Raw genomic sequence first — 144,179 nt, forward strand, 5'->3', positions numbered from 1 at the left:
GTCACTACACATTCACATCCTTTCAATGATTAATTGTTGAGCCAGGGTTTTGTGACCTAGGAGAGGCCTGGGGGACTGCAGCTTTTGTACAAACAAGAGACAGGCAGAGGACATGGGTGGATCCCCTATATCCACCATGCCTGTCACACGTTTTGTGTCAATTGAATCTTGGTATATCCCTGTGGGGTATGCAAGGCAGGTGTATAATCTCCATTTGATAGATCAATGAAAATAATTAAGTAAATTGAGCCTTAGAGAGGTGAGATATTTGTTAAGGTCACTGCTCTTAAGTGCAGAGTTGGAACTAGAACCGTGATTCTGGTCTTCTTACAAAGTGCTCTTTCCAATCTAGTACCCTAATGGAGTTTCCATATACCCCTTTATTACAGTACTGTAACGTCATGACCATTTATTTGTAATGTGACCACAGGCTACTATAGGGGAGCAGAATTTGCCACCCTAAAATATATCTCTTTGACATATTGTTTAAGGTTGCTTCTTTTCTTTTCTTTTCTTTTTTTAATGTATTTAGTTATTTGGCTGCATTGGGTCTTCGTTGCTGTATGCGGGCTTTTTCTAGTTGCAACGAGCGGGGGCTACTCTTCATTGCGGTGCACAGTCTTCTCATTACGGTGGCTTCTTGTTGCGGAGCACGGGTTCTAGGCACACGGGCTTCAGTAGTTGTGGCACATGGACTTAGTTGCTCCGTGGCATGTGGGGTCTTCCTGGACCATGGCTCAAACCTATGTCCCCTGCATTGGCAGGAGGATTCTTAACCACTGCGTCACCAGGGAAGTCCGGCTGGTTATTTTCTGATAAACAGCAGACATGTGAAGGGCTCTGAAAACCAAGTAGGAGTTGCCCTTTTGCCTTCATTTACATTTGTACGGGAACTCTCCATTTGTAAGGGTGTCTCCCTCTCTACACCTGGAAGAGGAAAATAACCAAATCTTTAGGAACTCTTATCACTGGAGAAGGCAAGGACTTAAATTTGCATAACAGTCTTACCCTTGTTTACTGCGTTTCCTGGTCACCTCACTTAACTTACTCTCCTCACCCTCAACATTCTCTTTTGTCTTTAGCTGAGGATGGTATTTAAGGCGAGGGCTTCTGACATTTTGGCAAGTTAATCATCCTTCCTGTGTCTCTCCCATGTTCACATGTTATTAAACTTTGTTTGATTTTCTCCTGTTAACCTGTCTCATGTCAGTTTAATTTTTCGATCGCCCCAGAGAACCTAGAAAGGGAGAGGAAAATTTCTTCCTCCCCAACACTGCATTATACCTCTAGGAGTGCAGAGTGGACCAGTCTGACTAAAACGGCTTTGACTGGGACCTTGCCAGAGGTGGAGAACTATGAGAGCATAAGTTTGAGTTTTCCCCTTCTCTTGAATGCGTACACCACATATTCAAATCCATCTGCATACAAATGATGGGCTACCAAATGAACCTTGAAAAAGAACAAAGTTGGAAGACTCACACTTATCAATTTCAAAATGTACTACAAAGTTATTATCAAAACATATGATACTGGCATGCAGATGGACATATAGGCCAATAGAATAGAATAGAGAGCCTAGAAACAACCCTCATATATATAGTCAATTAATTTTCAACAGGGGTGCCAAGATCATTTAATGGGGAAAGGACCATCTTTTCAAGAAAGTGCTGGGAAAACTGGATATCCAACAGGCAGAAGAATGAAGTTGAACCTTTCCTTTATACCATATACAAAAATTAACTCAGAATGAGTCAAAGACCGAAATTTAAGAGCTGAAGCTATAAAACTCTTAGAAGAAAATGTAGGGGAAAATCTTCATGATTTCGGATTGGACAATGGTTTGAGTATGACACTAAAAGCACAGGCAACAAAAGAATATAGAGATAAATTGGATGTCAACAAAATTAAGAACTTTTGTGCATCAAATTATACTATAAAAAGAATGAAAAAATAACGTACAGAATGGGGGATAATATTTGCAAATCATATGTCTGATAAGGGATTAATATCCAGAATATATAAAGAACTCCTATAACTCAACAACAAAAACAACCCAATTCAAAAATGGGCAAAACAGGACTTCCCTGGTAGTGCAGTGGTTAAGAATCCGCCGGCCAGTGCAGGGGACATGGGTTCGAGCCCTGGTCCGGGAAGATCCCACAGCCACAGAGCAACTAAGCCCACGTGCCAAAACTACTGAGCCTGTGCTCTAGAGCCCGTGAGCCACAACAACAGAGCACGAATGCTGCAACTACTGAAGCCCATGTGCCTAGAGCCCATGCTCTGCAACAAGAGAAGCCACCACAATGAGAAGCCTGCACACCACAACGAAGAGTAGCTCCTGCTCGCTGCAACTAGAGAAAGCCCGCATGCAGCAACGAAGACCCAACACAGCCAAAAATAAATAAATTTAAAAAAAATTAAGTTCTAAAAAAAAAAAAAATGGGCAAAAGGGACTTCCCTGGTGGTCCAGTGGGTAAGACTCCATGCTCCCAATGCAGGGACCACCAGGTTCGACCCCTGGTCAGGGAACTAGATCCCACATGCATGCCGCAACTAAGAGTCCACATGCTGCAACTAAGAAGTCTGCATGCTGCAACTAAGACATCACATGCCACAACGAAGATCCCGTATGCTGCAACTAAGACTTGGTGCAGCCAAAATAAATAAATAAAATAAATATTTTTTTAAATGGGCAAAAGATTTGAATAGACATTTCACCAAAGAAGATAAACAAATGTCCAATAAACACATGAAACGATGAGCAACATCATTAGTCATTAGGGGAATGCAAATCAAAACCACAATGAGCTACCACTCATACCCATTAGGATGGCTATTATAAAAACAAAAATTATAACACAACATTGTAATTCAACTATATTTCAATAAAAAATAAACTTAAAAAAATTTGAAAATGGAAAGTAACAAGTGTTAGCAAGGATGTGGAGAAATTAGAACCTTTGTGTATTGCTGGTAGAAATGGTACAACTGCTGTGGAAAACAGTTTGGCAGTTCCTCAAAATCTTAAACGTTGAATTACCATAAGACCCAGCTATCCTACTTCTGCATATGTACCTAAGAGAATTGAAAACAAGGACTCAAACAGATAATTGTACATCAATGTTCATAGCAGCATTATTCACAATAGCTGAAATGTGGGATAACCCAAATGTCCATTGACAGATGAATGAACAAACAAAATGTGATTTATCTATACAGTGGAATATTATTCAGTCATAAAAAAGGAATAGAATTCTGACACATGCTACAGCATGGATGAACCTTGAAAACATTATGCTAAGTGAAAGGAAACACACAAAAGGACAAGTATTTTATGACTCCACTCAAATGAGGCACCTATAATAGGCAAATTCATAGAAACAAACTAAAACAGAGGCTACCAGGAGCTGGAGGGAGGAAGAAGGAGGAGTTACTACTTAGCGGGTATAAGGTTTCTGCTTGGGTCCATGAAAAAGTTTTGAAAACATAGTTGCACAATATTGTGAATGTATATACTTTTTTTTTGAAGTTATTTATTTATTTTTGGCTGTGTTGGGTCTTTGTTGATAGGCACAGGCTTTCTCTAGTTGCAGTGAGCAGGGGCTACTCTTCGTTGCGGTGGGTGGGCTTCTCTTTGTGCTGGCTTCTCTTTGTTGCAGAGCATGGGCTCTAGAGCACGGGCTCAGTAGTTGTGGCACACGGGCTTAGTTGCTCCACGGTATGTGGGATCTTCCCGGGCCAGGGCTCGAACCCGTATACCCTGCACTGGCAGGCGGATTCTTAACCCCTGTGCCACCAAGGAAGCCCTGAATGTATATACTTAATGCCACTGAATTGTACACTTAAAAATGCTAAAATGATACAATGTTAATGGTATGTATATTTCACCACTGCAAAAAAGATTTGAACATAAAACAAAAAATAAATTATGGGCTAGATGCTTTACAGAGATAGAGAAGCAGGAACTCATAATTGCTCAGAAAATAAAAAGTTAGTTTGAAAGAGGGGGACAGGACTTGAGTGGGTGAAACCAAGAGTAGTGATTTGGAGACAGCTTGGTGGAGAAGGCTGAGAAGTAAGAAGAGGGAAAAGAGCAAAAACGTATTGGGTACTCATTATTTACCAGACTCCATGAGAAAGCTTTCATATACTTTATTTGTTCCATCCTCACAGCAATTTTGTGTGGTAGGTACTGTTATGAACCTAATGTTTTATGTGAGGAAACAGAATTTTAGGTTAATAACTTGCTCAAGGATTTACACAATTAGTGGCAGAGCCAGAATTTAAAACCCAGTCTGTCATCTCTAGAGCCCATACTCTTATTTTGTTGATCTCAACTTTTTTGGTTAAGAACTGGAACAACAGATCCACCCCACAGGCTTATTGTGATAGTTAAATAAGAATTTTTTGAGCTGGAAAATTCTGAATACACCTAAGGATTTTGTACTGTTCTTTGATTGCTCTATCCTCTATGCTACAATTGGAGGCTGAGACTTCTTTTAAAGCACTCTCTGCCATAGCGGATGTTTCATTTATATTACCGAAAGCTTGAAATTTTGGCTTCTCTGTACAAATCAAGTCTCGGAGACAGACTTTTGGGTGAAGTAGAGATGGATTTCTTTATTGCTTTGCCAGGCAAAGGGAGACACATCAGGCTTCTGCCTCAAAAAACTATGTGTCAACAACCCAGGAGAATTTGATGAGGAGTTTATAACAATGATTCAAAGGTGGGGTCTCTGACAAGATTAGGGTGTGTGCAGGGCCTGCACGCCTTTAATCTCATCTCAGGTGGTCTCCTAATCTTGATGAGCTTCTCTGGTCCCTTTAATCTTGCCTCAGGTGGTTTCTTGGTTGCTCCTCCTTTGATTAGCAACTAATCAAATGAATCTACCCTTCATTGAACTCAGGGAAGGTCATGGAGGCTGGTGTCTTGCCTACAAGAAATGGAAGACAAAAGGGCCTCTGTGCCTGGGAACAACACAGGGCCTTCCTCGGTTTCACTTGGTTTGTTTCCATACTCTTCCACCATTTGTGAATTTCTCAGTGGCAAAGCCTCTATCTTATTCATTGTTTCGGGCAGGATTTAAACTAGAACAGTGACAGGGAGATCAGCTCGGTGCTTTGTGACCACCTAGAGGGGTGGGATAGGGAGGGTGGGAGGGAGGGAGATGCAAGAGGGAGGGGATATGGGGATATATGTATATGTATAACTGATTCACTTTATTATAAAGCAGAAACTAACACACCATTGTAAAACAATTATACTCTAATAAAGAGGTTAAAAAAAATTTAAAAATAAAAAATAAACTAGAGCAGTGTTTGTCAGAACAGAAGATGGGGTTTAGAGAAGTGGGCAGGATGAGAGTCAAACATCATCTCTGTGTGACTTACTCCAAAAGCTTCCTGAATCCCTACCATACCAAGTATTATCATTACCCTCACTGCTCTCACCATCATCAACATGTATATTCATCATTAACCACAGCAACAACAACCCCAGTAGCAACAGACATGTTGTCAGAGCCTACCAGGTGCAAGCTACTAGCCAGGGCTACAAATAAAAGTTTTAAGCCACTGCTTTCAACGTGTCTAGAAAAGCCTCTAATCTTTCCCACCCTTCCCTATCCTGTCCTCTAATGCCAGACGCTCCTTTCATAAACCCTACTTTAATCATGTCACTCACTGAGTGTTGCTGAAAAGAAATTCCTTAGTATTTAGGCCTTCAAAATCGAGATCTTAATATATATATATATAATTTATATATATATATATATATATTTAACATCTTTATTGGAATATAATTGCTTTACAATGGTGTGTTAGTTTCTGCTTTATAACAAAGTGAATCAGCTATACATATACATATATCCCCATATCTCCTCCCTCGCGTCTCCCTCCCACCCTCTCTATCCCACCCCTCTAGGTGGTCGCAAAGACTGAGCTGATCACCCTGTGCTATGCGGCTGCTTCCCATTAGCTATCTATTTTACATTTGGTAGTGTATATATAAATCCATGCCACTCTCTCACTTCGTCCCAGCTTACCCTTCCCCCTGCCTGTGTCCTCAAGTCCATTCTCTATGTCTGCGTCTTTATTCTTGTCCTGCCCTTAGGTTCATCAGAACCATTTAAAAAATTTTTTTAGATTCCATATATATGTGTTAGCATACAGTATTTGTTTTTCTCTTTCTGACTTACTTCACTCTGTATGACAGACTATACATCCATCCACCTCACTACAAATAACTCAATTTGGTTTCCTTTTATGGCTGAGTAATATTCCATTGTATATATGTGCCACATCTTCCGTACCCATTCATCTGTCGATGGACACTTAGGTTGCATCCATGTTCTGTCTATTGTAAATAGCGGTGCAATGAACACTGTAGTACATGAGTCTTTTTGAATTATGGTTTTCTCAGGGTTTATGCCCAGTAGTGGGGTTGCTGGGTCATATGGTAGTTCTATTTTTAGTTTTTTGAGGAACCTCCCTACTGTTCTGAATAGTGGCTGTATCAATTTACATTCCCACCAGCAGTGCAAGAGGGTTCCCTTTTTTCCACACCCTCTCCAGCATTTATTGTTTGCAGATTTTTGATGATGGCCATTCTGAATGGTTGAGGTGATACCTCACTGTAGTTTTGATTTACATTTCTCTAATGATTAGTGATGTTGAGCATCTTTTCATGTGTTTGTTGTCAATCTGTATATCTTCTTTGGAGAAATGTCTATTTAGGTCTTCTGCCCATTTTTGGATTGGGTTGTTTGTTTTGTAGATATTGAGCTGCATGAGCTGGCGGTATATTTTGGAGATTAATCCTTTGTCAGCTGCTTCATTTGCAAACATTTTCTCCCATTCTGAGGGTTGTCTTTTTGTCTTGTTTGTGGTTTCCTTTGCTGTGCAAAAGCTTTTAAGTTTCATTAGTTTCCATTTGTTTATTTTTGTTTTTATTTCCATTTCTTTAGGAGGTGGGTCAAAAAGGATCTTGGTGTTATTTATGTCATAGAGTGTTTTTCCTATTTTTCCTCTAACAGTTTTATAGTGTCTTGCCTTACATTTGGGTCTTTAATCCATTTTGAGTTTATTTTTCTGTATGGTGTTAGGAAGTGTCCTAATTTCATTCTTTTACATGTAGCTGTCCAGTTTTCCCAGCACCATTTATTGAAGAGGCTGTCTTTTCTCCACTATATTCTCTTGCCTCCTTTATCAAAGATAAGGTGACCATATGTGCATGTGTTTATCTCTGACCTTTCTATCCTGTTCCATTGATCTATATTGCTGTTTTTGTGCCAGTACCATACTGTCTTTATTACTATAGCTTTGTAGTATAGTCTGAAGTCCAAGAGCCTGATTCCTCCAGCTCCGTTTTTCTTTCCCAGGATTGCTTTGGCTATTCGTGGTCTCTTATGTTTTCATACAAATTGTGAAATTTTTTCTTCTAGTTCTGTGAAAAATGCCATCGGTAGCTTGATAGGGATTGCATTGAATCTGTAGATTGCTTTGGGTAGTATAGTCATTTTCACAGTGTTGATTCTTCCAATCCAAGAGCATAATATACCTCTCCATCTGTTTGTATCATCTTTAATTTCTTTCATCAGTGTCTTATAATTTTCTGCATACAGGCCTTTTGTCTCCTTAGGTAGGCTTATTCCTAGGTATTTTATTCTTTTTGTTGCAGTGGTAAATGGGAGTGTTTCCTTAATTTTTCTTTCAGATTTTTCATCATTAGTGTATAGGAATGCAAGAGATTCCTGTACATTAATTTCGTATCCTGCTACTCTACCAAATTCATTGTTTAGCTCTAGTAGTTTTCTGGTAGCATCTTTAGGATTCTCTATATATAGTATCATGTCATCTTCAAACAGTGACAGCTTTACTTCTTTTTTTCCAATTTGGATTCCTTTTATTTCTTTTACTTGTCTGATTGCTGTGGCTAAAACTTCCAAAACTATGTTGAATAATAGTCATGAGAGTGGGCAGCCTTGTCTTGTTCCTGATGTTAGAGGAAATGGTTTCAGTTTTTCACCATTGAGAACAATGTTGGCTGTGGGTTTGTCATATGTGGCCTTTATTATGTTGAGGTATGTTCCCTCTATGCCTACTTTCTGGAGAGTTTTTATCATAAATGGGTGTTGAATTTTGTTGAAAACTTTTTCTGCATCTGTTTAGATTATCATATGGTTTTTATCCTTCAATTTGTTAATATGGTGTATCACATTGATTGATTTGCATATATTGAAGAATCCTTGCATTCCTGGGATTCTGGAATCCCATGCTGTATGATCCTTTTAGTGTGCTGTTGCTTTCTGTTTGCTAGTATTTTGTTTAGGATTTTTGCATCTATGTTCATCAGTGATATTGGCCTGTAGTTTCCTTTTTTTGTGACTTCTTTGTCTGGTTTTGGTATCAGGGTGATGGTGGCCTCGTACAATGAGTTTGGCAATGTTCCTCCCTTTGCTATATTTTGGAAGACTGAGAAGGATACGTGTTAGCTCTTCTCTAAATGTTTGACAGAATTCTCCTGTGAAGTCATCTGGTCCTGGGCTTTTGTTTTTGGAAGATTTTTAATCACAGTTTCAATTTCAGTGATTGTGATTGGTCTGTTTATATTTTCTACTCCTTCCTGGTTCAATCTCAGAAGGTTGTACTTTTCTAAGAATTTGTCCATTTCCTCCAGGTTGTCCACTTTATTGGCATATAGTTGCTTGTAGTAATCTGTCATGATTCTTTGTATTTCTGCAATGTCAGTTGTTACTTCTCCTTTTTCATTTCTAATTCTGTTGATTTGAGTCTTCTCCCATTTTTCTTTATGAGTCTGGCTAATGGCTTATCAATTTTGTTTATCTTCTCAAAGAATCAGCTTTTAGTTTTATTGATCTTTGCTATTGTTACCTTCATTTCTTTTTCATTTATTTCTGATCTGATCTTTATCATGTCTTTCCTTCTGCTAACTTTGGGGGATTTTTGTTCTTCTTTCTCTAATTGCTTTAGGTGTGAGGTTGGGTTGTTTATTGAGATTTTTCTTGTTTCTTGAGGTAGGATTTTATTCCTATAAACTTCACTCTTAGAACTGCTTTTGCCACATCCCTTAGGTTTTGGGTCTCTGTGTTTTCATTGTCATTTTTTTTTAGGTATTTTTTTGATTTCCTCTTTGATTTCTTCAGTGATCTCTTGGTTATTTACTAGCGTATTATTATTATTATTTTTTTTTTGCAGTAAGCGGGCCTCTCACTGTTGTGGCCTCTCCCGTTGTGGAGCACAGGCTGTGGACGTGCAGGCTCAGCAGCCATGGCTCACGGGCCTAGCCCTCTGAGGCATGTGGGATCTTCCCAGACCGGGGCACGAACCCATGTCCCCTGCATCGGCAGGCGGACTCTCAACACTGCGCCACCAGGGAAGCCCCTACTAGTGTATTATTTAGCCTCCATGTGTTTGTAGTTTTAACATATTTTTTCCTGTAATTGATATCTAGTCTTATAGTGCTGTTGTTGGAAAAGATACTTGATACAATTTCAGTTTTCTAAAATTTACCGGGGCTTGATTTGTGACCCAAGATATGGTCTATCCTGAGAATGTTCCATGAGCACTTGAGAAGAATGTGAATTCTGTAGTTTTTGGATGGAATGTCCTATAAATATCAATCAAAGTCCATCTTCTTTAATGTGTCATTTAAAGCTTGTGTTTCCTTATTTATTTTCATTTTGTGTGATCTGTCCATTGTTGAAAGTGGGGTGTTAAAGTCCCCTACTATGATTGCGTTACTCTCGATTTCCCCTTTTATGGCTGTTAGCATTTGCCTTATTATATTGAGGTGCTCCTATGTTGGGTGCATAAATAATAACAATTGTTATATCTTCCTCTTGGATTGATCCCTTGATCATTATGTAGTGTACTTCTTTGTCTCTTGTAATAGTCCTTATTTTAAAGTCTATTTTGTCAGATATGAGAATTGCTACTCTATTTTTCTTTTGATTTCCATTTGCATGGAATGTCTTTTTCCATCATCTCATTTTCAGTCTGTATGTGTCCCTAGGTCTGAAGTGGGTCTCTTGTAGACAGCATACGTATGGGTCTTGTTTTGGTATCCATTCAGCCAGTCTATGTCTTTTGGTTGGAGCATTTAATCCAATTACATTTAAGGTAATTATTGATATGTATGTTCCTATTACCATTTTCTTAATTGTTTTGCATTTGTTTTGGTAGGCCTTTTCCTTCTCTTGTGTTTCCTGCCTAGAGAAGTTCCTTTAGCATTTGGTGTAAAGCTGGTTTGGTGGTGCTGAATTCTCTTAACTTTTGCTTATCTGTAAAGTTTTTAACTTCTCAATCGAATCTGAATGAGATCCTTGCTGGGTAGAGTAATCTTGGTTGTAGGTGTTTCCCTTTCATCACTTTAAATATGTCCTGCCACTCCCTTCTGGCCTGCAGAGTTCCTGCTGAAAAATCAGCTGTTAACCTTATGAGGATTCTCTTGTATGTTATTTTTTGCTTTTCCCTTACTGCTTTTAATATTTTTGCTCTGTATTTAATTTTTGATAGTTTGATTAATATGTGTCTAAGCATGTTTTTCTTTGTGTTTATCCTGTCTGATACTTGCTGTGCTTTTGGACTTGAATGCCTATTTCCTTTCCCATGTTAGGGAAGTTTTCGACTATAATCTCTTCAAGTATTTTCTCCGACTCTTTCTTTTTCTCTTCTCCTTCTGGGACCCCTATAATTCTAATGTTGTTGTGTTTAATGTTGTCCTAGAGGTCTCTGAGACTGTCCTCAATTTTTTTCATCCTTTTTTCTTTATTCTGCTCCCTGGCCGTTATTTCCACCATTCTTCCAGTTCTTCTAGTTCACTTATCCGTTCTTCTGCTTCAGTTATTCAGTTATTGATTCCTTCTAGAGTATTTTTAATTTCATTTATTGTGTTGTTCATCATTGTTTGTTTGCTCTTTAATTCTTCTAGATCCTTGTTAAATGTTTCTTGTATTTTCTCCATTCTGTTTCCAAGAGTTTGGATCATCTTTACTATCATTTCTCTGAATTCTTTTTCAGATAGGTTGCCTATTTCGTCTTCATTTATTTGGTCTTGTAGGTTTTTACCTAGCTCCTTCATCTGTAAGATATTTTTTCATCATTTTATTTTATTTTATTTTTTGATGGGTGTATTCCTGTCTTACTGGTTGTTTGGCCTGAGATGTCCAGTACTGGAGTTTGCAGGCAGTTGGGTAGAGTTGTGTCTTGGTGCTGAGGTGAGGACCTCCAGAAGGCCTCACTCTGACTGATATTCCCTAGGGCCTGAAGTTCTCTGTTAGTCCAGTGATTTGGACCCAGAGCTCCCACCACAGGAGCTCAGGCCCAAACTCCAGCCTGGGAACCAACATCCTGCAAGCTTTGTGGCATGATAAAAAAAAAAAAAAAAAAAAAAAAAGGAAGAAAAAAAAGGAGCAGTACAATATAAAAGAATAAAAAATAAAATAGAATTAGAAAGATAAAAATTATATTAGGAAAAATAGAACTATAATTGAAACAACTGCAGCAAGGTAAAATAAAACCACAACAGAGGGCTTCCCTGGTGGTGCAGTGGTTGAGAGTCCACCTGCTGATGCAGGGGACACGGGTTTGTGCCCCGTTCCGGGAGGGTCCCTCATGCCACAGAGAAGTGGGCCCGTGAGCCATGGCTGCTGAGCCTGTGCATCCAGAGCCTGTGCTCCATGGCGGGAGAGGCCACAACAGTGAGAGGCCTGCGTATCGCAAAAAAAAAAAAAAACACACAACAGAAAAAAGAATTTTAAAATGGGGGGTGGGAAACAAGCCAAAAGGAGAGAATATTAACAAAGTATAAAGAATAAAATAAATTAGAAAATAAAAGATTTATTAGGAAAAATTAAAAGGTAAAGAATCAGCAACAGTGAATCAACAAGGTAAAACAGAACCCAAATCCAGTTGCTGGGGGTTCCTCCCGACCCCTTAGGTGTTTGTGGTCCCCCTCCGGTCGGTGCCTGGTAGGTACCCTAGTTGTGAGGAGACACGAATTCCGCATCCTCTTAGTACACCATCTTGACTCTGCCCCTCGAGATCTTAATATATTTTAAGAATTATTTCTTTTTAGAATAGACATTACATTCACACAGCTGAAAATTCATATCAGTATATGGAGAAAAGTCTTTCTTCCCCCTTGTTTCTTCCAGTTACTCCATTTCCTGGGTACCCTTCCAGAGGGTTTCCCAGAGGGTTTCTAAACATGCCCTTTAAAAACAATAAAATAAGAAGATTATTTTTCCTAGAGCAGTTCTAGATTTAAAACAAAACCGAGAGGTAGGTATAGAGATTTCCCATATGTCCCCTGCTCATACACATGCACAGCCTCCCCCATTATCAACATCACTCACCAGAATGGTACATTTTTTACCAGGATGAAGTTATATTGACATATCATAATCATCCAAAGTCCATAGTTTACCTTAGTGTTTGTTCACTCTTGGTGTTGTACATTCTGTGGGTTTGAACAAGTATATAATAATATGTATCCATCATTAGAATATCATATAGAGTATTTTCACTGCCTAAAAATCCTCTGTGCGCTACCTAGTCATCCCTCCCACAACCTAGGCAACCACTGATCATCTTACTATCTCCATAGTTTTGCCTTTTCCAGAATGTCATATAGTTGGAATCATGTGGTATATAGCCTTTTCAGATTGAATTCTTTCACTTAGTAATATGCATTTAAAGTTCCTTCATGTCTTTTCATGGCTTGAAACCTCATTTATTTTTCTTGCTGAATAATAGTCCATTGTCTAGATATACCACAGTTTATTTATGCACTCACCTACTGAAGGGCATCTTGGTTGCTTCCACGTCTTGGCAATTATGAATAAAGCTGCTACAAACATCCATGTGCAGGGCTTTGTGTGGGCATAAGTTTTCAGCTCCTTTGGTTAAGTACCAAAGAGGGTGACTGCTAGATTGTATAATAACAGTATATTTAGTTTTGTAACTTCCAAACTGTCTTCCAAGGTGAGGTGGCTGTATCATTTTTCATTCCCACCACCAATGAATGAGCATTCTTACAGCTCCACATCCTCACGTGCATTTGGTATTGTCAGTGTTTTGCATTTGGTCATTCCAACACCACTAAGTGTTTGTGTCTAGAAGGAGTAATTGCAGTTTGACTTATCTGACCAGATTTGTTCAATCCCACTTCCCTTGAGAGGAGGGGCTTTCAAAATGATCTGATTTGTAATAAGATTAAGAACATTCTGGCATCCTGAGAAGGAGGATTACTATGCTTTTGCAAGAGTGGTCCAGTGAAGGTGGGGGAGGGGCACGGGCCCCTTGGGGAGCAGCTATCTTCCTTCCCAGCTGCCCCTCAGGTTGCACCTGAAGGAATGGTTAACGGAGGTTTCAAGAAACACCTGATGTTAAGATGCCTGTCCTTTACCCAGTTGATAGCCTCCAGAGAGCCTGAGACTGGTCAGATAAGCCACTTTTGTGGATAACATTCTTATCCTGAAAACTGAAAAACACTAAATGGAGTGAAAATTATCTGTCAGATATAACTCACCAGCTTGGAAGACCATATGGTTATATTATATGAAGATTACATTCTAGTTCAAGGACTCCCCAAAATATCAATTTTTTTGGTATTTTTAAAATTTAGATTTGCCTACTTCATTCTGTAAAGGAATTGAAGTAATTTACAAGAATTTTAACCTTATAATAAATGGAAATTTAAAAAAAACAAAGGGTTTAAAGCTAGGATAGCATGAAGGTTTATAGATCATAAAGTAGTTTATTGTTCTTAAAATTGGGCTGCCAATATTTTTTTGAGCTGCCTAATAGCCAAGGTAAAACGAGAAACATGATAGGTTAAAACTTCACATTTCATTAAAGCAATAATGATTCAGTTTCTCAGGAGAAAGGAAACTTTTATTGTTTCTTAGGTCCGTAAGACATTTGTGTAGGGTTTCATGTGTTGGCATCAAGTGCCACATGGACATCTTTAACGACATTCCTCAATAAACACAATGGTGGGTTCTGTCAGAAGTTTCCTCTACCATTCCTCTGTGTAAACCAAAGATATAACAGTATACATAATTCAAAAACGTGGAAGAGAGTAGATTCTGTATGCAACTCTGTGATAAACCAGGGAATAAAAGTGAGCCATCTAAGGGGATGGAGTAACTGTATGTTCTTCAAGATGGATTCCCTGCATATTTCCTTCAGTTGGACTTTTGATAACAGTTGAGTAGGAGCCTGGTGGATGTGTTAATTAACTAGATGTGGGAAATCCTTTCACCATGATGACCATTTTAAATATCTTACAATTTTATATGTCAACTATACCTCAATAAAGCCTGAATTTTTTTTAAGTTGAGCAAGAGAGAATTCAATGCATAAAATTTTACATAGCCTGACATTCAAGTATTCTCTGTAGTTGTCTAAGAGAAGATCCACAGACTTTCAGAATCAATCAAGAATGGGAGGATGGTAACCTTTATAAAAACTGAGGGCTGGGTATCGTGAGCACAATTTTGATTGCAACTTTCAGGAAGCCAAAATAGCTTAAAGGCTTAGTTAATTTACTTTAATATTTATTTCCTAAAAATTTATTTAAAGTTATAAATTTCCTTTTAGTATTACAAAGGTGAATCTCATAGATTTTTGGCATATACATAGTGTTTCCATTATAGGGCTATAAGTGTGACTCATATTTAGTAATATTTTTCAGTTTCTAAACACAAGAGATTTTAAAAAGATATCCTTTGGTTGTTAATTTCTAAGTTTATTGTATTATGGCAAGATAATTAAGTCTGCATTGCAATCCTTCAGAATTATTTAGACTTCCATTTGACCTAGTGCATGAAATATTTTTGTCAGTTTTTCATGTGTTCTTGAAAGTGTATTCTCTGTTGAATGTAGAGTTTTATATAATGGCTTGAGCTTATCAAATGCATTGTTCAGGTCTCAGATATAGGATTGTATGGAACTTTACAAGCTACTTCAGAGAGAAGGCTGTGGATGAGGAAATTTTGAATTGATTGAACTTAAATCAAACTCACTTTTCTGGAATTGACTACAATTATGGTTTCAACCAGCAGGGTTGTATCAGTTATCTATTGCTGCATAACAAGGCACCCCACACGTTAATGGCTTAAAAAGCCATCATTCATTTGCTCATGGTTTCTATGGGTTGGCAATGGACTGGGCTTAGCTGGAGTGGCTCTTTTGCCATTCTTGCCTGAGGTCACTCTTGCAGCTGCAGTTATCTGGGGATTGCATGAGCCTGGACCATCCAACATGGCTTCACTCACAGGTCTGGTGCCTCAGATGGGATGGCTGTCTTCTCTCTCCAGTCTCTCTCCAGTCTTCTTCACAGAATGCTGGAAGCTTTCCAAGAGGATAAAAGCAGAAGCTGTGAGGTCTCTTGAGTCTGGGCTCAGAAGTCCCATGGCACTTCTACTACATTCTGTTGGTCAAAGAAAGTCACAGGGCCTTTCCAGATTCAAGGATTGGGGAAATAGATTTCACCTCAGTGTGAGGTGCTACAAAGAATTTGGGGCCGCTTTACATCCATCACAAAGGGAAATGCAAGTTCAAAATAGAGTTTGAATTGGGTTATAGGGTTGTTGAAAGAGAGAAGTTCTATATATTGTATTCTTGAGTACACGGTTTGAATATGTAACTGCTCCATATGGTTGCAAAGGGTCTGTGTTGAACAAAGTGTTCATGTCCTTGTGAGGCATGTTTCAACAGGACTGAGAGCTTGCAGAGAGGGTGTCTGCCTGACTCTTTCCAGTGAGTTATTTCTTGGCGGCTTCAGCTCCTGGCAGATGCCCAGGTAAGAAACCCAATTTCAGAGCCCCATAAACTTAGGCCCTCCTTTGTATGAGGTGATATATAAAGACTATGACTTTTGAAAAGCCTAGGGCCATAATTTATCTAAGGCCTAAATGGGTAAAATTTTTGTGACATTATCTCTTCCTTATGTCAAGTTCACAGTATGTGATTTGTTTTAGCAAGATAAAGCCTGGCTGAAGGTAACTACAAGGGAAGTCCTGGTGACTGCCAAGTTAATGTACAGGCATGAAGCTAGTGTAGAGGAAAATGTTGAATGCCCTTATTCTTTTTAAAAAATATTTATTTATTTTATTTATTTATTTGGCTGCGCCGGGTCTTAGTTGCAGCTCATGGGATCTTTAGTTGTGGTGTGTGAACTCAGTTGCAGCATGGGGGATCTAGCTCCCTGACCAGGGACAAAACCTGGGCCTCCTGCGTTGGGAGCACAGAGCCTTAGCCACTGAACTGCCAGGGAAGTCCCTGAATGCCCTTATTTAAATACCACATCCAGAATGACATAGGGCAGGGTGGAGTTGGAATTTGTAACATCCTCTGAAGAATCAATGCCAAAGAGTTTGGAATTTACACACTCAGTTCCTGTGATCTCACCAGGAAAGTAAAAGTTTCTGCTCCTAGGAATGAAGGCAGGGGAAGAATTCTTCATTTGAAAAATGCTATTTTGGCCCTTTTCCTCTCTTTGAGTTGCCTTTCCTTCTACCCCAACAAATCAGATCAGCCCTGTCCTCCCCAGGAGTCTCTGGGAATTCATATCTGGTGTATGAAATGGATTTGGATCATCTAATCTGCTGCTGACCTCCTTTCTGCCAACTGAGCTAGACAAATCTGAGCACTGCAAGGTGTGGTAAGCAAAAGAAGCAATCGTTTGCTAGCACAACCATTTTAACTTTCATCCCATCTCTTAGCTCTCACATTCACAGTACCATCTGTAAAAGTGAAAAGTTCAGGGTCTTTGCTGGCCCCACTTGAATGTTCCGTCCTATTCCTTTACTGGCTACATTTGGATGAAGAAACATACCATTCATTTGGCCTTGGGATCCACTTGAAAACTCTCACCAGGACTCAGATTTCTGTTCTTCTTCTTATAAGGCACAGTATGTTTGTCATCCTCTGAGCACCCTGGCAAGTGTGCTGATGGTGATGTTATTCTCTAAGAGTGCAAACAGTGTTTTCCGCCTGCATGGCTTCACGCTCTGTCTCCCACTGGGGCCTGGTCATGCAAGTTGTGTGTATACTTCTTGAGAAGGCTGATTGTTGTGAAAACCTTTGCCACATAAACAGAAGTAAGGGATTAGGTCTTTCAGATGCAATCGCCAGCAACTTTTCTCTTATAACCTCTGGAACACCATTGCATCAGTTCAGACATGTGACTGGGAAGAAATATCAGCTCAAAGACCATCTGGTTAAAAATGAGCAGTACTTCCCAGCTTGGTGGATGGCAAAACAACAGAATGCCCCAGGTACATCTGCCTTGTTTCCCAATTCCTACAGGATTCACAGACTGACTAGTTTTGACCCAGCCTCACAAAGGTGGGTTTGCCTTGGAGGAAGCTGGAGTGATCCTCACCTCAGGTCTTATGCCTTTTGGAGCAGTCTCACGGGCTTTTGTGTTTCTGGAGTTAACCTAAAGAGTAAGTGTTGCTTTATGACAAACCCGATTAAGCCAAAATCATTCATTCATTCATTCATTCATTCATTTGTTCATTAATATTTATGAGCAGATACTGTCCTACAGCTAGAGACACAAAGATAGATGAGATTGAATTTCTGCCCCTTAGAGTTCATGCAATAGGGTGAGGGTCTAAGAGAGGAAAGGAGGAGAGACATCAAAATAGATGCTGATAATACAGAACTCTTTCCCCCACCTTTTTAAAATGTGAACCACACTTTGTCCTGCTATGACAAGTAAAGCTTTAATTGATTCATTTATTTAATCAGCAAACATTTGCCAAATGCCTGGTTTGTGCCAGGAGCTGTACCAGGTGCTGTGTCTACTTAAAGAGCAGCCTGAGGGTAATGTTAGGAAGATCAAAGCAGAAGCCTCCCTCATCTCCCTTTGCCCCTCTCACTTGCCCTTTCACCCAGCCCTCTGAGGATGGACCCCAACAGCACCAGATGTGTGGCAGCAGTTGCTAATCCTTTTTTGGTTCGAAAGGAGGAGATGCCCTCAAAAGGGAGCAGAACTGCAATGTAAACATCACCTTAAACCGTGCCAATCATTTGTCCTCCCTTGCTTTTCTTTAAACACACAAGCAGCTTCATTCAAGGCACTGAGGGAGCAACCCAACTGGAAGAAGGGAAAAATAGAACAGCCAGAGTATGGTAGCTTTGCCACTGACTGCTTACATCTTTGGTGAGTCACCATCTTTAGTAAATGGAAGCAAGCCTCAAAAATGAATGGAGGCTACCAGGGTTAGTAATGGGTATGACCCAGATAAGGCAGAGTCTTATCTCCTTCCCCATTTGATACCCAGTGAAGACATCTATACAAATATTTCCATAATGCTTTTTAGTTTACCAAACACTTAAAAAGAGAAAAACTATTTGGATAAATAAATGTAGATATTACTTCTAGGTACTGAGGAGTTGGTTGAAATCATTATATGGAAAATGAGACTTGAAATAGTTGAAAAAAGAAGAGGTAGATTTTATTTGTAATATTATGGAAATATTTCCATAATACATGAAGGGGTTAAACAAACAAATTTTCAAAATAACATACAGTAGTAGGATGCCATTTATGATAAATAAAAGAGGTGAAAATGATAATAGCTAAGGGATTTCCCTGGTGGCGCAGTGGTTAAGAATCCGCCTGCCAATGCAAGGGACACGGGTTCGATCCCTGGTCTGGGAAGATCCCACATGCCGCAGATCAACTAAGCCCGTGTGCCACAACTACTGAGCCTGTGCTCTAGAGCCCATGCTCTGCAACACGAGAAGCCACTGCAACGAGAAGCCCACTGATGGCAACGAAGAGTAGCCCCCACTTGCCACAACTAGAGAAAGCCTGTGAGCAGAAACAAAGACCCAACACAGCCAAAAATAAATAAATAAAAATAAATAAAGCTATTAAAAAAATAAAAGAATATGCCTTCCAATGCAGGGGACCCAGGTTTGATCCCTGGTCGGGCAATTAAGCCTGCACGCCACAACTAGAGAGCCCGCATGCCGCAACTACTGAGCCTGCACACTCTGGAGCCCACGTGCACCACAACTAGAGAGAAGTCCATGGGCCACAACTAGAGAAGCCTGTGTGCTGCAACAAAGAGCCTGTGCGCCTCAACCAAAGATCCCACATGCTGCAACTAAGACCTGAGGCAGCCAAATAAATATTTTTAAAAAATGATAATAGCTAATACTTTATAGTGCATACTATGTGCCAGACACTGTTCTCAGTGCTTTACATAGATGAACTCATTTGATCCTCAAAACATCTCCATGAATTAGGTACTATAATTATCATCCCCATATTACAGACTTGAAAACTGGGCATGGAGAAGTTGAGTGTCTTGCCCTAGGTCACACAGCTAGGATTTAAACCCAGGCAGTTAGCCTATAGATTCTGGAACCTAAGCTTTGCATTATTTCCACAGGTACAGTTATATGAATGTAAATGCTTAGAGAAAAGTTCAGAAGGATATACACTAATCTGAAAATCATCACTGTCTTTGGAGAGCAATCAGGAATTGGAGTTCGGGCAGGTCTATTAGCTACAATGGGTTTTGTTTTCCCCCAAAGATATTTCCCCCAAGATAATGATTTCTTGTAACTTCTGTTAAATTAATTAAAAATGATTTTAAAATATTTTTTAAAATCTTGGGGTCAATAGAAGTGATTATTTATTTATTTTTGGCTGTGTTGGGTCTTTGTTTCTGCATGTGGGCTTTCTCTAGTTGTGACGAGCGGGGCTACTCTTCATTGCAGTGCACGGGCTTCTCATTCCGGTGGCTTCTCTTGTTGCAGACTGCAGGCTCTAGGTGAACGGGCTTCAGTAGTTGTGGCACATGGGCTCAGTAGTTGTGGCTAGTGGGCTCTAGAGCGCAGGCTCAGTAGTTGTGGCGCATGGGCTTAGTTGCTCCGCGGCATGTGGGATCTTCCCAGACCAGGACTCGAACCCATGTCCCCTGCATTGGCAGGCGGATTCTTAACCACTGCGCCACCAGGGAAGACCCAGTAGAAGTGATTTTGAGTCAAATTACTAGATTATGCTCTCCTCCTAAATTTCACATTGACTTTGGTATCTTTGGGAGCAGAAGGATTGTGTTCATCTTTCCTCTTTGTCAGTCTCATGACCTTTGATGAAATCTTATTTCAGAGATTAGATAAAAACCTATTTCAGATTTTATCTGGAACAATGGGAGACATATTGGTAAAAGTATTATATTTCATGGCTGAAATGTCTTTCAGAATTAGAAACTGAAGCCCAGGTAGCCATGTCAGATCATGTTATTAAGTACTGAACTAAATCAAGAATGGATTTGTCATTTAATTACAAAAATGAAGTAAGACCTTTAAAGTCTCATATGTACTAGTAATTAGAAAATAGTAGTGTATTAGAGTACTCCAGAGTAACAGACCAATAGGAGATACAAATAGATAGAGATATATGTAATCTTTGAACATAGATCTAAATCTTTGGAGATTATGATAGATATTGAGAGAATATTTTATTTTTTTAATATTTATTTATTTGGCTGTGTCGGCCTTAGTTAAGGCACGTGAGATTTTCGTTGTGGCATATGGGATCTTTCACTGTGGCATGTGAGCTTCTCACTAGTTGTGGCGTGTGGGCTCCTAGAGCGCGTGGGCTCAGTAGTTGTGGCGTGTAGGCACTCTAGTTGTGGTGTGCGGGCTCCAGAGCACATGGGCCCGGTAGTTATGGTGTGTGAGCTTAGTTGCCCTGTGCATGTGGGATCTTAGTTCCCCAACCAGGGATCAAACCTGTGCCCCCTGCATTGGAAGGTGGATTCTTTTTTTTTTTTTTTTACTTTTACTTATTTATTTAGTTTTGGCTGTGTTGGGTCTTAGTTGCAGCATGCGGGGTCTTTCACTGCTGCATGTGGGCTCTTTGTTGCGGTGCTCAGGCTTCTCTCTAGTTGTGGCATGTGGGCTCCATAGAGCGCAGGCTCAGTATTTGCGGCGCACAGGCTCTGTAGTTGTGGCACGCAGGTTCAAGAGCAAGTGGGCTCTGTAGTTGTGCCACATGGGCATGGTGCACAGGCTCAGTATTTGCGGCGTGTGGGCTTAGTTGCCTTGCGGCACATGGGATCTTAGTTCCCCGACCAGGGATCGAACACACATCCCCTGCACTGGAAGGCAGATTCTTAACCACTGGACCACCAGGGAAGTCCAAGAATAATTTATCTTAAGGAATTAGCTTACACAATTTTGGGGGCTGGTAAGCCTGAAATCTATATGGCTGACCAACTGGAAACTCAGGTGAGAGTTGATGTTGACTCTTGAGTCTGAAATCTACAGGGCAGGTCAGCAGGTTGAAAACTCAGGCAGGGTTTCTATGTTGCAGTCTTGAGGCAGAACTGCTTCTTTTTTGGAGAAACTTAAGTCTTAACTGATTGTATGAGGCCTATCCACATTATGGAGGGTAATCTGTTTAACTTCAAGTCAATTGATTGTAAATGTTAATCACATACACAAATACCTTCACAGCAACATCTAGACTAGTGTTTGACCAAACAACTGGACATCACAGATTAGCCAAGTTGACACATAGTTAACCAGCATGAGTAAAGTCTAATTTGAACTAAATTCTGACTGCTCAAGAATGTATGTTAGAGATACATCAGTCTAGTGATTTTTTCATTTAGGATGACTGAAGTTCTAATTTGCTTTAAGAGATTCAATCGTTTGAGGAAAATATTTGAACAGTACATTCACAATATATTTAGCCATTCTAATCACCAGTTTTGCTTAACACAAGTTAGGTTGTGAGATGATTCTGAATTATTTCATGGCAGTTGAAATATAAGGTTAACTAAATGCACACACATCTGTGAAGCTAAACAGCAAACACAAAGAACTCATTGCTGTAATCTCACATTTTCAAATTTGCTCCTAGTTAAAGACAGTTAACTTAGACACAATGTGCATACTGTTCTACAATGAAGATGGTCAGTAATGAGGTGTTTTCAACTTAACACAATCACTCAGTTCTCTCTCTGACATCTCATCTGCAAGTTACACAAATGGTTAACTAAGTTATGCAAATGATTTCAGGATAATCTCCATCCGAATATAGATTCTAAATAAATTATGAGTTGGGCATTTGAGAATATTAATAAATGTGGATCTATGACTCCTGGCATTATTGCTTTAGTTTTGCCTTCTCTATTACTAAACACATCAATACTTTGTTAATGATAAACTGAGGAAAAACTAGTAATCATTTTTCAGATTTAGAACTATTTAATTAACAAAAGATTGTTACCTTTAAAGAAGAAAATTATATACCACCGAAAAAGATATCTAGATGTCTTCCTACCACTGGAAAGGAGAGGAAGAAGGGAATAGTGTGTTGTATATGTCAGGGAATTGGTGGCCTTTATCTTATTTCTCACCTGTGTGGTAGGTATTATTAGTCTCTGAAAGTGAGGAAAACTAGGCTCATAGAATTTCAGAAACTTGCTCAAGGTCACCAGAAAGCAGCGGATTCCCTTCAAGGCCTAAACTCTTCCTCTACAGACCCAGCTGAAACACAGAAGGAATTAAAATGCTTGCTCTTGGGACTTCCATGGTGGTCCAGTGGCTAAGACTCCGTGCTTCCAATGCAGGCAGCCCGGGTTTGATCCCTGTTTGGGGAAATAGATCCCGCCTGCTTGCTGCAACTAAGAGTCCGTATGTCTCAGCTAAGAGCCGGCCTGCTGCAACTCAGACCCGGCACAGCCTAAATAAGTATTTTAAGAAAACCGCTTGCTCTTGCATTTCTTATGTAATAACAAAGGTGATTCATTCCTATCTTATCTTGCTTTTGCCTCCTTTCTCACCATTAGCACAGCTGTAAGGGCAAAGGTCTTCCCCCACAAATAAGGCATTTATTTCCAGGCAAGCGCAGCAGGTGAGACTGTTTTCATTATGCTTTTATTACATTGCAGTTTGTCTTTGGTAAGATCAAATTTAAACTTGCTTCTCACCTTAACTTGCCTTTTCCTAGTCCACTGGAGTAGACTTGGAATTGCAATCAGTGCCTGTGTGATGGCAGTGGTGGGGATGGAGACCAGGGGGGCATAGTGGGAGGGAGCAAACGACTCCTTGGGTGGGATTTCAAAGGCATTAATGAGTGTTTTCAGTTATAAGAAAAAAAGAGGGAGTCTTCTCCTTCCCCCCGGTTTTCCTTTGGTCACGCCTTTGATGAAGCCTCTAAGCTGTCATTGCTGCAGAACAGTTTTGTTTAGATAGGCACTCAGGACAAGATTGCACTGTGGTGCTTTCATCTAGTTGTGTCATGAAGACGAATCTATATTTTGCACTCATATAGCATTGCTAGATATGAATAAGACTATATGGTTCTACCCTAGAATTGTATTCATAAACTGAAAGGGTACTAGAGATTATCTAGTCCAGTGGTTTTCACACTTTTTTTTTTTTTTTTAATAGCACAAAACTCTCTTCAAACTTACTTGCAAGCCCAGAACCAAAACCAAGAGGTGCTGCTCCTAGGCTCTTTTCTCAGTTAATGTTTCCTTGGAGCCCTCATTTAAAATCTTTTGATATCAGTCTATCCTCTCATTTTATGAACTTAACAAAAAGTTCTGAGCAAATACATTGTGTCTAGCTAGCACCGTACTAAGTTTAGGAAAAACACTGGGCCTCAAATGCTCTGGTCCCTGGCTTATCAGGAAAGACAGATGATTACAACACAACATAGCGAATTCAGTGATTCAGAATTACCTGTGACACTATGGAGGCATGGAATTGGGGCTCTAATTCAGTCTGGGGACGCTGAGTCTGAGCCTGAGTCTCTAAGACTGAGCAAATTAGCTAGGAGGGCAGTTAACTTGGGAAGGTGTGGGGAAGAGTATAGTACAGACTGAAGAATGGAGTGGGTAAGTAGCTAGGGGTATATTCTGGAAGCTACAAGTCATTTTATGTAGCAGAGAGTTCAGTGGAAACTGGTGAAGAGGCCTAAGGCCTGTCTTGAAATAGGAAGTAGGGTGCCACTAAGGCATTTAGGTAGGGAGACAAAGAGGTCAAATTTGTTTCGGATTGCCAACAGGGACTGTGAATTTGATGAGAACAAGAAGGGAGGTGGGAAGACAAGACAGGAGAGTATATAGCAGGAGCTCTCTGACAGAGAACGTGAGAGCAGGAGCAAGTCTGGCAGGAAAATGATGCATTCATGTTGAGCTTCCAGGCAAAGATGTCCAGCATGATTGGACGGGTATCTCATCTGAAACCTCAGAGAATACACTATGATCCTACATAGAAAGAGACTCGAGAGAGATGTGGGGGGAATTCCCTGGCAGTCCAGTGGTTAGCACTCTGCCCTTTCACTGTCGAGGGTGTGGATTCAATATGTGGTCAGAGAACTAAGATCCTGCAAGCCGAGTGGTACGGCCAGAAAAAGAGAGATGTGGGAAAAGGTTAACTTTGTTTAACTCTTAATTTGTGGTTAATTCTCACTTTCTTAATCTTTTTCTGTACACGTATATTACTTTTATAAATGGGCAAAAGCATAGTTGTTCTAAAGTCTGCTGACTTATCTTCCAAGTTTTGCTCTTTACCCCAAATGGCACCGTACCATATATGCAATATTCTGCGTTTTCACTCACAGTACTATGTCTTCACTAAAAATCATGCTTTCAAAGGAAAAATGCAAATATTTACCAGCCTTCTTAGACTAAACTTCACAATCTGGTTTAGCTGGACTCCATGCAGATACAGTAAGACAGAAAAATCTCTTGAGAATAAACCAGTGTTCACAGCACGTTAAGTGCTCTCTTGAAGGAATAATCACGGGCAGCCCTAATGTTCTGTCACTAGTGATGGCAGAACAAATGCAAACCTGAAATGTAGCTCAGGGTCTCCTCAAAGTCTGACTCGCAGGACTGTGTGAGGAGGTATGGGCTTTTCTGACATGGTCTGGGGATGATGGGCCCCGCCGAAGAGCGGTAAGGAAAAGCAGGGTGGGTCCACTTGAACTTCCTTCCCACAACAAATGGGCCATAGTCTGTGATTCGCATCATCGACCAGATTGATGGCTGACTTTAATGGAGCACACATACTCAAAAGCTGTCACTGAGCATTTGCTACTTTTAATTCATTAGAGGAAAAGAACCATCACTACAATATTCAATAACTTATTTCCACTATGCTCAAAGCAACTTATACATTTTATAAATTCTTTGGTATAGTATCACCAGTTTATCCTATTTCTTTAAACCATTAAAAAAATCAAAGTATAGTTAATTTACAATGTTGTGTTAGTTTCAGGTATACAGCAAAGTGATTCAGTTATACATATACATATATATCTATTCTTTCTCAAATTCTTTTCCATTCTAGGTTATTACAAGATATTGAATCTAGTTCCCTGTGCTATACAATAGGTCCTTGATGTTTAGCTATTTTATATATGGTAGCATGTATATTGTTAATCTCAAACGCCTATTTAATCCCCCCTCCCTTCCCCTTTGGTAACCATAAGTTTGTTTTCTACATCTGTGGGTCTATTTGTTTTGTAAATAAGTTCATTTATATCATCTTTTTAGTTTCCACATATAAGTGATATTTTTGTCTTTCACTTAATATGACTGATAATCTCTAGGCATCCATGTTGCTGCAAATGGCATTATCTCATTCTTTTTTATGGCTGAGTAATACTCCATTGTATATATATCCCACATCTTTATTCATTCATCTGTCGATAAGACACTTAGGTTGCCTCCATGTCTTGGTTATTGTACATACTGCTGCAATGAACATTGGGGTGCATATATCTTCTCGAATTAAAGTTTTCTCCTTACCAGCTTGTTCTAATCCATATAAGCACTGTAAGGCTATACACTGTGTTTACATGCCAATGGCATCTATTTCTAGCCATGTGATGCACTTCTCAGTTATCAGTAGAGGTAAATGGAATACTTGGGTGAGGAGAGTCTGATTTACGCCAAGTTTTCGAGAGATTAATTTTCTCCAGTAATAGTTCAACATATTAACTTTTGCTTTCTAGATTGTAGGTGGGGGTAAAAGTGTCAAGATTCTGCAGATTTCAAAAAAGGCAGGTGGAATTACTGTCAGGAAAACATAAGCACCATAGTCAAGGTTTTAAAAACGTGATCTGTAATCTAAATGGGCTCAGTTCCTAACAGAGAGAAACTGGCTAGTACACACAGTATAGACTTTATTTGGGAAACATACTGCCAACTTGGAGAAGTTATCAAAAGACAAAAAACAGAAGAGAATAAAAATTTGATCTTTAAAAAAAAATCACATACTAGATTCTTATGTGAAATCTCCTAATTTTTAACTCAGAAATGCTATGGATGTTTAGGGAGTGAAACAGAAAACCAAATACGGGGAATCAGACCAAAATTATCTAAGGTTAATGTCCATTTCAAGTAGATGACAAAGATAGATAATACAGCTGACCCTTGAACATTATGCAGGGGTTCAGAGGTACCGACCTGTGCTGAGTGAAATTCCCCTTACGGCCCTCTGGATCTGCAGTTCCACATCCACAGATTCAACCAAATGTGGATCATGAAGTACTGTAGTACTGTAATACTTATTTATTGAAGAAAATAAGGTGGACCCACACAGTTCAAACCCTTGTTGTTCAAGGGTCAATTGTATAACTTGAAAAGACTGGTGTGGTGTTTTTCACATTTGAAAATTCTGATCATAAGAATTACCCAAGGCACTTCTTACAGATAGAGTCTGAGACTCATTCTCTTTCCATTCTGGCTCAGTGGGTGGTAGGTTTTGACTGGGGACCAAGAATTTGTATTTTAAGCACCTCAAGTGGTTCTAATAATCAGGCAAGTTAGGGAAATAGTGGTTAAGGGAGAAACAACAGCAACAATGCCACCACAGCTCCCGTCCCCTTACTCACTGACTGCCCACCAAACTTCCTGAGAATGAGAAAACTCAACTGAAATTGAGGAATTGTCCATAGAACACTGTTTATTTCAAGTCCAAAGCACAACATTACTCATTTTTCTTAACAGACTGCATAATTTTTACTGCATGAATATTTACGGTTTCTCTATTCACAAGTGTAGATTTACTTCTTAACTTTAGGCTCAAATGATTCATATATATCAGTTTACTCCAGAGGACACATACTCTAACAAATCTGTTCAGAAAATATTTTACATAAAAACACACAAATCATTTACTAAGACTCTTCAGTTGTTACAAACAGTCTTCAGCAAAGATCTGGCTGAAGTTCATCATTTTCTACAAAACATTCCAAGACTTAATACAATAGAATGTAGTATTTTACATACTTTAGCTTATTACTGCAGTTAAAAGTTCCTCTTTCTTTGATGGCTTCTGCATATATTATACTCATAAAGCAGGAGAATTCTTTTCTCTAACTGCTGACTTATTAAATAGAATTGTCTTTTTTGGTATAACTTGTCTCCAATTAAGAACCTAAATAGTCATGATGAAATCAAATAATGGACACATATAGGGCTTGTAGTAAGAGCTTTTTCAAACTAATAGAAGAATTTAATACCTATCAATCAGTATAATATCCTTTATTGTTTTGTGTTCAATAACTACCACCTGGAGTGCTATTACTTCTAGTATTATCAGTTGGCATCAAAATATAAAGAAAAAATATGTACATTTTAATATATCAATTCTTACCTGAATAATCTCAGATCTCTTGAGAATGTTCCACAAAGTGGAATTTCTTCCTAAAGTTACAGTGAATGTGGTACAATGTGTACAACTTGGTTAACCAGTGCCTGCCTTTCATTTCCAAGATTTTTCCTTATCTTGAATCAAATACACAATCTCAACTCCCATATCATAAATGCACTGGCTTACAGTTTGTATATAAAGTCCAACTCAAGCTTATTTTGGTTTATTGTACATGCTTTATTAAAATGGTACGGGTATTTACAGTATCTGCAGATCCCTTCCAAGGTGCTCTCACACACACTCAGACACACCCACACGACATCCATACTACGGCCTCATGCACCCACACCAGTGAGATGTGAGAGTCAAGACTCCTAAAATTAGGCATCTGTTGGGAATAGAGTTGTTGATTTGTTTTTCAATTTTTTTTTGAAAAGAGAAAAGCATGGGGGAATGCATTTGGCCATGACAATGCTAATTAAGTTTGTGTATATTAACATATATGGCAGTAACACTGAATATTCCTTTTACATTCTATATACACAGAATGACATCAAGGTTTTGCGGTCAACAGAATATTCCAACTTCAGTCTCAATGCTGCTTGTAGTGACTTCTGAATTCACATAGGGGCTTTCCCTAAAAATAATTCAAGTCAATGTAAGTGAAATAAGGCACAATTAATATTGATTTGATCTAGGGGAAGGAAAGGGATAAAAACCAGTTTCAAATGATCTGTTGGGGAATTAGCTTTGACTTAAATCCACTTGAAATCCCTTTTTTTAATTTCCAAAAATTTCTTAGAAATAAAGGTTTTTTTCTTTTCTCTGACAAAACCCAAAAAGAAAAGCTCGGGGATTCACATCTTAGTGTTTCAGTAGCCTTAACTACTCAGACTGATGGGCACCACCCCCCAGCTCCTGCCCAGGTCTCCTCCCTCCCTCATTGCTAAAACAGACCCAACGCATGAAGTAGGAATTCCTTGCTGTTTTTTTTGAGGAGATCTGTACACTTAAGTAGCAAATATGTATCAGGTTGTCTTTGATTTAAAAAAAAAAAAAACAGAGAAAAAGAAAAGTAATCTTGTGACTTTCTTGCTCTTTAAAAAAATCCCTGTCTCCTTCTTTTCAGGATGAAGAAGCCCCATGAGACATTACAAACAACTGCAACAAATGAGTCTGGCAGCATAATGTCTAGTATTCAAATCTTCATAGTGAGACTCATTTAGCTTGTACAAACAATCTGTTGAATGTTTTTTTGCAGCAGGTGAACCAAACCCAAAGACGCTGGACATTCTGTGAAAGGGAGTAAGAATTGCAGTTCTGAAGGCCCCTGACTTTGGTTGTTTACAAAGTTCAATCCTGTTTATTGTGATCCTTGGTATCTTCTTCATCTGTATATTCTGATGGTTCTTCCCCTGGTTTTAGGAGTCTGCCTACATAATCATATTTTTCTGAAAGATACATCAAAAGAAAATCAGTAGTGATCAAATTTGTCTCACTATTCCATTATACAGCAGGGAAGCTGTATGCTTCCTTTAGAGTCATATAGAACAAGATAAGTTTTTCCTATTGTTTACCTTGTCCAGTCTTTGTACTCATGTAACACTTGAACAAAAGAAAACAGGGTCAGGGAACTCATAAAGCTTGGGAATTGTGCTTTGCAGTAGAGTGTTCCATACAACCAGTTCTTAATCAAGGACACTGCATCAGAATCACTTGGAGACCTTTAAAAAAAAATATGCACACCCAGGACCCATCTTGGCGTCACCCATGTCAGGCTCTTGGAATAGGTATGAGGACGTGTACTTTAAAACTGGTTAAACTCTAATGTGCACTGTGAGTCTCAGAATAGTTCTTTAAATTTTAATAGCCCAAAGTATTGTAATTAGATAGATTAAGTTGGCAATGTAGGGCATTTCCAACAGTTAGAAGACCATAAAAAAGTTAATGGTTACTTTCTTGGGGAGAAAGAGTACATGAGGTGGAAAATCACATGGAAAGTAGATCCAACCAGGAAATAATTCTTGGGGAGAAAATGTGACACATGCTAGTAGTCCCTAAGAAAACAAACCAAATGAGAAGATGAAAATTCACTCGTTACTTATTATCCTGTGTTCTCTGAGGTCCCAATATGTGGTGCCTAGTACATTATTGTTCTTTCTCCTATCAAATTCTCTTCTTAGATCTTGGTTACATTGCTTGTTTTTATGTTACCAGGTGTTTAATTTAGAACATCGTTATGTCCAAGGTGATAACATGTTTAGTCATTTCTTGGTCAAGACTCTGAATCTAGTTTAAGCAAATTAACTGACAAACTGAGAGGATAAGACAGGAGGACTGCTTTGTATAGCAAAACCAGTATAAGTGCCAAGAAGCCAGAAGAAGTATACCAAGGGATCCAAAGGTCACATAAATAGCAGTCCAGAGTGTTCACAGAGGCGGTAAAAATTGATGTCATGAGCATGTAATGAAGGAGAATGACATTTTTCCTTTATGGTTTGAAGGTAAGATCAAGAAAATCATTTTAGAATAAACTAAAATTACAATATCAATATCACTAATTAATTGTTTTAAATAATTAATTGTTTTAAATATATTAGTTGTTTTAAATTGTTTTAAATTCTATATTTAAAAAACTATACCTTAATGAACAAGCCTTATAAGACTAAAGGTGTCACAATTTTTATAAATTTTATAGTTTGTAACAAGCCAATTTTTAAATATGGATTTTATAAATAATAAGCACATGTAACAATCATTTTGATAGTTAGCTATGTTTATCATCAAATAATGATGGCAGTGAAAACAGACAGCATCCTTAGGCTCTTTAGTAATGAAACAGTATGTACTTTCTTTGGCCATATATTTAATATTTGCAAAGAACCCAACAAAATGAAGGTACCTTTAAACTGCATTTCCCATTCTCGAACACTCTCCATTTGTACGGCATTCAAATCTGAGAGATCATCATATTCATCTTTAAGTGCATCTTTATCTAGGCAAAATGTCGCCAGTCCTCTGGAGGCATCCCTACCAGCAAATATTCCATATGGACCCGCTGGGAAAAAAAAGAAATTGTTTAGATTATCTAACCCTATTTTAGAATGTCTCAAATGAAAAAGTCAAGTAAAAGAAACCTCATGACTCTTATTTGGTACACAGCCTTAATTTCAAAACATGCACAGACACTAAATAGGATAATGAGAAGAAATTTCTTAGAATGAGGTAACTCTATATGTACAGGCACAGAAAGAAGTCCATGATATAGTAACTGAAAAAAGCAATTCAGCAAATTATATAGTATGACTCACTTTGAACTAAAAAAAGATATACATGTATGCACATTTCACCCACGTTTGTATATGCACAAAAAAAACACCAGGAAGAATACAGACCAAGCACTTTACAGTGGCAACATTTCTGGAGAATGGAGAGGAAAATTTTACTTCACATATAACAGAATAAAGCATTTTCTAATGAGAAGTATACAAGTAGAAAAAAATGGAAATCCCGATTTTTAAATGAGCAAAAAAATGATTATAGCCATATTCATACTTGAAAGCATTTAGGAAATTGAAGGTTATGTGTCAGAAAAGCATCTATACTTTTAAGAATAGAATTCAAAAATTTACTTAAATAGACAAAAATCTAAACATTTATGAACGTTAATTTGAATTACAGAAAGCACTGCACCATAAAGTTCATTGGATGTAGGAAAACTCGTTTCTTTTAAAATTTGTTGCATGGAACAAAAAAGTGGCCTTAATAAATTTAAAAGTAGCATTATTAGGTATTAATATATTAACATGAAAATAAAGGCAATACTTCCAGTAAAGTACTTTTTCCTGCTTTCCCGTTCTTAAGTACTTTCCATATTGCTGCTTAATATTAGGTGACTATCACAATTATCATTTAAGGGTTATATATTTTCCCACTGAGTGGATATACCTATAATTTATTTAATCATTCCCCTATTAATATAAACTTAGGCTATCATTTTATACTTTTAAATTTGTCTTCTATATAAGAAAATGGGACACTATTTACAATGGGCCAACATTTGTAACTTTCAAACTTTGCCCATTATCTCAACTGACATTCAAAAAGGTATGACAACTGACATTCAAAAAGTGTTTAAGAGAAGGAAATTTAATACTGTTTCTATTTACAGAGTAAAATCTGAAGTTCTTTAATTGGAGTTAATTATTTTGGAGAAACATTAACTTTTTTTCTTTTAAATTTAAGCATAGTTAATTTACAATGCTGCTCATTTTAAGTGTACAGCAAAGTGATTCAGATATATATATATTCTTTTTCATTATAGGTTATTACAAGATAATGAGTATAGTTCCCTGTGCTATACAGTAGGTCCTTGTTTACCTATTTTATATATAGTAGTGTGTATATGTTAAGCCCAAACTACTAATTTATCCCCCCCCATCCCCTTTGGTAACCATAAGTTTGTTTTCTAAGTCCGTGAGTCTATTTGTTTTGTAAAAAAGTTCATTTGTATCATTTTTAAAGATTCCACATACAAGTGATATCATATGATATTTGTCTTTCTCTGTTTGACTTACTTCACTTATGATAATCTCTAGGTCCATCCATGTTGCTGCAAATGGCATTATTTCATTCTTTTTTATGAGAAACATTTAATTTTTTTTTGTTTTTTGGCTATGCCACCTGGCTTGCGGGTCCCCGACACCAGGGATTGAGCCCCAGCCCTGGCAGTGAAAGTACCAAGTTCTAACCACTGGACCACCAGGGAATTCCCAAAGTTAACTTCTAAAACTAAGCAAGAACAGTCCCTAGGGAAAGAAAAGCAGTCCACCTTAAAGCAATTGTGTTTTTTTGTGGTATAACTCCACATGCTTTGTGGCAATGGCTGTTTTCAGGAGATGGAGAATATATGTATATATATATATATATATATATATATACACACACACACACACACACACACACACACACACACACAGACACACACATACACATTTATGTATATATATAGAGAGAACTAATGTGGTTTTTTTCTTAAGAAGCAACAATGACAAAAAAAATCTGTGAATAATATATAGCCTCTTAATGCTAACTGGACCAATGCTTACAAACTTAAAACAGTGATTAGTCAAACACACAAAAGAAAAAATAAAATTGATCAAGGCTATAAAAAACTACAAATGTAAAATGAGAATTTCAACTTTTTGGAGAATTTCCTAGCAATCTCACTTTCCTCTCTCACAGTATTGCAAAGTGGAAGGGACAGTTTTTGCCCTATCTGGCAGACAAACTGAAACAGAGGCATTCAGTGCCTTGCCTAAAATTACTGACAGAACTGGGAAGTAATATTTCCACTTTTCTGACTACCTCAAACACAGCACATCTTGAGAAAACACACAGGGGACCCACAAACCCAAAGATGGAGTGACAATCCTGAAAACTGGAGCATTTCACTAATCACAAAATTTCAGGGAAATGGCTATTTTAGAATACCTGTTAAATCAAAATGGAAGAGCATTAACAAGAAAAGCTTTTTTTTTTTTTTTAGAAATCAACAGCTTTTCTTAGCATTGTGTTATAATATTTACCTCCATGGCCTACAAAAGTCAATCTACTTCAGGATACTTCACAGTATCAACCTTAAAATATATCCAAATGGTAAACAGGAGAGAAGAAAAGATGATCACTATAAAAAATAGGAGTCATAAAACCCTCCATCTTTGAGTATATTAACATATAACAGTGTATTCTTTAGTAAAATTGTCTGCCAACTTCTCTTAAGAGGGAATGATGTTCTTTTTTTTGTTTGGCTAACTTAGAGTGAACTTGAGTCAACAGTTAATAACCCAAGCCTAATTCTAGACAAAATGATGTTTTGTTAACTCTTGAAAAGAATGACTCAGTGATTAACATATTTTCCCACTCTCTGTATTGTTGTGCTCTCCACATGTTTCGAATTTCCCTCAAGAAGCATTTAACTTCTGAAAAGGTTTTTTTGAAAACAGTTTTCTTTACTTTTTCCTGTAAGACCATAAAGAACGTAATATAAAGATTCAGAACTAGAGTTGGAAAAGGATGAGTTGCTCAGAAAAAGGAGGATTTGAGGTCCAGTTAAAGTATATTTCTCTGCATCCCTAACACAATCAGAACCATATCTGAGAAGTCAGTAATACCTCCCCTTTCCACTACCTCCTTACATAACAGACCTAAATGTTACTGATTCTAATATTTTGATAACTACTCTTGGCTATCCATAATACTATAATAGCAGAGAGCTACCCAAGGAAAGCAAATTTTAAATGGTATTAGGTCTTCAGTATGGTATAATTTACACACACACACACACACACACAAATCTAGCTTACATAAATTAATCAGATTGTTTAGATTAAGGCTCATTTAGATATTAACATTTCAGTAATAACTAAGCGAATTATACTCTTGCTTTATCAAAGACTAAAATATAGTGCTGATACAAAACTAGATTTACAGTTTCAAGAAAATTCTTGCTACAAAAAATGCACCCAATTTTTTAGCCAAGACAGATTCTCTTAAATATACATATATAACAAATATTCTAGGACATCATTTTAACGATAAATTTTACTTCCACGATATTGTTAAATACACTGAAATGACATTATACTAGTTAGAATTCAGATTTCATTAACAGTTTTAAGAGTTAACACCACTTATGATACAGATTTTTTTTTTTTTTTTTTTTTTTTTTTTGCGGTACGCGGGCCTCTCACTGTTGTGGCCTCTCCCGTTGCGGAGCACAGGCTCCGGATGCGCAGGCTCAGCGGCCACGGCTCACGGGCCCAGCCGCTCCGCGGCATATGGGATCCTCCCAGACCAGGGCACGAACCCGTGTCCCCTGCATCGGCAGGCGGACTCTCAACCACTGCGCCACCAGGGAGGCCCATGATACAGATTTTTAAAGTTCAAAAATCAGTAAATCTACTAGTTATTGTATCCTGAAACTGCTTACTTTAATACAATCAAGTGACAATGGGGTGACATTTTTGAAGGCAACAACATATGGTCACTGTAAAACAATGTTTTAAGAATAATTTAATGAGCAAAAAATTCCAGGAGGAAGTAAATATCTAAAATATGTAACATAATTTTATGAGTATTAAGATGATTATGTATCTACATTAGTATTTATGAAAGAGAAAATTCCAGAATGTTTTAGTTATTTCCATGGTATAAAAACCATAGCTCTCAGAGACATTATTAAAGTTTATAAACAGCCCAGTTTTCTGGCATGTTCTGACAATAGTCTTCTGTGATTATTAAAGTAAGTTAAAAAAAAATCTAATAATACTTGGTATTGAGTAATTTATAACAAATAAGGTTATAATGTCCCTAGGAACAAATGAAACAATATGTAAAAGTGACTAAATGAAACCCAACTAATAGATATTATTTTTTTATACTTAGTTCTAGGAACTCCCAGGACTTTTAGAGAGAAGGCAGCATGGTAAAACTGAAAGAATACCTCTTAAGTTAAGATACCTGGGTTCAAGGCCGCACCCTACGTTTGACACTGGGCAAATTTTACATGCCTAAAATTGGAGGTCAAACCAGATAATCTCTTGACTACTATAATTCTAAGAGGAACTGAAAACTTAACCTTGTTTCTAAAATTCAAACTAGGAGGCTCTCAGCAATACTGTGGGTTGAGCTAGTGGCCCTGGCCCCAGGGCTCAAGGCTGGGCTGGGGGCAGGGAAGACTTTGAAAAATTAAAACCCCAGGCCTGTGCCGTTTGTGGAAATGGGGCCTGAGTTTACCTAGCCCAGGTAGAATGAGAACTCTAAGGTGAAAAAAATACAATAGCATGGATTTAAATATCTGTTGGAATTTAGCAAACAGTAATGGTAATACAGCAAGTATTGGGAAAAAGAAATTATTCTATAAGTGGTGTTGGGATAACTGAACAGCCCTCTGTAAGAAAACAAAAACAAAAGTTGGATGCTTACTTCACTTCTTAAAACAAAATAAATTCCAAGTGGAACTAACAAACTAAAACCATAAAAGTATTAAGAAACTACAGATTTTTAAAAATAATCTTTAAGTGCAAAAAAGCTTTAAGTATGATACAAAACCCAGCAGCAATAAAATAGTCATGATCGAAAAAATGTGGCAAAAAATATATGAATAGATAATTTGTAGGAAAGGAAACGTAAATGACTCAGATTTTTGAGGATGTCCAACCTCACTGAGAAATGTAAATTAAAATAATATTGAAATACTATTTTAACTTCTCAGATTGACGAAGACCAAAAAGTTTAATATCACATTTTTGGCAAGACGGTGAGAAACAGGCATTTTCATGTGAGTGTAAATTGGTCCAATGTCTCTGGAGGGCAATTCAGAAATAAGTACCCAAATTAAAAATGTCCATACCCTAAGACTAGTAATTTTACATCTAGGAATTTATTTTATAGATAATTATGATTTTACTCACCTTTAAAATGATACATGAATATTTAGAGCAGTACCATGTGTGATAACAAGAAATTGGAAACAAAGGTTCATTAAAAGTGGACTATTATGATATATTCATATAATAGAATTTATGCACACATTCAGAAGAATGAAATGGTTCTCTTTAAACTGATATGAAAGGCTCTCAATATATTAAAATATTGTTAAAGGTTTGTATAGTATGCTACCATTAGTGCATGGGAGGGGTGTACATACCCACATGCTTTCACTTGCAGAGAATAGCTCTGGAACAAGACTCAGATACTCAGATTGGTTCCTCACCTCTAGGGAGGGGAACATGGTGGCTGGGTTGTGGGAAGGAGACTATCTTTTACTATATACCCTTTAAAATTTTTCTATCTTGAGCACGTATTACCTAATAAAAAAATTTTTTTTCAAAAACTTCCATTAGGCCCTATTTTTGAGGCATACCCCAAACCACTCCACAGGGAGACTTCCACAACCCAAGCCTCATGGAACATCACAGGAAATATTCAAGAAACAAAAAGATAGCAATTGCTGAAGTTTGTAATAAAAGTTATAACTACATGAAGAAACAAACTACCATGGAGGAGTGAGCACACAGAACAGATATGAGAAATGGTATCCCAAGAATAAGGATAACAGAAGCAGATTAAAGAGATATAGTATGTTTACTTAAAATTATTAAGAAATTAAGGGGACTTCCCTCGTGGTCCACTGGTTAAGAATCCACATTCCAATGCAGGGGATGCTGGTTCGATCCCTGGTCAGGGAATTAAGATCCCACATGCCGTGGGGCAAATGAGCCCGCATGCTGCACTACTGAGCCTGCACACCTCAACTACAGAGCCTGTGTGCCACAAACTACAGGGCGCATGTGCTCTGGAGCCTGCGCACCACAACTACAGAGCCCCATGCACCGCAGCCACTGAGCCTGCACTCTGGAGCCCACACGCCACAATGAAAGATCCTGCGTGCTGCAACTAAGACCCAACACAGCCAAAAATAAAAGTTAATGTGTATCTACTAAGAGTTCCAGAAAAAGTAATAAAGAGAATGGGAGAGACAATAACTGAAAAGATAATGTGTTCAAATTTTTTTAAATAAACGAATGACACATATCCTCAGATTTTAGTAGAGCCTGGCACATGTTAAAAAAAAACATTATTGGGGGACTTCCCTGGTGGCGCAGTGGTTAAGTATCCACCTGCCAATGCAGGGAACACGGGTTCAAGCCCTGGTCTGGGAAGATCCCACATGCCGCGGAGCAACTAGGCCCGTCCGTGCACCACAACTACTGAGCCTGCACTCTAGAGCCTGCAAGTCACAACTACTGAGCCCACGTGCCACAACCACTGAAGCCTGCATGCCTAGAACCTGTGGTCAGCAATAAGAGAAGCCATCACAATGAGAAGCCCGCATACTGCAATGAAGAGTAGCCCCCGCTTGCCACAACTGGAGAAAGCCTGCACGCAGCAACAAAGACCCAACACAGCCAAAAAAAAAAAAAAAAAAAAAAAAAACAGAAAACAAAAAACTAAAAAAACATTATTGAGGATCTGAGTTAAAAAAACAGTTAACCCACAATTTTATATCCTACATCTATACTATTATTCCTGAGTGAGGGCAGATAGACACAGAATTTTTTTCTATCAATGAAAAAAGCTATAGGACGTACCTCACTAAAATGAAAACTGAACCCTGAACAAAGGAATGAGATGCAAGAAATGACAGTGAATAAAGAAAATGGTAACTATGTTGGTAAATTTAAATGAAGATCGACTATTAAAAAAAAAGTTAATAATTTAAGCGATTTGGGGGTAGAGTTTTAAAAACTGCAGTAAAACTAGAAGTCTAATAGTAATAACAGAAAATGGAATGTGGGAGGGATTAGAGTTAATGCTTTCTAACCAGGGCCACAATATATGGCTGTGTACCATATAACTCCAGGGGACACCATTTACATTTGTATACATGATAGTTTTGTGTATTTAATATTAAGAAATATTCTGTCAAATGGCAGTGAAGTGTCTTAAAGAGACAGTTCTTTCTAATTCATACAAAAATGTTTGGTTAACATTCTTATATTCTATAGCAAAAACTTAAGGAAAAGAATCTTATCACCAAAAGAATAGAAATAGAATGCATCCAAATCAGTAGAGGGATGTGAAACAGAAACAGACACACAGACATAGAGAACAGACTTGTGGCTGCCAAGGGGCGGGTGGAGTGGGGGAGGGATGATTGGGAGTTTGGGGTGAGCAGATGCAAACTAGTATATAGACAACGGATAAACAAGGTCCTACTGTAGAGCACAGGGAACTATATTCAATACGCTGTGATAAACCACAGTGGAAAAGAATATAAAAAAGAATGTATATGTATGTATAACTGAAACACTTTGCTGTATAGTACAAATTAATACAACATTGTAAATCAACTATACTTCAATAAAATAAATTTAAAAAAAATCAGTAGGGGAGAAAACGTGGAAGGAATAAAAAATAAACTGATTAAGTTGGTAAAAGACAGTATTGATATTAAATTTAATGAAAAATCCAGCTATATGTTATTTATAAGGAAAAAAACCCACAGATTGGTTAAAAGTAAAAGGATGGAAAAAAAAGCACTGAGGTAACACTAATCAAATGAAGCCTCAAGTCAAATCTGAAAATCAGTAAGGGTGATAAGGATGTTTCTTCCTCTGCCGATTAACACAGTATCAGTTCTAGATCTAGTGCTTAGATAGCTTCAAAACATTGATATACCCAATCTTTGTAAGGCTGACTCCTTCAGGTTTTTGCTTAGGTATCAATCCCCACTTTCTTGACAAACCAATATAAATAGGGTACCTTTCTTAACCATCTGATCTAAATAAAGTCCTTTGTTAACCTCTATTACATATCCTATTAATTTCTTTCACATCATATTTAATTACAGATTATAATCATGTATTGAATGCCTGTTTATCATCTGTCTTCCTCAACAGACCATAAACTCCATGAGGGTAGGGAGGCAAATGTTTTGAAGACTCAGAGAACTCTCATTTCTCAAAACATCTTATCTAGGCAACAATGTAATGAAATCCAGGCAATTCCTTCTTAGAGTTTAAAAGTGGAGATGAAATCCTATATTAAAGATCTTGAGACAAGATGCTGGCTCTAAGAGTACAGCAGTTATTTAGTGATGTCTGTCACAAGTACGTGGGGGAGGAGTGATCTATGTCATACTGTTGAAAGAACTATTATAAAAGAACTTGAATGGCTAACTCCAGATGTTACTAAATGTACTCCTTTCCTCCAACCTGAATAACATCTGCTGGTCTTATACATGCTTTAGGCTATCCTATTATACTTTGTGTTAGTATTTAATACAAATACAATTCCCTCTTAGATTAAAAACATTGGAATGATGTTGAACTCAGAAGAGCCAAACAAGAAGGTACTGTAGAAATTACTAGTATAAATTTGAGCAGAGTGTCAAAATTCATCAGAAGACTTAGCTGATCCCTTTATCTGATTGGCAGGTAATGAATAGTAGGTAATGAATGTGTATGGGCATTAGACCTAACACAGACCCAGTTGGCTTCAAAGCAAGAAGCTAGGATGAGAGCTGGGTACTGTCAGTAGGACATTCATGAAGGAATAGGTTTGTCTATATGCCTCAACTGTTGCTTCAGCTGCAATTCTGCAAACTACAAATAAAATTCACATATTGAACATAAAGTTAAAAAAGGAGGAAAGACACATGAAAGGTAAATGTGCTCCTTTCCCCCACCTCCTAAATATTAGGCATCTCATGGGGTACTTCATATATACTTCTTTCCTTCCCAGTGGAATTTAAATGGTATGTTGGAGAAAATACACAGCTTTGGTATATGTCAAAGAATACATGGAATAATGGGGGAAGCTATATATATAAATATCAGAAATGCAGATAAACTATTAGAAAGGTCAATTGTATAATTTCTTGCCATTCTAAAGAATAAAAAACACTGTTTTAATTCCACTGCAGTAATATTACATCAAATTATTTAAAATTATACTATCTGTTGGAGTCTTCCTCATCTATTATGACTATGGAAACGTGAAATTATATTATGTTGTGATACAGTGGGAGGGGATAGCCTGTGAAGGCTGTTAGACTGGGTTTGATTTCTAGCTTGGCCACTTACTAGATATGCGACTTGGGGCAAAATCTCTGAGTTTCAGTTTCCACGTTTCTAAAATGGGAACATTACTTATTTCCTAGGGCTGTCTGAAAATTAAATGAGATAATAAGCCCCAAATGGAGTTTCCTACTCCTTCTACCCTGACCTCTAGAATCAGTGCTGTTGAACAGAACTCAATTGGGAAGATGGAAATGCTCTATAAAGTGCACTGTATAGTACGGTAGCCATGTGGGTACTGAGCACTTGAAATATGGCTAGTGTGACTAAGGAACTCAATTTTTAATTATATTTAATTTTAATTAATTTAAATTTAAAAAGCCACACGTGGCTTGTAGCTACCATATCAAACAGCACAACATAAAGCCATGAAGTGTGTTTCTTTGAGGCTTTAAATCCTTATGGAACTAGGAGAGGGTATAAAAAATAAGAGCAGTGAGATTCTCTTTAAGTTTATCCCAGAATGCAGTATACCTGAAATAGAATAGATAGGCTTTGTGGTCAAATGTCTGGATTTGAATACCATGTCTGTGTGATCCAAGCCAATTTACCTCAAATTCCTAAACCTCAGGCTCCCCATCTGAAAAAATACTCACTAATCTCACTGAAGCATTGTGGAGATGACAAATTAATGGATTTGATGTAGTAGCTGCTTAACAAATCTGGTTCCTTTCTCCTCCCACATTCATTGTTTCTTACATGTCCACTTTCCTCACATGCTGGCCAACTGCCTGAACTGTTACTAAATTTAATATTAACAAATGTAGTTAATGCCAACTGTTTGCCAATATGTGTTTACTCCACTAAATTAAACTGCCAATATTTAATTTTTTAAGAACCCAAACTTTAAAAATGTATGGCTAAAAAGAAAAATATCTTCAACACAGAAAAAGCCTCACAAAACAATCTTTTAACTCTAAAACCATTACTGAGAAATGGGAGTAGATATTGGTTAGGCACAGAAACTAGGTTTTCTAGCTCCCTTAGCTCATTCTTTCAGCTACTAAGAGTCTCAGATAAGGATTTTTACTTCTGAATTATTCTGCTACAAAACTGCTTAACTGATTTGAGGACGAAAATAAGAAATTAAAACCAAAACCGAACTTATGTCTGTTTCACCGCCAGAAATTTGGCTTCAAGACTTTTGGGAAGTGTTTTATCTTCTCTTAATGTGAAATATATTCCAAGCCCCTAAGATGATCTGGCTATCTTTAAGGTTCCTTTCAATAATAAAATATTCCAAATATCTCTATTAGGTTGTTAACTGATAACTACTTAGAATGAAATAACTGAATATCACTCTTAGCCTGTTCATTAGGACCTGGAAATCAGTGGAAGCTAACCTAAAGCTGACTCCTCTGTTGTTACGAGGAACCCCCTCACTGGCTCAAGCCACACAAAGGCTATCTACATTGTAATTATGATTCAATTTTAAAATTTCTGTTGCAGAACATTTGCCACTGGATCGTGCCAAACTGTGTCTAAGGCTGTTTCTCCTAGTTATTTTCAGATAGTGGCAAGGCATAATGTGTGAGGACCGATATGCTTCTTTGCACTAATACTTTGGTTGCTTCACTGTCAGTTTAGATAGGGGTACAAAGGCAGAGTTTTTAGTTTGGTTAAGCTCTGTATTAAAAATCTAAACCTGTACACAATTTCTAATCATCGAACACACATACTGTGTAAATCCTTGACTAAAAAAAAAAATTAACTATTTAATTTGGTCTGTCCGTTTAAATATTGTACTTTGGCCCTATTGTCTTAACCCACATGCTCATAAGTAAACAAAAAAAGTATTAACTATTTCAGCTGATATGAGTAGGCAGACATCTGGTTTTCATTTTTATACAACGAGAAGCAAGTACTTAATAAGCTATCTGTGACTTGGTTGGATTGAATGTACTATAAATATATACAGAAAATACAAGCCACTAAGAAATAAATAGTTCAACATGTAGAATCTCCAATTTCTTACCTCTAATTAACAACTAACCAAAGCACTTCTAAAATATCTTCCAGCCACTAAGCACAGAAATCGTAAGTATATATTTGCAAGTGTCAATAAATCTCATGGACTAACAGATTAAAGAGGAAACCGACTTGTTTTTAGACTTGCCAACCCCCTTGACTTTAAGACTTGGATGTACTCTTTCGAATAACAGGTCACTCTTAGGTCTCTAATTTTATTTACTTTTATTGTAGTCACTTTTTTAAAGCTCAGAATAACTACACAACCAGCATGTACAATGTTGCTCAGTTTTATGGTATGCCAACAGGTTCCATGAGTCTGGACTGAAGTTTATTAACATAATCTGAAATGTATGCTATAACTACATTGTAAAAAAAGGGTTTCTAAACCAAACATCCTATACACACAGTTCTCTGAAAGCAAAGTTTTAAAAACCTTTAACTTGCAGAAATGGTGCCTGGGGGTATGAATTTATAGCTGTTTTAAGTTTTTGCTCCTCAGTGAAAACACAGTAAATCATAATCAACGTGTAGTTGAATACTTGCCTTCCTACTAAAAAAAAAAAAAAAAAAGGAAAAAGGAAAAAGAGAGAAACCGGACAGGCACGCCTGCTGGGTATATGAGCTCCACCCCCAAAACTCTGGGCGAAGACCTTTGCCAGTATTTATTAGGATCTGCATTCAGGTTTGCCTCATCCCACATATATTGTTAATCTTGAAAAGCACCTTCGTACCAAAACCCGTTTAAAAAAAAAAAAAAAGAGTCGAGGTGTTGCTTATATGACAGGACTTTACAGAGGGGTTGGGACTTGGAACTCCGTGTACCTAAACGTGGCCTTATGGGGAGTAGTAGAGGGAAAAAGCAGCTCAGTGGCGCGTGCACACACACGCACGCACGCACATACACACAGAGTAAAGAAAGGAAAGCTATGAATTACAGGGCCTAAAACTTTAGGTCCCTACTTTAGAAATCTTTCTTCTCTCCCGCCCCCAACGATCCCAGGAATCAGAAAGCTCAGGAAAGGCTGAGGGCCAGCGTGACTGGCGACAACTAAAAGGATTTTGAAAAATGCAGCACAAGAAAAGGCTGCGAGGAGAAATGGGATAGGAGAAAAATGAAAGATGAGAGCTGGCTCCTGGGGCGACACTGGGACCCCGACTTCGGGGGGGTAAACGCCAGAGGGGCCGCGGCCGAGGCGTGTGGGGGGCGGGCCGTCTCAGGTGCGGGAGACAAGGCGCAGGGATCCAGATGTCGAGAAGGCTGGCAAGCTAACCCTTTGCCCAGGGGCCTCCCAATCATAAGATGGTCGCGCTTGAGCTGCAGGGGGTCCTCCCCCTCCCCGTCCAACTCCTCACCGGGGCCGTAGAACTTGCTGCCTTTGGTCACGTCGAAGACTTTCCCATTGACCGCAAGCAGGATGCGCGGGGTGCGTGACCCGTCGTACTGGCGTAGCTGCTCCAAGCTGAAGTCCCGCTTCTTCATACGAGGCAGAGAGGCAGCGGGGCTCTCCTCGCCCGCCCCGGCCCCGGCCCCCAGACCCCGCCGCCCCCAGCGCACCCACAGCCGGTAGGCCCCCAGCAGCACCAGCGCCACCAGCGCCACGTTCAGCAGCATCTCCCCGCCCCCCGTCAGTAGGGCCAGCGCAGCAGCCGACCAGCCGCCCCCTTCTGCTGCCGCTCCCGCGCCGCCCGGGCTCTCGCTGCTACCGTCGCTGCTGCTCTCGCTGCCACTCCCCAGGGTGCCTAAATTCACGTCCCCATCACCCGCCGCCATCACTGCCCGCCAGCGCCTTCCTCTCCTTCCCGCCCCTTGCCCTCCCCAACCCCACGGTCGGCCCCGCCCATGTGGGGCCTCCCAGCCAATAGCGTGAGGGTAAGGGGGCGGGGTCAGGCCGGCTCCCGACTGGGTGTTGACGCGGTAACGTTGTCTTGGATCTCTCCCTCCCTCCCCCTCCCTCCCCCTCCCTCCTTTTGCAGGCCGCGCGCGCTGCGACGCCCCGCCCACCTCGCCCCACACTTCCCTGCTCTCGTCCTTCGCCTCTAGTTGAAGTAGAAGAGGGGGGCGGTCTGAAGAAAACACGCTGCGCCGGCCGCGCGCGCGCGGGCGGGGCGAGACTACGGCGCGTGCGCGGGCCCCACGGCGCCACGCGCTCTCCTTTTCTCAGCAAGCCCTCTGGGAGACACGCTCCTCCCAGTCCCCTCGCTGTGCGCGTGCGCCCAGGGATCGCTTTTCTTCCCAGGCCAGGGTTCGCGTCCGTAAACTCCCGCCTCTTCGCTTTGGCTCCGCCCGAGAGCTTCATGTGCGCTGAGGCGGCCGCTGAGGCGGGATCCTCCCTGACGCCTTCCCGAGGGTGCGGGTTGGTGGCTAGTGGGAGGCCGCGACATAGTTATAACTGCTTTCGCACACTGAAGAGGGGTGTCTCTTTCTCCCCCGGGCGCCGTCGCGCCTGTCCGGAAGCCCGGAGCGTGGGCGCGCAGGCAAAGCTACAGCCTAGAAGTTTTGGCGAGGAGCTGGAGTCTCCTGGCGCGGAGAGCGCGCACGGAGCTCGCCCAGGGATTGTTTGGCAAAAGGAATCTACGTGCTGTCTGCGCCATTCCCCAGTGGTTTTAGCCAAGGCTGCTCTTGTGGAATTTTCTTTCAGATTTTGTACTAAAGGTGTCGTTTTTCCTTGAACCGTTCTCATTGGTGCGAGAGGCAAGTGGATAGGATGAAGTGGTCCTTTTTTTCGCGTATTTAGCTTTATTTACAGTTTCTTTTCATCTTCCTGGGTCTTGTGGAGTCTTTTAGCCTCTCGAGTCCTTAAAATTCCTGTGTAAATGTCACCTCTGAAGCCTCATTCTGAGCCCCTCACCTCACGCTCTCAGGTCATCTGATGTGCTCCCTCTCAACCCCAGTCTGTTCTGTGTCGCTAGTCCCCGCCCCCGCGCGCGTGTGAACTACCCTTGTGGCGAATGAAGGTTTATCACGGGAGTAACAATTTCGTTTCATCTTGAGGAACTGATGGGATGGAGGAGAGACGTGGGCAAGCAGTGGGGGCGTATGGTATGCTAATTAGGGAAACAGCAAGTGGTCCATTTTGGCTTTAAGTACTGAAGAACAGTCTGGAAGACTTCAGGTTGTAGTCTTCAGTATCGAGGGGATAGGCTTGGACTTCATATTGCCGGTTTTGGAGGAGCCTCTGAAGATATGGAAGGGGAAAGTGACAGGATCACAGCTCTTCTGTAGAGAGTTCTCTACTAGGATTGGTATGAAAGATTGGAGTGGGGAAAAGAATGGGAAACCAGTTAAGTAGGCTACCGTATTGGTGCAAGGAGTAAGGGAAGTGAGGGAACGCAGGACTAATGACAGCATTAGAGCAGGGGTCTGCAAGCTTTTCTTCAGAGGGCCAAACATTAATATTTTAAGTGCTCTCTGTCATAATTACTCAACTCTGCCTTGTAGTGAGAAAGCAGCCATAGACAATACTTCAAGGAATGAGCTTGGCTGTGTCAATAAAACTTTATTTTTTGGACACTGAAATTTTAATTTGATACAGTTTTAGATATCATGAAATATTCTTTTAACTTTTTTTTTAATTTTGGCTGTGCTGCCCAGCATGCAGGATCTTAGTTCCCCAACCAGGGATCGAACTCACGCTCCCTGCATTGGTAGCACGGAGTCTTAACCACTGGACCGCCAGGGAAGTCCCCTTAACTTTTTTTCAATCATTTAAACATGTAAAAACTTTTTTTTTTTTTTCACTTTCCAGAGGTACAAAAACAGCCTACAGGCCATAGTTTGCTGGCCCCTGCTTTAGAGGTATTTTCTTGAGGCAGAGTGAACAAGATTTAATTGGGGGTAATGACCATGTATAGTCTGTAGTCCTCCAATCTAGAATACTTTCCGAAGTTAAAGGGGGCACTGTTAATTACACTGGGAGAATAGGAGTAAAATTAGACTGTCCTAAGCCAACCTCAAGTGGTCATCCTAAGGTTAATGGTTAAGAGAAGTCAAAACTGCTTTAGGACCTGGTAAAAGGAAATGGAAGTGGCAATGATGGAAACAGGGAGCTTGGGAAGACACTGGTTTTAGGGAGAAGATGGCTGTAGCAGTCCCAGGTGTCATATGGTTGGGACAACATTGACAGGCAGGAAGAAACTACCCCAGAGGCCACCCATAGCTGGCCACTCCTTATATCTTATTTACCAGAATTGGGTTGCTAGCTAGTCCCTAAAACAGTGACTGACAAGAAGCATGGGATTACCATGATTGGTTAGTGTTTATCTGGCTTTTGACAGTTCTTATACAGGACTATGGCATGCGTTGCTGGACATTTAGCATCTCTGGTGCCTTCCTACTAAATATAGTAGCAACCCCAGGCATTGTGACACCAAAAAAAAAAAAAAAAAAACCCTTTTCCCCTCCATCCCACACACACTCCCTAGAGAAATGATACTGGTTAAGAACCACTGGCTTAGACCAGTTGGGATTTACCTTGGAACTGAATTATGTGTGCATAGTTTTCTTTTTCCTGATTGGTTTGGAGGGAAGAGAGGAACTAAGCAGTATTGAAGTTCTGTTGTCAAGGAAGTAGGGTGGGGAATGGTGGGTAGGTGATTAACATTCTGCCATGAGAATTAAACATTTTCTTTTAGATCCTTGATAAAATAACATCTCAACTTCACACTTGAAGCCCTTCTTTTTTTTTTTTTTTTTTTTTTTTGAGTTCCCCTCCAGTCCCCACGGGAAAAATCTCTCCCAGTAGGATACTCATTTTTTGAATACTGTAGTAACTTTCAGACTGGTGGCCCGCTCTGTCTTTCCCTCCTTCATTACTACATGAAGGGCCTAGTCCTGTATACTTATTTCCTTTACTCAGATACCTATCTCCAGTGGTGCTCAGCTATCTCAGCAACTCAGTTGGCACTCAAAGGCCTCCATAAATCCACAGATGGCTTCACTGCCTTTCTCTTACAAATGTAATCCACTGCTTACTGATTGACTTGTCATCTCTATGGAAGATGTACCTCTCTAGGCCTGACCCCTCTCTGAAGGTATTAGTACTAACCAACAAATTTTTCCATTTCTTTTTTTTTTTAATAAATTTATTTATTTTATTTATTTATTTTTGTCTGAGTTGGGTCTTCGTTGCTGCATGCGGGCTTTCTCTAGTTTCAGCGAGCAGGGGCTACTCTTCATCGTGGTGCACGGACTTCTCATTACGGTGGCTTCTTATTGCAGAGCACGGGCTCTAGAGCGTAGGCTCAGTGGTTGTGGTGTGTGGGGGCTTAGTTGCTCTGCGGCATGTGGAATCTTCCCAGACCAGGGCTCGAACCCGTGTCCCCTGCCTTGGCAGGCGGATTCCTAACCACTGCGCCACCAGGAAAGTCCCTACAGTGGCTTCTTTTGTTGCGGAGCACGGGCTCTAGGCACGCAGGCTTCAGCACTTGTGGCTCGCAGGCTCTAGAGCCCAGGCTCAGTAGTTGTGGTGCATGGGCTTAGTTGCTCTGCAGCATGTGGGATCTTCCCAGACCAGGGCTCGAACCCATGTCTCCTACATTGGCAGGCGGATTCTTAACCACTGCACCACCAGGGAAGCCCTCTTTTCCATTTATTTTCTCACGTAGCCAACTTGCATTTCCCTCCTTTCAACTCAGCATGGCCATTGAAGTGTGATTGAAGTGATCTGTGTCACTTGTGAGCAAAAGCTTTAAGAACCCGTGCACAATTTCTCATGCTCTTTCCTTCTGGCACAGTGACGGAAAGTTTTAGTTATCTATTGCTGCATAACAAACCATCCCAAATCTTGGTGACTTAAAACCGTAACCATTTTATTATCGTCAATGGTTTTGTGGGTTGAATGGGCTCATGGGCAGTTGTCTAATCTTGCTTGGTGTCTCTCATGTGGTTCCAGCCAGGTATTGTTGGACTGGAGTAATCTGGAGGCTCGATGGGGATGCTAGAATGGCTGAGCCTTTCTTTTTCCAGTGTTATTCCAGGGCCTCAGCTTAAATGGCTTCTCCTGCAGAGTAGCCTGACTTCTTACCTGGTGGCTCAGGATTCTTCAAACCGCAAAAGCAAAAGCTTCCAGGTGTTTGTAAGACTTAGGCTTGGAAATAACGCATTCTATTGGTTAAAGCAGTCACATGGCCAACTCAGTTTGAAGGGGAGGGTAAATAAACTCCACCTCTTCATGGGGATTGGGGAGAAGAGTGACAAAGGATTTGTGGCCTTATTTAATCTACCACCCCAACAATGTTCCACATGGTGGCTGCTTCCATCAGCCAGGGTCCTAGGGTCAGGGCAAAGTGGAAAAGAATCCTTAACTAATACACATGGTTGTATGAGTGAGAAATACATTTCTGCTGTTCTAAGTCACTGAGATATTTGTGGTTGTTTGGTAAAGCCTGATCGATACTAATACAAAAATTGGTACTGGAAGTAGGGCACTGCTGTAACAGAAACCTAAAATATATGGCATTGACATATATGACTATGTTACAAATGTTAGTGGTTGGTTGTTAGGCAGCATCCAGCTCTGATTCACTTAGGAATCTCTCAGCAAATGTAGCTTAGAAATTTGAGCTCAATAAATATTTCTTAAATAAGATAGACTGTTTCTTGTAATTCTGTTCTATTTCTCTATTTTAGGGGAAAACACTTCTTTCCCACATCAGATGTTTCTTAAAGTATGGAGGGGGTGCCACTAACATAACACTTGATACCTCATTCCAGCGCTTCTAACAAGTTTCCTGATGTGTAAGTTTGGCGTGTGCAGCCCACCTTCTTCCTCTCTCCTTTCTCATGGGAGCCAGGCCGCCCACAGAAAGTATGCTTTCTACTCTGCTGCTTCATACCACAAGTTTCACAGGGGTGTGCCCATGCCAGGGGGGCCTGTCCAGGACAAGGGAGGCTTGGGGTAAGCTTAACAGGATAGGCGCTCTGGGGGAAGGGGAGCTTCAAGCTTGGGAGCTAAGCTCACTGCCAAGGAGTGAAAAAACCTGTTGTTTGAACTTTAATTCACAAGCGCAAGAGTGTTAACAAGTTGGAAGTTAATAATTTTGGACTTTAACATGAAGTCGGTACTGATTACTTTGGGCTATAATTCAGAAGAACAAGATAATGTAATGTCTGAACTTTTCATTTCTTGCTGGAAAATTCATATTGGAAAGGGGTCATAATCAGATTGAGGATGTCTTTTTGGCTCTTAATTTTTATAGTATTTTTATGTTATCATATGATCTTCTTTTAGAACTTCTGATAATGTTGAACAAGGTAGTGGGACATAATTTGAGGTGGCAATAGAACAGGTTGTGAATTATAGCCTTGCGTACAGAATAGCATGGGAGCTGATTTAATTGATGTATTGTTCTGACCCATTCAGGGCATTCTGGGAACAAAACCTACCCTTTACCAGTGGCCCCAAGAGATTCCACAAGAGGTGAAATCAGTATTGAAGTGGCCTTATGAAGATGGGAGCAGGACTACCCTAACTGACTGCTGACTTCTTACCCAAGGGGGATAACCATGTCCTAAGGTGATCTCAGTGGGTAAGCTGAAAGGGTTAAAGCAATGGTCTTTATACATTTTGACTGACATACCACCCAAAATAATTTTTAGGTTCACATGTAAAAGTTTTTGTCCTTAGTTGCAAAAGATGTAATTTCTGGTGTAATCTAAATATGAATATTTTAAAGTATAAAGGGTTATATCACTTAAAAATGCATTTAGTGAAATTAAATCCCATAGAAATTGAATACTCACCATCATCCATATTTACAGAAATTTTACATTACTCTTTTTTCTCTTTGAATTTGTGTTTTTATTCTACTTCCCCACAGAAGTCTTAAAAATATATTTTATGCTCAAACGTATTTTATTGCTTACCCTATCATTCTTTTTGGCAGTCAAAAAATTGTTTATAATTAAAAAAATTTTCTACCACCAAAAGGTTCTAAATGCCAAAAATTTCTTTTGGATTGAGTTATTTTTACAATTATTATTAGTAATACATAATTAATATTAAATACATTACAAATTTTCCCAAATAATTACTAAAGAGAACTAAAATTTTACTGGAAATATGCCTCTTAATGAAATGGATGAAGCTCCTCCTCTCCAGTTAGTTCATGAATGTAATTTCCTGCTAGGACACAATAAGAAAACAAGTTGGGGGACTATTAGGTGCAGGGCTTACAAAAGATGAATAAATGATGTTCAATGCATTATTTATAATAAAAAACTATATATCTAAATCTAAGTTTATTACATAAAAGATAGGAATGAATAATGAGGTGAGAAATGGTTAACAAATAATAATAAGCAGAAGTGTTTGGGTAAGAAAACAAGTATAGACTTACTATATTCAGTAATCTTCAGGTAAAAACTAGTGAAAATATTTTCTCCCATGAGTCTGAATAATTGTTCAAAAAGCACTACAAAACATTAATGTATCTGTGATATATATTCCTTTTATATGTAACATTGATCTGTTAGAAGGAAATTTGGAATTTTTTTAACATCCTTTTCCTTGAAATCATCTGAAATATGCAGTTGAGACACAGGACGATGGCACCAAGTTCTCTCTCATTACTGAGCAGATGTGCCTTGTAACTGGTATTTCCCAGAATGTTTTCTACATATCTTCCATTTTTGAATTCTGAGAGAGATATCTGGAGCATGAAACTTTGCTGTGGGTTTGTTACCCACATGAAATAGGGCTCAACCTCCTTCAGTATTTCTTTTTGCTATCTCAACAGTATTGTTTGACACCATCAGGAAATGGAAGAGGAAATGGCATTAGGCAAAAATGATCGTAACTCTTGCCACCCTGCTCTACAATTATCTGAACTCAGAACACCCCCGCACAGACCAAAATACCCAATTTCTAGCACCATGCTTTTCTCTTAATAGAAATATATTTAAGATAAGGAAAGCCAGGAAATCCTCCTGCTACTTATAATGCATTGATTAAATTAAATATTGACATCAATATTTAGAATTGTTCCTTTGTATGGTGCCTTAGATGCTTTTTGCACATGGGAGCAAGTTATAGTAATATCTGGGATGGGTGAGAGGATGCCTGTCTTTTATAAGTGAGAAAAGACTGATTTTAAAATAGAATTGGAAAAATTGAATTGTTGTGAAATCTCAACCTCAGTCGTATTTTAGACAGCTCAATTTTAGGAAAGAATAGGTGAAAGTTGAATAAATGGAACTGATTTCCTTAAAATTATCTGTGCTTGTATTCCTCTTGGAAAGTAGAATCCCAGGGTAGATTTATTCCAGTTTGGAGATTACTAGGTTAAGAGAATAAAATTATGTGGGGAATGTGGTGTAAATTGCAGGGGGTTTTATTAACATTCCTGGTGTCTTGGGCCAGCCTTTCCTCTTCCCCATTGAGTAAGATACTACATAGTGAGAAGCTGCATGAGAAGGCTCAGCCCTTTGGCCAGTCTTACCCTTGGGGCCAGGCTGCCATCAGGAATAGACCTCTAGTCTATTCCTTTATGCTGCAAAATTTACAGGGACAAGTCTTTGGAGTAGGTGGAGGGGAGAGTTTCTGTAATCCTGTTCTGCCAGTCAGCAACCCAGCGTCAAGTCTGCCTTGTCCTAGGGTTCAGTGTTGGGAGGCCCACTGGCGCCATCTCGCCTCCAGCGTCAGCTTTATCAGGAAGAGCGACAGTTCTCAGCTGTCTACTCTTTTTCCTGTTTTTCAGCTGGCTCACAACTTGGTAGGAAGAGGGATGTGGTTCACTGAGTCCCCTAAACGTTCTCAGTCCTTAACAGTGCTGTGCATATTAACACAACAAATACTACTGTGAATTTTCCTATGTTTTTTAGCCATGAAATTACATTCAATCTTACCTGTTTTTTTTCTAATAATATTTTGTGTATATTTCATAGATTTGTACACACTAATGAGTGTAGTTTGTTTTCAAAATGGTATTTTCTTAAGGACTGTTACTGGGCAATATATGAAACATCAGAATAGTTAAGTTCAGGAGAAAGAGAATTGCCCTGTCGCCTTAAACAGCTAGTTCAAGACACATTGTTGCCAGAGTTTCATAGAAGGTGAATGAATACATTAAGAGGTTGATTCTAAGGAAATCAGGCTTGCCATTCTGTTTCTTCCTGTAATGTAAGTTACTTGGCCTGCTAAGACTTTTAACATTCATAAAACAGTGATATAAAATATGGCCCTTATATGAGACAATAAGATTATAAAGCAAAATAAAGATGTGATAACTGTGATAGAAGCTCTGAGCTTATAGATCTCTAATATTGCAAGGAAATGGCACTTCTTAAAGTGACACAAATCTTTGTTTTGTAAGCAACTTGGGTCTTTAGAAAATGAGCTGCTTTTTAGATTACAGAAAAAAAATCAGGAGCTTAAATCTTCAGTTTAATGAAGAATAAACTGTTCTTGAATCCTCTGTCATAAATTGGCATGCATAATTCAAATATTGTCATACACTAGCGGAAATTTTGACTGGCTTTGACTTTGTTATGGTTACTGAAAGGAGATTCTCCAGCAGAACACAAATTTTTATTGGCAAGCAGGTGCAGGAATTCCTGATGAGAAGAACCAAAGGATCACAACTTTGATTCTTCTTTTTTCTCTTGCCTGCAACATCCAATCAAAGATCAAGTCCTGTTGATCCTACCTCCAAAATGTTATCCCAAATTTGACGGACCACTTCTCACTATGTCTACTGCTACCATCCTGGTACAAGCCATCAGCAGCTCTCATTTAGACCATGACAATAGCCTCTTGTCTGGCTCCTGGGTTTCCACTCTTGCCTTCCTAGAATTCATTCTCAATCATTAGCCATTTAACAATATAAATCAGACTATCACTTCCCTACCTATACTTCCCTAATGTCTTTCCCTTGCAATTAGAATAAAATCCAAGCTCCTCATCATGGCCCTTATGATCTGTTGTACATCTACCCTCTGATTGCTCTTAACTCACATTCCTTGTTCATTATGCTCTAGCCAAATTGGTTTTCTATCTTTCTTTGAATGCAGCAAGCTCATTCCTACCTTTGAGATTTTGCATTTGCTCTTTTTCCAGCCTGGAATTCTCTGCTCCCAGATTTTCTCATGGCTGATTCATTCTCATTACTTAGGTCGCAGCTCAAATGTCCATCCCTCAGAGAAGCCTTTTATCCTGACCACACATCTAAAGAGCTGTCACCCCTTCTCCCCAACTTTAATCATTTCCTATCCTGCTTAATTGTTTTCACAGTATTTAGTACTGCCTGAAACTCTATTGCCTTAATTGTTTTCACAGTATTTAGTACTGCCTGAAACTCTCTTATTTTTCGCATGTTTATTATTTGTCCCTCTGCTAACCCCCACTAGAATGTGACTCCATGGTGGGTAGGGCTCGTCTGTCTTGTTCCCTGCTATATCCTCAGTGCTTGGAATGAAGGTTGCCATTTAGTGGGGGTTTATTACATATTTGAATGAGTGAATGACTCAAGGTCCAGATGTAGCCAGAGAAGGCCTCCCAAGAGGCCTTTACCTTAGTAATTTACCATAGTTCAGAGTTGTGGCCCTTTTGTTTTAAATGCTCAGATGTCAGCTTTTGCCAGCACATGGAGGTTTTTTCCTCCAGGGCAGAACTTACGTTAATGAAAGTATAAGATTGTAAAGTCCCTATACCAATTTATTAGTTTTCAGTGAGCAATATAGCTGTCACATGGACCCAGACTCGTAGTAATATGATCTGTTGTGGATTTTCTGCCTATCAGCTAGCACAGATAGGATAGGGCATTAAGTGAGAAACTATTTGGGAAAACATGGAATACAAAAAAGGAGAAAGAGTTAGATGGTTTGTATGTTTCAAAACATTTGTTTATTTAACAAATATTTATAGATTTCTGACTTTGTTTTGTGTTCTGTGCTAGGTACTGAAGAATCAACAAGGAATACTATTAAGCACCAGCAGTTTAGTTGGAGAGGCAGACAATAAACTGACAATTACAGATCAGTGTCAAAAGTTCTCTATTTAGGTTCATGCCAGGGTGATGTAGGAGGACCTAGAAGGGAAACTGAGCCTTGGGGGATCAAGGTGAGCTTCTCAGGAGATAGGATTATTTGAGCTGAACTCTGAAGAGTTAGCCAGGCAGAACAAGGAAAGGTATGGGGAGCACTGCTGGCAGAAGCTGCAGCCTGAGCAAAGGTCAGCTGGAGAGAGCAGAACCTTCTAAGAACTACAAGTAGTTCAGTAAGGTTGAGGAAAGGTGGAATGAGAAGCCTGGCTATCAGACTCACAGACCTAAGTAGGTCTGGACTTTATCCCTCTAAAAGGGAGCTACTGAAAGTTTTTGTTTTGGTGAACGGGCAGAGTACATCTTTCAGACTGCCCTAGTACAGCCAATACTTTGCATTCCTTTCTTCCAAAGAACTTTCCATGAATATCTGGAGAAAGTCCACGCTCCTCCTCCAAGAACACGCAGTCCTTCCTTTACCACCCCCAGCCTTATACCTGCTATACCTGCTGCCTCCACAGCGCACTCTGTACTCCAGACCCACCAAACTTCCCAGCTTCCAGACTCACTTCCCCATCTTTAATTATGCTTTCGTAGCCTCCACTCCTGCTAGCACTCTCACCAGGCCACTTTCAAAAAGTGTTACTGGATTAGTCTTCCAACCTATAAAGGCAATACATGTTCCTTGCAACACAGAGACATGCAGAGGAAGAGCTAAAACCTTCTCCTTTCCTCTCACCACCACACACACATACATAGTGTGCTTTAAAACATATATACACTTTTAACTAAAATATATCTATGCTATACAATTTGTACAGTTCTTCCCTGCTCCCCCAACAGAATATCCAGCATTTGCTGGATTCCAGGCCCTATGCTTTATCTCATTTACCCCACAACTACCATACAAGGTAGGTACTGTGATCCCCAGTGGATAGACAAGCAACTGAGATGTGACTAATTTGCCCAAGGTTGCACAGTTGGTGGGAGCAGCAATTTGAACTTGGGCAACATGGCTCTCAAGTCCACTGCCTTTTGATATCTTCCAAATAATGCTATTTTTGTTCTTTTCAATAACTACGATATTTATATGGAGGTCCAGAATTTATTCAATTATTCCTCTGTTGATGAATGTTGAGGTGGTTTTTTGCCACTTAAAATGCCTCAATATGTAATTCTCCAAAGCAGGATTTGAGGTCAGAGGTCATACTTATTTTTAAATCAGTACGTGACCAAATAATGTTCCAAGGATTGTGTAGCATTTTCATATCCCCAAGAATCATGGGGCAGTATCTGTTTCCCTATACCCTCACTAGTTCCAATGATACTGATATTTTTAGGTTTTGGGGGTTTTTTTGGCACTTTGGTCAGTAGAGACAGTGCACCTTTGTTTTGTTTTGCATGTTTCCTGACTACAGGTGCAGTTGAGAATTTTTCTGTGTGTTTTTGAGATGTTTGCATTTCCTGTTCCATGATTTGTCTATTCATTTCCTCTCGTTCATTTTTTCTGTTGGATTGTTTGTCCTTGATCATTTTTGGGGGGGAGGGAGCATGTTTATAGTAGTAGTAATATTAACCCTTTTTCTGACATGTGTTCAAATATTTCCTCCTCTTCTGTGTTCATTCACCTTTTGACTTTTTTAAGGCATCCTTTAATTTCATTTGTGTGTGCTCAAATCTATTGGTCTTTCCCGTCATGGCTTTTGGGCTTCTTGAAATTGACAGGTTTGGGCATCTCCCTTTATTAAGGATTGGACCAGCCAGCCAGGACTATCCTTGAAGGCTGCTTGATGGGCTTTGATGACTTTTCTCAGACTCTTATACCGTTGCTGCTACCTCGCAATCTCCTTCTGAGGGATCTGTTTTCTTGAGATTTGTTATTACATTCAAGCAAAGCCTTTCTGGCCTGGGAATCATTTGTCACTTATAAAAATGCATTTGCATATCTTCGTTCTGATTCACTGTGTGCTCATTTTGTTTCTCTCTTCTAGTTTTAAGAAGCAATTACCATGGGGTCTTCTATTTTATGTATTGAGTTTTGGGCCATCTTTAGCCTCTGAGTTCTTAAGCTTTTTAGAGGCAGTTTAGAGGGAAGATGTGCCCTTGGTATAAGACGTATGGATGGTGAAGATAAATTGGTAATGGGGAAGTTGTGGGCTTGAGAGTGAGTTTGATTCTGTCTTTGATTACAGCTGTATAATCCTGGGGAGGTTGTTATATGTCTCAGGGCCCTTTTTCATAAAATGGAAGTGATAATAATACTGCTTTGAGTCCACTTTTTGACATAGGATAGGCCTCCAACAGTTTACTTAGACGTTTCTTCCTTTTTGGTCACATTTCAATAATATTTTAATGAGGTCAGGTCTTCACAAATTACCTTGGTATCCCTTTTGGCGAAACAGACTCTTTTCATTTGCTGTCAGCTTGTAAAAGAAGGATAAAATTTCTTGGCCTTAAAGACTGGCACTCTTTACAGCTCTCTGGAATGAACTGCCCATATTTCATTATTGAAGAGAGAAACATTTAAACTCTTAGTAGAAATTAAATTTGAGGCCATTTTACACAAACCATGGCTTAGGGCCAAGGCTACAAGACAGCATGTGTGGGTTAGGGGTAGACACTAGGGAGGAGTCTGGCCTGCATTTTGGTGGATTTCAAAATGTGTACCAGAATTTGTTCCAAGTCGTCACTAATGGGCTCATAGAAAAGAAAGTTACAGGGAATCTAGATTTATCCCCCAGGCCTCTTCCCCTGCCCTCAAGTTGATGATCATGAAACCATTTAGCGAAGGCAGTTGGTTGAATTGCTCAACTGATAGTATTCCTGAATGATAACTAATTTTAGAGGATTTGGGGCTGAGTGCTGATTCTGAGAAGCTAAAAAGAAGTGGGTCTCAGGAGAGCTTATGCTTCATCCTGTGTAATGATCTTTGTTCTTTGTCTCCCACCTCCACATTTGAGGCAGCATTGACCTGCTCTTTCATCAGGATCCAATAGACAAAGGGAAGGAGGCCTAAACCAGTTCCTAGCTTAAAAGTCTTGCTGTCCTTCAAGCTCAGGCCTTGAAGGATTCAGACTTTATGCAGGTACTCAAATCAACTAACATAGTTGAGCGCTATGTGTAAGACACTGTGTAGGATGGTGAGTGTGTATGTTTGAGAGAGGCAGAGAGACGGGTTGGAGAGGGAGAAGGAGGTGTATAAGGCAGGTTTCTTGCCCTCAAGTAGCAGAGTTTGCTAGTAACTCGAATGCTTAAGAGGTCAGGCATATTAAGTTAGTTAAGTGACTTTGCATGTGTAAGAGAAACAAGAGAGTAAGCATGATAGTTGACAACAGATACTTGTGTCACTGACCATAGGATGTGGTGTGGGCTATGTTAAACTGGAGTGTGCATCCCTATTGAACAGGAACAGCCCATGCAAGGATCTAGCACAGTGGTTCTCAAAGTATGGTTTCTGGACCAGCAGCATCAAAATCAACTGAAACTTGTTAGAAATGCTCTTTTTTCAGTCCTATCCCAGACCTAAGGAATCAGAAACTCTGAGGATGGGGTCTTGCAGCCTATGTTTTAATGATTTCTTGCTGTGATTCTTATGCTCCCTAAAGTTTGTGTTGCCTTGTGGGAATTTGGGCCCAGTGTTGCTAGATCTTTTGGTTTTTCAAGAAAAGCTAGAAAACTAAATTTTTTACGGGAATTTCGTGATTTTTAAATATATATATATATATATATATATATATATATATATATATATATTTAAATATATAAATAAATATATAAATATATGGAGAGCATATATCTAATTTTTGTGGGGGAGGGAGCAGATGTACCCTTTGTAGGCCAAACAGCAGGCCAAGGAAAGCACATCTTTGGGCCTTGGGGTCTCCACGCCTCCAGTTTCAGCTACAATAGAGTATTCAAATATTTGACAACAGATTAATTGAAAATACTGTTGGACTAGAGGAATGACTCTCAGTGTGTGTTTGTGGGGGTGGGGTGGGGTGAAGCAGGACATTGGTGTCTGGCAGGAGGAGGCTTTTAAGAGCTGCACATATCCTGATACTTTCCCAGCCCAGGTGCTTCCCCACTTCCTACCATGGTGAAAGTCCTAACATTGTCAGCCACTGTTCCTCTTGCAAGTCCAGAGCATCCCTTGGATATGCAGCAAAGGAGGAAAGAAGCCGTGTCACAGGTCTAGAGCACCGTGGTTTATAAACTGCTTTCACATCTGTCCTTTCATCAGATCCTTACAACCTTGTGTAATAGGTGTGATGGTATTGTCTCCGTTTAAAGCTGCTAAACTACGCTGAGAGAGGTCAAGTGATTTGTTGAAGGTCACGTAATTTGTAAGGGGAAAACATGAGACTAGATACCTAATCTTATAGTTTCTAAACTAGAGTTTTTCTCCCATATATAGTTTTATGTGTTTATCCATACTGTCACTAATTTTTTCTTTTTTCTTTTTTTGGCTGCACTGAGGCATGAGGGGTCTTAGTTCCCTGAACAGGGATCGAACCCGTGCCCGCTGCAGTGGAAGCAGAGTCTTAACCACTGGACCACCAGGGAAGTCCCTACCATCACTAATTCTTGAAAGGATCTGATGTGGCTCACTTCACTATGACTGGTGACTAGTTTTTTGCCATTCCCATGACCAGGCCTCAGATGGTCCCCTCCCTGGCTTGGTGTGCTGCCTGGGACCTCAGATCTTCTTCTGTGGGCTGGGAAAGTATTAGCTTTTAAAAGTCCCCTCCTGTCAGACTCTAATGCCCTGCTGTTCCCTCCACCCCTGCAGACACACACACAGTCATTCTTCTAGTCCAACAGTACTTTCAGTTACTCTGTTGTAACAAGATATTGAATCGCCCAGACCAGTCTTCCCTCTTGGGACCCTTCTCCATCACCAGCTTTCCTCCTGGGCTCTGTCTGTTTGTGGGGTTCTGGGTCTCCTTGTTCTGGCCTATCTTGTCACCTACTAAGCCTCAGGGGGACACTCTGAGTCCAGAGCTGTCCCCAGTACAGGTGATACGTGACCTGCACATCAGTTGTCTGGAACTGGACTAAGCACCAGGACTCATTTTACATAGGCTGCTGAATAGCAGCCAAAGCAATAGCTTTCTGACATAGGGCAAATTTGGATGATAGACAAAGGACATTATTAGGGGAGCTAGAATTTAGGATTCTTCAAGTATTCTCCCCAGTCTAGCTTAAAATGCAACAGTCATGCATCTGGGTAGCACTACCAGAAAAATTTTAGTAGTTTGAAATTTCTGGGGTTCGTTAAATGCTACAGTTGACCCTTCAACAATGGCGGGAGGGGGCTGGTGGAATTGGGGGACCCTCCTGGTGGAATCAAAAGTCTATGTATGGCTGCCTCTCCCGCTCGCTCCTCAGCGCAGCCTCTGCGCCCTGTGCTGCGGCAGCGACACTGGCACCCAGCTCTCCCCGACACGGATGGCGGCGCGGCGGGTAGGCTGGGCCCGGGCACCGGGCCGCGAGCCGAGGCGGCCCGGAAGCGCCCGCCAGAACACCCAGTAATGGATAAAAATGAGTGGTGCAGAAGGCCAAAGTGGCCGAGCAGGCTGAGCGAGATGATGACATGGCATCCCGCATGAGGTCTGTAACTGAGCAAGGAGCTGAATTATCCAATGAGGAGAGGAATCTTCTCTCAGTTGCTTATAAAAATGTTGTAGGAGCCCGTAGGTCATCTTGGAGGGTCGTCTCAAGTACTGAGAAAAAGACGGAAGGTGCTGACAAAAAACAGCAGATGGCTGGAGAAGACAGAGAAAATTGAGACCGAGCTAAGAGGTCTCTGCAATGATGTACTGTCTCACTTGGAAAAGTTCTTGATCCCCAGTGCTTCACAAGCAGAGAGCAAAGTCTTCTATTTGAAAATGAAAGGAGGCTACTACCGTTATTTGGCTGAGGTTGTTGCTGGTGATGACACGAACGGGATTGTGGATCAGCCACAGGAAGCATACCAAGATGCTTTTGAAATCAGCAAAAAGGAAATGCAGCCAACACATCCTATCAGATTGGGTCTGGCCCTTAACTTCTCTGTGTTCTATTATGAGATTCTGAACTCCCCTGAGAAAGCCTGCTCTCTTGCAAAGACAGCATTTGATGAAGCCATTGCTGAACTTGATACATTAAGTGAAGAGTCATACAAAGACAGCACACTAATAATGCAGTTACTGAGAGACACCTTGACATTGTGGACATTGGATACCCAAGGAGACAAAGCTGAAGCAGGAGAAGGAGAGGAAAATTAACCGGCCTTCCAACTTTCATCTGCCTCGTTCTAAAATTGACACAGTAGACCGTTTGTCATCCATGCTGTCCCACAAATAGTTTTTGTTTACGATTTATGACAGGCTTATGTTACTTCTATTTGAATTTCTATATTTCCCATGTGGTTTTTATGTTTAATATTAAGGGAGTAGAGCCAGTTAACATTTAGGGAGTTATCTGTTTCCATCTTGAGGTGGCCAATATGGGGATGTGGAATTTTTATACAAGTTATAAATGTTTGGCATAGTACTTTCAGTACATTGTGGCTTCACAAGGGCCAGTGTTAAAACTGCTTCCATGTCTAAGCAAAGAAAACTGCCTACGTATTGGTTTGTCCTGGTGGGGAATAAAAGGGATAATTGGTTACAGTCACAGGTATAGCTGTGGGTACTTTAAGGTTTGGAGCACTTACAAGGCTATAGTAGAAATAGATATCCCATGGATATTACATGTTAAACCATGTGTTATCTGTGGAATACTCAGTCTCAATGTGCACAACACTGACTACAGCTACAGAAGTGTTCCTTTAGTTGTGACCCAATTTACTCTGGATAAGGGCAGAAACGGTTCACATTCCATTATTTGTAAAGTTACCAGCTGTTTGCTTTCATTATTTTTGCTACACTCATTTTATTTGTATTTAAATGTTTTAGGCAACCTAAGAACAAATGTACAAGATGCAGTAAAAATGAATTGCTTGTTATTCATTACTTCATGTATATCAAGCACAGCAGTAAAACAAAAAACCCATGTATTTAACATTTTTTAGGTTTTGGTTTTGTTTTTGATACTTGCCTAACATGCATGTGCTGCAAAAATAGTTAACAGGGAAATAACTTGAGATGATGGCTAGCTTTGTTTAATGTCTTATGAGATTTTCATGAACAATCCAAGCATAATTGTTAAGAACACGTGTATTAAGTTCATGTAAGTGGAATAAAAGTTTTATGAATGGACTTTTCAAAAAAAAAAAGAAAAAGTCTATGTATGACTTAAAGTTGGTGCTCCCTATATGTCTCCACTTCCTCCGTATCAGCAGTTCTGGATCTGTGGTTTGAACCAACTGTGGATCGTGTTATACTGCAGTATTTACTACTTTAAAAAATCCGTATATAAGTGGGCCCATGCATTTCAAACCTGTGTTTTTCAAGGGTCATCTGTACTCTGAAGAATTCTGGAACGTGCAGGATTGGGTGGACATTGTGACTTCCTCCCTCCCTCCCTTCCTTCCTTCCTTCCTTCCTTCCTCCCTCTCTCCCTCCCTCCCTCCTTTCCTCCCTTTCTTTTTGTGTCTGTCTTTGACATAATCTTTTGAAGGGGTTGTTTCCTTCATGTCTGGAAACTGGCCAGGGAGGGATGGTGAGGAGAACTGATTACTGCTGGGTATCTAGGTACTTACAGCAGGCCTCTGCATGTCAACTGTATGAAAAGCTGTTCAGTCTTCTCTTTCTTATCTTCACTCCAAACCATCACTGTGACTGACACTGTGTGTGTTGGAGAGGGAGAGAGATAGAGACAGAGAGACACAGAGAGTGAGAGACAGAGACAGAGAGACAAAGGGGGAGAGAAAGAGAGAGAGAGAGAGAGAAATACTTAGTGACCAAGAAAGCACTACAGTGCAGAAATGTCTTGGTACAACCCTGCTGTGAATATTTGTAGAAAGACATGGAGCATTTTGCCAGGACCTTTCTTTGCCCAGGATTGGCTTCAATTATACTTTTTTTTATCGGGGATGGCAGATCACCAGTGGGAAGGGTGTGTTTCAGCCTTATCTTGGATGCTTCCTTACTTTACTTGACTTATTTCAGAAACTAGAGAACAATTTAGTGTATAGCTTGTACCATTTCCTTTGCATAAAATGAAAGTTTTATTTAAAGTCCTCATAATCATTTCCACTGTTTTTCAGCAGTGAGAATAATCAAATGAGAATTGTAAACACTTTTGAGACCATTTTTACTTGACAAAACAGTTCTCCTAAGCTAGATCTTTCCCTTTCACTGTCTCTGAAACACTTAGGGGCAGGAGAATCAGACTTTTATAGGAAGACTATGAATTCTTGTGCATTGTCACATACTGCTCAAGGTTTTTTCAGTTTAATAATAAATATTTTAAAACCAGAAAGGGACTTATCAATATGCTGGTCTCCAACTTCTTCCAAAAGACATATAAAGAGCAAAGTATTTCTCAGATTATTTGAAAAATATAACAAGATGTTTTAAATTCCCCTCAGTGACCACATAGAATGTCATTTATCTGTCTACTTCAACACAGAGGTGTTAGGTAGCAAGTGAAGGCTGAAGCTAATTTATACAGTTATGTGCCAGACCTGTTCATATATGTTTGTGTATAAATTCATACACACACACACACACACACACATATTCATTTAATCCTCGCAATAATGTATGGGTCAGGTACTATTATTATCACTACTTTACACATGAGCAAACTGAGCTACAGTGAGGTTAAGCAACTGTCCCAAGTCACACAGCTAAAAACTGATCACTTGCACCCAGGCGGTCTGTACTACGTGGACCCCCCTGACATGTTATTGCAGGGCTCAGCTGAGGATCAAGATTCCCCAGTGCTGGCACCTGTGCCAAAGTTGGCCCACAGGCCAGTTCTCTTGTGGACATGGCTGCTATCACTCAGCAACCCCCATAGGCTGCAATAGCTGACACCTACGGAGTCCTTACCACGTGCCAGCTAACGCGAGAAGTGTTTTACCTACATTATCTCACCAGTTCTCCCAAAAGCCTTATGAAGTAGGAGGAGTTTCACCTCCATTTTACGTAGGAGGAAACTGAGACCTAGAAAAGTTAAGTCACTTGTTCAAGATCAACAGCCAGTAGAGCCAAGATTTATCATTGTGCTATCCTACTCTCTTGCTCAGGAGCCAGGCTCCTAACTTCTTTGTGTTCCTAGTGAGTCTCCACCAGCACATATTTTCTATATGTTATGACTGTTTTGCTAGGAACTTCCTGAAATTAAGGGCTAAGAGTACTTTCAGAAAGAGAAATCCCAGTGTAACAGGGAATGTGGAAGAGAGGAGGTGACAGGGACTCTTCCCTTCAGGGGGATGTGTGCAAGCACATTACAGTGTGTTCCTGTTGGGGAAGGGGAGCACTGACTATGAAAATGGGGGCTCTCAAAATATTCACTGTGGGCGGTAACATCTTGGCCTTCATCCTTAGTCAACAATTAGCATTTGGTTCCACTTTATTTAATATACAATGTATCCTTCTCTTTTATTCTTTCATTTGGACACTGTTGATGCCTTAAATATTACAGCTGCCTACCTCAGCTGTAAAGCTCTAGCAGAATTACTTGAAAATAGAATCAACTCATCTACAGGCATACCTCAGAGATATTTCAGGTTCAGTTCCAGACCACCACAATAAAGTAAATATCTCAGTAAAGCCAGTTACACGAATTTTTTGCAGTATATATACAGAAGTTATGTTTACGCTATAGTCTATTAAGTGTGCAATAGTATTATGTCTAAAAAAACAATGTACACACCTTAATTAAAAAATACTTTACTGCTGGGACTTCCCTGGTGGCACAGTGGTTAAGAATCCACCTGCCAAAGCAGGGGACATGGGTTCAATCCCTGGTCCGGGAAGATCCCACATGCTGCGGAGCAACTAAGCCCGTGCGCCACAGCTACCGAGCCTGCACTCTAGAGCCCATGAGCCACAACTACTGAGCCCACGCGCCGCAACTACTGAAGCCCGTGCACCTGGAGCCTGCACACCGCAACGAAAAGTAGCCCCCGCTCACTGCAACTAGAGAAAGCCCACGCACAGCAATGAAGATCCAATGCAGCCAAAAAAAGAAAAACAAAACTTTATCACTAAAAAATGCAACCATCACCTGACAATGCAGGTTTGCCAAAGATCTTCAATTTGTGAAAAGTGTGGTATCTGCAAAGTAGAATAAAATGAAACACAATGAAATGAGGTACACCTGTATATAAACTATCAATATTATATTATAAAAAAGAATAATTGTAGTAATGCCAATTATTGTAAAATGAAAGTATAAATATTAGATTTTACCTGAGAATAATAAATGTTTAATTCTGGCATCTTCCCTAGATACCTCTTATTTCAACATCCTGTAAGCACTTACTCTCTCTCAGTCTCCCTGGTAGGTGCTGGGGCTATAAAGATAATAAGCCATGGACCTTGTCTTCAAGGAATGTTCACTCCCTATTGGGACACAACTGATAAAGGGTTTTGAAAACACAAAGTGCGGGATGCAATTCAGAGCAGAAGAGTTGGGGTGCAAATGCTGGCTGGGAAGCATCCTGGAAGAGACAATCCTGGAGTGTCTAGTGTTTCACACTGATGGGGCAGGGTTCGTTGCTGAGCAAGTAGGCTCTGGTGTCAAGGGGATTCAAATCCTGACTGCCACTTCCTAGCTCTGTGGCCTTGGGCCTTGATCTGGTCTCTCTAGGCCTTTGTTTCCTTAAGTGTAAGATGGGGTGACACTGTGAAGTTTACAGGTGGTTATGGGAATCGGGGGATGAAGCACTTAGAATACTTACAGAGTTAGGCTTAGCACAACGTAAGCATTCAGTATATGAGAGCTTTTTTTTTATAATGTGTAACAACATGGAAGCATTCTACATCTTCAAGTTTATGGACTTAGATTCTGCTTATCTCCTCAAATATTAACCACTTATCTAGATTTTCTAGTTTCCAGAATTCTTCTACAATGCCTCCATTTCTAAAACTACTGCCTACCATACTAAGGCAACTCTAGGGGAATACAGCCAGGGGAGGTGGTATTTGGGCTAAGGTGTGATGTCAGGGATAACCTTACCCCAAAATGTCAAGAGCCTGTCATTTAAGACTTGAAGGATGTATTTTGGTCGAGGGTTTGGACAAATCTGACTGACTCTTGGGTAAGGGTAGATTCTAGATTTAAAATAAATCTTGTTCTTTTCTTTTCATTAGGTGTAAAGGTAAAACCCAATAATTATCCTCAAAATAAGGTGAACATCAAACCTCAAACCAAAGTATAAAAATAGAAATTCCTAATTGTTTCCAACTTAATTCTTTTAGTGAAAATATTAATGAGAAAAGTTGTCATCTAGGATCCCTGCCATTCCTTGGAAAATTAAGTTAAAAAAAAAGTCATCTTGGATTTCAGTACAAATTTCAAATGTTATATTTTTAAACTTTGAAAGAGATGTGTAAGTTCAGTTTTTCCCATTGGCCTGGACTCGCGCACCTGCCTTTCTTTTGGACAGTTATATCACCATTAACAAATGCTCTGGAAGCTAAGATCCTTTGATAGTCAGCTGTGGTCATACAAGAAAATCCTCATGAGACATGCCAGACAGGATAGCGTGAGCTCAGCCAGGCTGAGAACAGCCTCACTGAGAACCCTCAGGCAGCAGCATCTGTCTCTCTGTCTGCAGAGCAGCAAGGCTGCAAGTCGTCACAGTTTTTCTTTGGGGTCTATATCTTTTCCTTTCTCTGCCATTTCCCTCTCTTGGTCATGATTCTCCCCACTGACACAGGGCTGGTCTCTAGCCCCTCCCTCTGATAACAGTTGTTTCCACCCATTCTCAGCCTCCAGACTATTTTTTCAGAAGCCTGGGATCCTCTTTGTGATAATTCTCCCTGCCCCGCCTTTAGTCACTACTTTCCTTCTCTCTCTATCAAAATGTGAAAGGATCATGAGGCCCAGATCAGGGCAGTGGGCGGGGGGTGGTGGTGGTGGTGGGGGTGTGTGGTGTGTGTGTGTGGTGGTGGGGGGTTCCATTTGTACATTCTGCCAGAGAGCTCTGCTGTCCCTGGGAGAAGGTGCCTGGGACTAACCACAGTGCACTTTCTGGAGGCCCAGGCCCCCTAGGCTGAGGTAGTGAAGATGGCAGCAAAGACCCTGGCCACTGGCACCAGTAAATTCCCACATAGCAGGTCCTGCCCACTCCTCTCTCTTGCATCTTCACCCGCTCAGATTTAACCTCTTCCTTCCCTCTGCCTCAGAGACTTCTGTTGCATATTTTATGTTTTTCAGAATGCCTAGTGCTATTTTTTTTTTTTTTTTTGCAGTATGTGGGCCTCTCACTGTTGCGGCCTCTCCCGGTATGTGGGCCTCTCACTGTTGTGGCCTCTGCCATTGCGGAGCACAGGCTCCGGACGCGCAGGCCCAACGAGCACGGCTCACGGGCCCAGCCGCTCCGTGGCATGTGGGATCCTCTTGGACCGGGGCACGAACCCACGTCCCCTGCATCGGCAGGTGGACTCTCAACCACCGCACCACTAGGGAAGCCCAATGCCTAGTGCTATTTTAATAAACATTTAATTCTGTTTTCATACTATATTAAATACTTTGCCTGAAATTGGGATGTGACTCTCAATGCCTCATGTTATTTCTATGTCTGAAAATGAAGTTTTTGACAAAGAAATATGTTGGTAAAGTATAATATCTCCATCAATAGAAGCAGTTAATACTCAGTTGTCATTAAGGAATATTTAGATTTGCTTTTTGACAAAATAGTGATTTGTTCATAGTGATTAGAGAATATAAATAGTAACGCATCAACAATTGTTAATTTCTTATCATATCTGAGTTAAAATAACAATGAGGGAAATAAATATAGAAAGATTTCACTTATAATTCTCCCACTCCATATAATTACTATTTTTATCCTCTTGTGTTCTCTTCTAGGCCTAGGCCATGTGTTTGTGAAGCTGCCAAATGGGGTTCCTATTGCAGTTCTGTGGTAGAGGAATTCTTGTGAAAAACTGTGTTCCATTTGAGGGTTGTACTTCAAACTATCTCTAGTAGTACCCACATTCTAACTTGCTGTATTAGCCAGCTGTAGTCTGTTATATAGAACTCTGGCTGCACCATTATGGTATTGAGATGCATCTTTGTTTTTTTTTTTTTTTTTGGTGGTGTCAGTGGAGCTATGACTTTACCACCAGTACGTGGAAGAATAGTTGCATAACACTAGGTTTTCATTGTATGTTTCATTGTATATATTGAGTTTGTGGGTATTAATAGGCCTTTACACGTAAGAGTTGAATTCCCTCTTTATCTTGGATTCCTGTGTACTGTTTACATCATGAAAAGTTCTCAGCTCAAGATAGGCAGTGGATAAGGCCTAAAGTAATAATCTACCTTATCCTCCAAAAGGGACAGCAGCATGTATTCCCAAGCTCAGTGGAGAAACAACTCCCTCTGGCCTCTCCCTTTTCCTAGTTTTCTTTCTGAAATTGTGTATTTCTTATCTTAGTATTTATAAAACTTGCCTGATTATAAAAATCATCTGAAGTGCTGGTGAAAAACACAATTTTCTGGATCCTTTCCAGACCTATTGAATCGGAATTCTGAGGAACTGCTTGGTTTAAACAAGCACTCTGGATAATTTTTACAATCCAGGCAGATTTGAGAAACAATAGTTTATTTGAAGCAAATTCATAGCTGCTGGCTCACACATTTGCTTAGCCCAAGTTTGAAGAGAGATGGACGGTAATTCCATCCTCAGGAGAATAGCAGCTGGGCAGGACCTGTCCTTATTCTGTTCCAAATATGGATGTGGTCATGGCTGTATGAATTGTAGCACAGAAGGTCAGACCAATGTGGGAAGATCATCTTCCCCACCCACCGTCATCATACAGAAGACTGCCACAGCCTTCACTTTGCCTCAGTGAAGAGGGAGAAATGTACAGATGAGGTTATTTACTCTGTGTCACTTGCAACTTCAGAATTCCATTTCTCAGTGAAATTATAGTTATGTACATGATGGGATGTGTGTACATTTAGAATTTTTACTTATGCTTTCTTCATGTGGTTATTGGGTCATTTAAAATTCAGTTTATGCACAGAAAAATTGTGCCCTCATTAAGCCCAGTGGAACTAATTTGAAAGATAAGCAGAGTTTATGCAATTCTAGGTCATTGCCCAGATCTGAAGTAGTATTCCCTGAAGTAGGCTTGTCCCAAAGTTGGGAAATATTGGGGCTTTTTGAGTTTGAGCTCACTTGCTGGGTTCCTCTCATCACCCTGGGGCATCAGGGTTCTCCTGCTGTCCTCCAGCTGCCCCTTCCTTCTATGGCTGTGCCCCATCCTCCAAAATCACCCTTCCCTCCCTTTTAAGTTCTTCTCCGAGTCAAAAGATAAAATAGAACGTGAACAATAAAGTGTAACGCAATACCTCTCATCCTCTAGATTTGGTGATTTCAGCCAGTTGGTAGAAAGAAAGGAATGGATGAAATGAACACATGCCATAGTAGGAATGACTGATTGATGACTTAATGCATTAACAAACTGTCCCACATTGAGAATAGACTGGTGGTTGCCAAGGGGGAGGCACATGGGAGAGGGTTGGATTGGGAGTTTGGAATTAGCAGATACAAACTGGTATATATAGAATGGATAAACAACAAGGTTCTACTGTATAGCACAGGGAACTATATTCAATACCCTGTGATAAGCCATAATGGAAAAGAATATGAAAAAAAAATGTATATTTACGTAAAACTGAGTCACTTTGCTGTATAGCAGTAATTAACACAGCATTGTAATTCAACTATACTTCAATAAAAAATAAAAAAAAAAACTGTCCCAAGGACATTGGCATTCTAAGACAATGCGTGTTAAACTAAAGGAGTAAGTCTCAAATACAGGGTATCAGGCAGTTTCAAAGAGAGTGAGAGGAAATTTGGGGCAGAGGGATCTTTAAATCACACCACAAGGGCCATAGTTCACTCTGCTACCTGAGGTCAGCCGTTGTTCTTGGAAACATGGTGATATGGTGTTCAGCCAAGAAGGCCAGGGAAACATGCTTGGGTCTGGTTAAAGGGCAAGTCCAGACCTTTCTCCCCACCTTCTTTTTTTTTTTTTTTCTCCCCACCTTCTTGATCTCTCTCATCTCTAGCAGGGCATTGCATGGGTGCACTCTCTGCAGGGTGGGTTGTTACAGGAAGCAGATAGTTCCACAGAGCACGGAACTATGCAAATCCACACTCAGGTCCTCACATTTTTGATATTTAAGGCTGTTGACTTGTGGACTAAATGATTATCAGTTAGAGCCCTTTCACGTAGATAGAATCAAGAACCTTTGGCACAGGCGCTTATCACTGTGTGTAAAGGTGAAAAATTGATTGGAAGAAAATGTGGTACTTTATTCTACCTCGTGTCAGTTGAAAGTTTAGTCTCCATGTGTTTCTGTGTCGCTGAAATAATAAATTCAAATCCAACCAGGCAGGCTTTTTTTCTTCACTAAAGGATTCTGCATTAGGAAATGAAAACATTTGACAGAGTAAATGCAGTGTGAATAATAGAGTAAGCACATTGTATCCGCCTCCCCTAAGCCTAGATACAAAGCTCATTCATCAGGCTGTGTGTTGCAGCATTTTAGGCTATCCTTGGGTCCTTAGGTATCATGACTGCTTAGTGATTTTCAGTGATGGGGCAGACCTACAGAGACAAGACTGGATGTGGCTCTATTGAGTTTCATTTTTCATCCTACCCTCACCCATTTAATGCTTTTCATATTAAATAAAAAGCTGAAATGTCAGTAACAGCACTTTGATGGGCCTGGTTTCCATCTACAAGGTGTACTGAATGATACTGAAGACATTTTTTGGCTCAATACCAATGATTAAATATTCCAAGAGACCTATTTCCCTGAGTGCCTTTGTATTTAATGTAGTGTTTTGAGTGACTTTGAGTTACAATAAGTGTTTCAATTACTTATTCTTCAACTGCATTGAAAGAAGCAAGCGTAGATATTTTATTATGAAAGACTGAAGAGTTTATCAGTAATAAGTGACAATTCCTGGGTGCCAGGCTCTGTTCTAAGGGTTTTATGTGTATCATGTGTTATTCTCACAATAACCTCATGAATGGTTGCCATTTTTGCCACTCTTTTTAGGTGGGGAAACTGAAGCACAGGGATTTTGGATGACTTCAACATGGTCTACCCTGGCTAGTGGTGCTGCTGGGCTGTGGACCTGGCAGCACGAGTCCACAGTCTTCATGCTTAGCCAGAGAGCCATACTGCCTCTGCAGCAAGAGCAATGAAAAAACCTAGAAGAACACACTGAAAGCTGGCAGGACAAGTCCCCTCTAGGATTATGAGAAAAGGGCCGTAACTTCTGTTTATGTTGATAATGTGTTCATGTGTTAATGTACTTGAAACTTGTAAAGTTAAAATTGTCAAAGTCCTAAGTCAGATTATTAATTTCCATGTTTGTTGCAACTTTAAAAATTGTCAGTTAGACTCTTAAAGCTGTTAAAGAATTTAGGGATTGTGTTAGAGAGATGGTTAAACACAATCCCTTTGTTTTTCAGATAAGGAAGCTGAGGTTATATGACTTGCTTAAGCACATAGAACTAGTTAGTGACAGAGCGGGTCTGCTGATTTGGTGTGCTTTCTATTGCATTTAAAAATTATTTATTTATTTATTTATTTATGGCTGCGTTGCGTCTTCGTTGCTGCGCGTGGGCTTTCTCTAGTTGTGGCGAGCGGGGGCTACTCTTTGTTGCGGTGCGCAGGCTTCTCATGGTGGTGGCTTCTCTTGCTGTGGAGCACGGGCTCTAGGTGCATGGGCTTCAGTAGTTGTGGTGCGTGGGCTCAGTATTTGTGGCTCGTGGGCTCTAGAGCGCAGGCTCAGTAGTTGTGGCTCACAGGCTTTGTTGCTCCGCGGCATGTGGGATCTTCCCAGACTAGGGCTCGAATCCGTGTTTTCTGCATTGGCAGGCAGATTCTTAACCACTGCGCCACCAGGGAAGCCCCTCTATTGCATTTTTGAGACATATGTTACAGGGAGTAATTTACAGGTCTTAAGTTAATAGTCTGAGAACTTCATCAAATGCATGTACCCATGTAACGAATTTCAAAGCCATATAGATCATTTAGATCCTGTGATGTAGATCATTTCCCTCACTCCTGAACATTCCCTTGTGCTAGGCAACTCTTTGAAAACTTTACCCTTGTTCATTAGTGTGTATTAGTAAGAATCAAGTACTTACATTTTATATGTATCCATACATTTTGTATTTCTCAGCAAAGATACACCTTAGTGTGTATGTGTGTGCATACTTACTTAAAGACAGAAATAGGGTTTTCACAAAGTCCCATGCTCTTCTTCTTATCCTTTTACAGACCAGATCCTAACTGATGAAATTGCTAATTGGTGTTCCTTGTTTACAATCATCGCTGAAGTTGGTCTTTAGCCTGACATAATAATTATCATTACATACAAGATTATTCTTCAGTTGTTTGATGCTCAAGCTCCCCAGACACATTTAGAGTCAAAGTACATGTTTTTTTTTTTTTTTTTTTTTTTAACTAAGCAGTTTCTATATTAAAATTTTGGAAGTTTTGTAAGAATAAGACATATTGACTAAAACCAGTGCATCTGAGCATGGACAAGTTTGGTCTGCTGTGCTTTGTGTTAACTAGAAAAGCTTTCCAGCCGAGTTGGTGGTAAATCAACACAGCGATAGTCTGTCAACTTGGCTCCTTGAGCATCCTTTTCTTTCTCTTTTTGTTTGCTCTTCAGGCTTGGTGAATGGTGTGTGTGTGAGAGAGAGCTGTTGTCTGGCAATGGTACCAGTGTGTTGATGAGTAATTTTCGGAACTGCCTCCATATTCAAAAGTATGGAAAATGTCCTCTGGTATGAGTGGATCTCAGTCCATATAAGTTTGACATCTAAAATGGTATATCTTCTTTTTGATCTTGCTCTACAGAATTATTCTAAAATCCCTAGGAAATATTCCCAAAGGAAATAATTTTTATAGCTATGTTCATAGCAGTGATACTGTAATTGAGAAAATTGGAGATAACAGAAATGTTCAATAGAAGAATGATTATATCATAGTGAATATATAGTTACTAAAAATGATTGACGTGTAACCAAGTTGATACATGGAAATGTTTAAATAAGACAATATTAAGAGAAATAGAAGATCCTAAAGTTTCAAGTACTATAAATAGTAATTTATACTTTTGTAAAAACCTTATATCTTAAAAGAAATTGGTTATGAAACTTTTATGCATGAAAATAATTTTGACTTTAATGTTTTATAGGTTGTTTGTGTGTGTGTGTGTGTGGTACGCGGGCCTCTCACTGTTGTGGCCTCTCCCGTTGCAGAGCACAGGCTCCGGACGTGCAGGCTCAGCGGCCATGGCTCACGGGCCCAGCCGCTCCGCGGCATGTGGGATCTTCCCAGACCGGGGCATGAACCCGTGTCCCCTGCATCGGCAGGTGTACTCTCAACCACTGCCCCACCAGGGAAGCCCTATAGGGTTTTTAAAAGAGTTTTTATTTTGAAATAATTTCAAACTACATAAAAATCACAAGAATGATGCCAAGAACTCCCCTGACCCTATATCCTTTACTTGTAGTCATGGATTTGTAACATTTTGCTACATTCGTTTTATTACTCACTTTCTTTCTTTCTGTATATATGTACATATTTTTTTCTGAATCATTTGTGGGTAGGTGGCATACATCATCCCCATTTACTCCCTTAATCTTCAGTGCATTTTTCCTAAAAACATGGATGTTCTCTTATGTTCTTACAGTAGAGTTATTAAATTCAGGAAATTTAACATAGATATAATACTTCAAACAATGTACAGTATGTAGTTCAATTGTCCATTGTCCCAGCATTGTCCTTTTCTAGCATTTTCCCCCTCCAGTTCAGGATCCAGTCTAAGATCATGTACTGTATTTAGTCATGTTGTCTCTTTAGTTTCCTTTAACCTGGAAGAATTCCTCACCGTTCTTTGTCTTTTATGACATTGACATATTTGAAGAACATGGACCAGTTATTTTATATTATATTACTCAGTTTGGATTTGTGTGATGTTTCTTCAAGATTAGATTCAGATTTCATGAGGAAATTAGATGTCTGACTAGAAAACTACAAAAGAAATGTTGTGTCCTTCTTGGAGTATGGCATCTGGAGTCACATGATATCTATCTGCTCCTCTTTGGGCATGTTAATGTTGATCATTTGATTAAAGTGTTATATGACTTCTCCACAGTACAGTTGTGATTTTCCCCCTTACACCTGATAAGCATTCTGAGGGGAGATTTGTTAAGAGCACATGAATATGCTTCTTGTCCTATTCTTCCCTCTAGACTTAGCATCTCTCTTGGTTCCTTTATAAAGCCACATTTCCCAAGACTCACATATACCCTAGGTAAAGCGGAAAGCTTGAGTGATTTTGCTGAGGTTGTATATTTGCCTGTAATACCCCCATTCAAACCTGTCTAGTTTGTACCACAATTTAAGCCTATCTCAAAATGCTATCTACTTCCCTATTTGTAACTAGATTTAATGTCTTCCTCTTTGACCTCCAGGAGCACTTTGTACTTTTCTTGGGGGACATATTAACTTCTACTTGTGCTTGTAACTAATGGTATAATTCCTTTATCCCAGTTACCAGAGAGCAAGTGCCTTGAGGGCATGGACTGTGTCCTAATCGTTTCTGCAAATTTTGCTGGGCTCAGAAGAGGCAATCAATGGGAGACATGTGACCAGTGTTTATTCATGAAATCTGTATTTACTCCTACTACTCACTGCTTCTGATGTGCTAGTTGAATACCCAATTGCATATTTCAAAAACTCAATTTCATCCGTTTAACATCTCTATACCTCCTGTTTAACATGTTGCTATTTTGCCCCTGAAGGTAGAATGGAAACCCTTCACTGTCGGTCATTTCTGTATTCTTAGCTCAGGTGTTAAGAAAAGTGTTGTTAAGTGAATGAGTTGCTTCCATACTGTGAGGATTTGTGTTTCATGTTTCCATCTAACTCTCTTACTAGGGCACTGGGCCAGCTTCTCATGGCTTTGACAAGAATGTATGATGAGGTCTGCTCTTCCTCTAGGGTATTCTTCTAACACTCATTAAGAATAACTCCGTGAGAGAGAGTGGCATGGACATATACACACTACCAAATGTAAAATAGATAGCTAGTGGGAAGCAGCCACATAGCACAGGGAGATCAGCTCGGTGCTTTGTGACCACCTAGAGGGGTGGGATAGGGAGGGTGGGAGGGAGACACAAGAGGGAAGAGATATGGGGATATATGTATATGTATAGCTGATTCACTTTGTTATAAAGCAGAAATTAACACACCATTGTAAAGCAATTTTACTCCAATAAAGATGTTAAAAAAAAAAAAAAGAATAACTCCGTATGTGTATAGGTAGGAGAGCAGATCCCTACCTCAGGACTCCTCTGTGTATGGGCTTTAGAAACTGAAAGTATAACCTGCCAACATCACAGGAGTTAGGAGCCAAGGTTATTAATTTGTTCAGATAGTATTAATTTGTTCTGCCAAGACATGTAAGAACAAGCATTAATTTAGTTTGTAAGTTTAATGAATGATTAGAAGAACCAAAATTCTAAGTAGGTCAATCAAATCTTATGGTACTGATGCTGAGCAGGGCCCTGTGGGGTTCCCAGGCACGGAGGCTTTTTTAATCTCCCATTTCTTGTAGGCAAGACTCCAGCCTCCATGACCTTCCCTGAGTTCCAAAGGGCAGATTCAAGAACAGTTGCTAATCAAGGGAGGAGCAGCCAGGAAACAACCTGAGGCAAGATTAAAGGGACCAGAGAAGCTCCACCTGAGACTCTGCACACACTGTAATGTTGTCAGCAGCCCCACCGTTTTGAAACTCTGCAGAAGAAAGAATGCCAGACTGTTACTGCCTTGATCCTTATTGCATACCCCTGACCACTATAAGACCCGCCTATAAGACCTCTCCCTATTCCCCAGGGAGTGGGCACAGTTCTTGAGGCACTAGCCTGCTGTGTTCCCCTCTTTGCCTGGCAAAGATTAGAGCCACCCTTTCTTTCTTCTCCAAAACTCTGTCTCCGTATCTCATTTTGGCATCGGGGTACAGGGAGCCAATATTTTGGCAGCAGTACAACTAACTTGCAATTATACTGGGAAAAGTTGTCCAGACAGATGACACTAGACTGCTTGTTACTTTATATAGAAAATGTATAAAATACGTAAAATCCATCTTTTCTAAAGTGTATTTTTTTATGTTGAGTTTTTGAAATGGATGAAGCCATATCTTTCTTCATAGTGAGGCTTTCCTTTAGAATATGAACTGGTCTATTATTTTAAAGATAATTTTAAAAATCTTAATAGTTTTAGATTTCCAGAAGAGTTGCACAGATAGTACAGAAACTCCTGTATACACCTCACCCAGTATTGATGCTGAAAGCTCAACTTCTCTGTACACCGGTGCTGAATCAAATCTCAGAGATGGAGTTTTGGGTGAAGTAGAAACTGATAGCTTTATTACCTTGCCAGGCAAATGGGGACACAGCAGGCTTCTGCCTCGAAAAACTATGTGTCCCCACTTGGAGAAGATAGTGAGAAGTTTTGTAGTAATTGTTCAAAGAGGACATGATCAGCTCATGGACATTCTTCTGATTGTTGGTGGTGAGGTAAGTAGGAGTCAACAGCATCAACCTTCAGGACCAGCTGGTCGGGGGTCTACATGCTTGTGGGCAGCATACCATTGTTAATTGTTAACTTTTCCCACCTGGAGGGGGTTTCAGTATCTGCAAAATAGCTCAAAGATATTGTTGTGTGTATCCGTTGATGGGGAAACAGGACCTTGCCCCAAGGCTGCTCTTGACTGTTTGTTTCTCCCTGGTCTGGCATCCCCTCCCTTCCCTAATTAACAACTGCTTGGATCTGCCCATTGGAATTCAGGGAAAGTCATGGGGGCTGAATGAAGGTTGTTTCCCATAATCAAAGAAATGGGGGACACAGAAAGGCTTTGTGCCCAGGAGCCCCACAGGGCCCTGCTTGGTATCAGTATCCTCTACTGTTAACATCTCATTTCACTATGTACATTTGTCACAAGTTAGAAATAAACATTGGTACATTATTATTAACTAAGCTTAATACTTCATTCAAATTTCACCAATTTTTTTCTCTAATGTCCTTTTCTTTGTTCTGGGATCCCACCTAGGATATGACATTATGTTTAGTTCATATGTCTCCCTAGCCTCCTCTGCTCTGTGACAGTTTCTCAGACTTTTCTTGTCTTTGGTGGCCTTGACAGTTTTAGAAGTGCTAGTCAGGTTTTTTTGTAGAATGTGCCTCAATTTGGATTTCTTCAATATTTTTCTCATGGTTAGACAAGGGTTTTGGGGAAGAAGACCACGGAGGTGTAGTGCCATTCTTATTATGTCATATCAAGGTTACATACTATCAGCATGACTCATCATGTTGTTGTTAGCGTTGCCAAGGTGGTCAGGTTTCTCTACTGCAAAGTTACTTTTTCCTCTTTTCCTCCTTTTCCATACTCTACTTTTTGGAAGACAGTCACTATGGCCAACCTACTCTCAAGGGAGTAATGGGGTGGAAAATTAAGTTTCACTTCTTGGAGGGGGAAGTATCATCATGAATTCTTCTGTAAAGAAGATTTGTCTCTTCTTCTTTTTTTTCTTTTGGCTGCACCACACACCATGTAGGATCTTAGTTCCCCAGCCAGGGATCGAACCCGCACCCCCGTCTCTTCTTATTTATTCATTCAATCATTTATTTATATCAGTATGAATCCATTAATATTTATTTTATACTTTGGGTTATAATAAAATACTTTGTTATTTATTTTGTTGCTCAAACTGTTCCAGATTTGGCCATTGGGAACTCTTTCAGTTGATTCCTGTGTCTCTTTGATATGTGCCCATCATTTTTGTTTTCTGAGCACTTCCTTGCTTTCTAGTACTACAAGATGCTCCAGGCTATCTTGTATATTGTCTGCTCCAGCCTTAGAATCAGCCATTTCTCCAAGGAGCCATGGTTCATTTTGTAGGAGAATGGTATTAGAAATCAAGATCTGGTCCATTTTTTGATAATACAATAGTGAATTTTGGAAAGGAAAGAAATGTGAAGAGGTAGAGAGCATAGGCTTTGATAACAACTTTGAATGATTTTGAAGCATAACTCTGCCATGAATAGGTTGATCAGCCATCCCAGTTTGCCTGAAACTGAGAGGTTTCCAGGGATGTGGGACTTCCAGTGAGAAAACGAAGTTGAGTTGGCCACCCTAGTCATGGAATTGGTTATGTCTCTTGGTTGCAAGGGACAAAAACCCAAATAAAGCTACCTCAGTTAAAAAAGGGAATTTAATGACTCATTTAACTGGGAAATCTAAGGATGAATGGATTTCAGGAAGAGCTGAATCTAGGGATCAAATTATGTAATTAGGGCTCCCTCTGACTTCGTGTTTCAGCTCCACTTCTCTCTGTGTGTTGGTTCTTTCTTAGACTTTCTGCATGTGGTGGGAAAAGTGTGAGCTTTCTTTAACGGAGAAGAACAGCTGTCCTCATCCCCTAGGACAGGGATCAAAACTGAAATGCCTAGAGGGGTGAGGCATCTAGTGTAAATGAGTGGAACAGACTGGGTGGAGAACAATAGGGAGAAGCTCTAGTTATAGAAACTGTGCAGGAATGAAAGTTCACTATTGCCAGATACTTCAGTTTTTCAAAAGAAGCCAGAGATGAGAAAACCTGATTTTTAAATGTTGGCAACGAATTCAATTAAATAACAACAACAACAGCACTATTTATATCAAGAAAATATACTTTTGGGGCAAATACTTGTAGGGTACCAGTTTATAACCTCTGCCTTCAGGAGTTCAGGGCCACTTCCTGGCTGCCTGAGGACACACTTGGGCATATACCTGTGGAAAGTGGTTCACTTTGTGTTCTCAGGATACATTTACTACTTTTGAAAATAGACCCCATTTAACTTAATAGTCACTAAATTCATCAAACACTTGCCATGTGCCAGACATTGTGCTAAGCAATTTACACATCTCTTTTAATCCTTAAAATAACCTATGAAAGAGTTACTATTATTTTTATTATTATTATTTGGCTGTGCTGCACAGCTTATGGGATCTTAGTTCCCTGACCAGGGATGGAACCTGTGCCCTCAGCAGTGAAAGCACGGAGTCCTAACCACTGGACCACCGGGGAATTCCCCAATAGTTACTATTATTACCATCATAGCCTTCCTACAGATCATGAAACTGGGAGCAGAGAGGTTGTGTATTTTCCTTGATGTTCACAAATGGAGGTGCCAAGGCAGGATTTAGATCCCTGCTAGATGTGACTCTAGTGCTCAGATTCTTTGCTCCTTTGCTGTATTGTTTCAGATGGCTGCAGAGAAGAGGCATCTTATCCCTCAGGCGCAGAGAAGGTCTGGGATGGAAAGAACCTTGGAGATTACCCAGTGTGTTAACTTCCTTATTTTATGGATGGGGAAATTGAGGCCGAAAACAAGCAGTGACTTTGACAAGGTCTCATAGCCTATCAGTGGCTGAGCTGGGATAAGTCTAAAGCCCTTCTGATGCATCATGTAGCTTCTGGGATTTGCTAACCGCAAGGACTAAGTCCATGGCAGGTTTTACAAAGCATTCTGAAGCCTTGATAGATTATCCCTGCTATTGCTGTTTCTGAATTGACACATTCTTCATCTCTCCATACATTAGGCTCTTCAGAGGGGGAAATATTTTCTTGTCTTTTTAACCAGGAAAGAAGATTAAAACAATTATTTTTCTCTAAGTTGATAATTTAACCTATAAGCTCAGCCATCACTATAATTTGAGTGCCCCCCCCCCAGAGTGAGATGGAGAAGAAATCTCACAGCTATGATAAATATCTGTCTTTTAAGGCCTTTCTGTCAATTCCTAAGAGATATGTCACCAAGAAGCCATGAAAGCTACATTTTGTCTACACAGAAATGATCATAATATTCAGTTTCAAAAATACTAAATTCCAATGTGTGATTTCTTAAAGGTATATACATGTGAATTTAATAGATATTTAAAGACAGCCATTTCTTTTTTTTTAATTGGAGTATAGTTGATTTACAATGTTGTGTTAGTTTCAGGTGTAAAGCACAGTGATTCAGATGTTTGTGTGTATATATATATATATATATATATATATATATATATATATATATATATATATATTCTTTTCCCTTATAGCTTATTACAAAATATTGAGTATAGTTCCCTGTGCTGTACAGAAGGTCCTTGTTGGTTATCTGTTTTCTATATTGGAGTGTATAATACATGTTAATCCCAAACTCCCTCCCCCACCACCTTTCCCCTTTGGTAACCATAAGTCTTCTATGTCTGTGGGTCTATTTCTGTCTTGTATATAAGTTTGTATCTTTTTTTTTTAGATTCCACATATAAGTGATATCATATGATATTTGTCTTTCTCTGTCTGACTTACTTCACTTAGTATGATAATCACCAGGTCCATCCGTGTTGCTGCAAATGGCATTATTTCACTCTTCTTTATGGCTAAGCTAGAATTTTGCTAGTTTTTTGGGGGATATAAAAATAAGGCATGATCCCTGTCTTCAAGGAGCTTATTACATAGTAGAAAAGGAAGATATATAAGCCCTTAATTACAATAGAATAAAGTTAGAGTCACAAAAATAAAACCATTGAGGAAGTACTGGAAAAAGAACCATCAAATCCAACTCAAAAGATCAGGGAAGACTTCCCAAAAGATCTGAGCTGCATTTTGAGGGCTGGTCAGATTTCAGCAGCTATAGTCGGGGATGAAAGCCCTATAGGCAAAAGGAAGCTCATGAGTAAAGACATAAAGGTGAGAAACATAGGGTGCATCAAGAAAATATTTAGTAACAAGTTTGGTCATATGTGCAAGGCTCTGTTTGCCAGGCTAATGAGTCTGCTGCACTTGGTAAGCATGAGGGATCTATTATAGACTTTTGAACAGGGAAGTGGGATGATCAGGGATTTTTATAGGAAAGTGGACTTTGTGGGATTGAAGTGGGAAGAATGAAGGTGAATAGACTACTAAAGAAGCTATTGTGGAGCTTTCAACAAGAGCCAGTACCGGTCTTGTGAGAGTCTTGGCAGTGGGAATAGAAAGAACATTGAAGGACTTTGTGGAAATAGTTTTTGGACTTGGTAGTAGGATGTGGGAAGGGGGTAAAAGAATTAAAGATGATTTCTGTGGTTTGAAGCCTCAATAACTGGGAGATTGGTAGCATTATTATAGAAAGAGGGAAGAGAGGGAGAGGAGATGATTTGGAATAGAAGATGGGGTAGTTTCAAATTGTTGAGATCGACAGGCCATCTGGCTATCAAGGGAGATATGTGCATTGGCATCTGGAGTTCTGGTGTGAGTATAGTTTACAGATTTAGGTCTGGGAGTCATTTACATGGGAAATAGAGAACACGTTAGCTGTTTATATTATACTATATGCCTGTTATTTTCTTTCTAAAGTTTTCTTTTTTTTAATTGAAGTTACTCTATTTCCAACATACTGTTAGTTTCAGGTATACAGCAAAGTGATTCAGTTACATATATATTTTTTCCCCCAGATTATTTTCCATTACAGGTTATTACAAGATATTGAAAACCTTTCCTTGTGTTACACAGTAAATCTTCTTTCTTATTATTTTGTGTATAGTAGTTTGTATCTGTTAATCCCATACTCCTAATTTATCCTTCCCCATGCCCCTTAGGTAAGCATAAAGTTGTTTTCGATGTCTGTAAGTCTGTTTCTATTTTGTATGATTCATTTGTGTTAGTTTTTAGATTCCACATATAAGTGATATCATATAATATTTATCTTTCTCTGTATGACTTACTTCACTTAGTATGATATTCTCTAGGTCTATCCTTGTTGCTGCAGATGGCAATATTTCATTCTTTTTTATGGCTGAATAATAGTCCATTGCATATATATACCACATCTTCTTAAACCAGTCATCTGTTGATGGGCATTTGGGTTGCTTCCATGTCTTGGCTATTGTAAATAGTGCTGCTGTGAACATTGGGGTGCAAGTAACTTTTCAAATTAGAGTTTTCATCTTTTCCAGATATATGACCAGGAGTGGGATTGCTGGATCACATGGTAGTTCTGTCTTTAGTTTTTTAAGGAACCTCCATATTGTTTTCCATAATGGCTGTACCAATTTACATTCCCACAAACAGTGTAGGAGGGTTCCCTTTTCTCCACACCATCTCCAGCATTTATTACTTATGGCAGTTAGGCTTTGAACCACTTTTGGGTACACAGAGAACTGTAATCTAGCCAGCATTCCAATTAGGTGTGTGGACTTCTCATTGTGAAGGCTTCTGTTTGTTTTGGAGCACGGGCTCTAGGTGCACGGGCTTAGGTAGTTGTGGCACATGGGCTCAGTAGTTGGGGCACATGGGCTTAGTTGCTCTGCAGCATGTGGGATCTTCCCAGATCAGGATAGAACCCATGTCCCCTGCATTGGCAGGTGGATTCTTAACCACTGTGCCACCAGGGAAGCCCCTCATTGTGGTTTTGATTTACATTTCTCTAATAATTAGAACATATTTTCATGTGCTTGTTGGCCATCTGTATGTCTTCTTTGGAGAAATGTCTATTTAGGTCTTCTGCCCATTTTTTGATTGGGTTGTTTGTTTTTAGGATATTGAGTTGTATGAGCTGTTTGTATATTTTGGAAATTAAGCTGTTGCTGGTTGCATCATTTGGAAATATTTTCTCCCCTTCTGTAGGCTGTCCTTTCATTTTGCTGATGGTTTCCTTTGCTGTGCAAAAGCTTTTAAGTTTGATTAGGTCTCTTTTGTTTATTTTTGCTTTCATTTTTTTTTTTTTTTTTTTTGCCTTGGGAGAAGAAAATATTGCTGCGATTTATGCGTGAAGATGTTTTGCCTGTGTTCTTTCTAGGAGTTTTATGGTGTCATGTCCTATATTTATGTCTTTAAACCATTTAGAGTTTATCTTTGTATATGGTATGAGGAAGTGTTCTAATTTCATTTGATTTACATGAGGCTGTCCTTCACAACACCACTTGCTGAAGAGACTGTCTTTTCTCCATTGTATATTCCTGCCTCCTTTGTTGTAGGTTAATTGAGTGTAGGTGTATGGGTTTATTTCTGGGCTCTCTATTCTGTTCCATTGATCTATATGTCTGTTTTTGTGCCATGCTGTTTTGATTACTGTAGCTTTGTAGTATTGTCTGAAGTCTGGTTGGGTTATGCGTCCAGCTTTGTTCTTTTTCCTCAAGATTACTTTGGCAATTCTGGGTCTTTTCTGTTTCCATATAAAATTTCAGATTATTTGTTCTAGTTCTGTGAAAAATGTCATGAATATTTTCATAGGGATTGCATTAAATCTGTAGATTGCTTTGGGTAGTATGGCCATTTTAACAATATTAATTCTTCTAATTCAAGAGCATGGGATATCTTTTCATTTCTTTGAATCATCTTCAATTTCCTTTATCAATATTTTATAGTTTTCAGTGTATAGGTCTTTCACCTCCTTGGTTAGGTTTATTCCTAGGTTTTTTTTTTTTTTATGTGATTTGAAGCAGAATTTTTTTTACTTCCTCTTTCTGATATTTCATTGTTAGTGTAAATACAGCAACAGAATTCTGTATATTAATCTTGTATCCTTATGCCTGTTATTTTCTAGCCCCTAGATAAGTTTTTTTAATATATTGTAACATTCAGTTCACATAACAACACCATGAAACTGAGATCCAGAGAGATTGATTGGTTTGCTCATGTTCTCACATTTCATTCATCTCATCACTATTGAAGACTTACTATGTGCCAGAACCTGTTCTAAAAGAGTGAAAACTTGAAGTCTTACTGCATGAGGAAATGAAGAATAGATTAGATCCATATATGAAGAAATAGGGTGAAAATAACATGAAGATACATCTAGAGAAACACCAAGCTTTGCAGAGTTAGGGGAGGAGGAGGAGGGCCCAGAAGAAGACATATAAGGTGCAGGTAGAAGGAGGAAGGGAAGCAGGATAGCATCATGTCTCAGAAGAGGAGAGAAAGCTAGAACTAGAAGGAAGAGATATTTACCCAGCCAATAATGTCAAATGCTGTAGAATGAGCAAGGATATGAAAAATGAGCAAAAGTCTCTCAATTTGGTGATGAGTTGGTTAGATGAACTCCAGAAAAATGGGAAGAAAGTAGCACCAGCATAACAATTTGTATTGAAGCCAGATTTTATAGAATTAAGGAGTAAGTAGGTGAAGAAATTGAGGCAATAGACAGAGATAGTTCGGTAAACAAGGGGAAAGAGAGATAGTGATTGACAAAGTGGGAAGGGTAGGAGACCAAAGGGCAGAGATCCTAGGGAGGTAGTGAATTATCTGACTGTTGGACAAGGCTGGATAGGAAAGCAAATCAAGCTGAACTGAAATAGATTATGGGATTTGGGGCCATTATGAAGATCAAAGGGCAGTGGATGAAAGAATAGGAAAGTTGGGGAGATGGCAGGTTATAGTCTTAAAGGGTGAATTAAATTTCAGTTTAAGAGCTTAGAAATGGGGTAGTATGCATGATAAAGAAAGCTAAGGTTTGGGACTTCCCTGCTGGTACAATGGTTAAGAATCCTCCTGCCAAAGCAGGGGACATGGGTTCAGTCCCTGGTCCGGGAAGATCCCACATGCCGTGGAGAAACTAAGCTTGTGCACCACAACTACTGAGCCTGCATTCTAGAGCCTGCGCTCTAGAGCCTGTGAGCCACAACTACTGAAGCCCACATGCCCTAGAGTCCACGTGCTGCAACTACTGAGCCCACACACCGCAACTACTGAAGCCCACACGCTTTAGGGCCTGCGTGCTGCAACTACTGAGCCTGCATGCTGCAACTACTGAAGCCCATGTGCCTAGAACCTGTGCTCCACAACTAGAGAAGCCACTGCAATGAGAAGCCCGCGCACCACAACGAACAGTAGCCTCCACTTGCCACAACTAGAGAAAGCCCACACAGAGCAATGCAGACCCAATGCAGCCAAAAATAAATAAATAAATAATTTTGAAAGATAAAAGAAAGCTAAGGTTTGACTCTATTGAAAGGAAGCTGAGATGGAGTGAAGACAGAATTTGCTGGGATTATGGGGGAGGGAGGCTAGTGTCCTGACAGGGTCATCAATAGGTATGGATCTTCCCAAGTGCAGAGGAAGATCCAAGGATGTTGATGGAGGACTGGGTATGAAAGAAGACATGGATCCTGATTCTAAAGCAATTGGGGAGGATCCTTTAGGTCTACAGTCAACCATGAAGAAGGATGGCAGATAGTGGGGAAATCAGATGACCTTCACCTGAGGTTAGGAGAGATTATTAAGTAAAGATTTTGGAAAACAGGACAGTCAGTGTGAGAGGTGTGTGAAGAAAGCATAAAGAATGCTTATTCACATTGGAAGGGAGATCTATAGAAGACACATAAAAGAAGTAGATTAAGTGAAATAAGGTGGTTGATAGCTAGAGTACAATTGGATGAGGATGAAAATGCTGGTGGCTGGTAGAAAGGAGAGAAAAAGGGATGACAGAAACATTTGAGAGGAGGCTGGAGGGGTGGAGAGTTCTGAAAAAGCCTAATTGGAATGCTGGCTAGATTACAGTTCTCTGTGTACCCAAAAGTGGTTCGAAACCTAACTGCCATAAGTAAATATAGCTCAAGTGTGTCATACTATATAAATATTTTGGAATACAGAATGGAGCTGTTGTACAACAATGCCTGGAATGCTTACTTTGCATTGACTAATCAAGGAACAATCAACCTGAAAAGGTCAGGAGAGTTCTCTCTCTCTCTCTCTTTTTAATGGAACAAATGGCACCATACATCAGCATTGTTTTAAAACTTGTGGTAGCTACATAAATAATTCTGTGCTTGGGAGGAATAATTCCCACACTTTTTTGGGGGTAATTTTACTTTCTTTGAAATACTGTAGAATTTTAAACAAGTTCCCATTTTTAAAAAAAAATTTTTTTTGGCTGCACCGTGTGCTTGAGGGATCTTAGTTCCCCAACCAGGGATTGAACTCAGGACCCCAGCAGTGAAAGCACCGAGTCCTAACCACTGGACCACCAGGGAATTCTCGTGTTCCCATTTTTTCTGGATAACTGCCATGCCAGCTTTAAAAAGTGCAAAATAGTTATGTGTGTGTGTGTGTGTGTGTGTGTGTGTGTGCATGTGTGCGCTTGATGTTTAATAAGAAAGCAACTTAGATTTGTGGGAAGAAGTCCACCCAACTTTAAAAATAACCCCTTTTCTTCTGAATTTCAGGACCCACACTGTGGTTATAAGCGGACAGGGTGGTGTTCATGGAGTTGATACAAACAACACAGGGTCTGGCATTGGACATCTTGCACATAAAACCTGCCTTACCATATATTAATGGAGTGACTTGGCGAAGCTACTTAACTTCCTTCAGCTTCAGTTTCTTCATTTGTAAAAGAGGAATGTTAAAAAAACATCTTCCCCAGAGATTGCACATGAAGATGAAGTGAGGTAGGGTTGAAATCATCAACCTTAAGGGTTGGGTGTTAGGAGCTTACAGTTATGATGTTTCTCCTCATGGGGAATTCACGTGTACATCAAAGTGTGAGAACTTATGGTCCAGGATATGTCTGCTTTCTTATCTGAGTCTCTGGAATGTCCTATAGGTTCTATAACCAAGAATAAAACCACAGTGCTTATTTAAAGGGAGAATAGGGGAAGTCTTTTGGGCTACTGAGGGGATCAAATCACTACAGGAATTTTAAGTGGCCTTAGGCATGGCCCTTGAAACTGCTCCTGATTCCCTTCTTGAGCTGCCATAAGCCACTGACTGATCCTTCTTGAGAGACAATGACAGTGTCTCATCATAATAGTGAGATTAACCCTGATTTAAGAACCTTGTTTCCCTGGCAAGATCAGGGTTCATGTTCTGTTTATAGCAGATCTTTGGACTAAAGCTCTCTGGCTTTGCCTCTGAACTAATTCTTTTACCCCAGGGATTTTAAGAACAGTTCTGATTTGGAGGTTAGGAAGACAATACCAGAGTGGCCTGCTAACTTTTCCTTTAGGCCTTTCCTACTTCAAATCTACATTAGTCTGGAAGTTGTACTAATTTTTTGGATGTAGAAGTTGAGGAATTTGGAAATTAGCTTTCATGTTGCTAATTAGATTTCTAAATAAGATTATCCTTTTCACAAGATTGTAAGACTGGATTAGTCCAAAGAATACCTAGACCTTTTTTTAGCCCTCAAAGGGTTACCCAAATCTTAACTTATCTCTTCTCCTCCCACCTCTCCTCTCCCCTCCCCTCCCCTCCTTTCCTCTCCTCTTCTCTTTTCAGTTCTCTTCCTTTCCTTTCTCTTTCCTTCTCTTTTCTTGTTCATCTATTAGCTATTATCCATCTGTCTATCTACCTGTTAATCTGCCTATCCTTCCTATCTATCTATCTATCTATCATCTATCTGTCATGTGTCTTTCTCTACCTGTATTTTGTTTTGTTTTTATGGGAATGGGAACAAAGGTGATAAGGGAACAGTAGTTATCTGAAGTTTCAAATATCATTGGAGTTTTTTTGAAATGTTGCATGAAGACAGTTCAATTATACCTATCTTGTATCATTTGTTAAAATAATGGTTAGGGAAGAAGAGAACTTTTCTGGAGTCCAAAGAGACAAAATTTGGGGTAATGGGACAAAATGGAGCAAAGGAAACTTGTTGGTTAAAGGCTAGAATTCCTGGTGACAAGAAAACAGTTATAATCTCCTGTACCTCTTCAGAAGAAGAGAAACTAGTGGCTCTAGCTCCTCACCTGGCCTCATTACCCAGTTGCCATAAAACTTTCTGCCCTGAGATAGACTATGACCCTTCTGTTTGCACCTCCCATCTGGGGAAGCAACCAACAGCCCACTGGTGCTCAGGTTGTGACAACAGTGCAATGAAGGGAGATACCAGGGTTTGGAGGTCTCAACAGCAACTAGTACTCCCAGTGAAATAGCTCCTTCCCCAGTCAGCTCTGCTCATTGAACAGCCTATTGACTAAAATGACCTGTTCCCCAAGGAGATCCTCTTCAATTCCCCAGCCCCAAACACCCCTGATGAGATAGTAAACAATGACCCCACACCTCCCAGGTAAATACTCTGGATGACTCTGGTTACTCACCATCCTCCAGCTTTTTGGGACTACTCCCAACACACCCTATATTCCAGTTACCAGCAACCTCCCAGGTCATCACCACATGTTACATATCTTGACACTGCTTTCTACCTCCCTAATCTGGCTCCATTTCCTATGCTTCCCCATAATTTTCAAATTTCTCCACTGTACTTTCTGGGATTTCTGGTTTGCCATCAGCAAACTCTCCTGTGTTCCAGACTCTTCTCTGAACATTTGCTTTGCCTTCTTCTTCTAACTGAAACCTGGCTGTCCCTCTCAAATGGAAGAAGTCTTTTCTTTCACCTCTTATTTGTCTCAGAACTTGTAGGTAGAATAGTTGTCTTCTTCTTTCCTATTCATCCTGCCAAACCATCTATCCTTCTTTGGACTTTGAAAACCCCAAGTCCATTGAGCTCATGTCTCAGACTTTACCACCTAATATCTCTCCTAAATCATCTTCCAGAATCTCTTTGCCATGTCCCATCATTCTTTGGTGATTTTATCATGTGGTTTACTGTCTTTGTTTATTCCTACAATCAACTTAACTATGTAGATGGTCCACTCAGCACCTTGGTCTCTTAACTTTTTGAACTTCTCAACTCCAGTAATCTCCTCCACCTCACTGCAGCTGGTCATTGCCATTTTCACACCATGGATATTATTGGTAGTCATTACCAATAGCCTCTCCTCCTTCAAAATCTCTGGACAACAAATTTTGTCCCACTGTCTGATCACCACCTTTGGAGCATCAATCTCACTCCTACTAGTTCCCTTGGAACTATTCTTTGACACCATAGGGACATTCAATCCACTGACCCTATGCTTTTTATTTTTAAAATTTTTCTTCTCTTTCATATTATCATTTACCTTCTTGTTCAGCTAGTTTTTGTGATCTGGCATTTTAGTCACAACTTTGCAGAAAAGCTGAACTTCGTTGTCCCTCTCTCTCTCCATAGCATTCATTTCAAAAAACCCAACCTTGTGAAACCCAATTATCCTATGCTGTGACTACATCTGAGCAAGTGATATTTGTAGAGAAAGTTTATACAACCATGCTGACTGGGCTTGTCTAAAGTTAACCACCCTAAATCCCAAATAGTATCCAATGCTGCCAGACAAGCTATTATATTATAGTTTCCTGTAACGTTCACTCTACTACACTCTAGGACAACCTATCTTCTCAAACCTCTATACTTTCATCCCATTTATAATCTTAACCAGTTAAATGCAGTTAACTAAGTACTACCCCATCTTCCTATCACTAAAACTTCCTATCAGTGTTAGGGGAAACACTGACTGAAACCACCCTCCCTGCCCAGGCAACATAGTAACCACTTGCATGAGTTATCTTACACAGGAGGTCCTGGTAAGGAATGTGGAACTAACAAGCTACTACCAACCAGAAGAATTCAGGAAAGGTCAAAAGGAGAGAGGAGACTCCAGTCCATATGTCCTACCAACCTCCCAGAATCCCTCTCACTGGAATCCATCTTGGCTGAGCAATGCATGTGCCACCAGGAAGGGCCCTGAGTAAGAATGATTGGCCAGAGACAACCCAGAAACTAACCCCATTCCCATAACACCCGAGACTGTGAGCCACATGGCAGAGCAGTCCTCTGGGGTTCCCTAACCCTCCTGCTCTCCACTTGGGTGCCCCTTCTCAATAAAGTCTCTTGCTTTGTCAGCACGTGTGTCTCAGACAGTTCATTTCTGAGTGTTAGACAAGAGCCCACTCTCGGTCCCTGGAAGGGGTCCCCTTCCTGCAACAAATGGCTACTCTGGTGAGGCCTCTTCTTTGCTACGACTGACATCCTGACCACTTGGGGTACTCGGAGACCAGGTTGCCCTCCGATGGATCAGACCCAGCGGCTGCAACTGGGACCTTTTTGTCCCTGGTCTCCTCCTGATGTGGACGACTGGCCAGAATGCCCCGACTGGGTAAGGAACAAGAGACTTTATTGACCTCTTTTCCCTTCCCTCTTTTCAATGCCTCCTATCTTACCCTTTTTATTTCTGTCCTGGTCCTGGACACAAGAGTCTGGTTGAAGGGCCTCAGCCTGACCCGAGGGTTGGAGCCTGATCACCTCCAGTAAGCAGAGAACTCGAATTCTGGTTCTGGTCTGGTATCTGGTATCTAGTTTCTGGTAGGGCCGAGTTCCCATCCTCCCTTCCTGGAAGCCCAGGGAAAAGTCCCATGATGCCTGGGCATCTGCAGGTGGCAGGAGATGTCCGCAAGGCCACCCTCTCCTCACCCCCCTTATCTTTCAATCTGGCCTCCTTTCCTCCCTTTGAAATCTTTGAAGACCTGAGATATTTCCGTTTACTCTGTTAGTACTTGGATCTGAAGTTCTGTGTCTCTGTAGGAGGTTTTCTGAGAGACTGCAATCTTGTATTTAAAGGAGTGTCTGATTAGGACAGCCAGACCTGTGTGTGTTTTATACTTTGTATTCTGTGTTGTGATTTGTGATGGCCATTCTGCCTTGTGAAACGGGAAATTCTGGTTCTGTTAAGCTATGAGATCTCTGGTTGTGTTTGTCTCTATGTCTATGTGCATTATATATATTATATGTCTGTCCTTTTGGATGGTATTATCAAAATTTGTCAATGAGCTCTACTTAATTGGCTTAGAGGAAGTTAAGTGCTTATATAAATTCTGGAAAATATAACTGGCCAGAATTAATTTTAGGTTAATGTGAAGTGGGAAATATTCAGTATTAAATTAATGTCTGCTATTAAACTTAGTTTAAGTTTGTTAATCTAATTAATACAGGCATGTCTTTAGAGTCATCAACGTTAAGTATAATACCTTTATTGTACCTAGGTTTAATAGAAATTAAAGACATCAGTTACTAAACAGAGAAACTACAGGTATTTAAGACTATTAGTGAATATGTTTGGTGCCACCCTGAGATGTTCTCTATAAGAAAACAAATGATTTTAGAAATCATCACTGGTATTTATGTTTATCAATCTACAGAGTGCTAATGTAAAAGACAGTTCATAATTGCTTACTTCTTAGTTTTCACTAGAAATTAAGATTTGAGGACTCATTTAAACATGTAATTAGGGCTAATAAAAATAATAAAGGAAGCATTTCAGTATGCAGTAGGAAATGTGTTTTCAGTGAAGAAGGTATGAGGAATGGAATTACATTTTAATAAGGGAAAAGTAAGTGAGTCTGTCATAGAGCTGGTTCTGGATGGAGAAGAAAATGGGGGATAGACTAATAAGGTTAAAGAAAGTGATGGAGGGTTTGTGGATGGCAGGATTGACTAAGTTTAAAATAAATGTAATTGGGTAAGTGAATTTTAAAAGTAAGCTGATATAAAACTTGAATTTGGCTTTTCTCTCTGTTAAGAGACAAGTTTTCTTAAAATGTTGAGCTCCCTTTGATAACCGATTTTAAGTTTCTTTACCTTTTAAGTGATCTGTTCTGTATTTGTCTTTGAAATCTTTTGTCACTTTGGCTAAGTGAATAACTGTTGTTTCACAGTGACTATGATCCTATCTGACTGAGTGTTCTAAACCCTTTTTGATATTTTTTTGATAAAACTTCCCAAATCAAATTGTAATGAAGTTTCATTGACCTCTAGCTAACTTTGCAATGCTTCAAAGGGCTCCTGAAACATCCCAAAGAGAGATATTAAACTAATTAAGTTCATTTTGTATGTTAAATTACATGAGAAGTATTGTCAAATGAATAACAAATATTCTTAGGTTATATTGTATGGTAAATGTTACTAATATAGATATTCTAGGAATTATATGGAGTTCCTAAAATTCTGTCATGTCCTGGTAAAATGTTGTCAGTCATAATTCTAGTTATTATCTGAAAGTGTTGTATGTCACAGCAGTAACCAAGTTACTTTGTCAATTGCATTGTAATCAGATTTTAAATATGCCTTCTTAAGTGTTTTGTCATTATAGACAGTTATGGTTTTATTCTGATGCCTTTGAGAAAGAAAAAAATGATTCCTTTTCAAGAAGATTTATAGAAAATACTTTTGGATAAATACAAGTTTCGAACTTTCAGACCATAATGCTGAACTGGGTAAGAAATTGAAGAATTCTAATGAAAAACCTGATGGCTTCATAAAAACTTAACAAAAGGACTGAGTGAACTGTTGAAAATGGTTATAATTTTTATGGTTTCTATCTGAAAATTTCCTAGTTTGAATCTATGTTTTCCAGGTGTAAGAAAAACCTTCCCCTCAAACTAATTATGACATACAGTAATTTAGTAAATTAAACATTTGTAAGGAGAATTGAAACATTTATCCTTTCTCTCTATCTGCTCCCTCCAGAGGTTGGAAACTCTTAGGTTCTCAACAGCTTTATCAGGTAAATTAGGAAAGCTACCTCACTAACAGGTACAGGAATCTCAAGGTATTTTGGGGACCTTGAAAAGGTAGGAATTCACCTAGATCTATTAGGCAAAATGTGTGATAAGCCCTTGGCATGACTTTCCTAGCCCTGAGAGATTTTTTAAAAGTTCAGTCTGAGACTCCTTATAAAAGTTTCACACACACACACAAAAAGTCTATACCATCAATTATAGTTATATAAATCATCAGGCTAAGTTTATTGAGACCAGACTTATTTTGCAAACAAACTACTCTTAATTTGGTTATATTTGGTAAAATTGAGGGTAATTTTAGAGAGAAAAAGATTATGTTTCAGTGAATATTAAATTCCGGTTTTGTTAATGGGGGGTCTGTATTTATTAAGACTTACCTCCCAGGTAGTTCCTTGCTGTCATGTTATATAATGTAAAGTTTAATTGAAGGACACTCTAAGTTTGTTTCTGAAGTCTACTTCAGTAATCTATCTTTGAATGAAGATCAGATGCCTCAGGACCTGCAACCAGGAGATTATGCATGCTGGAACAGACATAATTTAAAGACTATCTCCAACCTGGACAGAAGGACCCTTATCAGGTACTCTTAACTAGCTCGTGCACAGTGAAACTGAAGGCAATTGACTCCTGGATTAATTTCCACTCACAAAGGGCCCCTGCACTGGACTGGCCTATGGAGAGGGTGGCTGACCTTAAAATCACCTTAAAACAATGCTCAAACAAAAGAGAAACTACACTCATACCGGGATGAGAAGAAGACGACATCAGAAGTAGCTTGCCCAAGATCCTGGACCTGACTCGTATGATCATTTATAATGTTTTCTTGACTTCTTGGACCCTTGCATATGATTCAAATGTTTTCCTATCATGGGCACGATCCTATGCTAGTTTTAAAAATCAATCCAGTTGTTGGGTTTGTGGCCAATTACCTGTGTCTGGTACTTCTGGGTTACCTTGGTGGATTTCTCTACTCCTAATCTCTTATTAGTTGGCTCTTAGGAAATTTATTCTAGAAGAGAGAAATTATAGTCCTATTTAGGCCACTATTAATTTTACTAGGTGGGATCCCCTCACCTAGCCAATTAATGATCCTACTCTGACTCCGGCCATAAATTTTTCTTTATTACTCAGGCTCAATCATAGCAACAAGCAAAATTTCAGCCAAAGAATAAGACCTCCCACAATTATGGGATGGATTTATGTAGTTAACACCAGGCCATGGTAATTTAACTTTAAAGGCTCCTCTATGTTGGGAACAATTAAATCATACTAAGGATAATCAGTCTAGTAACACTAGGAAACTGGGCTGGGTGCCTTATGGACAGTGCCAATATATAATTTACCTTAAAGATAAGGATTGGTACAGAACAGACTAAGTCAGACAACCTGGGATATACTGGGCCACACCTAATGGAAGCTCGCATAATTCTTATTTATGACTTCTCTAATACTGCTAGCTATGTTATTTGTATTTCACCTGTTTTACAAAATTGTTGTTTCTTACTTTACCAAATGTGTGACTGAGCCTCTGATAAAGTGATGATATATGGTTCCATGTAAGATCAATGATGGTAATAGTGTAACTCTAGATATGGGGAGAAGCAACAAGAGGGGATATTTTCCTGGACCATAAGAGACTAGTAAGACAGGTGGTCCAGAGACTTTTTGGCTACTCCTAAGGCCTAGTCCAGTAATAACACATTGAGTAGCCTATCAGAAAACTCTTTTCCAGGCCTGGGAATGAGCATTCCTAGCACCATGGAATGAAATGGTCATGAAATGCCCCCCAAACCATGGTCAAATTTATGGCCATGAAGGGGCCCTGTTGACTGGAAATTGGCACTTGCCATTTGCACTTGCTGTCTGCCTCTACAAAGATTAAATCATGAGCCACTGCAGCTGCTGACCTTCAACACCACCTGAAAGGAGCTCAGAGTGGAAATCAGGAATGAGGCAGTCTGTCCTCTGGGAAAAACTGGCAGAACAGGCCTTCAGATAGTTAGATATTTTCAGGAGAAGATTCTTTGAGCCCAAATTCTTGCATCTTCTAGAGAAACACTAACATCATTAATGGTGATATCTGCTTTGGCTATTAAGGAGAATATTACAATTAAAAGTCAAAATGGGGGCTTCCCTGGTGGCGCAGTGGTTGAGAGTCCGCCTGCCGATGCAGGGGACACAGGTTCGTGCCCTGGTCCGGGAAGATCCCACATGCCGCGGAGCGGCTGGGCCCGTGAGCCACGGCCGCGGAGCCTGTGCTCCACAACAGGAGACACCACAACAGTGAGAGGTCCGCGTACCACAAAAAAACAAAAAAAAACAAAAAAAAACAAAAGTCAAAATGGAGTAGCTATGGTTTAGACATCCAAGGAAATAACTAGATGACACTGTAGATGTGATTTCAGACAAGTCCTTGTATTGCTAAGAACTTGAGTTTTCTGAGCTGTGTCAGACTTGGATGCCACCAGCCATTCTCAAAATAATGTCTGCTGGCAGCTGGTAACTGCAACCTTACTTTTTAAAGGTCTCCTCTTGTAACTATTACATTTTTAGACAACGGAATTCCTTTAGATCATACATTAACAAAAAGAAAGACATGTATGATGACCAATAGCACCTGTTATCTATGGTTAATACCACATTAAAAGTTAAAACCTACCTCAGTAAAACTAGATAACTGGCTGCCTGGCTACAAGTCTCCCCAAAGCACCAGGTCCAGACTGTGTTTCAGGCTTATTCTCCTGAAAAGAAATGAGGTTTATTTTGCCTATTAAAATCCTGTTGTCACTCCTTCAACTACTTCTAATTGGGTCTGTTAAACCAAAATGGCAGACCAAGGGATTGAGATTTTAATCGTGCAAGACTCAGATCCAGGACTTGGAAATCAGAAATATTTCCAATTCAGTGTCTATTCTCCAAATTGAGGCAGGACTATGCCCTATTGTAGCAGGAAGTGGCCAGCACTGTTGTTGCCCAGTTCCCTGAACTGAAACTGAGCAGGACTCTGGGGGGCTCCAGAGTACAGATCCTTTCTGTGTCTCCTGTTTCATGTTTGTAGGATATAGGCTTCACTCAGCCTCCATGACCTTCCCTGAGTTCCAAAGGGCAGATTCAAACAGTTGCTAATCAGGGAAGGGAGGGGATGCAAAAACAGGGACGGAGCCATCAAGTGGTGGTACAGCCTTGGGGCAGGGTTCTGGTTCCACCTCAAGGAGTATGCATAACAATATCTTTGAGTTCTTCTGCAGGAACTAAGGCCTCCACCCAGGTGGAGGATGTTAACTTCAGGCTGAGCACAAGATTCTTGGAGCACTGCCCTGTTACCTCGCTACCAATCGATCCGAAGAAAGTCACACACCCTGCAGCCCTCACCCCAAATTTTGCCTTCCTTTTCTGGGCCCAGTGATGACCATCCTGTTAGGCCTCCTGTTTGGCCCTTGTCTGTTTCAGCTGCTTACAAGGTTCATCCCCGACAGGGTCCAACGGTTTCAGCTAAATTGTTGTTACTACAGGGGTGAATGCCAGTTTCGGGCACAGAATACCTCGATTTAGATCAGGTAGGGAGAGACTTCTACTGTACTAGGCAGGACTACGCCCACTCTCAGCAGGAAGTAGTTACAGAAGAAAGAGACCTCTGCCCCAATTCCCAAGAAGTATCTTGAGTATGAAATCTCTCAGGGGGGATTTGTTAGGGGAAACACTGACTGAAACTGCCTGCCCTGGCCAGGCAACATTGTAACCACTTGCATGAGTTATCTTAAACAGGAGGTCCTGGTAAGGAATGTGGAACTAACAAGCTACTAACAACTGGAAGAATTCAGGGAAGGTCAAAAAGAGAGAGGAGACTCCAGTCCATATGTCCTACCAACCTCCCAGAATCCCTCTCACTGGAATCCATCTTGGCTGAGCAATGCATGTGCCACCAGGAAGGACCCTGAGTCAGAATGGTTGGCCAGAGACAACCCAGAAACTAACCCCATTCCCATAACACCCGAGACTGTGAGCCACATGGCAGAGCAGTCCTCCTGGGTTCCCTTACCTTCCTGCTCTTCACCCGGGTGCCCCTTCCCTTTCATCATTTAATTATTCCTAACACAATACAAAGATGTATTATTATGGATCACCTTTAAAAATAAACCTCCCTTGGCCCTGTATACCCCTCCTATTTTCCATTTCTCTCCCTTTCTTTACACAATCCTCAAACTACTTGTTTATACTGTCTCTACTTTCTCACTTCCCATTTTTCTTTTCATAAGCCCATGGCATGGGCACTTTTTTTACCCACCACTCTTCTGAAATTGGTCCTTTTAGTACCATCTAATCTACCAGCTATCAATCTAATCATCAGTTTTCTATCATAATTTCATTCAACCTCTCACTAACATCTAACATAGTTGACCTCTCTTTCTTCCTCCTCCTCCTTCATCTTCTTTTCACATTTAATAATGTTTATTGTTTGCTTCACAAATGAAACATGGTAGTGAATAATTCTGAAGTGATGACTGTAAATAGGTAATGAAATCCTATTGACAACTCATTTTGACTCCTTCATAGATGCAGCTTTACCATTTTGAAATTTCTCAGAGACCTCTTGATAATTGAATATATGACATATTTTGAAGACTAACTGCTGATTCTTGCTTGAGTAGATAAATATCTCCTTCCTTCTTGAAACTCTTTCTTCTCTAAGCTATGACATTTTTCTATTTCTTCCTACCCCAGGGGTTGACCTTTTTGGACTTTTGATGGTACTTGTTCTTTACTCAACCTCTATGTTGGAATACCCCAGAATTGGGAGCAGAGACTCTGGAATCAAATTGCTTGGGTTTAAATTCTGACTCTGTCACTTCCTATCTGTATGCAGGAATTTACTGCATCACTTCCCTCTTTGAAAAATGAGGGAAAATCATAGCACCTACTATTGTAAAGATTGAATGAGTTAATATATGTAGAATATCTTGAAAGGTGTCTGTTATATTACTGCTATATATTACTGTACTGTATTAATGGCAGCTGTTATTATTCCCCTCACTCTTTTATTTGGTGCTGAGGTGACAGGGGACTTGCCTTTTGGGTCATGGAGCTGGAAATTGCCAATTAATAGCTGTTGGTGGCTCTTTTCTCTGCCATGTGGAGAAAGTCAACATGAGAAGAATGAGGCCAACACATAAAAGTAGCCAAGAAGAAGTGAGTGGTATAATAGTCAGCATTCTTGGTTGTGAACATTAGAATCAATTCCAGATAGTCCAGCTAAATTAAACAAAAATGAATTTATTAAAAAATATTAGGTAGCTTGAGGAATTTCCAGGATTACTGGAAAACAGGCTTGATATTTCATTGCCATGTTCTTTGCAACCCGGAACAGTATAGCTGAGAACAATGCCTAACTTCATTGAAAAATTATTCTAGCAGAAGCAACATTCCTACTACCTACTGCTACTTAACATGCCCCCAACCCTGAAACTGATGCCAAAATCTGTGCCATTGATGCCCCAGGAGAATAAGACAACTTGACCACTGATATTGTCAGAAAATCAATCATTTTCCCAGTGCAAGGCCAGCACTGCAAGTCTTGTATGGTTGTATCTGGCAAAGCCTAGATCATATGATTTTGCTCTAGCTGCGAAGGAGTCTGGTAAATGTAATTTTTTATATTCTACTTTTGGAAGGCAGGATTCACAATGTGGAAAACTATAAAAATATAAGAATGGTTTTGGCAGCAAGAAGTGATATATTTCCAACATAGGTTTGTGTCATGAGAGGGGGACCTGTTGACTTCATGTGAATCCCTGGATCCAGCTGCACCTAAGCCTACTCCTTGGACCTTCCTGTTTTATGAGATGAGTTTTCTTCCTTTAGTTAAGATAGTTAGAGCTTTTTGGTCAATTCTATTTAGTATTCTTATAAGTATGACTTCTTCTTCCTCTGATTCAAGCTCCATTATTACAGTATCTTCTCAGTTGGTGTTTTACTCTAGCCCTGCCCTCTGTCCCTTCTGTTCATTTTCTTCTCTGGAGTTGGATAATCTTTTATCAATGTAAGTCTGTTTGTATCACTCTTCTGGTTAGAACTCTTACTGGCTTTCCATCACTTTAGGATAACAACCATAGTCCTAGCACAGTGTACAGCTCTCTATAATCTGAGCCCTGCCTACTTTAGTTTACCTTTTTGCTGCTTTCTCTGGTCAAGTCTTGGTAGACTTCATTTCACTCTCTAAACATATCACCTTTCCTTTTCACTTTTATCTGTGCCTTCAGACAGACTGTTTCTTGTCCTGCTTACTGAGGACTTAGGCCCGGGATACAGCCTCTCAGATAGCCCTGAGGGACTGTTCCAAAGAGGTAAGAAAGGAACCAGGATATATAGGAGTTTTTGCAGAACAAACAAAAAAACAGGCAGTTGAACATCAAAAGATTACTGCTAATTAAAGAAAAACCAGATCTCTCTAGTTAATTAATTTAGTACTTTCCTATGTATGGGAAGATGCAAGAGTCTGGGCTTATTGAAACTATTCCTTTGATATGCACCTTAACTATCTCAGGCCAGTATCCTGTTTATCTCAGTCCTGAGTTCCCCTCAGGATGCACCCTTGGGGCTGGCTGCAGTGGCTGAAGCCTTGATGGCTGCAACATCCTTTGTTTACTGCAATGGCTGGCAACATTCTTTGTCCACAAGTCCTTGACCTGCTTCTCACTAGGGTTCTTGAGAGGATCAAATGATATGTTCTGTAGGGGGTCTTCTAGTGCAAAGGATCATTCAGCTACCTTTTGCATGTGTCACAGTGCTGGGCTCTTCCCTGAGGTGATGTCTTTGCTGCCCAAGGTAGGAGTGACTTAAACTTACCTCCTTCATCATGCCTCTCCTCCATTGTCAGATCTATCCCACCTGATGTATCTCAGCTGCTGCCATTCTTTCTCCTTCCCTGGAGGCACTGGAGCTACATTGTGCTTTAAAAGGATGGACCATAAAGCCTTTGTTAAGTTGCCCATGTATCCTTTATGTCTGTACTTATATCAGACTGTAAGCCCCTAGAGGAGCAGAGCCAAGTTGTTAACTCACATTCACAGTTCTAAATTCAGTGCAGTGAGTAGATCGGGTTTATCCTCATGATGATGATGAAGAGAAGCTGGAAGATTTTTCTTCCATTATATCAAATGCAATACTGAATTTTATAGGCTCCCTCTTAGAATTTTCTGGATAGTCTCCTTTTTTTTTTCACTTGAATACCTTATTCCCCTGAAGTGAAATGCAGGATAAAGAGGTAAATGATCTGAAAACAAATGTACTGTAATACATTCACTTTGGCTACAAAAATAAAGCAACCCAAACCTAGTTTTTCTTGCAGTCTTTAAATCCAGATGGTAGTAAAATTTGACATTTCAATTCTGTTTGTGAAATTCATTTTGTTTTTAAATTGGGAAGAACCATAGAGCTAAAAATTGTCTGAAGTACTAGGAAGGCCTGGTAAGACCTCTTTAAGAGTGTTATTAATAAGGACTTGGTATTTTAAAGTGAATTTAGAGGCACTGTAGATAGAGACTGCAAATAACCGTAATGGATATGAATAAGGACCCTGATATTGAGAAGTAATGTGCTACCCCATACCTAATATGAAAAAAAGTAGAGGACTGGCTTGGACAATGAAAGGAAAAGAGAAATCTGGACAAAAATAGAGACTGTTTTGGTAGCCAAATGTAGTTAATATTTTTAGAGTTATAATGGTCTCATTCCAAAAGGTAAGTTATCATTCTCAACAAGTCCTTATAAAGTTCTGAAATTTAGATCATGTAAGGTCTTTTTATAAATAAATATCTATACTATAAGAATACAGTTTAATCAATTAAACTCAAGACTTAGGGACCCAGAGTTCAGAGCATTCAAAACCAGGTGGAAAAAAAGGCTCCTTTACAGAATACTCTATTGGCAAGGCTTATTTCTGACTGGGTCTGATCTAAATGTATTCCTGGAATAAATCATAGAAACCAATTAGCATCTGTATGTAATAAGCAGTGTATCAGTTAACTTTCTTTTGGTTGAAAGTAAAGAAAGCTTAACCTAAAAGATTTTAATCAAAAAGGGAATTTATTGGTTTTTATAATTGGCAAGTAAAGTGGGGTGACTGGATTAACTGTTGCTTGACACAGATGCTCCAGAAATTTCTCCAGGGCTGCGTCTTACCTCAACTTCTCTCTCTTCCACATATAGGCCTCATTCTTAGACAGAATCATCTACTGGAGAGGAGAAGACCTATCATTCTCAACAGATGATCAAAGGCCCTGCGTCTGGTTCTCAATGCCTGAAGTAGGTCATGTGCTCACCCTTGAATCACTCACTTTGCGTGAGAGAATTAAATCTGCTGATTAACTTAGTTCAGTCATGCCTTAGATTTAAGAGTGGGGACAAGTCATTCAAACTACATGGCCTGAAATTGGTGGGAAGCAGACACGCCTCAGCGCCAGCAGCGAGTCGGAGCTCTATGGAGGTGGCGGCGAGAACTGGGTGGTGGCTGCAGCAGCGACTCTTTTGAACTGAGAGTTTCAAGCCAGTCCCGACTCCTTCCTCCCCCTTCCCTCCCACTTTTTTGTTTTCCGTTCCCCTCCCCCTCCCTTCCCCGTCCCCGACGACCGGATCCTGAGGAGGCAGCTGCAGGGGCAGCTGCTGAGTTCTCGGTGAAGGTTTTTCATTTCTCCCATCCCCTTCCCTCCCCACCCTATCCATTAATATTATTCTTTTGAAGATTCTTCGTTGTCAAGCCGCCAAAGTGGAGAGTGCGATTGCAGAAGGGGATGCTTCTCGTTGCAGTGCTTCTTCGGGCGGAGGAGGAAGTAGGGGTGCACCTCAGCACTATCCCAAGACTGCTGGCAACAGCGAGTTCCTGGGGAAAACCCCAGGGCAAAACGCTCAGAAATGGATTCCTGCACGAAGCACTAGACGAGATGACAACTCCGCAGCAAACAACTCCGCAAATGAAAAAGAACGACATGATGCGATCTTCAGGAAAGTAAGAGGCATACTAAATAAGCTTACTCCTGAGAAGTTTGACAAGCTATGCCTTGAGCTCCTCAATGTGGGTGTAGAGTCTAAACTCATCCTTAAAGGGGTCATACTGCTGATTGTGGACAAAGCCCTAGAAGAGCCAAAGTATAGCTCACTGTATGCTCAGCTATGTCTGCGATTGGCAGAAGATGCACCAAACTTTGATGGCCCAGCAGCAGAGGGTCAGCCAGGACAGAAGCAAAGCACAACATTCAGACGCCTCCTAATTTCCAAATTACAAGATGAATTTGAAAACCGAACCAGAAATGTTGATGTCTATGATAAGCATGAAAATCCCCTCCTCCCCGAGGAGGAGGAACAGAGAGCCATTGCTAAGATCAAGATGTTGGGGAACATCAAATTCATTGGAGAACTTGGAAAGCTTGATCTTACTCATGAATCTATCCTTCATAAGTGCATCAAAACACTTTTGGAAAAAAAGAAGAGAGTCCAACTCAAAGATATGGGAGAGGATTTGGAGTGCCTCTGTCAGATAATGAGGACAGTGGGACCTAGGTTAGACCATGAACGAGCCAAGTCCTTAATGGATCAGTACTTTGCCCGAATGTGCTCCTTGATGTTACGTAAGGAATTGCCGGTGAGGATTCGTTTCCTGCTGCAGGATACCGTAGAGTTGAGAGAACACCATTGGGTTCCTCGCAAGGCTTTTCTTGACAATGGACCAAAGACGATCAACCAAATCCGTCAAGATGCAGTAAAAGATCTAGGAGGGTTTATTCCTGCTCCTATGGCTCAAGGGATGAGAAGTGACTTCTTTCTGGAGGGACTGTTCATGCCACCCAGGATGAAAATGGATAGGGACCCACTTGGAGGACTTGCTGATATGTTTGGACAAATGCCAGGTAGCGGAATTGGTACTGGTCCAGGAGTTATCCAGGATAGATTTTCACCCACCATGGGGCGTCATCGTTCAAATCAACTCTTCAATGGCCATGGGGGACACATCCTGCCTCCCACACAATCGCAGTTTGGGGAGATGGGAGGCAAGTTTATGAAAAGCCAGGGGCTAAGCCAGCTCTACCATAACCAGAGTCAGGGACTCTTATCCCAGCTGCAAGGACAGTCGAAGGATATGCCACCTCGGTTTTCTAAGAAAGGACAGCTTAATGCAGATGAGATTAGCCTGAGGCCTGCTCAGTCTTTCCTAATGAATAAAAATCAAGTGCCAAAGCTTCAGCCCCAGATAACTATGATTCCTCCTAGTGCACAGCCACCGCGCACTCAGACACCACCTCTGGGACAGACACCTCAGCTTGGTCTCAAAACTAATCCACCACTTATTCAGGAAAAGCCTGCGAAGACCAGTAAAAAGCCACCACCATCAAAGGAAGAACTGCTTAAATTAACCGAAACTGTTGTAACCGAATATCTGAATAGTGGAAATGCAAACGAAGCTGTCAATGGTGTAAGAGAGATGAGGGCTCCTAAACACTTTCTCCCCGAGATGTTAAGCAAAGTAATCATCCTGTCACTAGACAGAAGTGATGAAGATAAAGAAAAAGCAAGTTCTTTGATCAGTTTACTCAAACAGGAAGGGATAGCCACAAGTGACAACTTCATGCAGGCTTTCCTGAATGTATTGGACCAGTGCCCCAAACTGGAGGTTGACATCCCCTTGGTGAAATCATATTTAGCACAGTTTGCAGCTCGTGCTATCATTTCGGAGCTGGTGAGCATTTCAGAACTAGCTCAACCACTGGAAAGTGGCACCCATTTTCCTCTCTTCTTACTTTGTCTTCAGCAGTTAGCTAAATTACAAGATCGAGAATGGTTAACAGAGCTTTTCCAACAAAGCAAGGTCAATATGCAGAAAATGCTCCCAGAAATTGATCAGAATAAGGACCACATGTTGGAGATCTTGGAAGGAAAGGGACTGAGTTTCTTATTCCCACTCCTCAAATTGGAGAAGGAACTGTTAAAGCAAATAAAGTTGGATCCATCTCCTCAAACCATATATAAGTGGATTAAAGATAACATCTCTCCCAAACTTCATGTAGATAAAGGATTTGTGAACATCTTAATGACTAGCTTCTTACAGTACATTTCTAGTGAAGTAAACCCGCCCAGTGATGAAACAGATTCTTCCTCTGCTCCTTCCAAAGAACAGTTAGAGCAGGAAAAACAACTGCTTCTTTCCTTCAAGCCAGTAATGCAGAAGTTCCTTCATGATCACGTTGATCTACAAGTCAGTGCCCTCTATGCTCTTCAGGTGCACTGCTACAATAGCAACTTCCCGAAAGGCATGTTACTCCGTTTTTTTGTTCACTTCTATGACATGGAGATTATTGAAGAAGAAGCTTTCTTGGCTTGGAAAGAAGATATAACCCAAGAGTTTCCAGGGAAAGGCAAGGCTTTGTTCCAGGTGAATCAGTGGCTAACCTGGCTAGAAACTGCTGAAGAAGAAGAATCAGAGGAAGAAGCTGACTAAAAGAACCAGCCAAAGCCTTAAATTGTGCAAAACATACTGTTGCTATGATGTAACTGCATTTGACCTAACCACTGCGAAAATTCATTCCGCTGTAATGTTTTCACAATATTTAAAGCAGAAGCACGTCAGTTAGGATTTCCTTCTGCATAAGGTTTTTTTGTAGTGTAATGTCTTAATCATAGTCTACCATCAAATATTTTAGGAGTATCTTTAATGTTTAGATAGTATATTAGCAGCATGCAATAATTACATCATAAGTTCTCAAGCAGAGGCAGTCTATTGCAAGGACCTTCTTTGCTGCCAGTTATCATAGGCTGTTTTAAGTTAGAAAACTGAATAGCAACACTGAATACTGTAGAAATGCACTTTGCTCAGTAATACTTGAGTTGTTGCAATATTTGATTATCCATTTGGTTGTTACAGAAAAATTCTTAACTGTAATTGATGGTTGTTGCCGTAATAGTATATTGCCTGTATTTCTACCTCTAGTAATGGGCTTTATGTGCTAGATTTTAATATCCTTGAGCCTGGGCAAGTGCACAAGTCTTTTTAAAAGAAACATGGTTTACTTGCACAAAACTGATCAGTTTTGAGAGATCGTAAATGCCCTTGAAGTGGTCTTTGTGGGTGTGAAACAAATGGTGAGAATTTGAATTGGTCCCTCTTATTATAGTATTGAAATTAAGTCTACTTAATTTATCAAGTCATGTTCATGCCCTGATTTTATATACTTGTATCTATCAGTAAACATTGTGATACTTGAAAAAAAAATTGGTGGGAAGGCAGTTCTTTTAAGGAGATTCATGATGAATATAGGGGCCAACACAACAGATATCAGCTATAAGTAATATTTAATTAAAGTACTTGAGGTTTTGATGGAATATTTCCCAATATTGACTGTTTACTGTGTGCTGGGACATGCAAAGATAAATAAGAAAGGTCTTCTGCTTCAGATTTCTTATGGGGAAACCTGGTAAAGCATCTAATTCTTAAAGCTGAGGCTGCTATGAGAACTTTATGTTTCCTGGATCTCATATATTTAGTTACAAGAGTCTGGGTACCTAGCTGCTTTTATTATTGTAGAAAGATATATTAATGAGCTACTTTCTCCTCACTTTTCTCCAGGGAAACACACATTCTCTGGAGATAGAGAGAACAAATTTTTTCATATTCTCTCTTCTCCCTTTTACTAACCACATTCTATGTATAGACTAAACGGAGAAAGAGTTATTTCCGGCATTGGGCTGAAGGAAATTCCTCTGTGTGTGTGTTGCTGCTGTATACATAAACTGTATATTTTTGTGTGCAATGACAGTTATAGTTTCCTCCACTGGCTCTGGTTCAAGTTCTTTTCTCTCTGATGATTTCTTCTCTGTTTTCTTCCATGTCTCTTCTCCTCCTCCATAAATGCATAATGCATATGCGTGTGTGTTCTTGTGTGTATACACAGTAGATATTGAAAATATTTTAAAATGATATGGCATATTCATCTACTAGTTAGAGTGGATGCCACCTATAAACAACCAGTACAATTGTAGTGGGACATAAAGGCTGTAAGGAGGCAGAAACCATGTCTTAGATGAGGAAGCAGAGATTCAGAGGTACAAAGAATAGGGTGAGGGAGCCAATCAAGATTGAGAGAAGAGCAGAACTAGGTTGTTAGTGAGACTGAGAGGGAAGTGAAGAGAGTACTCAGTATCAGAGCTATCTCTAAGTTGGGGGGCTTTCCTTCCCCTTGAGGGCTGTCTATACCATGGTTTCTCTGATATTCCTGTTTCCCTTATTGCTCCATTGATTCTTCCACTAAACCACCCTCCTCCCTTTAAAATCTAACTTGAGGGACTCTGTTAGTATTATAGAAACTAAGGATAGCTAACTAAAATGAATGGGATCATACTATATATAGTATTTCGTAAGTTGCTATAACAACTTTGTTTTTCTCTTATCAATAACAGACATCTTTCATGTCAATAGATAATAGAACAATGCCATTGCTTTTGTGGCATGTGGTATTTGTGTTAGACACCTCCAGCTCTCATATCTCACATCCTCTCAGCCCCAGTTTTACTTCAGCCATTGCACAGGTGTTACCTTACACATACCTCCTTTACCTGCACCATGTGTTTCTGTTTCTGCCCTGAGCTTCTCATACCCCATGTGGGAAATCTGCAGGGACCTATTTAGCACTTGAGCATGGGCAGACTTGAAGTGTGAGGATGTTAATCCTCATGGGAAAAGCTTCACCAATGGGGGATGAGAGCTGGTGGATAAATGTTCCCTGAGAATCAGGGAACTGATCTCGTAGAAAGGCACAATCTATGTGATACCTTAGAGGCCTCCAGTCAGATCAAGCTCCAGTTTCCTATATTTTCTGGTTTGATAATACACCTTTATTGGGTTTTCCTTCTTCCTTGTTCAGTTACTCCTGGTCCCTCACAACCTTTCTTTGGGTTCACTTCTCAAAATAAACTACCTGAATGCAAATCCTTTTGGCCTCTGCTTCTGGCCAGAATCCAGTCTGAGACAGTTTTGCTTTGCCTAGATTCATCCTTATTTATTAATTATTTCCTTAATAATGGACACTTAGATTATTTCCTTTTCTTCATTGTTATAAACAATGTTGTGAGGAACATTCTTATCAATACATCTTTGCATACTTGATGCTTATTTTCTTAGGAAAAAATACTATAAGTGAAATTGTTGAGTCTATTACTGATCAACAGGCACATATATTTTAAAGGCTTTTGATACACACTGGAGCAAAAACATTTGTATTTAACAGTTTCATATATTTGTCAAAAAAAATTAGCCACTAACCTGAGGATATAATCTATCTACAAAAATTCACCTAAATGACTGATTAGATGTCGAAGGCTGGCTGCCTTCCATAACTATAAGCTAGCAGCTCAATTGTGACTAAGGTGGAGAGCCTTGCTTCACTTGGTCCAAATAAAATTTACTGCCAAGTTCTCTGGGCTTAGCTTTGCCCATCACATTTTGGGTCTTTTTAACACTCTGAAGTAAGAAGTGACAAGAGATTAAAAAGATTAAAATTTAATCAAGAGGCTCACTTTTAGTTATCATAAGATGATTATGCTAGTGATATTGCCGCTCAAGAAAGTTTTCAAAGACACAAAGACCTTTAATCTCTAATGCTTAAGCTTTTAAGTTTACTACAGGAAAATTTTCCTTGAGAGAAAAATAGGGACACCAACAATTTAGATATCTCTGTGTCAGTATCACTGAAAAAAGTCACAAGTAGCCCTAGGTCTCTCTTTCTTGAAGATGCTCTCAGAGTTGACCCAAGGTAAACCTCCTAAATTCTATGTCCTTGGTGAAGGTGTCTCTCACCTTCTGCTTTACAGCAGTGAAAATAAAGTAGAAGTTATCAAGTAAGCAAAGAAAATTGTGTAAGTTTTGATAGCATATCATATTAAATGCATTCTTATGATTGTATTACTTGATTGCTTATATATACTTTAGAAATCTTTATATTTTACAGTGCACATGAAGGTGACTTATAGTTGACAATAGACAGTGATTGTGGGTTCCATGAAGGGGTGCTCAGTAGGTTCTTGGTTAGAAGTATAGCTATTTCCATAGAAAAGAAAATCCTACTGATATTGTTTGATTTATAGCACTTCTTCCACTATCTTGACCTGAAATAAAAATTTGGGGTATTAACTTCTTAGTCAAGAGTGAAAATATTTGTAATGACATTTTTCTATGGGAACATTAGAATCTATTTACTTTATGTTGATTTAAAATAACTTTTCCATTAACTTAACCCACATAAATGAAAGAATTGCTTGTCTCACAAATCTCTTCCCTCTTTGTATAAATTTATAGGACATGTGGTAAAATATATTAGTACAGTTTAAAATTGCTTCTGAAAAGTACTCCTGTTGATTAAATTTGGACAGAAGAGGTGGAGCCAGAACTTAGAGGCTGACAGTTGGGAGTTTGAGGTAGGTTGTGTGGAGCCATTTGAAGCTTTTGAGAATTGAACTAATCAGAATAAATAAGGGTTTTCAAAACTATAATCTAGTCAGGATGTACATTTTAGATTGAAAGAAAATTGGGAGATCAGTTCAAAAACTGGTTTAGATGATGAAAACCTGGGCTCAATGTGCTGGCTCTAGAAACAAACATAAAGGGGATAAAGGAATAAAAGAGACATCTGAAAGGATGCAGCATACTGAATAACAGAGGGGCTGGGAAAAAAATGGTCAGAAGGACCATGACTTTGTGTTTGAGTGACTAAGGGCAAGGACTTTGGCTTTTCCACCACTATATACTCAGTGTCTAAATCAGTGCTTGGCAAAGAGTAGATAAATATTTGCTAAGAGAGTGAAGTGCATTTATATCATCAAAAATGAGATGAAATTACCCATATGACCTTCTCAAATTAATTTCTCACTTGATATTTGTGAATCACCCACGTGGGACTCAGGGCAAATATTTACCAACCATATATTGTGGGCTTTTTCTCCCACCAGCAGACCTGATTTGTCAGATTTGTTTTGTAGCATGTACATCATGTTAGCTTTCCATCTTCCTCTAGGAGTGAATTTTAGTCTCTCCAAGGGATGATGCTTGTATGGCTCTTCCTTCATCTTTGGAGCAACAGAATGATTTGCTGGTAGACCTGGCTGCTTATTTACTTCCTCTATAAAGTCATGAAGAGAAACATGTTGCATTAGTGTTTGCTTGCTTTGCATGGTGTATGGGAACTGGAAGGAAAGGATTGACTTGCATGGAGAAGCCTAAGAGGCCAGAGTTTATGATCACAAAATCCCTCATTAAACAAGGATTATGGAATGGAAGGATGGTCTAGAAAGGTAAAGTCCCTGTCCTCAAGAAACTCAGGTAGAGGAGACCAAAATAGTATGGAGGAAAGAATCTAAACTGTAGATAAAGAAGTCACAAGTGACAAGGGTCTCAAAGACCCTTTCTTGGGTCTTATTTTCTTCATATGTTAAAAAAGAGAGTCTTGGGTTAGGTACTGTAAGATTTTTTCCTGCCCTAAAGTCTACTATTCTTTTTCCGACCTTTGGTGCATTGATGAAAATATCATTTATTTTTCATCAAGGCTTCTGTTCAGCTTCCTTCTGAATACTTACCTGGTGTTCCATGTTCGTTTTAGCACTTGCTTTAAGCCCTTACCAACATTCTGACTGTGTCTCTCAGCTTTTTATCATGGCAGCAACTCCTCCTCATTTTGTTAAGACTTAATTACTTAGCCTATTTAATTCAGACAACACAGCTGTTGTGTTTGGAACAGCTAGTTTGATAAAGTTGTAAAAGGTACCCAGAAATTTATTAGGAGCTGCCTCAGACACAAACCAGCTTGTCTGCCCTTAGCTAGTGTTTATAACCCACATATTTACATTCCCACTGCATTTTGCCCTGAGCTACAATATTGCACTTAGGACTTGGTGGCTGTGATTGGCCCTTTCAACTCTAGTCCATCTCTGGGAAGCAACTTTTTTACCTAATGCCACACGGACCCTGTCCTATCATACGCATTAAAGAGTAAGCAGGTATCTTGTTAGGCGGCATCTCCTACTTGCTGTAAGAGAAGGTCTGAGCTCTTTCTCATACTCTTGATTAAACAGATTTATTACCAGATCATTGTCTATTCTGCTTTTAAAAGGCTACTACATAATTTTTCCTCTCTGAGAAAACTCCTAACTAATTATGCACAGTACTGTTGACCTCAGATTTCTACGTATTTATTAAATTTGCAAGGTAGAGCTTAACAAGGATGGCAAAGATTTACAGTGACAGTTTCGTACAGTCTTCCCTCAGTGTCTGTGGGGAATTGATTCCAGGACACCCACAGATACCAAAATCTGTGGATATTCAAGTCACTTATGTAAAATGGTGTAGTATTTGCATATAACTTAAACATATCCTCCTGTATATTTTAAATAATCTCTGGATTACTTATAACACGTAATACAATGTAAATGCTGTGTAAATAGTTGCTGGTACATGGAAACTCAAGTGTTGCTTTTTAGAACATTCTGGAATTTGGGGGGACTATTTTTGATATGCAGTTGGTTGAGTCCACAGATGCTGAACCAGTGGATATGGAGGGCCAACTGTAGTGGTTATATATTATAGGTGAAGATTGAACAGAGATGCAGGGTTTAAGTAGAACTTTCAACATTTGCCTATAAATGCAATGGTGTTGACTCTCTTAAAACAGGCATTTTTTAAAGAAATGAGAATAGCATATAAATGCTTAAAGGTACCAAGTACCCAAAGGGATGTATTACTCCTTTTTCTTTGGTTGTTGTTTTGGATCCTTGGGTCACTGTCTGGAATTAGCAGCTATCTCATCTGAGCATTTATAGAGTTCCAGTGGGGACTCTTGCTAATGAACCCTTCATTCACATAAGAGACTAACTAAGACTTTCAATTTCAGAGCTTGTTTCTTAGGGGAACTCATTTACCCCTTGATAAATTTCACATAGGGAAGTGGAAACTTGGACAGTACTTATATTCCCACACATGGCATGAGCTTTTAAAATATCTAGACAAAAATAAGTCTTATTAAGACTGAATTAATTAAAGAGTGCCTGCTTGGGTAACTCAATAGTCTAATAGAGCCCACACAGTCCAGTTGTCTGTGATTGGGGTAGATTTCATTACTATCTAGTCTCATTCAAGTTCACAAGCTGCTGAGGGCCCCCCTTTCATAAACCACTGCTCCTCTGGGTGTCATGCACTTACGAGTTTCCTAGGATGCCCCTTAAGAGGCAGTTCATATGGAATTCAGCATGGGCATGAATGGGTGTCCACCTGTTAGATGCTTCAAGGATGATGTGTAGGCCTTTTTCAATAATGTACTTTCACTCTAAAGCTCCTCAGTGTGGCTGATATACGGTTTTCATTAGAATGATATTGGTTAATTGATGAGTATTAGCTCAACTTCCATGTGGTTCCCTGGTATTAGTTACCATGTGGTTCTTCCAGGTCCATTCCAGTTGTTTACAAAAAATGTCACCCCCACCACTATTTTCCTCTGAATCCCAGCCCAAGGGATCCTGGAAGAGACAGAGATTAACTTGGGAGAGGCCAAGAGGATCATTTGCCTTTCTCTAGTCTATTTCCAATTTATTATTATGACAGGAACTCCATACCCTGCTCCCTTCATTATTGCTATAACTGTCCTAATTCTCTGTAAGGCAATGTGAGTGCCTGAGTTTGGTGAAGATAGGGTCCAAGGAAGTGCAGAAAAATAAAGCCATAAAGGTTAATATTTTAAGATACTACTTCACTACATATCTCAATATAGCATGCCTAGAAGAATTCCTTACCTTGAGGTTTTATGAAGATGCTGAAAGTAATTAATTGTTGGTGCAACTGAACCTAGATTGCTGAAAGACAATTGTATAGGCTCTCTAGGTGTTCTGATATCCCTGAGAAGCTGGTGAGAACACAAGTTGTGTGACTTAGCAAAGAGTTTAGGTCAGGATCCTGTTCTTGCTCCATTAGCCTGGAGAATTCTCTTCTAGACTCTGAGTCTTTTATTACTGATTCCAGTCTGTGCCTTCGCTCAAAGTCCAGTCTTTAGCACTGAGCCTTTATCAACTGGTTTCTATGGGATATTTTGCCTCTCTCTGTAGCGTCCTCTTAGCACTGGCAATGGATGTGCAACACCACAGTTCTCTTTCTAGTGGACTTAATATTGGTGTCTGTGTCTTAGCAGATGAATTCTTTTTGAGGGATCAGATCTTTTTGTCCTATTGTGTTGATGAGAGAAAAGTTTTAGAGCCTGTTTTTGGTAGCAGTCTCTCATTTCTTGTAGTCCCCAGTGTGGGTGGTGCCATAAGACATTTTGAGTAACAACTTAAAAAATCTCCTGGACAACGATGGCTTGGCACATTAGTGTTTTATCACTTCATTCCCAGTCTCTCATTACATTTACTGTGCAAAGTTTGGCCTCAGTTGGGGCTGAGAAGTTAGTTTTCTTGGCTGCTTCTTGATATTTTCACTTTAGATGTTATTTCCTAGTATAAAAGATGAGCTTAGCTTTCACTCTTCTCCCCTGCACCTGTGATATATTCTCATATTTCCCATTCCCCAATCCTCCTAATATAGATATATAGTTGTTTTAGTAGGATCAATATCCAATAGTTGTGTGATAATGATTATGTAAAAGTTATTCCCATTTATCTGAGTCATGATAACATTTACTTCTCTATACAACTTTTTGGATTTTTTAGAATTAATAATTTCCATGTTTACAAATTCATTGAATTTTTTCTGTGCTTATATTAGGGGTCAGCAAACTATAGCTCATGGACCAAATCTAACCTACTACCGGTTTTTATAAAATTTTTACTGAAATACAATAAGCCTATATGTTTACATGTTGTTTATGTCTGCTTTTACCCTACAACAGCAGAATTAAGTAGTGTAACAGAGACTGTATGACCTGGAAAGCCTAAAATATTTACTATCTGGCCCTTTATAGGAAAAGTTTGCCTGCATTCAGTTTATATAATTTAGCCTCAAACTCTGCAAATTTTCAGAGTATCTCCTCTAAATATATCCAGAAACATCAGGTATTCTATTAACTTCACTTCTTGGGGCAGTCTATTCTGGAGCTTTCTGATTTGGTTTCTGATCTTTCAACCTAGACTGGTTACCCCTGGCCTGGTATGCAGATGTTTAGTCTGGTGTTACCCATTATCACCCATCTGGGGATACCCTTTGCTCTCTTCTGTGTCAGATCCTTTGTTAAGAAGGAGTCTTAAAAAATGAAAAATGTGACATAAAAAACAAAATGTGTGTGTGGGAGTAAGTAAAACTCTAGAGCTTTAGAATTTTAAATTGTTATCAACTTAAACTAGACTGTTATAAATATAAGTTGTTATATGTAAGTCTCATGATAACCACCAAGCAAAACTTACAGTAGATGCACAAAAGATAATGAGAAAGAAATCTAAGCATGTCACTAAAGAAAGTCATCAAACCACAAAGGAAGAGAGGAAGAGAAGAAGAAAAGAACAGAGGAACTACAAACAGCCAGAAAACAAAGAACAAAATGGCAATAAGTACATACCTTGCAACAATTACTTTAAATGTAAATGGACTGAATTCTCCAATCAAAAGACACAGAATGGCTGAATGGATAAAAAACAAGACCCATCTATTATTTATGCTGCCTACAAGAGACTCACTTCAGATGTAAGAACATACACAGACTGAAAGTGAAGAAATGGAAAAAAAAATTCCATGCAAATGGAAACCAAAAGAAAGCTGGTGTAGCTATACTTATATCAGAAAAAAAACAGACTTTAACACAAAGACCGTAATAAGAGACAAAGAAGGGCATTACATATTGATAAAGGGGTCAATGCACCAAAAGATACAACATTTGTAAATATTTATGCACCCAACGTATAAGCACCTAAATATATGAAGCAAGTGTTAACAGACCTGAAGGGAGAAATAACAATACAATAATAGTAGGGGGCTGTAAACCCCCCCTTATATCAATGGATAGATCGTCCTGACAGAAAATCAATAAGGAACCATCAGCTTTAAATGACACATTAGACCGGATAGACTTAACAGATATATACAGGACATTCCACACAAAAGCAACAGAATATACATTCTTCTCAAGTGCACAGGGAATATTCTCTAGGCTAAAGCATATTGGGTTGGCCAAAAAGTACATTTGGGTTTGCCCATAACATCGGGCAAACCGAAACAAACTTTCTGGCCAACCCAATATATTAGGCGACAAAACAATTCTTTTTTAAAAACTAATTTATTTATTTATTTATTTATTTATTGCTGTGTTGGGGCTTTGTTGCTGTGTGCGGTCTTTTCTCTAGTTTTCTCTTTTTCTCTAGGTAGGGTCTACTCTTCCTTGTGGTGTGCGGGCTTCTCATTGCAGTGGCTTCTCTTGTTGCAGAGCGCAGGTTCTAGGATCATGGGCTTCAGTAGTTGCAGCATTCTTCTCTTGTTATGGAGCATGCGCTCTAGGTGCATGGGCTTCAGTAGTTGCAGCACGCGGGCTCAATTGTTGTGGCTCACGGCTCTAGAGCGCAGGCTCAGTAGTTGTGCTGTACTGGCTTAGTCACTCCGCGGCATGTCGGATCTTCCTGGACCAGGGCTCAAACCCATGTCCCCTGCATTGGCAGGCGGATTCTTAACCACTGCACCACCAGGGAAGCCCCCACAAAACAATTCTTAACAAATTGAAGATTTCAAGCATATCAAGTCTTTTCCAACCACAATGATATGAAATTAGAAATCAATTATAAGAATAAATCTGGAAAATTCACAAATATGTGGATATTAAACAACATGCTCCTGAACAATCAGTGAATCAGCAAAGAAATCAAAAGCAAAAAAAAATATTTTGATACAGAGCAGAAGCAAGAACTACAGTCGTGCAGCCTGTGGAATGAAAACCACGTTCACAGAAAGACAAGATGAAAAGGCAGATGGCTAGGTACCCGATGAAGGAACAAGATAAAACCCTAGAAAAACAGCTAAATGAAGTGGAGATAGGCAACCTTCCAGAAAAACAATTCAGAATAATGATAGTGAAGATGATCCAGGACCTCAGGAAAAAAATAGAGGGAAAGATTGAGATGATGCAAGAAATGTTTAACAAAGACCTAGAAGAATTAAAGAACAAACAGACAGAGATGAACAATACAATAACTGAAATGAAAACTACACTAGAAGGAATCAATACCAGAATAACTGAGGCAGAAGAACAGATAAGTGACCTGGAATACAGAATGGTGGAATTCACTGCTGCGGAACAGACTAAAGAAAAAAGAATGAAAAGAAATGAAGAGCCTAAGAGACCTCTGGGACAACATTAAATGCAACAACATTCGCATTATAGGGGTCCCAGAAGGAGAAGAGAGAGAGAAAGGACGTGAGAAAATATTTGAAGACATTATACTAGAAAAATTCCCTAACGTGGGTAAGGAAGTACCCACCCAAGTCCAGGAAGCACAGAGAGTTCCACACAGGATAAACCCAAGGAGAAACATGCCAAGACTCATAGTAATCAAATTGGCAAAAATTAATGACAAAGAAAAATTATTGAAAGCAGCAAGGGAAAAATGACAAATAACATACAAGGGAACTCCCATAAGGTTAACAGCTGATTTCTCAGCAGAAACTCTACAAGCCAGAAGGGGGTGGCATGATATACTTAAAGTGAAGAAAGGGAAGAACTTACAACCAAGGTTACTCTACCTGGCAAGGATCTCATTCAGATATAATGGAGAAATCAAAAGCTTTACAGACAAGGAAAAGCTAAGAGAATTCAGCACCACCAAATCAGCTCTAAAACAAATGCTAAAGGAACTTCTCTAAGTGGGAAACAAAAGAGAAGAAAAGGACCTACAAAAACAAACCCAAAACAATTAAGAAAATGGTCAGAGGAACATGCATATCGATAATTACCTTAAATGTGAATGGATTAAATGCTACAACCAAAATACACAGGCTTCTGAATGGATACAAAAACAAGACCCATCTATATGCTGTCTACAAGAGACGCACTTCAGACCTAGGGACACATACAGACTAAAAGTAAGGGGATGGAAAAAGATATTCCATGCAAATGGAAATCAAAAGAAAGCTGGAGTAGCAATACTCATATCAGATAAAATAGACTTTATAATAAAGAATGTAGTTACAAGAGACAAGAAAGGACACTACATAATGATCAAGGGATCAATCCAAGAAGAAGCTATAACAATTATAAATATATATGCACCCAACATAGGAGCACCTCAATACATAAGGCAACTGCTAACAGCTATAAAAGAAGAAATCCACAGTAATACAATAATAGTAGGGGACTTTAACACCTCACTTACACCAATGGACAGATCATCCAGACAGAAAATTAATAAGGAAACACAAGTTTATATGACACAATAGACCAGATAGATTTAAATGATATTTATAGGACATTCCATCAGATTACAGCAGATTACACTTTCTTCTCAAGTGCACACAGAACATTCTCCAGGATAGATCACATCTTGGGTCACAAATCAAGCCTCGGTAAATTTAAGAAAATTGAAATCACATCAAGCATCTTTTCCGAACACAATGCTATGAGGTTAGAAATAAATTACAGGGGGAAGAAACCTGTAAAAAACAGAAACACATGGAGGCTAAACAATACGTTACTAAATAACCAAGAGATCACTGAAAAAATCAAAGAGGAGACCAAAAAATACCTAGAGACAAATGAAAATGAAAACATGACGATCCAAAACCTATGGGATACAGCAAAAGCAGTTCTAATAGGGAAGTTTATAACAATACAATCCTCCTTCAAGAAACAAGAAAAATCTCAAACAATTTAAACTTACACCTAAAGGAACTACAGAAGGAAGAACAAACAAAACCCAGATTTAGCAGAAGGAAAGAAATCATAAAGATCAGAGCAGAAATAAATGAAATAGAAACAAAGAAAACAATAACAAAGATCGATAAATCTAAGACCTGGTTCTTTGAGAAGATAAACAAAATTGATAAACCTTTAGCCAGACTCATTAAGAAAAAGAGGGAGAGGACTCAAATCAATAAAATTAGAAATGAAAAAGGAGGAGTTACAACAGACATTGCAGAAATACAAAGCATACTAAGAGGCTATTACAAGTAACACTATGCAAATAAAATGGACAACCTGGAAGAAATGGACAAATTCTTAGAAACGTATTACCTTCCAAGACTTAACCAGGAAGAAATAGAAAATATAAACAGACCAATCACAAGTAATGAAATTGAAACTGTGATTAAAAATCTTCCAACAAACAAAAGTCAAGAACCAGATGGCTTCACAGGTGAATTCTATGAAACATTTAGAGAAGAGCTAACACCCATCCTTCCCAAACTCTTCCAAAAAATTGCGGAGGAAGGAGTACTCCCAAACTCATTCTATGAGACCACCATCACCCTGATAACAAAACCAAACAAAGATACTACAAAAAAAGAAAATTAAAGACCAATATCACTGATGAATATAGATGCAAAAATGCTCCACAAAATACTAGCAAACAGAATCCAACAACACATTAAAAGGATCATACACCATGATCAAGTGGGATTTATCCCAGGGATGCAAGGATTCTTCAACATACACAAATCAGTCAATGTGATACACCATATTAACAAATTGAGGAATAAAACCCATATGATCATCTTAATAGATGCAGAAAAAGCTTTTGACAAAATTCAACACCCATTTATGATAAAAACCCTCCAGAAAGTGGGCATAGAGGGAACCTACTTTAACATAATAAAGGTCATATGTGATAAACCCACAGCGAACATCATTCTCAATGGTGAAAAACTGAAAGCATTTCCTCTAAGATCAGGAACAAGACAAGGCTGTTCACTCTCACCACTGTTATTCATCATAGTTTTGGAAGTCCTATCCACGGCAATCAGAGAAGAAAAAGAAATAAAGGAACACAAATTGAAAAAGAAGAAGTAAAACTGTCACTGTTTGCAGATGACATGATACTACACATAGAGAATCCTAAACATGCCACCAGAAAACTACTAGAGCTAATCAATGAATTTGGTAAAGTTGCAGGGTACAAAATTAACGCACAGAAATCTCTTGCATTCCTATACACTAATGATGAAAAATCTGAACGAGAAATTAAGGAAACACTCCCATTTACTCTTGCAACAAAAAGAATAAAATACCTAGAGATAAACCTACCTAAGGAGACAAAAGACCTGTATGCAGAAAACCTATAAGACACTGATGAAAGAAATTAAAGATGATACCAACAGATGGAGAGATAAACCATGTTCTTGGTTTGGAAGAATCAATATTGTGAAAATGACTATACTACCCAATGCAATCTACAGATTCAATGCAATCCCTATCAAATTACCAATGGCATTTTTTACAGAACTAGAACAAAAAATTTTTAAATTTGTATGGAGACAGAAAAGACCCCGAATATACAAAGCAGTCTTTAGGTAAAAATGCAGAGCTGGAGGAATCAGATTCCCTGACTTCAGACTATACTACAAAGCTACAGTAATCAAGACAATATGGTACTGGCACCAAAACAGAAATATAGATCAATGGAACAAGATAGAAAGCTCAGAGGTAAACTCACGCACCTATGGTCAACTAATCTATGACAAAGGAGGCAAGGATATACAATGGAGAAAAGACAGTCTCTTCAATAAATGGTGCTGGGAAAGCTGGACAGCTATGTGTGAAAGAATGAAATTAGAACTCTCCCTAACACCATACACAAAAATAAACTCAAAATGGGTTAGAGACCTATATGTAAGATCAGACACTATAAAACTCCTAGAGGAAAACAGAGGAAGGACACTCTTTGACATAAATCACAGCAAGGTGTTTTTTGATCCACCTTCTAGAGAAATGGAAATAAAAACAAAAATAAACAAATGGGACCTAATGAAACTTCAAAGCTTTTGCACAGCAAAGGAAACTATAAACAAGATGAAAAGACAGCCCTCAGAATGGAGGAAAACATGTGCAAATGAACCAATGGACAAAGGATTAATCTCCAAAGTATATAAACAACACATGCAGCTCAATATTAAAAAAAGAAACAACCCAATCAAAAAATGGGCAGGAGACCTAAATAGACATTTCTCCAAAGAAGACATGCAGATGGCCAAGAAGCACATGAAAAGCTGTTCAACATCACTAATTATTAGAGAAATGCAAATCAAAACTACAATGAGGTATCACCTCACACCAGTTAGAATGGGCATCATCAGAAAATCTACAAACAACAAATGCTGGAGAGGGTGTGGAGAAAAGGGAACCCTCTTGCACTGTTGGTGGGAATGTAAATTGATACAACCACTATGGAGAACAGTATAGAGGTTCCTTAAAAAACTAAATATCGAATTATCATATGATCCAACAATCCCACTGTTGGGCATATGCCCAGAGAAAACCATACTTGAAAAAGACACATGCACCCCAATGTTCACTGCAGCACTATTTACAATAGCCAGGTCATGGAAGCAGCCTAAATGCCCATCGACAGACAAATGGATAAAGAAGATGTACATATATACAATGGACTATTACTCAAGACATAAAAAGGAACGAAATTGGGTCATTTGTCGAGACGTGGATGGATCTAGATACTGTCATACAGAGTGAAGTAAGTGAGAAAGAGAAAAACAAATATTGTATATTAACGAATATATGTGGAACCTAGAAAAATGGTATAGATGAACTGGTTTGCAGGGCATAATTTGAGACACAGATGAGAGAACAAACCTATGGACACCAAATGGGGAAAGCGGCAGGGGGTGGGGGTGGGGGTGTGATGAATTGAGTGATTGGGATTGACATGTATACACTGATGTGTATAAATTTGATGACTAATAAGAACCTGCTGTATAAAAAAATAAATAAAATAAAAAAATATTTTGATACAAACAAAAATGGAAATACAATGTACTAAAACTTACGGGATGCAGCAAAAGCAATTCTAACAGGGAAGTTCATAGTGATAAATGCCTATCTCAAGAAACAAGAAAAATCTCAAATAGACAACATAACTTTATGCCTCAAGAGTCTAGGAAAAAAAGAACAAGTGAGGCCCAAAATTAGTAGAAGCAAGGAAATAACAAAGATCAGAGCAGAAATAAATGAAACAGAGACTAAAAAGACAATAGGAAAGATCACTGAAACCAAGAACTGGTTCTATGAAAAGTTAACCAAAATTAACAGACATTTAGCTAGACTCATCAAGAAAAAAACAGAGAGGAGTCAAATAAATAAAATCAGAAATGAAAGAAAAGTTACAACTGGTACCACAGAAATAAAATGATCATAAAAGATTACTGTGAACAATTATATGCCAATAAATTGGACAACCTAGAAGAAATGGATAAGTTCCTAGAAACATACAACCTTCCAAGAGTGAGTCATGAAGAAATAGAAAATCTGAACATACCAGTTACTAGTAAGGAGGTTGAATCTATAATTTAAAAACTCCCTACAAACAAAAGTCTAGGACCAGATGATTTCACTAGTGAAACTTATCAAATATTCAAAGAAGAATTAACACCAATCCTTCTCAAATGCTTTCAAAACATAGAAGAGGAGGGAACACTTCCAAACACCTTTTACAAAGCCAGCATTACCCTGATAGCAAGACCAGACAAGGATGCCACAAGAAAATAAAATTACAGGCCATTATCCCTGATGAACATAGATGCAAAAATCTTCAACAAAATATTAGCAAAACAAATTCAACAGTATATTAAAAGGATCATACACCATGATCTAGTGGGAGTTATTCCAGGTATGCAAGGATGGTTCAACACTGGCAAATCAATGAATGGATAACCACATTAAGAAAACAAATGATAAAAATCACATGATCATCTCAGATGCAGAAAAAGCATTTGACAAAACTCAACATCCATTCATGACAAAAACAAAACAACTCTCAACATAATGGATATAGAGGGAACATACCTCAACATAATAAAGACCATATTTGACAAATCTATAGCTTACATCATGCTCAATGGTGAAAAGCTGAAAGCTTTTCCTCCAAGATTAGGAACAAGACAAGAATGCCCACTTCTGCTGCTTGTATTCAACATAGTATTAGAAGTCTTAGCCAGAGCAATTAGGCAAGAAAAAGAAATAAAAGGCATCCAAATTGGAAAGAAGGAGTAAACCTGTCACTATTTGTAGATGACAAGATACTATATATAGAAAACCCTAGAGACGCCACCAAAAAACTGTTAGAACTAATAAATGAATTCAATAAAGTTGCAGGACACAAAATTAATATATACAAATCTATTGCATTTCTATACACTAACAATGAACTTTCAGAAAGAGAAATTAAGGAAACAATCCCATTTACCATTGCATCAAAAACAATAAAATACCTAGGAATAAACTTACCAAAGGAGGTAAAGACCTGTATTTGGAAAACTGTAAGACAGTGATAAAAGAAATTAAAGATGACACAAACAGATGGAAAGATATACCATGTTCATGGATTGGAAGAATTAGTATTATTAAAATGACCGTTCTACCCAAGGCTATCTACAGATTCAATAAAATCCCTATCAAAATACCAATGGCATTTTTCACAGAACTAGAACAAATAATTTTAAAATTTGTATGGAAATAAAAAGACCCCGAATAGTCAAAACAATCTTGAGAAAGAAGAACAGAGTTGGAGGAATCATGATTCCTGGCTTCAGACTATATTACAAAGCTACAGTCATCAAAGCAGTATAGAACTGGCATGAAAACAGACACATAGATCAATGGAACAGAATAGAGAGCTCAGAAATAAACCCATACACTTATGTTCAATTAATCTATGACAAAGGAGGGAAGAAAATACAGTGGAGAAAAGACAGTCTTTTCAATAAGTGGTGCTGGAAAAACTGGACAGCTACATGTAAACGAATGAAATTAGAACATTTTCTCACATCATGTATGAAAATAAACTCAAAATGGATCAAAGACCTAAATGTAAGACTGGATACCATAAAAGTCCTAGAAGAAAACATAGGCAGAACAGGCAGAACATTCTTTGACATAAACTGTAGCAATATATTATTTGGATCTCTTTTGGCAAAGGAAACAAAAGCAAAAAGTAATAAATGGGACCTAATTAAATTTAAAAGCTTTTCGTCAACAAAATGAAAAGACAACCTACTGACTGAATGGGAGAAAGTACTGCAAATGATATGACCCATAAAGGGTTGACATCCAAAATATATAAACAGCTCATACAATGCAACATCAAAAAAACAACTCGATTAAAAAATGGGCAGGAGACCTGAATAGACAATTTTCCAAAGAAGACATTCAGATGACCAACAGGCACATGAAAAGATGTTCAATATCACTAATCACCAGAGAAAAACAAATCAAAACCACAATGAGATATCACCTCACACCTGTCAGAATGGCTATCATCAAAAAGATGGCAGGGCTTCCCTGGTGGCGCAGTGGTTGAGCGTCCGCCTGCCAATGCAGGGGACAAGGGTTCATGTCCTGGTCCGGGAAGATCCCATATGCCGTGGAGCGGCTGGGCCCATGAGCCATGGCCACTGGGCCTGCACGTCTGGAGTCTGTGCTCCGCAGCGGGAGGGGCCACGACAGTGAGAGGCCCGCGTACCGCAAAAAAAAAAAAAAAAAAGATGGCAAATAGCAATTGTTGGTGAGGATGTGGAGAAAAGAGAATGCCTGTACACTGTTGGAGGGAATGTAAATTGGTGCAGCCACTATGGAAAACAGTACAGAGGTTCCTCAAAAAGTAAAATAGAACTGTTATATGATCCAGCAATTACATTCCTGGGTATATATCTGAAGAAAACGAAAACACTAGTTTGAAAATGCACCCCATGTTCATCGCATCACTCTTTACAATAGCCAAGATATGGAAACAACCTGAGTGTTCATTGTCAGATAAATGGATAAAGAAAATATTTTATATATATATATATATATATATATATATATACATATCACATTTATATATATATATAAAAACACACATATACACACAGTGGAATATTATTCAGCCATAAAAAGAATGAAATCTTGCCATTTGTGACAACATGGACCTTGAGGGCATTATGTTAAGTGAGATAAATCAGACAGAAAGACAAATACTGTATGATCTTACTTATATGTGGAATGTAAACAAATCAACAAGCAAGCAAAAACAGCAAGCTCAGAGAACAGATTGGTGGTTGCAGGGGCTGGAAGCGGGGGCTGGGCAAAATGGTGAAGGGAGTCAAAAGTTACAAACTTTCAGTTATAAAATAAATGTGTCATGGGGATGTAGTGTATAGCATGGTGACTATAGTCAATAATACTGTATTTCGTATTTGAAAGTTGCTAAGACAATAAATCCTAAAAGTACTCCTCGCAAGAAAAAAAATTCTGTAACTATATATGGTTATGGGATTTAACTAGATTTATTGTGGTGATCATTTAGCAATGTATAAAATATTGAATCACTATGTTGTACACCTGAAACGAATATACTGAATGTCAATTATACTTCAATAAAAAATTAAAAAAGAAGGGATCTCATGTCTTATTTTTTCTAAAAATATTCTTCATTCTTTCACTTTAGTGGAATACAATCTCCTGCTTTCTGAAAAAGGGTGTGTGGGATAATTTTTTGAGCCCTTGCATGCCGGAAGATGCTTTTTATATTATCTTCATTTGTGATTAATTGTTTGGCTGGGTGTAAAATTCTAGATTGGGGATAGTTTTCTTTTGATTTTGAAGCCATCATTCCTTTATCTTCTAATTTCCAGTATCGTTGAGATGTCTAAAGCCACTCTGATTCCATATTCTTTTTATGTGATTTAAGAAATAAAACTCTTCAAAGTTCATTTTCTCAGTGTTCTGACATTTCATACTGATGTGCCTTGATATGAATCTATTTTCATCAATTAGGCCAGGCAATTGTTTAGCCCATTTAATCAGTAAATTCATGTTCTTCAGTGTGTGAAATGTTTTTGAATTATGTAGTTGATGTTTTACTCTGGCAACATACCTGAAGGCAGAGCTTCTTAATCAGGTGAGTGTATACAATTACTTGGTAGAATTTTAGAGATATACATGCCCAGGCTGAAGCCCTAGAGTTTCTGGCCGATATATCTGGGTTATGGCTCTATATCTGGGGTACGACTCTCAGTATGTATATTTTGCAGAAGCTCTTGGGGTAATTCTGAGAAGCACCTCTGAAAAAGAGCCATTACTTTAGGGCAATAACTCTTAGAGTATGGTCTCAGGAGTGTGACATCATGGAGTAAAATAGTATGGAAAAAATAGTCTTTGAAATCAAATTTGAGTTCAGTTACTCCTTCCCAACCATCACATTTGGTGGGTGTGTGATCTTGAGCAAGTATTAAATGGGAATGATGATGATGATGAACTAGCTTGGGTTTTTGTATATATTTTTAAATATAAAAATGCCCACCAAAGTGCCTGGCAACACAGTAAGTCCTAGATTTCCTCTTCCCAGCTGCTACATGTGATATGAAGAAAATAGGTCAGGGTAAGGATTGTTTTTTGACTTCAAGGGAGCATGTAAACTATAGTCATGCTGTATCAGAAGGATAGTGGGTATCAGGTAAATGCTCTGGTTTGAGTCTTTCATACTTCACATTCTCACAGCACTCGGAAGCTTGGTTTATACTATATTGACTCGTGTGTTTAGATCTTATGTCACTCTATAATTGCTCTTTAAATAATTCTGATGGGCATTTTGCCTAGCCAGTCAGATGGCAAATTACACAAAGGTGATTACAGTCTGAGTAATCCATAGTGCCTGGTACAGGGTTCTGTGTATCAAAAATTTCTTTCTTGAAATGAGATCATCGCAGCCTAACATTTACCCACTTTTCTTATTGACCGAGGAGACAGAACATGAATAAAACAGAGCTTAGGAGTTTAGGAGAACATGATTACCAACTCAAATATCCGGCATGGTGTTTCTCAGCAGTTATCTGGATGACAACATAATGATACTGATTTATTGGTGCTTTGCTTTAAAAACCACTTAGGAAGATAATAGCAATAAGTTTTTTATCTGTACTTACTGTTGACTGGTTGGCTCTTCATCCCTCTACTGTTCTGGGTGATGTTATTGGCGTATGTAAAATTGCAATATGTAAAACATGCATGGTTTTCGCTTTATTCATAAGATCCTTTAGGGCAAGAACCTTGCCTTAATAAATTTCATATTTCCAATGCCTAGAATAGTGTGTGATACATAATAAGCACTCAGCATAAATTCTGTTGATGAGTCTTCATATATATACATAATGCTGAGTAAAGATGTAGGCCAGTAATTCTTTGGGATGCAGAGCATTTATTCATTTTCAAAACAGAACATTAGTTTTTCTCAGACTTCTGAGAATTTGTGGTCTTCTAGGCATTTAATCATAGATATCTGTAATCATCTTACATTACCAAAGTTGTTATGAATTTGGGGTTTATGTTATTTGACTTTAGAGCATTTCTACTTTTTAATATACCAAATATTCACCAAATATCATCTGTTTTCAAGATTCTTTGAAATTCTACTGTAATGGTATATTTATTTAGATTTAAGGCTGACATTTGATGATTCAAGCAATTTACAAATACTTGTATTGATAAATATACTTTAATCTAAAGTATTATTACTGTGGACTATCAGAACTATATTACATCTTTAAAAATTATTTAGTTGCCAAATGATTTTTTTGTAGTAAAATTCATGTAATATAAAAGTCACATTTTAACCATTTTTAAGTGTACAATTCAACGACACTTAGGACACTCACAGTGTCATGCAACTCTCACCCCTATATAGCTCCAGACATTTTCATCACTCTAAAAGGAAATGGGAGATATTAAGCAGTCACTCCCATTCTACCCTCTCCACAGCCCCTAGCAACTAATCTGTTTTCTGCCTCCTCTAGATATTTCATATAAATGGAATCATACAATATGTGGCCTTTAGTGACTGGCTTCTGTTATTAGCATAATATTTTCTAGGTTTATCAATGCTGTAACATGTATCAGTACTTCATTCCTTTTTAAGGTTGAATAATATTCCACTGTGTATATATACTACATTTTGTTTATCCATTCATCTGTTGATGGACATTGTGCTTTTCCCACCCTTTGGTGTGAATAGTGCTGCTATGAACATTCGTGTATGTGTCTATCTGAGTCCTTGTTTTCGATACTTTTGGGTATATACCTAGGAGTGAAGTTGCTGGATCATATGGTAATTCTATGTCTGACTTATTGAGGAACTGCCAAAAGTATCACTGTTTTACATTCCCACCAGCAATGTATGAAAGTTCCAATTTCTCCATATCCTCATCAACACTTGTTATTTTGTTTTTTTTAAACATAGCCACCTTACAAGTGATTTTAAACTTTATTATAATTTCTTATCCTTCCATGGGGCATATTTGCAGCCCTCCATTGTGTATTATCTGGGGCAGCTTTGAGTTTTGGTCCATTGCTGGATTAAGGACACTTGTTCCTTGGGAAGAGGGAGTAGGGTTCTCTGTGTGATTTCCTGGTTAATGCTAACAGGGCTCTTTGACCCATCAATACTGTGTTGTTTAGGTGCCTGAGAGTGTCAGACTTGGAGTGTTGCTGTTGATTGCTGTGGACAGTTTTTGTCTTTGTAGGGAAGATTGACAGGTTTATGGCTAGAGTGAGGACTGTTGTGTTCTTGGAGCTATTTTTACCACATCCAGATAACTCTATTGCAACAAATATAGGATAAGTAATCATTCTTACTATTTTGATGTCAGAAAGAGTACATTAGTAATAATTTCAGTTTTCTGCTGAAAAGAAACAGTGTCTTCCTCTGTTAGAAAATTATTTTAGACAGCAGAATGTTGGCAAGTTTAAGAGTTTTACTGCTTATTTTATGATAACATTTTCTCCTTTGAGAGACAAATATAAACAGTAAAGTATATAAGTAGTTGTATAGAGCAGCAATGTTTAAATACATTGTTATGTGCAGGCTTAACATCCTGACCTAAACTTTTGAAAGAATGTATAAAAGAGGTTGTTTAGTTTCACCTAGGGGTGATCAAGGCTACCATATTTATGCCACATTTTCAAATGCCATAGGCTGCTTTCAGAATCCAGAGGAGGTCTTTAAGTACAAAGATCCAGAGGTAAATATAGAAAGACAGTGGTCCATTCTTTCTGTTACTTAACAGTCTCCCTCAGGATGTGGGTTAGGTGCTTGGGTCATGCAGTTAAAAACACCAAAGCACATAAAAACAAAAAACAAAAAAACACCAAAGCACAACTTATTGATTGCTCAAGAATGTGGGTTAAGTATTAGGCTGCTACTAACTTTCTCATGCAGTTTCCCAAAGAACTCATTGGGTATAAACACAAATGTATGGAAATATTTTAACACTACCTGATATTATACTATTTGGAAAGAAATTTTAGCTTTGTTTTGAGGGAAATATTTATTACTAGTGTAAGCACCTCAAAAGATATGTCTTCAAAGTGCTAATAACTCACCTGGTTGGTACAGAAACCATTAGTTAAATAAGAAAATTAATGAAAGACCAGTAGAGATAAAAGGCAAAGAAAGCCTGTATCTCATAGTTTTTAGCATATAAACATAGGATTTTAGGAAGCACTATTGTACATGCTTAGTAGGCTTTCAAAAAGTGTTTGTAGAATTGATTTGAATAATGTAGGAAAGAGAAAATGTTATAAACTGAACTAAAATATTTAACTTAATGAGCTAGCTAATCCAAAGAGGAATCTTTCTTTGTTGCTATATCCAAAGGAGCTCAATTTTTCTGTTTACCAATCATTCAACAATGTTTATTTAGTGCCTTCTACGTGCCAGGCACAGAGATGAAGCAAGGTGAGATGATGGAAAGACAGGGAATGAGAAGAATGTAAAAAAAGATGTGCAGTCATAGAAGTCTACAAAAGTCAGGAGCAGACAGGAGGAAGAAAGAGGAGGAAGACATTAACACTGACAAAGTAATGGTGGCATATTAGAGAGATTCACAAAGAAATGACTCAAGCTCAGTTTTGAAGGTAAATGCTGGTTTATCAGAAAGACAATGCCCAAGGAAATTCTGAGTAGCCAGAACAGCATGGGCTAATGTGGAGGCATGAAACAATACAGTGTGCTCAGGAATTACAAATAATTTAACGTTGGTGGTTCTGAAAGTTTAAGGTTTGAGGAGGAATAGTGAAATACGAGGCTGGAAAGATATTCAAGGCCTGGGTCTTGGAAGCTTTATATTCCAAGATAAGGGACATGGAATTTATCCAGCTGGTAATGATGAGCCATTTAATTGCTTTAAACAGAGGACTGGCAGTTGAGACTTGGGATTCTTGCTGAGCTTTTGTACAGAGCAGCAACTCTCTTAGGACCACACACATTGCCATCTTCTGCAATACTTAAAAAAAATTCAGAGCCCTGAATTGCACCTTAGGTCCACTGAATCAGAATTTCCGGGAGGGGGGAAACTTGGGAATCAGCATGTTCAACCAGATTCTAAAGGATTCCCTTCCACCCTGCAGTTTCAAGCTCAATGCTTCTCAAATTTGGATTGAGGGAGGGGGCAAGACTAAATGCAGGGAGATCATCTAGGAGGTGATGTGATTTTCCAGATGAGAACGTTTGAGCCAGCCACAATAGGGATAGAGGAGAAGATGATGAACTTGAGAGATACTTTGGAGATAAAATCAAATGCAGTTGGTGATTAGACTGAGTGAAAAGGAGGGTTTCAAGCCAGGTTTCTAGAATAATTGGGTAATGCACAAATAGCTATTATTAATGTTTTAATAAATTATAATTTTCCTTTAAATATATGATTTAAAAATTTTATGCATCCTTAAATTTGATTTATTGTTTTTTGGGGGGGCAGTTCATTGTTTTGTTGTCACTGAGTTTTGTGGTAAAAATAAATGGAAAAATACATCAATTTATTGATATCTGTTACAGTCAACTTGTCAGGAAAATACTTATTTAGTTGTAACTCTCCAAATACCTACTTGCCTCTGTGAATAAAACAAACACATTTAGTTCTGATATTTCTGAAGGTCTAAGTCAGCATACAACCAAAGCCCTTGGAAGCCTGAGCCAGGAGCTGGAGACACAGTGAGGTTTGGTAGACTGATTTTTCAAGTTGGACAAAACCCAATAAAATTGTCAAGTATGTACATTTGTCTCTGTCACTGTCTCTTTTCTATCTCTTCCTTTCTGGTTCTATCCTGAAGAAGAGATTCCTTGCATACTACTTGTGTCTATTGTTGCTAACTGTTAACTAATGTACTGACAGATAAGAACCAAAGCTACAATTCTTTCAGGAGTGTGGTGGAGATTATAGTGCTCACCCATGCCTTTGCTCTCCTGTACTTCCCAGCTACCTGTGCAGTTAGGTTGTTCATGTGAGTGATATCTGTCCAGCAGAATGTGGGGGGAAATGATGTATTCCGCTTGTAGGACTGCATGATCTGCATCTGTGAATCTAAAGCATCCTACACTGTCCATCTTCCATGCTCACCTTGTCTCATCCCCAATCCCCTTTAAAGGACTCCAGACATCTGCATCAGACTTTGCATGAGCAAGAAATACTTTTATTGTGTCAGGCTACTGAGATTCCAGTTTAGTCTGTAGCATAGCACTGTCTACTCTGATCCATGCAGAGGTTATTTTAAATTTCATAGATGACTATTAAGGGTATTTAAGTCACAAATAAATGGAGCTAATGAAAGAATGACAGGCACTGGGGTGACTCTTTTGGGACAAAAGGGGGCCCTTTTGGTACAGCCTTAAATCACATCACAAAGTCTACCCTCCTTGAGCCTTAAGGATATTGTATTGACATCAGAATTTGTCTCTTACTTGTTTGGTGCTGCTCCCATCATGTTTTCAGTCTTTTGATTTGCAAAATGGGGTGATTAATACCCATGTAATAGGATTATTGAAAGGATTAAAGAGATGCCATATGTAAAATGTCTAGACCGGCGCCTAGCACATAGCAGGTGCCAGAGCCATCCTGGGAGAGCATCAGAGATGCAATCCCGTAATTAACTTCATAAATTTCTGATGTGATTCACAGATGGGTGTTATTTACATTAGTGGCATCTAGTAGTTTTTAAATTCCTGTTTAAAAATGGAACTCTCCAAATTCCAATGTCATAGGGCTCTGACTGCCCTGCCCAAATTGATGCATAGATAAGTGCCCAAATAAAGGATAACTATTGTATTTTTCTGTTGCTCTTCAAAAGGAGGTGAGGGCAACATTGCCATTGTGAGGATTGATTATTCTCCAGGCTTGGGCCAGAAAAGCTGAATCTCCATGGCTATGCTTGCTAGCTAGGCAATGCTGTACAACTGATTGAATTGATGCCAGTCTAACTGATTTGTTCTAAAGGCTAGAAAAACTTGATTGAGCCATGGGCGTAATAACTACATGTTCTAATCTTGTTTATGCTCAACTTGTTTCTTTCTATAAACAATAGCAGGAAGAGCGTTAGACGGGGGTGGGGTTGTAGATTTCAAAAGACTTGAGATAGATCTCCATAGTTCCCAGTTTTACTACTGTGTTCCCAGCTTTACTACTGTGAGACAATGAAAACTTAACCTTTCCAGCTTCATTTTCTCACCTTTGAAATGAGAGCTTGGACTAGTGTATCTTTAAGGATCCCCTAGGATCTAAGGATCTTTTCTCTAGTCTACTATAACCCAAACATAATTGAAGTTCCACATGGCTCAGTCTCTGTGCAAGAATAATTCAAAAAATGGTGTGGTACCCCAAAAGTCATTACAGCTATTAAAGTATTTTTTAGTTTCTCAGTAAACTTCCAAAGTGGGGTGTGCATTTCTCTGGGAGGGTACTCTGTTTAAAAAAAATAGCTTTATTGAGATACAATTCACATTACCATACAATTCACCCATCTAAAGTGTACAATTTAATAGATTTTAATATGCATTCTTAATATAGAAAGGGCATCTTAAAATCTCTCTACTTCACTGTCATCCTCATTTCCTTCCCACATGGACATCAGGTGCTCCCCAAAGCTCGGAATCTCCGCCTGACACCTCACAATCCCGCAAACTCTCCCTGACACCCATTTCGCGATTCTCTGGTCTCCCTCCCTCCTTGTCCATTTTTGTACTGTCTCTCCATCTGTTCCTTATTCAGATTCTAAAGAACAAAGGGATGTCCAAAAGCAACCTGGACAGGTAAGAAAATTAATTTCCTCTTTAGCCGTACAAGGGGGACATGAGGTATGGAGGGAAGACTGTAAAGTCTCACATTGAACTATTCTTTTCTCTTTTTTTGGCCATGCCTCACGTCTTGCAGGATCTCAGTTTCCTGACCAGGGATTGAACCTGGGCCATGGCAGTGAAAGCCCAGAATCCTAACCACTAGACCACCAGGGAACTCCCATACTGAACTATTCTTATTCCTGTTGTACTATGGGCACAGTGTGACTTGTTCACCCACTTGTTTTTCCTCTCTGTACTTTCAGTCAGCTCTGCCCTTATGCATAACTAGAGTGCAGTGTTGTTTCTGAGGAAGACCTAGAGTTTAGGGGACAAAGTGTTAAATTAATTTCTTGCAGATTGACACAAATTCCACTTGTCTCATTTGCTGTAACAACTGAAAAGCTGTACTCACGTTGGTTACTTCTGCCTAAGGGGAGTGGAGCTCAATAGTATCTCTGGGATTGCGTGGGTATGTCCAGGCAGTGACAGGCCTGCCCTTGCCTGCAGTGGCAGGCCCTGCCTGATAAGGCCATACCATGCCTCTCAGCTCACTGGGAAGTCATCTCCATGCATTGTGAAATTTTCACTGTGACCCAGTTTGTTCAGTGAGTTGTTTTACTGAATTTCATACTGATGAAAATCAATTAAAGAATAAAAATTTATTAAGCACCTATTGTGTTCAAAATATGCCCTAAGTATTCTGTGGTCCCTAGCCTCATGCAGTTTTAAAATGGAGAAGTATATATAAGCACATGGAACATTATCATATTAGACCTAAAAAGACACATCTTCTTTTTTTTTTTAAGATTTAATTTTTAATTTATTTTTGGCTGCATTGTGTCTTGGTTGCTGTGCGTGGGCTTTCTCTAGTTGTGGCGAGCAGGGGCTACTCTTCATTGCGGTGTGAGGGCTTCTCATTGTGGTGGCTTCTCTTATTGCAGAGCACGGGCTCTAGGTACGCGGGCTTCAGTAGTTGTGGCACGTGGGCTCAGTAGTTGTGGCTCGTAGGCTCTCCAGCACAGGATCAGTAGTTGTGGTGCACGGACTTAGTTGCTCTGTGGCATATGGGATCTTCCTGGACCGGGGATAGAACCCATGTCCCCTCTATTGGCAGGCAGATTCTTAACCACTGCACCACCAGGGAAGTCCCGGCACTTGTCTTTTAGGACAACTTGAATTTTTTTTTTTGGAATGGAAAATATTCTTGTAATAAGTTGATTAATAAATAATACATTGTTTACTGTAAAATATTTTGTAACACATAGAATTATGAAGGAGAAAGTATAAAGGATGAGAAATTCTGCTCCCTAGAAATAACTACTGTTAGAGTTTTGATGAACATTCTTTGAGCCATCTTGCTGTGCATACACACACACATATTATACATACATAATTTTACATAAACAGATTTATAATATACTTGCTATTTGTAACCTGCCTCTTTTTGACTCAAAAGTATGTCAGGAAATGGCTTCTCTATCAATAAATGTAGACTGACATTATTATACTTAATTTAAAAATGTATTCAGGGGGCTTCCCTGGTGGCGCAGTGGTTGGGAGTCCGCCTGCAGATGCAGGGGACATGGGTTCGTGCCCCGGTCCGGGAGGATCCCACATGCCGCAGAGCGGCTGGGCCCGTGAGCCATGGCCGCTGAGCCTGTGCGTCCGGAGCCTGCGCTCCGCAAGGGGAGAGGCCACAACAGTGAGAGGCCCGCATAACACACACACACACAAAAAAAAAGTATTCAATTTTACCACCATAATTTATTTAACTAATCCCCTATTAATGAAAATTTAAATTATTTCCAATTCTTTAAAATATTACAAATAATCATTGCAGATGTGTCCAATTATGCCCTTACATAAATTACCTGGAGGTAGAATTGCTGGGTCAAAGATATGAGCATAATGTCACACTTCCCTCAAAAACCAAACCTTTGATCCAGATACTGTTAGCCCCTGGGGCCACTTTGGAGGCCCCTCAGATGACACAAGTGTACAGCCTCTTGTGTGTCTCTGCCAAGGTCATTCTCTAGCTGTGGAGCCCTTCCACAGTCAGGAAGGCAGGAAGTGCCAGAAGTGCCTGGGAGTTAATATGACTCCTAACTAATAAATTATGAGAATTGGTGGATAAATGCCCCAGTTTCTTTTCCCTTTGGTGGGACTATTCTGATATTGTTCTACACAGTCCTTGGAGGAATTCAGTCTGTTGCCTGTAATGATATCTTGCTCATTAACTCACTTGTTTGCTTTCCTCCCTTATTGCCTGACTTCCCCACTCGTTTACTCAGCTTCCTGGGATTTGTACTCAAATTCTAGTCTCAGAGTCTGCTTCTGGGGGAACCCAAATGAAGACATCCTTCATATTACAGATGGAAAGTATGGTAGGCCCAATAATGTGCCCCCAAAGGTGCCCACATCTTAGTTCCTGGAACCTACGAAAATGTTCCTTTACATGGCAACAGGGATTCTGCAGATTTAATCACATATTAAGAACCTTGAGATGGGAAGATTATCCTGGATTACCCGACTGGCCCCGATGTAATCATATGAATCCTTAAAAGTGACAGAGTGAGGCAGAAGAGGAGAGTCAGAAGGAAATGTGAAGAATAGTCAGAGAGATGCAGTGTTATTGGCTTTGAAGACAGAGGAAGAGGGCCATGAGCCCAGAGTTGTGGGCGGCCTCTAGAAGCTGGAAAAGGCAAGGAAATGGATTCTCCCCTAGAGCCTCCAGAAAAGAACCAGCCTTGCTAACATCTTGATTTTAGCGGACCAAGGGGCAGACCAAGACTGTAGACATCGTGCAGGGTATGTATTAGGGATGGAGTGTATGGTCAGGCCACTCAAGATGGCTGTTCTCTTGCTCTCTTTGCATCCCCTGCCTGACCAGTGCTTGCTTCACCTGCACCCTACACACATGACTGACCTTCCTACGTACTTGTTCCAGGCCCCAGCTAGTGATTGTTCTTATCAAAGGGGGTGGTGAGGGGTGTGCCCCTCTACTGGTTTCGCTGGTAACTAATGAGCCCGCCTGATGTCCATTCCCCTATAACTGGCAATCGCCAGCACCCCTCTCCCCTTTTCTGCCTGCCACACGCCTTACATGGTGGAGTGTTGCTCCAGGACCTTGCTTCAGAGGTGTAAACTCCCCATCCATTAAACCATTGATCTCTCTGTTGCTGACTCTGGGCTCTTTCTTTGGTCTTGAAGCTGGACAAGCACAGGGCTTGTAGGCCTGTGAGGTGCAGCCCAACGTAGCCCAGTAGGACCCATGTTAGACTTCTAACCTACAGAACTATAATATAATAAATTTGTGCCAAGTTTGTGTAATCTGTTATGGCAGCAGTAGAAAACTAATAAAAAAAGTTAAACAATACAAGGCAACTCACGCCAGAAGCATCATATGGCAGTACTTATGATCCCAAAGGAAGAGCATGAACAATGAGACTTGGAGAAGTAGGAAATCATGAAATGCATTCCTTCCTCTTCAGTACAGTCACAGTTTGCCTATGGGTGAGCTTCGGGTAGATGACTCAATGACCACTAAACATAGGCCTGTGCCCAGAAACTCTCCCAACAAGCTGAGGGTTTGTGTGAGTTTTAATTTACTTGAAAATTCTGTCAGGCTTTAAAAACTTTAGTGTGCATAAAAATTATCTGGTAAAATAAAAGTTAAAGAAAGATCATCTGGGGAATTTGTTAAAGATGCAGATTTTGGATCTTATGTGCCAGAGGTTCTAATTCAAAGGTTTGGAATAGAGCCCGGGGACTGACATTTAAAACTAGGTTATTCTGACACATGTTGCTTTAGGGACTCTCCTATTAAAAACCTTTGCTCCGGGCTTCCCTGGTGGCGCAGTGGTTGGGAGTCCGCCTGCCGATGCAGGGGACACGGGTTCGTGCCCCAGTCCGGGAAGATCCCACATGCCCGTGGAGCGGCTGGGCCCGTGAGCCATGGCCCTGAGCCTGCGTGTCCGGAGCCTGTGCTCCGCAACGGAAGAGGCCACAGCAGTGAGAGGCCCGCGTACCGCAAAAAAAACAAAAAAACCCCCAAAAACCTTTGCCCCTTGGTGGCTGGGGATAGGGTCTCCACGGTGCCTGCTTTGTCAGGCAGGTTGTGGAGGCAACATCAGAAGAGAAGGGAATCACTGGAAATTATCTACTCTGGTATCATGTGCAGAAATCCTAGTTTAGTTTCTGTTTGGGGGAGTCAGTCACAACAGTAATGAGGGTCAACTGAAGCCTGATTTTAATAGATGGAGGTGGCCTGTGTCACCAAAGACAGAGTATCTGAGTTCCTGGACCCCTGAGGATCGTTTGATCTTATGGTTGGTTTGCCTGCAGTAGCATTGCCTCATTTGGCTAATGGTATATCATTTCCAGATGACCTTGGAGAGCCAGGGCAGTTCAGCTCTTACTCACTGGAGGAAGCACACTCAAACATTTGGAACATCCTAAGGATTACAGATGTGCCGAAGGGTGTCTTGGATCTCCTCCAATTAGGACCGTGGAGGTCACTCAGAAAGAATTCTTGCATTTGCCTCAGGCCTTTTTGAAAGAGGGTCTGTGTTTGTCTAGCTCCATGCAGCTCTCTGAAATGTCAGAAGATGAGAAATGCCTCTCAGCATGAAGGCTTCCAGACACATATGTGACAAGAAATTTGGCATCAGCTTTACAAGTGTCAGATGTCTAGGATAAAGCAATATGGGTATAGTATTTCTAGTGCTATTTTGGTGCCTTGTGCATGAGCCTGCAGCATTAGAAAAACTGCTTTTCAGCTTTGGGTGATAGCCTTACTGGCTCTCGGTGTGCATGTCTGAAAGTACAGTTGGGTCACAAACTAGTGATGGGCCGCAGCACATCATCCACAGTCATGGTACCAAGTTTTGAGGAGTGCCTTTGAGGGAAGCATGCATACCACAGCCTATGATGACTTGGGTGGTACAGCCAGAGCCCCTCATCAGATGGTGCCTTATAAGCATTAATCAACTTTTGCAACACCTACGTGAAGTTGGTAAACACTTATCGTCACTTTTCAGACAGGGAACTAAAGCATGGAGAGGTCTAACAGACAGGGTCACAGAGTTAGTTGGTTTCCTTACCTATTGTTTAGTGATAACAGGTGAATGAGTTCAGGACAAATTTATACTTTATATAATTCAGGGAATATGTCTTCTGGTAAGAGAGCATTTTTGGCAGTTGTGACTCCCTAAAAGACTTAAAGTTCTCAGTCTGGCTGTTCAGTGGTTAGGAGCAAATGCCTGGGGCACTTGGCTTAACTACTGTCATGAGTGGTGTGAAAAAATGTGTAAGAAAAAACAAAATATGGTAATGTAGTGAGGTTTTTACAGCAATAATATCCAAATAGGAATATTTTATGTCTAAGGAGTAACACAGCCCTCTCTCCCAAGGTATTTGACAGTGTCTGGCTCCTCTTTTAATTTTATTTCCATTTACTTTTTTTAAAGTCCAGTGATAAGCTGTGTACACCATAGCTTAAGAAGGTCAGAAAGAACTGAAAGTGGTGAGTCCCCCAAATGATTCAAATGTGGAAAAAGAAAACCTGTGAGAAAAAATGAAGGCATTGCTATTAACTTGTAGAAAGAAGGTTGATGGAAAATTATGTGGTCTACAAATATATCACAGAGTATTATTTTGTAAAAGTCAAGTTAATTATCTATTGATGACAAAACTTGAAAAAAATGGTTTTATCCCAGAGCATGAAAGGCTTAAAGAGTCATAAGAAAGAATTTTCTGGTGTGGGACTTCCCTGGTGGCACAGTGGTTAAGAATCCACCTGCCAATGCAGGGGACTCAGGTTCAATCCCTGGTCTGGGAAGATCCCACGTGCCGTGCAGCAACTAAGCCTGTGCGCCACAACTACTGATCTTGCGCTTCAGAGCCCGTGAGTCACAACTACTGAGCCCGCACGTCATAACTACTGAAGCCCGCGCGCCCTAGAGCCTGCGCACCGCAATTTCTGAAGCCCGCGTGCCTGGAGCCCATGCTCCGCAACAAGAGAAGCCACTGCAGTGAGAAGCTCTCAGACCTCAATGAAGAGTAGCCCCTGCTCACCACAACTAGAGAAAGCCCACACGCAGCAACGAAGACCCAACGCAGCCAACAAAAAAAAAAGCAAAAAGAATTTTCTGTTGTGGAAGATGATTAAAAACCAGAATAGGCTACCCAGAAAGGAACTGCCTTTTTCTTAAGGTCTCATATAAGTAGGCGACATCAGCAAAGCATGGCTAGTTAGCAGGGTTAATGGCTTCACATGGTGTCCCCTGTGCCCTAAGTGGGCTGCCTAGTAGTGATGGTAGTGGGCTTTTCTTTTTCTTTGAACTTTTTAGTTTGAAATAATTTTAGACTTACAGAAAAGTTGCAGAAGTAGTACATAGAGGTCCCATATATCTTTCACCAGCTTCTCCTAATGTTAACATTTTACACAACTATAGTACAATTATCAAAACTAAGAAATTAATATCACTGCAAAACATGGATGGGGGCTTTTGAGGGGAGGCAGAGTAGGTAGGGCTATGGATAGCCACAAATACCTCAGCAGAAGAGATTACTTTTATTTGTTTACTATGTTGCAATTCCACATGAGACTTTGTTTACAATCAAGTGATCCTATTGCAAGAAATTTTAAAACCTTGGCTCTAGGAAGAGGGGTAGCTCAATTGACCTCTACTACTAAGATTTTGTGCTTTTGGTAATTATTTCACCTGTTAAATAATTACAGGGTAACTGTGTTGGTAAAGACATTTATTAATATAACTCAATGGTACATATACTTTTTGTTGTTGTTTCTTGATCTCTTCAGGCTTGTCCTGCATTAGGCAGAATCTTTATACTTGCTTTCTCTCCAGCACCAAAAATGATTCCTGGCCCATAGTCTATGCTTAATTAATATTTGTTCATTGAATCAAATTGGCATGCTCACCCTTTTCTCATTTTTTCATATGGCTTGCCCCTTATTCAAATATCTGGTCAGGCCTTACCTGACCGCCATAACTAAAATAACATTGATCTTTTCTCTCTCTCTTTCTGCTCTGTGCTATTTTTTCCCTTTTATTCAGAGTACTTTTCACTACCTGAAAGATAATTTGTTTGTTAAAAGTGTATGGTCTGTCTCCTACTAACAGTCTTCCTCTTGAGCACAGTGAACTTGTCTTGTTTTTATTGACTCCCTATGCCTAGAATGGTATCTGGTAGCTGGGAGTTTATACGAAACACGTGTTAAAAGAGTGAATGAATGAATGCAGCCGTGGTCACTTGTACTTTGAAGATACAAATAGTCAACTTCAGAAATCTTCACTTAAGCATCATTGACTTTACAATTTGCACATCTGAAAACAATCAGTTTGGCTATTTTTTTCAGTCAGATCACTGTGTTTATAAATTTCCTTATGCCTCTCACTGATGTTTGAAAATTATTTCTTATTTTAATCTCAAATAGTGCTTTTGCAGTTGGTAACCCCATAGGCATATTATTTGAAAGAAAAAGGATAAATTCTATGAAACCCTTTGAGCTCTAAAAAAGATGAAAACTACATTCTAGATAGTTGCATTGTCATTATTAATTAGTGTTATGTGAAAGCAAAATAATCACATAGCCCTGTCAGTGTCATGGGAATCATACCACCCACCAGATTAATAGGGACTCAGATCGCATTAAATGAATTAAAATTATTCAAAACATTATGCATGTGGGCATCCTGTCACATGAAAACTGGGTCATTTCTTAGGTCCAGCATCATATGTACACAGAGAAGGATTCAATTGTTGTTATCTGTCTATATGGATGTGAGTGAAGCACCTCATGTATATCTGCTGTTTTTTTTTTTAACATTCTTTGTGCCCAAAGGAAAAAAAAAATCCTCATGGTGACTCAATTGTGCAAGGTTTTGGAGAGGGCAGTTTAGGGCAACTCAGTCTAGTCTAGAGCACTATGATTTCATCATGGCATTTATGATTTAAGAGTTGGATAGAAGCTTCCTATCCTATTCTGAGTGTGGTAGGCAGAATAATGATCTCCAAAGTTGTCATGTCTGAATCCTTGGAACCTGTGGCAAAAGGGAATTAAGTTTCACAAAAAAATTAATATTGCTAATCAGTTGACCTTAAAATGGGGAGATTATCCTGAATTATTTGAGTGGGCCCAAGGTAATCACAGTGAGAGAGGCAGAAGAAAGTGTCAGAGTGTAGTGATGTGAGAAAGAATGATCATTGCTGGCTTTGAAGTTGGAAGAGGGTCATGAGCCAAACTCTAGGGCAGCCTCCAAAAGCTAGAAAAGGCAAGAAAATGGATTCTCCCTTAGAGCCTCCAGAAAGGAATGCAGCCTTGGTCCAGTAAGACCTATTTCTGACTTCCAGAACTGTAAGATAATAGATTTGTGTTATTTTAAGCCACCAAGTTTGTTGTAATTTGTTACAGTAGCAATAGGAAACTAATATACAAAGTCTCATTCATATCCCTATAAGACCCTCCCACACAAAATTCTCATTCACATTCCTATAAGACCCACCACCAGACCTACCCAACTTTATCTGCCTCTCCTATAGCATTTCTGCTTTTCTGCTCCTTCTCACACCCTAGCTGTTAACCCATATGTGGGTTTCTATGATTGAGAAAGCATTTCTCCCTCTTGCTGGAATGAATCTGTGTGAACATGGCTTATTCTTCCCATGAACTACTAGATCAACCTTGATGGCCCGGAATCTTCAGGTGCCCAGATGTTAAAAGATTTTAACCAAGATGAATTTAATTTTTGCCATGTGCCAGTACTGATATCATGAAGATGAGGAAGATTAAAAAGCTTATTTTTACGGACACACAAGTTGACTAGTTGAAGAGAGATACACAGAAGCATTTACAAAACAACATGCCATATTCTATAACTGAAATATGTTTAGAGTACTGAAAGAATGGAGGGAAATGAATGAATGACTGCTTAATGGGGTAGATACAAGGATCACAGATTGGATTTCGGTGAAACTTCTCAGATAAGGGATGTGTGGGCTCAGTCATGAATGATGAGGCAGCAAATATATCCAAGGCCTCTGCTTCATTTATGGAATAGGCATATTCCATAAATATCAGAAAAATTTTAAGATTATTTTGCTTTACCTTTGGAAATAATAGTTGGCAAGATGTAACAAAAGTACAGAATAAAGATGGCAACAGGACACACAGAGACATATCTGGAGTCTGGCAATGCTCTCAATGGGCACCAGTATAGACTGGCCAATACAGTAGTCCCTGAATCATTGTGTATGCAGGCAGATCAAGATTAGCATGGGCAAATGAAGTGATTCCAATGACATTAACACACTGATAGCAGTTAAGTGCACTGCTTGTTCAACAATTCTTCAGTAGACTAAAAAATATTTATTTAAAGTAATGGGAAACTGAAAACATTTTTTAATTGAAAATGATGTTTTATTTGAATAAAGCGTAAAATAAATTTATACTATTATAATTTATGTCAATCCCTACATTATGCTTATGTTTTATTTATTTATTTATTTATCTTTACTACAAACTTTTACTATGCTAATATGTGTTGTGAATGATCATAAGATACATTTAACATATAGCATTTCCCATATGAAGTTTTCCCCAGGGCTCTTCCTTTGGGAAGCATCTCCTGGAAGTATGGTTGCTTACAACACTTTTGGAAGAGTGAAATTAATCTCACTGTCAGGGGAGGTGTTACAATTGATTGTTTTTACCCAAATGAAGACTGTAGATTTTCCCCTGATGAGGTTATTTGGTTAGCCTTTACCAGCCTGCCATAATGATTTTTTTTTTTTTTTTTTTTTTTTTGCGGTACTCAGGCCTCTCACTGTTGCGGCCTCTCCCGTTGCGGAGCACAGGCTCCGGACGCGCAGGCTCAACGGCCATGGCTCATGGGCCCAGCTGCTCCGCGGCATGTGGGATCTCCCGGACCGGGGCACGAACCTGTGTCCTCTGCATCGGCAGGCGGACTCTCAACCACTGCACCACCAGGGAAGCCCCATCATGATTTTTTTTATATGTATAGATGTCAGTCCCAATCTCCCAATTCATAGCCCCCCACCTTCCCCCCGTGGTATCCATAGGTTTGTTCTCTACATCTGTGTCTCTATTTCTCCCTTGCAAACTGGTTCATCTGTACCATTTTTCTAGATTCCACATATATGTGTTAAAATACGGTATTTGTTTTCCTCTTTCTGACTTACTTCACTCTGTATGACAGTCTCTATGTCCATCCACATCTCCATCCACATCTCTACAAATGACCCAGTTTCGTTCCTTTTTATGGCTGAGTAATATTCCATTGTATATATATACCACATCTTCTTTATCCATTCATCTGTTGATGGGCATTTAGGTTGCTTCCATGACCTGGCTATTGTAAATAGTGCTGCAATGAACATTGGGGTGCATGTGTCTTTTTGAATTATAGTTTTCTCTGGGTATATGCCCAGTAGTGGGATTGCTGGGTCATATGGTAATTCTATTTTTAGTTTTTTAAGGATCCTCCATACTATTCTCCGTAGTGGCTGTATCAGTTTACATGCCCACCAACAGTGCAAGAGGGTTCTCTTTTTTTCCACACCCTCTCCAGCATTTGTTGTTTGTAGAGTTTCTGATGATGCCCATTCTAACTGGTGTGAGGTGATACCTCATTGTAGTTTTGATTTGCATTTCTCTAATAATTAGTGATGTTGAGCAGCTTTTCATGTGTGTCTTGATCATCTGTATGTCTTCTTTGTAAAGATGTCTATTTAGGTCTTCTGCCCATTTTTGGATTGGGTTGTTTGTTTCTTTAATATTGAGCTGCATGAGCTATTTATATATTTTGGAGATTAATCCTTTGCCAGTTGCTTCATTTGCAAATACTTTCTCCCATTCTGAGGGTTGGCTTTTCGTCTTGTTTATGGTTTCCTTTGCTGTGCAAAAGCTTTTAAGTTTCATTAGGTCCCCTTTGTTTATTTTTGTTTTTATTTCCATTTATCTAGGAGGTGGGTCAAAAAAGATCTTGCTGTGATTTATGTCAAAGAGTGTTCTTCCTATGTTTTCCTCTAAGAGTTTTATAGTGTCCGGTCTTACATTTACGTCTCGAATCCATTTTGAGTTTATTTTTGTGTGTGGAGTTAGGGAGTGTTCTAATTTCATTCTTTTACATGTAGCTGTCCAGTTTTCCCAGCACCACCTGTTGAAGAGACTGTCTTTTCTCCATTGTGTATCCTTGTCTCCTTTGTCTTAGATTAATTGACAAAGGAGTGTGTGTGTTTATCTCTGGGCTTTCTAACCTGTTCCATTGATCTATATTTTTTTTTGTGCCAGTATTATATTGTCTTGATTACCGTAGCTTTGAAGTATTGTCTGAAGTCAGGGAATCTGATTCCTCCAGCTCTGTTTTTTTTCCCTCAAGATTGCTTTGGTTATTCGGGGTCTTTTTTGTCTCCATACAAATTTTAAGATTTTTTGTTCTTGTTCTGTAAACAATGTCATTGGTAACTTGATGGGGATTGCATTGAATCTGTAGATTGCTTTGGGTAGTATAGTTGTTCTCACATGATATATCTTCCAATCCAAGAACATGGTATATCTCTCCATCTGTGTGTGTCATCTTTGACTTCTTTCATCAGTGTCATACAGTTTTCTGACTACAGGTCTTTTACCTCCTTAGGTAGGTTTATTTCCAGGTATTTTATTCTTTTTGTTGCAATTGTATATGGGAGTGTTTCCTTAATTTCCCTTTCAGATTTTTTCATCATTAGTGTATAGGAATGCAAGAGATTTCTGTGCATTAATTTTGTATCCTGCTACTTTGTCAAATTCATTGATTAGCTCTAGTAGTTTTCTGGTGGCATCTTTAGGATTATCTATGTATAGTATCATGTCACCTGTGAACAGTGGCAGTTTTACTTCTTCTTTTCTAATTTGTATTCCTTTTATTTCTTTTTCTTCTCTGATTGCCATGGCTAGGATTTCCAAAACTATGTTGAATAATCTTGAGAGTGGACAGCTTTGTCTTATTCCTGATCTTAGAGGAAATGCTTTCAGTTTTTCACCATTGAGAATGATGTTTGCTGTGGGTTTGTCATATATGGCCTTTATTATGTTAAGGCAGGTTCCCTCTGTGCCTACTTTCTGGAGAATTTTTATCATAAATCGGTGTTGAATTTTGTCAAAAGCTTTTTCTGCATCCATTGAGATGATCATATGGTTTTTATTGTTCAATTTGTTAATATGGTGTATCACATTGATTGATTTGCATTATTGAAGAATCCTTGCATCCCTGGTATAAATCCCACTTGATCATGGTGTATGTTCCTTTTAATGTGCTGTTGGATTCTGTTTGCTAGTATTTTGTTGAGGACTTTTGCATTTGTATTCATCAGTGATATTGGTCTGTAATTTTCTTTTTTTTTTTTGTAGTATCTTTGCCTGGTTTGGTATCAGGGTGATGGTGGCCATGTAGAATGAGTTTGGGAGTGTTCCTTCCTCTGCAACTTTTTGGAAGAGTTTGAGAAGGATAGGTGTTAGTTCTTCTCTAAATGTTTGATACACATCACCTGTGAAGCCATCTGGTTCTGGACTTTTGTTGTTTGTTGGAAGATTTTTAATCACAGTTTCAATTTCATTACTTGTGACTGATTGCTCTGTTCATATTTTCTATTTCTTCCTGGTTCAGTCTTGGAAGGTAATACCTTTCTAAGAATTTGTCCATTTCTTCCAGGTTGTCCATTTTATTGGCATAGAGTTGCCTGTAGTAGTCTTTTATGAGGCTTTGTATTTCTGTGGTGTCTCTTGTAACTTCTCCTTTTTCATTTCTAATTTTATTGATTTGAGTCCTCTCCCTCTTTTTCTTGATGAGTCTGGCTGAAGGTTTATCAGTTTTGTTTATCTTCTGAAAGAACCAGGTCTTAGTTTTATTGATCTTTGCTATTGTTTTCTTTGTTTCTATTTCATTTATTTCTGCTCTGATCTTTATGATTTCTTTCCTTCTACTAAATTTGGTCTTGTTTGTTCTTCTTTCTGTAGTTCCTTTAGGTGTAAGTTTAAATTGTTTACTTGAGATTTTTCTTGTTTCTTGAGGTAGGATTGTATTGCTATAAACTTCCCTCTTAGAATGGCTTTTGCTGTATCCCATAGGCTTTGGATCATCGTGTTTTCATTGTCATTTGTCTCTAAGTATTTTTTGATTTCCTCTTTGATTTTTTCAGTGACCTCTTGGTTATTTAGTAACGTATTGTTTAGCCTCCATCTGTTTGTGTTTTTTACATTTTTTCCCCTGTAATTTATTTCTAACCTCATAGCATTGTGGTCAGAAAAGATGCTTGGTATGATTTCAATTTTCTTAAATTTACCAAGGCTTGATTTGTGACCCAAGATGTGATCTACCCTGGAGAATGTTCTGTGTGTACTTGAGAAGAAAGTGTAATCTGCTGTTATCGGATGAAATGTCCTATAAATATCAATTAAATCTATCTGGTCTATTGTGTCATTTAAAGCTTGTGTTTCCTTATTAATTTTCTGTCTGGATGATCTGTCCATTGGTGTAAGTGAGGTGTAAATGTCCCCTACTATTATTGTCTTACTGTTGATCTCTTCTTTTATAGCTGTTGCACTTGCCTTATGTATTGAGGTGCTCCTATGCTGGGTGCATATATATTTATAATTGTTATATCTTCTTCTTGGATTGATCCCTTGATCATTATGTAGTGTCCTTCCTTGTCTCTTGTAACATTCTTTATTTTAAAGTCTATTTTATCTGATATGAGTATTGCTACTCCAACTTTCTTTTGATTTCCATTTGCATGGAATATCTTTTTCCATTCCCTCACTTTCAGTCTTTATGTGTCCCTCAGTCTGAAGTGGGTCTCTTGTAGACAGCATATATATGGGTCTTGTTTTTTTATCCATTCAGTGAGCCTGTGTCTTTTTGTTGGAGCATTTAATCCATTCACATTTAAGGTGATTATTGATATTTATGTTCCTATTACCACTTTCTTA

The 144,179-nt window shown here is 39.3% G+C and overlaps 2 protein-coding genes, 1 long non-coding RNA gene and 1 pseudogene across 7 annotated transcripts; 3 read left to right on the forward strand and 1 right to left on the reverse strand.

The window, feature by feature from the left end:
• Positions 1 to 26,968: 26,968 nt before the first annotated feature.
• On the reverse strand, positions 26,969 to 44,180 carry PGRMC2 (progesterone receptor membrane component 2). 2 transcript variants are annotated; one of them, XM_081237254.1, is made up of 3 exons: positions 43,647 to 44,099; positions 30,581 to 30,736; positions 26,969 to 29,129 (listed from the first exon to the last, which is right to left on the reverse strand). In XM_081237254.1, the coding sequence occupies exons 1-3, from the start codon at positions 44,062 to 44,064 to the stop codon at positions 29,032 to 29,034; spliced, it is 672 nt and encodes a 223-aa protein (XP_081093380.1). In that variant the 5' UTR covers positions 44,065 to 44,099; the 3' UTR covers positions 26,969 to 29,031. The 2 variants fall into 2 exon arrangements, with proteins under 2 accessions (XP_081093380.1, XP_081093379.1); XM_081237253.1 differs by lacking the exon at positions 26,969 to 29,129 and having other exon boundaries at positions 30,447 to 30,736; positions 43,647 to 44,180.
• Positions 44,181 to 44,608: 428 nt separating this feature from the next.
• LOC308619794 lies at positions 44,609 to 86,131 on the forward strand. Of its 3 annotated transcripts, none has more exons than XR_014016227.1 (4): positions 44,609 to 44,985; positions 48,922 to 49,029; positions 49,655 to 49,820; positions 85,654 to 86,131. It is a non-coding gene; the product is annotated as an uncharacterized lncRNA (long non-coding RNA). The 3 variants fall into 3 exon arrangements; XR_014016228.1 differs by lacking the exon at positions 85,654 to 86,131 and adding an exon at positions 66,623 to 66,770; XR_014016229.1 differs by lacking the exon at positions 85,654 to 86,131 and having other exon boundaries at positions 49,655 to 51,017.
• On the forward strand, positions 59,438 to 60,633 carry LOC308607675 (14-3-3 protein zeta/delta-like; annotated as a pseudogene). The gene has a single exon. The product of its transcript is annotated as a 14-3-3 protein zeta/delta-like (transcript).
• Positions 86,132 to 89,716: 3,585 nt separating the features above from the next.
• Positions 89,717 to 104,132, forward strand: LOC308626275 (eukaryotic translation initiation factor 4 gamma 2; the record flags this gene model as incomplete). Its single annotated transcript, XM_081251130.1, has 2 exons — positions 89,717 to 89,846; positions 100,540 to 104,132. 2 exons carry the CDS (start codon positions 89,717 to 89,719, stop codon positions 103,359 to 103,361), a joined length of 2,952 nt encoding a protein of 983 aa, XP_081107256.1. The 3' UTR covers positions 103,362 to 104,132.
• Between the last annotated feature and the right edge of the window lie 40,047 nt (positions 104,133 to 144,179).

Source organism: Mesoplodon bidens, assembly GCF_964165515.1.
Source record: "Mesoplodon bidens genome assembly, chromosome: 1".
Lineage (NCBI taxonomy): Eukaryota > Metazoa > Chordata > Mammalia > Artiodactyla > Ziphiidae > Mesoplodon > Mesoplodon bidens.

Excerpts from the sequence above, each read along its gene's own strand:
- PGRMC2 (XM_081237253.1), bottom strand. The coding sequence starts at position 44,064 with ATGGCGGCGGGTGATGGGGACGTGAATTTAGGCACCCTGGGGAGTGGC. Across the intron at positions 30,737-43,646 it reads CAGCAAGTTCTACGGCCCCG|CGGGTCCATATGGAATATTT; the intron begins GTGAGGAGTTGG and ends TTTTTTTCCCAG.